This window comes from Aulonocara stuartgranti (genome assembly GCF_965226115.1).
Source record: "Aulonocara stuartgranti genome assembly, chromosome: 6".
Taxonomy (NCBI): domain Eukaryota; kingdom Metazoa; phylum Chordata; class Actinopteri; order Cichliformes; family Cichlidae; genus Aulonocara; species Aulonocara stuartgranti.
Window position 1 is genome coordinate 34,484,341 of NC_138944.1, and position 144,179 is coordinate 34,628,519.

At 37.8% G+C, this 144,179-nt stretch overlaps 4 protein-coding genes across 4 annotated transcripts; 1 reads left to right on the forward strand and 3 right to left on the reverse strand.

Moving 5' to 3' along the window:
• Positions 1-45,662: 45,662 nt before the first annotated feature.
• Positions 45,663-58,611, reverse strand: rac2 (Rac family small GTPase 2). The gene is made up of 7 exons (XM_082537998.1): positions 58,480-58,611; positions 51,648-51,719; positions 49,567-49,684; positions 48,619-48,681; positions 47,830-47,989; positions 47,390-47,523; positions 45,663-46,193 (listed from the first exon to the last, which is right to left on the reverse strand). The coding sequence occupies exons 1-6, from the start codon at positions 58,512-58,514 to the stop codon at positions 47,393-47,395; spliced, it is 579 nt and encodes a 192-aa protein (XP_082394124.1). The 5' UTR covers positions 58,515-58,611; the 3' UTR covers positions 45,663-46,193; positions 47,390-47,392.
• Positions 58,612-63,180: 4,569 nt separating this feature from the next.
• cyth4b (cytohesin 4b) lies at positions 63,181-74,933 on the forward strand. Its single transcript, XM_082535839.1, has 13 exons — positions 63,181-63,327; positions 65,729-65,811; positions 66,302-66,366; positions 68,050-68,116; positions 68,904-69,022; positions 69,215-69,295; positions 70,842-70,954; positions 71,211-71,359; positions 71,880-71,991; positions 72,223-72,299; positions 72,819-72,890; positions 72,997-73,151; positions 73,933-74,933. The coding sequence occupies exons 1-13, from the start codon at positions 63,309-63,311 to the stop codon at positions 74,036-74,038; spliced, it is 1,218 nt and encodes a 405-aa protein (XP_082391965.1). The 5' UTR covers positions 63,181-63,308; the 3' UTR covers positions 74,039-74,933.
• A 2,117-nt stretch (positions 74,934-77,050) lies between these two features.
• fam83fb (family with sequence similarity 83 member Fb) lies at positions 77,051-88,353 on the reverse strand. Its single transcript, XM_082535504.1, has 5 exons — positions 87,672-88,353; positions 82,001-82,168; positions 80,787-80,908; positions 78,954-79,678; positions 77,051-78,805 (listed from the first exon to the last, which is right to left on the reverse strand). The coding sequence occupies exons 1-5, from the start codon at positions 88,146-88,148 to the stop codon at positions 78,765-78,767; spliced, it is 1,533 nt and encodes a 510-aa protein (XP_082391630.1). The 5' UTR covers positions 88,149-88,353; the 3' UTR covers positions 77,051-78,764.
• Positions 88,354-89,243: 890 nt separating this feature from the next.
• grap2b (GRB2 related adaptor protein 2b) lies at positions 89,244-99,133 on the reverse strand. The gene is made up of 7 exons (XM_082535056.1): positions 99,034-99,133; positions 98,425-98,513; positions 93,382-93,473; positions 92,955-93,077; positions 90,545-90,707; positions 90,301-90,384; positions 89,244-89,891 (listed from the first exon to the last, which is right to left on the reverse strand). Exons 2-7 carry the CDS (start codon positions 98,500-98,502, stop codon positions 89,706-89,708), a joined length of 726 nt encoding a protein of 241 aa, XP_082391182.1. The 5' UTR covers positions 98,503-98,513; positions 99,034-99,133; the 3' UTR covers positions 89,244-89,705.
• Between the last annotated feature and the right edge of the window lie 45,046 nt (positions 99,134-144,179).

Below are 144,179 nucleotides of genomic sequence, written 5' to 3' on the forward strand. Positions count from 1 at the left end.
AATACAAGACATAAGTACAAATATAAACATTATAAGACATAAAAACAGGTCAAAGATATTTGCAACAAACAGACCTCAGTGCAAGAAAGTTACTTACCAGCAATACAAGACATAAGTACAAATATAAACATTATAAGACATAAAAACAGGTCAAAGATATTTGCAACAAACAGACCTCAGTGCAAGAAAGTTACTTAACAGCAATTGAAGACATACATACAGACATAAACATTATAAGACATAAAAACAAGTCAAAGATATTTGCAACAAAAAGTCCTCAGTGCAAGAAAGTTACTTACCAGCAATACAAGACATACATACACACATAATCATTACAAGACATAAATACACACATAAACATTAGAAGACATAAAAGCAAGTCAAAGATATTTGCAATAAACAGACCTAAGTGCAAGAAAGTTACTTAACAGCAATTGAAGACATACATATAGACATAAACATTATAAGACATAAAAACAAGTCAAAGATATTTGCAACAAACAGACCTCAGTGCAAGAAAGTTACTTACCAGCAATGCAAGACATAAGTACAAATATAAACATTATAAGATATAAAAACAGGTCAAAGATATTTGCAATAAACAGACCTAAGTGCAAGAAAGTTACTTACCAGCAATACAAGACATAAGTACAAATATAAACATTATAAGACATAAAAACAGGTCAAAGATATTTGCAACAAACAGACCTCAGTGCAAGAAAGTTACTTACCAGCAATACAAGACATAAATACACACATAAACATTAAAAGACATAAAAACAGGTCAAAGATATTTGCAACAAACAGACCTCAGTGCAAGAAAGTTACTTACCAGCAATGCAAGACATAAATACACACATAAAAAATTACAAGACATAAAAACAGGTCAAAGATATTTGCAACAAACAGACCTCAGTGTAAGAAAGTTACTTAACAGCAATTGAAGACATACATACACACATAAACATTAAAAGACATAAAAACAGGTCAAAGATATTTGCAATAAACAGACCTCAGTGTAAGAAAGTTACTTAACAGCAATTGAAGACATACATACACACATAAACATTAAAAGACATAAAAACAGGTCAAAGATATTTGCAACAAACAGACCTCAGTGTAAGAAAGTTACTTAACAGCAATTGAAGACATACATACACACATAAACATTAAAAGACATAAAAACAGGTCAAAGATATTTGCAATAAACAGACCTCAGTGCAAGAAAGTTACTTACCAGCAATACAAGACATAAATACACACATAAAAAATTACAAGACATAAAAACAGGTCAAAGATATTTGCAACAAACAGACCTCAGTGCAAGAAAGTTACTTAACAGCAATTGAAGACATACATACACACATAAACATTATAAGACATAAACACAAGTCAAAGATATTCGCAATAAACAGACCTCAGTGCAAGAAAGTCACTTACCAGCAATATAAGACAAAAATACACACATAAACATTATAAGACATAAAAACAGGTCAAAGATATTTGCAATAAACAGACCTCAGTGCAATAAAGTTACTTACCAGCAATACAAGACATAAGTACAAATATAAACATTATAAGACATAAAAACAGGTCAAAGATATTTGCAACAAACAGACCTCAGTGCAAGAAAGTTACTTACCAGCAATACAAGACATAAGTACAAATATAAACATTATAAGACATAAAAACAGGTCAAAGATATTTGCAACAAACAGACCTCAGTGCAAGAAAGTTACTTAACAGCAATTGAAGACATACATACACACATAATCATTACAAGACATAAATACACACATAAACATTAGAAGACATAAAAGCAAGTCAAAGATATTTGCAATAAACAGACCTAAGTGCAAGAAAGTTACTTAACAGCAATTGAAGACATACATATAGACATAAACATTATAAGACATAAAAACAGGTCAAAGATATTTGCAACAAAAAGTCCTCAGTGCAAGAAAGTTACTTACCAGCAATACAAGACATACATACACACATAATCATTACAAGACATAAATACACACATAAACATTAGAAGACATAAAAGCAAGTCAAAGATATTTGCAATAAACAGACCTAAGTGCAAGAAAGTTACTTAACAGCAATTGAAGACATACATATAGACATAAACATTATAAGACATAAAAACAAGTCAAAGATATTTGCAACAAACAGACCTCAGTGCAAGAAAGTTACTTACCAGCAATGCAAGACATAAGTACAAATATAAACATTATAAGATATAAAAACAGGTCAAAGATATTTGCAATAAACAGACCTAAGTGCAAGAAAGTTACTTACCAGCAATACAAGACATAAGTACAAATATAAACATTATAAGACATAAAAACAGGTCAAAGATATTTCCAACAAACAGACCTCAGTGCAAGAAAGTTACTTAACAGCAATTGAAGACATACATACAGACATAAACATTATAAGACATAAAAACAAGTCAAAGATATTTGCAATAAACAGACCTCAGTGCAAGAAAGTTACTTACCAGCAATACAAGACATAAATACACACATAATCATTACAAGACATAAATACACACATAAACATTATAAGACATAAAAACAGGTCAAAGATATTTGCAACAAACAGACCTCAGTGCAAGAAAGTTACTTACCAGCAATACAAGACATAAATACACACATAAACATTATAAGACATAAAAGCAAGTCAAAGATATTTGCAACAAACAGACCTCAGTGCAAGAAAGTTACTTACCAGCAATACAAGACATAAGTACAAATATAAACATTATAAGACATAAAAACAGGTCAAAGATATTTGCAACAAACAGACCTCAGTGCAAGAAAGTTACTTACCAGCAATGCAACACATAAGTACAAATATAAACATTATAAGACATAAAAACAGGTCAAAGATATTTGCAATAAACAGATCTCAGTGCAAGAAAGTTACTTACCAGCAATACAAGACATAAATACACACATAAACATTATAAAACATAAAAGCAAGTCAAAGATATTTGCAACAAACAGACCTCAGTGCAAGAAAGTTACTTACCAGCAATGCAACACATAAGTACAAATATAAACATTATAAGACATAAAAACAGGTCAAAGATATTTGCAATAAACAGACCTCAGTGCAAGAAAGTTACTTACCAGCAATACAAGACATAAATAGACACATAAACATTATAAAACATAAAAGCAAGTCAAAGATATTTGCAACAAACAGTCCTCAGTGCAAGAAAGTTACTTACCAGCAATACAAGACATAAATACACACATAAACATTATAAAACATAAAAACAAGTCAAAGATATTTGCAACAAACAGACCTCAGTGCAAGAAAGTTACTTACCAGCAATGCAACACATAAGTACAAATATAAACATTATAAGACATAAAAACAGGTCAAAGATATTTGCAATAAACAGACCTCAGTGCAAGAAAGTTACTTAACAGCAATTGAAGACATACATACAGACATAAACATTATAAGACATAAAAACAAGTCAAAGATATTTGCAACAAACAGACCTCAGTGCAAGAAAGTTACTTAACAGCAATTGAAGACATACATACAGACATAAACATTATAAGACATAAAAACAAGTCAAAGATATTTGCAACAAACAGACCTCAGTGCAAGAAAGTTACTTAACAGCAATTGAAGACATACATACAGACATAAACATTATAAGACATAAAAACAAGTCAAAGATATTTGCAACAAACAGACCTCAGTGCAAGAAAGTTACTTAACAGCAATTGAAGACATACATACAGACATAAACATTATAAGACATAAAAACAAGTCAAAGATATTTGCAACAAACAGACCTCAGTGCAAGAAAGTTACTTAAGAACAATTGAAGACATACATACACACATAAACATTAAAAGACATAAAAACAAGTCAAAGATATTTGCAATAAACAGACCTCAGTGCAAGAAAGTTACTTACCAGCAATACAAGACATAAATACACACATAAACATTACAAGACATAAAAACAGGTCAAAGATATTTGCAACAAACAGACCTCAGTGCAAGAAAGTTACTTAACAGCAATTGAAGACATACATACAGACATAAACATTATAAGACATAAAAACAAGTCAAAGATATTTGCAACAAACAGACCTCAGTGCAAGAAAGTTACTTACCAGCAATACAAGACATAAGTACAAATATAAACATTATAAGACATAAAAACAAGTCAAAGATATTTGCAATAAACAGACCTCAGTGCAAGAAAGTTACTTACCAGCAATACAAGACATAAGTACAAATATAAACATTATAAGACATAAAAACAGGTCAAAGATATTTGCAATAAACAGACCTCAGTGCAAGAAAGTTATTTACCAGCAATACAAGACATAAGTACAAATATAAACATTACAAGACATAAAAACAGGTCAAAGATATTTGCAATAAACAGACCTCAGTGCAAGAAAGTTACTTACCAGCAATACAAGACATAAATACACACATAAACATTATAAAACATAAAAGCAAGTCAAAGATATTTGCAATAAACAGACCTCAGTGCAAGAAAGTTACTTACCAGCAATACAAGACATAAATACACACATAAACATTAAAAGACATAAAAACAAGTCAAAGATATTTGCAATAAACAGACCTCAGTGCAAGAAAGTTACTTACCAGCAATACAAGACATAAGTACAAATATAAACATTACAAGACATAAAAACAGGTCAAAGATATTTGCAATAAACAGACCTCAGTGCAAGAAAGTTACTTACCAGCAATACAAGACATAAATACACACATAAACATTACAAGACATAAAAACAGGTCAAAGATATTTGCAATAAACAGACCTCAATGCAAGAAAGTTACTTACCAGCAATACAAGACATACATACACACATAAACATTATAAAACATAAAAGCAAGTCAAAGAGATTTGCAACAAACAGACCTCAGTGCAAGAAAGTTACTTAAGAGCAATTGAAGATATAAATACACACATAAACATTACAAGACATAAAAACAGGTCAAAGATATTTGCAATAAACAGACCTCAGTGCAAGAAAGTTACTTACCAGCAATACAAGACATAAATACACACATAAACATTATAAGACATAAAAGCAAGTCAAAGATATTTGCAACAAACAGACCTCAGTGCAAGAAAGTTACTTACCAGCAATGCAACACATAAGTACAAATATAAACATTATAAGACATAAAAACAGGTCAAAGATATTTGCAATAAACAGACCTCAGTGCAAGAAAGTTACTTAGCAGCAATACAAGACATAAGTACAAATATAAACATTATAAGACATAAAAACAGGTCAAAGATATTTGCAACAAACAGACCTCAGTGCAAGAAAGTTACTTACCAGCAATATAAGACAAAAATACACACATAAACATTACAAGACATAAAAACAGGTCAAAGATATTTGCAATAAACAGACCTCAGTGCAAGAAAGTTACTTACCAGCAATACAAGACATAAATACACATATAAACATTACAAGACATAAAAACAAGTCAAAGATATTTGCAACAAATAGAGCTCAGTGCAAGAAAGTTACTTACCAGCAATACAAGACATAAGTACAAATATAAACATTATAAGACATAAAAACAGGTCAAAGATATTTCCAAGAAACAGACCTAAGTGCAAGAAAGTTTCTTACCAGCAATACAAGACATAAATACACATATAAACATTACAAGACATAAGAACAAATCAAAGATATTTGCAACAAAAAAAACAGTGCAAGAAAATTACTTACCTGCAATACAAGACATAAATACACACATAAACATTACAAGACATAAAAACAAGTCAAAGATATTTGCAACAAACAGACCTCAGTGCAAGAAAGTTACTTACCAGCAATACAAGACATAAATACACATATAAACATGATAAGACATAAAAACAAGTCAAAGATATTTGCAACAAACAAAACTCAGTGCAAGAAAGTTACTTACCAGCAATACAAGACATAAATACACACATAAACATTACAAGACATAAAAACAGGTCAAAGATGTTTGCAATAAACAGACCTCAGTGCAAGAAAATTACTTACCAGCAATACAAGACATAAATACACACATAAACATTACAAGACATAAAAACAAGTCAAAGATATTTGCAACAAACAGACCTCAGTGCAAGAAAGTTACTTACCAGCAATACAAGACATAAATACACATATAAACATGATAAGACATAAAAACAAATCAAAGATATTTGCAACAAAAAAAACTCAGTGCAAGAAAGTTACTTACCAGCAATACAAGACATAAATACACATATAAACATTATAAGACATAAAAACAAGTCAAAGATATTTGCAACAAACAAAACTCAGTGCAAGAAAGTTACTTACCAGCAATACAAGACATAAATACACACATAAACATTATAAGACATAAAAACAAGTCAAAGATATTTGCAACAAACAGACCTCAGTGCAAGAAAGTTACTTACCAGCAATACAAGACATAAATACACACATAAACATTACAAGACATAAAAACAGGTCAAAGATATTTGCAATACACAGACCTCAGTGCAAGAAAGTTACTTACCAGCAATACAAGACATAAATACACACATAAACATTATAAAACATAAAAGCAAGTCAAAGATATTTGCAAAAAACAGACCTCAGTGCAAGAAAGTTACTTACCAGCAATACAAGACATAAATACACACATAAACATTACAAGACATAAAAACAGGTCAAAGATGTTTGCAATAAACAGACCTCAGTGCAAGAAAGTTACTTACCAGCAATACAAGACATAAATACACACATAAACATTACAAGACATAAAAACAGGTCAAAGATATTTGCAATAAACAGACCTCAGTGCAAGAAAGTTACTTACCAGCAATGCAAGACATACATACACACATAATCATTACAAGACATAAATACACACATAAACATTAGAAGACATAAAAACAAGTCAAAGATATTTGCAACAAACAGACCTCAGTGCAAGAAAGTTACTTACCAGCAATGCAACACATAAGTACAAATATAAACATTATAAGACATAAAAACAGGTCAAAGATATTTGCAACAAACAGACCTCAGTGCAAGAAAGTTACTTAACAGCAATTGAAGACATACATACAGACATAAACATTAAAAGACATAAAAACAAGTCAAAGATATTCGCAATAAACAGACCTCAGTGCAAGAAAGTTACTTACCAGCAATTGAAGACATAAATACACACATAAACATTATAAGACATAAAAGCAAGTCAAAGATATTTGCAACAAACAGTCCTCAGTGCAAGAAAGTTACTTAACAGCAATTGAAGACATAAATACACACATAAACATTATAAGACATAAAAGCAAGTCAAAGATATTTGCAACAAACAGTCCTCAGTGCAAGAAAGTTACTTACCAGCAATACAAGACATAAGTACAAATATAAACATTATAAGACATAAAAACAGGTCAAAGATATTTGCAACAAACAGACCTCAGTGCAAGAAAGTTACTTACCAGCAATACAAGACATAAGTACAAATATAAACATTATAAGACATAAAAACAGGTCAAAGATATTTGCAACAAACAGACCTCAGTGCAAGAAAGTTACTTACCAGCAATACAAGACATAAGTACAAATATAAACATTATAAGACATAAAAACAGGTCAAAGATATTTGCAACAAACAGACCTCAGTGCAAGAAAGTTACTTACCAGCAATACAAGACATAAATACACATATAAACATTATAAGACATAAAAGCACGTCAAAGATATTTCCAACAAACAGACCTCAGTGCAAGAAAGTTACTTAACAGCAATTGAAGACATACATAGAGACATAAACTTTATAAGACATAAAAACAAGTCAAAGATATTTGCAACAAACAGACCTCAGTGCAAGAAAGTTACTTACCAGCAATACAAGACATAAGTACAAATATAAACATTATAAGACATAAAAACAGGTCAAAGATATTTGCAACAAACAGACCTCAGTGCAAGAAAGTTACTTAACAGCAATTGAAGACATAAATACACATATAAACATTATAAGACATAAAAACAGGTCAAAGATATTTGCAACAAACAGACCTCAGTGCAAGAAAGTTACTTACCAGCAATACAAGACATAAATACACAGATAAAAAATTACAAGACATAAAAACAGGTCAAAGATGTTTGCAACAAACAGACCTCAGTGCAAGAAAGTTACTTAACAGCAATTGAAGACATACATACACACATAAACATTAAAAGACATAAAAACAAGTCAAAGATGTTTGCAACAAACAGACGTCAGTGCAAGAAAGTTCCTTACCAGCAATACAAGACATAAATACACACATAAACATTACAAGACATAAAAACAGGTCAAAGATATTTGCAATAAACAGACCTCAGTGCAAGAAAGTTACTTACCAGCAATACAAGACATAAGTACAAATATAAACATTATAAGACGTAAAAACAGGTCAAAGATATTTGCAATAAACAGACCTCAGTGCAAGAAAGTTACTTAACAGCAATTGAAGACATAAATACACACATAAACATTATAAGACATAAAAGCAAGTCAAAGATATTTGCAACAAACAGTCCTCAGTGCAAGAAAGTTACTTACCAGCAATGCAAGACATAAATAGACACATAAACATTATAAAACATAAAAGCAAGTCAAAGATATTTGCAACAAACAGACCTCAGTGCAAGAAAGTTACTTAACAGCAATTGAAGACATAAGTACAAATATAAACATTATAAGACATAAAAACAGGTCAAAGATATTTGCAATAAACAGACCTAAGTGCAAGAAAGTTACTTACCAGCAATACAATACATAAGTACAAATATAAACATTATAAGACGTAAAAACAGGTCAAAGATATTTGCAACAAACAGACCTCAGTGCAAGAAAGTTACTTAACAGCAATTGAAGACATAAATACACACATAAACATTAAAAGACATAAAAACAACTCAAAGATATTCGCAATAAACAGACCTCAGTGCAAGAAAGTTACTTACCAGCAATGCAACACATAAGTACAAATATAAACATTACAAGACATAAAAACAGGTCAAAGATATTTGCAACAAACAGACCTCAGTGCAAGAAAGTTACTTAACAGCAATTCAAGACATACATACAGACATAAACATTATAAGACATAAAAAGAAGTCAAAGATATTTGCAACAAACAGACCTCAGTGCAAGAAAGTTACTTAACAGCAATTCAAGACATACATACACACATAAACATTAAAAGACATAAAAACAGGTCAAAGATATTTGCAATAAACAGACCTCAGTGCAAGAAAGTTACTTAACAGCAATTCAAGACATACATACAGACATAAACATTATAAGACATAAAAAGAAGTCAAAGATATTTGCAACAAACAGACCTCAGTGCAAGAAAGTTACTTAACAGCAATTGAAGACATACATACAGACATAAACATTAAAAGACATAAAAACAAGTCAAAGATATTCGCAATAAACAGACCTCAGTGCAAGAAAGTTACTTACCAGCAATACAAGACATAAGTACAAATATAAACATTATAAGACATAAAAACAGGTCAAAGATATTTGCAATAAACAGACCTAAGTGCAAGAAAGTTACTTACCAGCAATACAAGACATAAGTACAAATATAAACATTACAAGACATAAAAACAGGTCAAAGATATTTGCAACAAACAGACCTCAGTGCAAGAAAGTTACTTACCAGCAATACAACACATAAGTACAAATATAAACATTATAAGACATAAAAACAGGTCAAAGATATTTGCAACAAACAGACCTCAGTGCAAGAAAGTTACTTACCAGCAATACAACACATAAGTACAAATATAAACATTATAAGACATAAAAACAGGTCAAAGATATTTGCAACAAACAGACCTCAGTGCAAGAAAGTTACTTACCAGCAATACAAGACATAAGTACAAATATAAACATTACAAGACATAAAAACAGGTCAAAGATATTTGCAACAAACAGACCTCAGTGCAAGAAAGTTACTTACCAGCAATACAAGACATAAATACACATTTAACAGCAATACCAGACATAAATACACACATAAACATTATAAGACATAAAAGCACGTCAAAGATATTTCCAACAAACAGACCTCAGTGCAAGAAAGTTACTTACCAGCAATACAAGACATAAATACACACATAAACATTATAAGACATAAAAGCACGTCAAAGATATTTCCAACAAACAGACCTCAGTGCAAGAAAGTTACTTACCAGCAATGCAACACATAAGTACAAATATAAACATTATAAGACATAAAAACAAGTCAAAGATATTTGCAACAAACAGACCTCAGTGCAAGAAAGTTACTTACCAGCAATACAAGACATAAATACACATTTAACAGCAATACCAGACATAAATACACACATAAACATTATAAGACATAAAAGCACGTCAAAGATATTTCCAACAAACAGACCTCAGTGCAAGAAAGTTACTTACCAGCAATGCAACACTTAAGTACAAATATAAACATTATAAAACATAAAAACAAGTCAAAGATATTTGCAACAAACAGACCTCAGTGTAAGAAAGTTACTTAACAGCAATTGAAGACATACATACAGACATAAACATTATAAGACATAAAAACAGGTCAAAGATATTTGCAACAAACAGACCTCAGTGCAAGAAATTTACTTAAGAGCAATTGAAGACATACATACACACATAAACATTAAAAGACATAAAAACAGGTCAAAGATATTTGCAACAAACAGACCTCAGTGCAAGAAAGTTACTTAACAGCAATTGAAGACATAAATACACACATAAACATTATAAGACATAAAAGCAAGTCAAAGATATTTGCAACAAACAGACGTCAGTGCAAGAAAGTTACTTAAGAGCAATTGAAGACATACATACAGACATAAACATTATAAGACATAAAAACAAGTCAAAGATATTTGCAACAAACAGACCTCAGTGCAAGAAAGTTACTTACCAGCAATGCAACACATAAGTACAAATATAAACATTATAAGACATAAAAACAGGTCAAAGATATTTGCAATAAACAGACCTCAGTGCAAGAAAGTTACTTAACAGCAATTGAAGACATACATACAGACATAAACATTATAAGACATAAAAACAAGTCAAAGATATTTGCAACAAACAGACCTCAGTGCAAGAAAGTTACTTAACAGCAATTGAAGACATACATACAGACATAAACATTATAAGACATAAAAACAAGTCAAAGATATTTGCAACAAACAGACCTCAGTGCAAGAAAGTTACTTAACAGCAATTGAAGACATACATACAGACATAAACATTATAAGACATAAAAACAAGTCAAAGATATTTGCAACAAACAGACCTCAGTGCAAGAAAGTTACTTAACAGCAATTGAAGACATACATACAGACATAAACATTATAAGACATAAAAACAAGTCAAAGATATTTGCAACAAACAGACCTCAGTGCAAGAAAGTTACTTAAGAACAATTGAAGACATACATACACACATAAACATTAAAAGACATAAAAACAAGTCAAAGATATTTGCAATAAACAGACCTCAGTGCAAGAAAGTTACTTACCAGCAATACAAGACATAAATACACACATAAACATTACAAGACATAAAAACAGGTCAAAGATATTTGCAACAAACAGACCTCAGTGCAAGAAAGTTACTTAACAGCAATTGAAGACATACATACAGACATAAACATTATAAGACATAAAAACAAGTCAAAGATATTTGCAACAAACAGACCTCAGTGCAAGAAAGTTACTTACCAGCAATACAAGACATAAGTACAAATATAAACATTATAAGACATAAAAACAAGTCAAAGATATTTGCAATAAACAGACCTCAGTGCAAGAAAGTTACTTACCAGCAATACAAGACATAAGTACAAATATAAACATTATAAGACATAAAAACAGGTCAAAGATATTTGCAATAAACAGACCTCAGTGCAAGAAAGTTATTTACCAGCAATACAAGACATAAGTACAAATATAAACATTACAAGACATAAAAACAGGTCAAAGATATTTGCAATAAACAGACCTCAGTGCAAGAAAGTTACTTACCAGCAATACAAGACATAAATACACACATAAACATTATAAAACATAAAAGCAAGTCAAAGATATTTGCAATAAACAGACCTCAGTGCAAGAAAGTTACTTACCAGCAATACAAGACATAAATACACACATAAACATTAAAAGACATAAAAACAAGTCAAAGATATTTGCAATAAACAGACCTCAGTGCAAGAAAGTTACTTACCAGCAATACAAGACATAAGTACAAATATAAACATTACAAGACATAAAAACAGGTCAAAGATATTTGCAATAAACAGACCTCAGTGCAAGAAAGTTACTTACCAGCAATACAAGACATAAATACACACATAAACATTACAAGACATAAAAACAGGTCAAAGATATTTGCAATAAACAGACCTCAATGCAAGAAAGTTACTTACCAGCAATACAAGACATACATACACACATAAACATTATAAAACATAAAAGCAAGTCAAAGAGATTTGCAACAAACAGACCTCAGTGCAAGAAAGTTACTTAAGAGCAATTGAAGATATAAATACACACATAAACATTACAAGACATAAAAACAGGTCAAAGATATTTGCAATAAACAGACCTCAGTGCAAGAAAGTTACTTACCAGCAATACAAGACATAAATACACACATAAACATTATAAGACATAAAAGCAAGTCAAAGATATTTGCAACAAACAGACCTCAGTGCAAGAAAGTTACTTACCAGCAATGCAACACATAAGTACAAATATAAACATTATAAGACATAAAAACAGGTCAAAGATATTTGCAATAAACAGACCTCAGTGCAAGAAAGTTACTTAGCAGCAATACAAGACATAAGTACAAATATAAACATTATAAGACATAAAAACAGGTCAAAGATATTTGCAACAAACAGACCTCAGTGCAAGAAAGTTACTTACCAGCAATATAAGACAAAAATACACACATAAACATTACAAGACATAAAAACAGGTCAAAGATATTTGCAATAAACAGACCTCAGTGCAAGAAAGTTACTTACCAGCAATACAAGACATAAATACACATATAAACATTACAAGACATAAAAACAAGTCAAAGATATTTGCAACAAATAGAGCTCAGTGCAAGAAAGTTACTTACCAGCAATACAAGACATAAGTACAAATATAAACATTATAAGACATAAAAACAGGTCAAAGATATTTCCAAGAAACAGACCTAAGTGCAAGAAAGTTTCTTACCAGCAATACAAGACATAAATACACATATAAACATTACAAGACATAAGAACAAATCAAAGATATTTGCAACAAAAAAAACAGTGCAAGAAAATTACTTACCTGCAATACAAGACATAAATACACACATAAACATTACAAGACATAAAAACAAGTCAAAGATATTTGCAACAAACAGACCTCAGTGCAAGAAAGTTACTTACCAGCAATACAAGACATAAATACACATATAAACATGATAAGACATAAAAACAAGTCAAAGATATTTGCAACAAACAAAACTCAGTGCAAGAAAGTTACTTACCAGCAATACAAGACATAAATACACACATAAACATTACAAGACATAAAAACAGGTCAAAGATGTTTGCAATAAACAGACCTCAGTGCAAGAAAATTACTTACCAGCAATACAAGACATAAATACACACATAAACATTACAAGACATAAAAACAAGTCAAAGATATTTGCAACAAACAGACCTCAGTGCAAGAAAGTTACTTACCAGCAATACAAGACATAAATACACATATAAACATGATAAGACATAAAAACAAATCAAAGATATTTGCAACAAAAAAAACTCAGTGCAAGAAAGTTACTTACCAGCAATACAAGACATAAATACACATATAAACATTATAAGACATAAAAACAAGTCAAAGATATTTGCAACAAACAAAACTCAGTGCAAGAAAGTTACTTACCAGCAATACAAGACATAAATACACACATAAACATTATAAGACATAAAAACAAGTCAAAGATATTTGCAACAAACAGACCTCAGTGCAAGAAAGTTACTTACCAGCAATACAAGACATAAATACACACATAAACATTACAAGACATAAAAACAGGTCAAAGATATTTGCAATACACAGACCTCAGTGCAAGAAAGTTACTTACCAGCAATACAAGACATAAATACACACATAAACATTATAAAACATAAAAGCAAGTCAAAGATATTTGCAAAAAACAGACCTCAGTGCAAGAAAGTTACTTACCAGCAATACAAGACATAAATACACACATAAACATTACAAGACATAAAAACAGGTCAAAGATGTTTGCAATAAACAGACCTCAGTGCAAGAAAGTTACTTACCAGCAATACAAGACATAAATACACACATAAACATTACAAGACATAAAAACAGGTCAAAGATATTTGCAATAAACAGACCTCAGTGCAAGAAAGTTACTTACCAGCAATGCAAGACATACATACACACATAATCATTACAAGACATAAATACACACATAAACATTAGAAGACATAAAAACAAGTCAAAGATATTTGCAACAAACAGACCTCAGTGCAAGAAAGTTACTTACCAGCAATGCAACACATAAGTACAAATATAAACATTATAAGACATAAAAACAGGTCAAAGATATTTGCAACAAACAGACCTCAGTGCAAGAAAGTTACTTAACAGCAATTGAAGACATACATACAGACATAAACATTAAAAGACATAAAAACAAGTCAAAGATATTCGCAATAAACAGACCTCAGTGCAAGAAAGTTACTTACCAGCAATTGAAGACATAAATACACACATAAACATTATAAGACATAAAAGCAAGTCAAAGATATTTGCAACAAACAGTCCTCAGTGCAAGAAAGTTACTTAACAGCAATTGAAGACATAAATACACACATAAACATTATAAGACATAAAAGCAAGTCAAAGATATTTGCAACAAACAGTCCTCAGTGCAAGAAAGTTACTTACCAGCAATACAAGACATAAGTACAAATATAAACATTATAAGACATAAAAACAGGTCAAAGATATTTGCAACAAACAGACCTCAGTGCAAGAAAGTTACTTACCAGCAATACAAGACATAAGTACAAATATAAACATTATAAGACATAAAAACAGGTCAAAGATATTTGCAACAAACAGACCTCAGTGCAAGAAAGTTACTTACCAGCAATACAAGACATAAGTACAAATATAAACATTATAAGACATAAAAACAGGTCAAAGATATTTGCAACAAACAGACCTCAGTGCAAGAAAGTTACTTACCAGCAATACAAGACATAAATACACATATAAACATTATAAGACATAAAAGCACGTCAAAGATATTTCCAACAAACAGACCTCAGTGCAAGAAAGTTACTTAACAGCAATTGAAGACATACATAGAGACATAAACTTTATAAGACATAAAAACAAGTCAAAGATATTTGCAACAAACAGACCTCAGTGCAAGAAAGTTACTTACCAGCAATACAAGACATAAGTACAAATATAAACATTATAAGACATAAAAACAGGTCAAAGATATTTGCAACAAACAGACCTCAGTGCAAGAAAGTTACTTAACAGCAATTGAAGACATAAATACACATATAAACATTATAAGACATAAAAACAGGTCAAAGATATTTGCAACAAACAGACCTCAGTGCAAGAAAGTTACTTACCAGCAATACAAGACATAAATACACAGATAAAAAATTACAAGACATAAAAACAGGTCAAAGATGTTTGCAACAAACAGACCTCAGTGCAAGAAAGTTACTTAACAGCAATTGAAGACATACATACACACATAAACATTAAAAGACATAAAAACAAGTCAAAGATGTTTGCAACAAACAGACGTCAGTGCAAGAAAGTTCCTTACCAGCAATACAAGACATAAATACACACATAAACATTACAAGACATAAAAACAGGTCAAAGATATTTGCAATAAACAGACCTCAGTGCAAGAAAGTTACTTACCAGCAATACAAGACATAAGTACAAATATAAACATTATAAGACGTAAAAACAGGTCAAAGATATTTGCAATAAACAGACCTCAGTGCAAGAAAGTTACTTAACAGCAATTGAAGACATAAATACACACATAAACATTATAAGACATAAAAGCAAGTCAAAGATATTTGCAACAAACAGTCCTCAGTGCAAGAAAGTTACTTACCAGCAATGCAAGACATAAATAGACACATAAACATTATAAAACATAAAAGCAAGTCAAAGATATTTGCAACAAACAGACCTCAGTGCAAGAAAGTTACTTAACAGCAATTGAAGACATAAGTACAAATATAAACATTATAAGACATAAAAACAGGTCAAAGATATTTGCAATAAACAGACCTAAGTGCAAGAAAGTTACTTACCAGCAATACAATACATAAGTACAAATATAAACATTATAAGACGTAAAAACAGGTCAAAGATATTTGCAACAAACAGACCTCAGTGCAAGAAAGTTACTTAACAGCAATTGAAGACATAAATACACACATAAACATTAAAAGACATAAAAACAACTCAAAGATATTCGCAATAAACAGACCTCAGTGCAAGAAAGTTACTTACCAGCAATGCAACACATAAGTACAAATATAAACATTACAAGACATAAAAACAGGTCAAAGATATTTGCAACAAACAGACCTCAGTGCAAGAAAGTTACTTAACAGCAATTCAAGACATACATACAGACATAAACATTATAAGACATAAAAAGAAGTCAAAGATATTTGCAACAAACAGACCTCAGTGCAAGAAAGTTACTTAACAGCAATTCAAGACATACATACACACATAAACATTAAAAGACATAAAAACAGGTCAAAGATATTTGCAATAAACAGACCTCAGTGCAAGAAAGTTACTTAACAGCAATTCAAGACATACATACAGACATAAACATTATAAGACATAAAAAGAAGTCAAAGATATTTGCAACAAACAGACCTCAGTGCAAGAAAGTTACTTAACAGCAATTGAAGACATACATACAGACATAAACATTAAAAGACATAAAAACAAGTCAAAGATATTCGCAATAAACAGACCTCAGTGCAAGAAAGTTACTTACCAGCAATACAAGACATAAGTACAAATATAAACATTATAAGACATAAAAACAGGTCAAAGATATTTGCAATAAACAGACCTAAGTGCAAGAAAGTTACTTACCAGCAATACAAGACATAAGTACAAATATAAACATTACAAGACATAAAAACAGGTCAAAGATATTTGCAACAAACAGACCTCAGTGCAAGAAAGTTACTTACCAGCAATACAACACATAAGTACAAATATAAACATTATAAGACATAAAAACAGGTCAAAGATATTTGCAACAAACAGACCTCAGTGCAAGAAAGTTACTTACCAGCAATACAACACATAAGTACAAATATAAACATTATAAGACATAAAAACAGGTCAAAGATATTTGCAACAAACAGACCTCAGTGCAAGAAAGTTACTTACCAGCAATACAAGACATAAGTACAAATATAAACATTACAAGACATAAAAACAGGTCAAAGATATTTGCAACAAACAGACCTCAGTGCAAGAAAGTTACTTACCAGCAATACAAGACATAAATACACATTTAACAGCAATACCAGACATAAATACACACATAAACATTATAAGACATAAAAGCACGTCAAAGATATTTCCAACAAACAGACCTCAGTGCAAGAAAGTTACTTACCAGCAATACAAGACATAAATACACACATAAACATTATAAGACATAAAAGCACGTCAAAGATATTTCCAACAAACAGACCTCAGTGCAAGAAAGTTACTTACCAGCAATGCAACACATAAGTACAAATATAAACATTATAAGACATAAAAACAAGTCAAAGATATTTGCAACAAACAGACCTCAGTGCAAGAAAGTTACTTACCAGCAATACAAGACATAAATACACATTTAACAGCAATACCAGACATAAATACACACATAAACATTATAAGACATAAAAGCACGTCAAAGATATTTCCAACAAACAGACCTCAGTGCAAGAAAGTTACTTACCAGCAATGCAACACTTAAGTACAAATATAAACATTATAAAACATAAAAACAAGTCAAAGATATTTGCAACAAACAGACCTCAGTGTAAGAAAGTTACTTAACAGCAATTGAAGACATACATACAGACATAAACATTATAAGACATAAAAACAGGTCAAAGATATTTGCAACAAACAGACCTCAGTGCAAGAAATTTACTTAAGAGCAATTGAAGACATACATACACACATAAACATTAAAAGACATAAAAACAGGTCAAAGATATTTGCAACAAACAGACCTCAGTGCAAGAAAGTTACTTAACAGCAATTGAAGACATAAATACACACATAAACATTATAAGACATAAAAGCAAGTCAAAGATATTTGCAACAAACAGACGTCAGTGCAAGAAAGTTACTTAAGAGCAATTGAAGACATACATACAGACATAAACATTATAAGACATAAAAACAAGTCAAAGATATTTGCAACAAACAGACCTCAGTGCAAGAAAGTTACTTACCAGCAATGCAACACATAAGTACAAATATAAACATTATAAGACATAAAAACAGGTCAAAGATATTTGCAATAAACAGACCTCAGTGCAAGAAAGTTACTTACCAGCAATACAAGACATAAGTACAAATATAAACATTATAAGACATAAAAACAGGTCAAAGATATTTGTAACAAACAGACCTCAGTGCAAGAAAGTTACTTAAGAGCAATTGAAGACATACATACAGACATAAACATTAAAAGACATAAAAACAAGTCAAAGATATTCGCAATAAACAGACCTCAGTGCAAGAAAGTTACTTAACAGCAATTGAAGACATACATACAGACATAAACATTAAAAGACATAAAAACAAGTCAAAGATATTCGCAATAAACAGACCTCAGTGCAAGAAAGTTACTTACCAGCAATTGAAGACATAAATACACACATAAACATTATAAGACATAAAAGCAAGTCAAAGATATTTGCAACAAACAGTCCTCAGTGCAAGAAAGTTACTTACCAGCAATACAAGACATAAGTACAAATATAAACATTATAAGACATAAAAACAGGTCAAAGATATTTGCAACAAACAGACCTCAGTGCAAGAAAGTTACTTACCAGCAATACAAGACATAAGTACAAATATAAACATTATAAGACATAAAAACAGGTCAAAGATATTTGCAACAAACAGACCTCAGTGCAAGAAAGTTACTTAACAGCAATTGAAGACATACATACAGACATAAACATTAAAAGACATAAAAACAGGTCAAAGATATTTGCAATAAACAGACCTCAGTGCAAGAAAGTTACTTAACAGCAATTGAAGACATACATACACACATAAACATTAAAAGACATAAAAACAGGTCAAAGATATTTGCAATAAACAGACCTCAGTGCAAGAAAGTTACTTACCAGCAATACAAGACATAAGTACAAATATAAACATTATAAGACATAAAAACAGGTCAAAGATATTTGCAATAAACAGACCTAAGTGCAAGAAAGTTACTTACCAGCAATACAAGACATAAGTACAAATATAAACATTACAAGACATAAAAACAGGTCAAAGATATTTGCAACAAACAGACCTCAGTGCAAGAAAGTTACTTACCAGCAATACAACACATAAGTACAAATATAAACATTATAAGACATAAAAACAGGTCAAAGATATTTGCAACAAACAGACCTCAGTGCAAGAAAGTTACTTACCAGCAATACAACACATAAGTACAAATATAAACATTATAAGACATAAAAACAGGTCAAAGATATTTGCAACAAACAGACCTCAGTGCAAGAAAGTTACTTACCAGCAATACAAGACATAAGTACAAATATAAACATTACAAGACATAAAAACAGGTCAAAGATATTTGCAACAAACAGACCTCAGTGCAAGAAAGTTACTTACCAGCAATACAAGACATAAATACACATTTAACAGCAATACCAGACATAAATACACACATAAACATTATAAGACATAAAAGCACGTCAAAGATATTTCCAACAAACAGACCTCAGTGCAAGAAAGTTACTTACCAGCAATGCAACACATAAGAACAAATATAAACATTATAAGACATAAAAACAAGTCAAAGATATTTGCAACAAACAGACCTCAGTGCAAGAAAGTTACTTACCAGCAATACAAGACATAAATACACATTTAACAGCAATACCAGACATAAATACACACATAAACATTATAAGACATAAAAGCACGTCAAAGATATTTCCAACAAACAGACCTCAGTGCAAGAAAGTTACTTACCAGCAATGCAACACTTAAGTACAAATATAAACATTATAAGACATAAAAACAAGTCAAAGATATTTGCAACAAACAGACCTCAGTGCAAGAAATTTACTTAAGAGCAATTGAAGACATACATACACACATAAACATTAAAAGACATAAAAACAGGTCAAAGATATTTGCAACAAACAGACCTCAGTGCAAGAAAGTTACTTAACAGCAATTGAAGACATAAATACACACATAAACATTATAAGACATAAAAGCAAGTCAAAGATATTTGCAACAAACAGACGTCAGTGCAAGAAAGTTACTTAAGAGCAATTGAAGACATACATACAGACATAAACATTATAAGACATAAAAACAAGTCAAAGATATTTGCAACAAACAGACCTCAGTGCAAGAAAGTTACTTACCAGCAATGCAACACATAAGTACAAATATAAACATTATAAGACATAAAAACAGGTCAAAGATATTTGCAATAAACAGACCTCAGTGCAAGAAAGTTACTTACCAGCAATACAAGACATAAGTACAAATATAAACATTATAAGACATAAAAACAGGTCAAAGATATTTGCAACAAACAGACCTCAGTGCAAGAAAGTTACTTAAGAGCAATTGAAGACATACATACAGACATAAACATTAAAAGACATAAAAACAAGTCAAAGATATTCGCAATAAACAGACCTCAGTGCAAGAAAGTTACTTAACAGCAATTGAAGACATACATACAGACATAAACATTAAAAGACATAAAAACAAGTCAAAGATATTCGCAATAAACAGACCTCAGTGCAAGAAAGTTACTTACCAGCAATTGAAGACATAAATACACACATAAACATTATAAGACATAAAAGCAAGTCAAAGATATTTGCAACAAACAGTCCTCAGTGCAAGAAAGTTACTTACCAGCAATACAAGACATAAGTACAAATATAAACATTATAAGACATAAAAACAGGTCAAAGATATTTGCAACAAACAGACCTCAGTGCAAGAAAGTTACTTACCAGCAATACAAGACATAAGTACAAATATAAACATTATAAGACATAAAAACAGGTCAAAGATATTTGCAACAAACAGACCTCAGTGCAAGAAAGTTACTTAACAGCAATTGAAGACATACATACACACATAAACATTAAAAGACATAAAAACAGGTCAAAGATATTTGCAATAAACAGACCTCAGTGCAAGAAAGTTACTTAACAGCAATTGAAGACATACATACACACATAAACATTAAAAGACATAAAAACAGGTCAAAGATATTTGCAATAAACAGACCTCAGTGCAAGAAAGTTACTTAACAGCAATTGAAGACATAAATACACACATAAACATTAAAAGACATAAAAACAGGTCAAAGATATTTGCAACAAACAGACCTCAGTGCAAGAAAGTTACTTACCAGCAATGCAAGACATAAATACACACATAAAAAATTACAAGACATAAAAACAGGTCAAAGATATTTGCAACAAACAGACCTCAGTGTAAGAAAGTTACTTAACAGCAATTGAAGACATACATACACACATAAACATTAAAAGACATAAAAACAGGTCAAAGATATTTGCAATAAACAGACCTCAGTGTAAGAAAGTTACTTAACAGCAATTGAAGACATACATACACACATAAACATTAAAAGACATAAAAACAGGTCAAAGATATTTGCAATAAACAGACCTCAGTGTAAGAAAGTTACTTAACAGCAATTGAAGACATACATACACACATAAACATTAAAAGACATAAAAACAGGTCAAAGATATTTGCAATAAACAGACCTCAGTGTAAGAAAGTTACTTAACAGCAATTGAAGACATACATACACACATAAACATTAAAAGACATAAAAACAGGTCAAAGATATTTGCAACAAACAGACCTCAGTGTAAGAAAGTTACTTAACAGCAATTGAAGACATACATACACACATAAACATTAAAAGACATAAAAACAGGTCAAAGATATTTGCAATAAACAGACCTCAGTGCAAGAAAGTTACTTACCAGCAATACAAGACATAAATACACACATAAAAAATTACAAGACATAAAAACAGGTCAAAGATATTTGCAACAAACAGACCTCAGTGCAAGAAAGTTACTTAACAGCAATTGAAGACATACATACACACATAAACATTAAAAGACATAAAAACAGGTCAAAGATATTTGCAACAAACAGACCTCAGTGCAAGAAAGTTACTTAACAGCAATACAAAACATAAATACACACATAAACATTATAAAACATAAAAGCAAGTCAAAGATATTTGCAACAAACAGACCTCAGTGCAAGAAAGTTACTTACCAGCAATGCAACACATAAGTACAAATATAAACATTATAAGACATAAAAACAGGTCAAAGATATTTGCAATAAACAGATCTCAGTGCAAGAAAGTTACTAAACAGCAATTGAAGACATACATACAGACATAAACATTATAAGACATAAACACAAGTCAAAGATATTCGCAATAAACAGACCTCAGTGCAAGAAAGTCACTTACCAGCAATATAAGACAAAAATACACACATAAACATTATAAGACATAAAAACAGGTCAAAGATATTTGCAATAAACAGACCTCAGTGCAATAAAGTTACTTACCAGCAATACAAGACATAAGTACAAATATAAACATTATAAGACATAAAAACAGGTCAAAGATATTTGCAACAAACAGACCTCAGTGCAAGAAAGTTACTTACCAGCAATACAAGACATAAGTACAAATATAAACATTATAAGACATAAAAACAGGTCAAAGATATTTGCAACAAACAGACCTCAGTGCAAGAAAGTTACTTAACAGCAATTGAAGACATACATACAGACATAAACATTATAAGACATAAAAACAAGTCAAAGATATTTGCAACAAAAAGTCCTCAGTGCAAGAAAGTTACTTACCAGCAATACAAGACATACATACACACATAATCATTACAAGACATAAATACACACATAAACATTAGAAGACATAAAAGCAAGTCAAAGATATTTGCAATAAACAGACCTAAGTGCAAGAAAGTTACTTAACAGCAATTGAAGACATACATATAGACATAAACATTATAAGACATAAAAACAAGTCAAAGATATTTGCAACAAACAGACCTCAGTGCAAGAAAGTTACTTACCAGCAATGCAAGACATAAGTACAAATATAAACATTATAAGATATAAAAACAGGTCAAAGATATTTGCAATAAACAGACCTAAGTGCAAGAAAGTTACTTACCAGCAATACAAGACATAAGTACAAATATAAACATTATAAGACATAAAAACAGGTCAAAGATATTTCCAACAAACAGACCTCAGTGCAAGAAAGTTACTTAACAGCAATTGAAGACATACATACAGACATAAACATTATAAGACATAAAAACAAGTCAAAGATATTTGCAATAAACAGACCTCAGTGCAAGAAAGTTACTTACCAGCAATACAAGACATAAATACACACATAATCATTACAAGACATAAATACACACATAAACATTATAAGACATAAAAACAGGTCAAAGATATTTGCAACAAACAGACCTCAGTGCAAGAAAGTTACTTACCAGCAATACAAGACATAAATACACACATAAACATTATAAGACATAAAAGCAAGTCAAAGATATTTGCAACAAACAGACCTCAGTGCAAGAAAGTTACTTACCAGCAATACAAGACATAAGTACAAATATAAACATTATAAGACATAAAAACAGGTCAAAGATATTTGCAACAAACAGACCTCAGTGCAAGAAAGTTACTTACCAGCAATGCAACACATAAGTACAAATATAAACATTATAAGACATAAAAACAGGTCAAAGATATTTGCAATAAACAGATCTCAGTGCAAGAAAGTTACTTACCAGCAATACAAGACATAAATACACACATAAACATTATAAAACATAAAAGCAAGTCAAAGATATTTGCAACAGACCTCAGTGCAAGAAAGTTACTTACCAGCAATGCAACACATAAGTACAAATATAAACATTATAAGACATAAAAACAGGTCAAAGATATTTGCAATAAACAGATCTCAGTGCAAGAAAGTCACTTACCAGCAATATAAGACAAAAATACACACATAAACATTATAAGACATAAAAACAGGTCAAAGATATTTGCAATAAACAGACCTCAGTGCAAGAAAGTTACTTACCAGCAATACAAGACATAAATAGACACATAAACATTATAAAACATAAAAGCAAGTCAAAGATATTTGCAACAAACAGTCCTCAGTGCAAGAAAGTTACTTACCAGCAATACAAGACATAAATACACACATAAACATTATAAAACATAAAAACAAGTCAAAGATATTTGCAACAAACAGACCTCAGTGCAAGAAAGTTACTTACCAGCAATGCAACACATAAGTACAAATATAAACATTATAAGACATAAAAACAGGTCAAAGATATTTGCAATAAACAGACCTCAGTGCAAGAAAGTTACTTAAGAACAATTGAAGACATACATACACACATAAACATTAAAAGACATAAAAACAAGTCAAAGATATTTGCAATAAACAGACCTCAGTGCAAGAAAGTTACTTACCAGCAATACAAGACATAAATACACACATAAACATTACAAGACATAAAAACAGGTCAAAGATATTTGCAACAAACAGACCTCAGTGCAAGAAAGTTACTTAACAGCAATTGAAGACATACATACAGACATAAACATTATAAGACATAAAAACAAGTCAAAGATATTTGCAACAAACAGACCTCAGTGCAAGAAAGTTACTTACCAGCAATACAAGACATAAGTACAAATATAAACATTATAAGACATAAAAACAGGTCAAAGATATTTGCAATAAACAGACCTCAGTGCAAGAAAGTTACTTACCAGCAATACAAGACATAAGTACAAATATAAACATTATAAGACATAAAAACAGGTCAAAGATATTTGCAATAAACAGACCTCAGTGCAAGAAAGTTATTTACCAGCAATACAAGACATAAGTACAAATATAAACATTACAAGACATAAAAACAGGTCAAAGATATTTGCAATAAACAGACCTCAGTGCAAGAAAGTTACTTACCAGCAATACAAGACATAAATACACACATAAACATTATAAAACATAAAAGCAAGTCAAAGATATTTGCAATAAACAGACCTCAGTGCAAGAAAGTTACTTACCAGCAATACAAGACATAAATACACACATAAACATTAAAAGACATAAAAACAAGTCAAAGATATTTGCAATAAACAGACCTCAGTGCAAGAAAGTTACTTACCAGCAATACAAGACATAAGTACAAATATAAACATTACAAGACATAAAAACAGGTCAAAGATATTTGCAATAAACAGACCTCAGTGCAAGAAAGTTACTTACCAGCAATACAAGACATAAATACACACATAAACATTATAAAACATAAAAGCAAGTCAAAGATATTTGCAATAAACAGACCTCAGTGCAAGAAATTTACTTACCAGCAATTGAAGACATACATACACACATAAACATTAAAAGACATAAAAACAAGTCAAAGATATTTGCAATAAACAGACCTCAGTGCAAGAAAGTTACTTACCAGCAATACAAGACATAAGTACAAATATAAACATTACAAGACATAAAAACAGGTCAAAGATATTTGCAATAAACAGACCTCAGTGCAAGAAAGTTACTTACCAGCAATACAAGACATAAATACACACATAAACATTACAAGACATAAAAACAGGTCAAAGATATTTGCAATAAACAGACCTCAATGCAAGAAAGTTACTTACCAGCAATACAAGACATAAGTACAAATATAAACATTACAAGACATAAAAACAGGTCAAAGATATTTGCAACAAACAGACCTCAGTGCAAGAAAGTTACTTAAGAGCAATTGAAGATATAAATACACACATAAACATTACAAGACATAAAAACAGGTCAAAGATATTTGCAATAAACAGACCTCAGTGCAAGAAAGTTACTTACCAGCAATACAAGACATAAATACACACATAAACATTATAAGACATAAAAGCAAGTCAAAGATATTTGCAACAAACAGACCTCAGTGCAAGAAAGTTACTTACCAGCAATGCAACACATAAGTACAAATATAAACATTATAAGACATAAAAACAGGTCAAAGATATTTGCAATAAACAGACCTCAGTGCAAGAAAGTTACTTAGCAGCAATACAAGACATAAGTACAAATATAAACATTATAAGACATAAAAACAGGTCAAAGATATTTGCAACAAACAGACCTCAGTGCAAGAAAGTTACTTACCAGCAATATAAGACAAAAATACACACATAAACATTACAAGACATAAGAACAAATCAAAGATATTTGCAACAAAAAAAACTCAGTGCAAGAAAATTACTTACCTGCAATACAAGACATAAATACACACATAAACATTACAAGACATAAAAACAAGTCAAAGATATTTGCAACAAACAGACCTCAGTGCAAGAAAGTTACTTACCAGCAATACAAGACATAAATACACATATAAACATGATAAGACATAAAAACAAGTCAAAGATATTTGCAACAAACAAAACTCAGTGCAAGAAAGTTACTTACCAGCAATACAAGACATAAATACACACATAAACATTACAAGACATAAAAACAGGTCAAAGATGTTTGCAATAAACAGACCTCAGTGCAAGAAAATTACTTACCAGCAATACAAGACATAAATACACACATAAACATTACAAGACATAAAAACAAGTCAAAGATATTTGCAACAAACAGACCTCAGTGCAAGAAAGTTACTTACCAGCAATACAAGACATAAATACACATATAAACATGATAAGACATAAAAACAAATCAAAGATATTTGCAACAAAAAAAACTCAGTGCAAGAAAGTTACTTACCAGCAATACAAGACATAAATACACACATAAACATTATAAGACATAAAAACAAGTCAAAGATATTTGCAACAAACAGACCTCAGTGCAAGAAAGTTACTTACCAGCAATACAAGACATAAATACACACATAAACATTACAAGACATAAAAACAGGTCAAAGATATTTGCAATACACAGACCTCAGTGCAAGAAAGTTACTTACCAGCAATACAAGACATAAATACACACATAAACATTATAAAACATAAAAGCAAGTCAAAGATATTTGCAAAAAACAGACCTCAGTGCAAGAAAGTTACTTACCAGCAATACAAGACATAAATACACACATAAACATTACAAGACATAAAAACAGGTCAAAGATGTTTGCAATAAACAGACCTCAGTGCAAGAAAGTTACTTACCAGCAATACAAGACATAAATACACACATAAACATTACAAGACATAAAAACAGGTCAAAGATATTTGCAATAAACAGACCTCAGTGCAAGAAAGTTACTTACCAGCAATGCAAGACATACATACACACATAATCATTACAAGACATAAATACACACATAAACATTAGAAGACATAAAAACAAGTCAAAGATATTTGCAACAAACAGACCTCAGTGCAAGAAAGTTACTTACCAGCAATTGAAGACATACATACAGACATAAACATTACAAGACATAAAAACAAGTCAAAGATATTCGCAATAAACAGACCTCAGTGCAAGAAAGTTACTTACCAGCAATTGAAGACATAAATACACACATAAACATTATAAGACATAAAAGCAAGTCAAAGATATTTGCAACAAACAGTCCTCAGTGCAAGAAAGTTACTTAACAGCAATTGAAGACATAAATACACACATAAACATTATAAGACATAAAAGCAAGTCAAAGATATTTGCAACAAACAGTCCTCAGTGCAAGAAAGTTACTTACCAGCAATACAAGACATAAGTACAAATATAAACATTATAAGACATAAAAACAGGTCAAAGATATTTGCAACAAACAGACCTCAGTGCAAGAAAGTTACTTACCAGCAATACAAGACATAAGTACAAATATAAACATTATAAGACATAAAAACAGGTCAAAGATATTTGCAACAAACAGACCTCAGTGCAAGAAAGTTACTTAACAGCAATTGAAGACATACATAGAGACATAAACTTTATAAGACATAAAAACAAGTCAAAGATATTTGCAACAAACAGACCTCAGTGCAAGAAAGTTACTTACCAGCAATACAAGACATAAGTACAAATATAAACATTATAAGACATAAAAACAGGTCAAAGATATTTGCAACAAACAGACCTCAGTGCAAGAAAGTTACTTAACAGCAATTGAAGACATAAATACACATATAAACATTATAAGACATAAAAACAGGTCAAAGATATTTGCAACAAACAGACCTCAGTGCAAGAAAGTTACTTACCAGCAATACAAGACATAAATACACAGATAAAAAATTACAAGACATAAAAACAGGTCAAAGATGTTTGCAACAAACAGACCTCAGTGCAAGAAAGTTACTTAACAGCAATTGAAGACATACATACACACATAAACATTAAAAGACATAAAAACAAGTCAAAGATATTTGCAACAAACAGACCTCAGTGCAAGAAAGTTACTTACCAGCAATTGAAGACATAAATACACAGATAAAAAATTACAAGAGATAAAAACAGGTCAAAGATGTTTGCAACAAACAGACGTCAGTGCAAGAAAGTTCCTTACCAGCAATACAAGACATAAATACACACATAAACATTACAAGACATAAAAACAGGTCAAAGATATTTGCAATAAACAGACGTCAGTGCAAGAAAGTTACTTAACAGCAATTGAAGACATAAATACACAGATAAGAAATTACAAGACATAAAAACAGGTCAAAGATATTTGCAACAAACAGACCTCAGTGCAAGAAAGTTACTTAACAGCAATTGAAGACATACATACACACATAAACATTAAAAGACATTAAAAACAAGTCAAAGATATTTGCAATAAACAGACCTCAGTGGAAGAAAGTTACTTACCAGCAATACAAGACATAAGTACAAATATAAACATTACAAGACATAAAAACAGGTCAAAGATATTTGCAATAAACAGACCTCAATGCAAGAAAGTTACTTACCAGCAATACAAGACATACATACACACATAAACATTATAAAACATAAAAGCAAGTCAAAGAGATTTGCAACAAACAGACCTCAGTGCAAGAAAGTTACTTAAGAGCAATTGAAGATATAAATACACACATAAACATTACAAGACATAAAAACAGGTCAAAGATATTTGCAATAAACAGACCTCAGTGCAAGAAAGTTACTTACCAGCAATACAAGACATAAATACACACATAAACATTAAAAGACATAAAAACAACTCAAAGATATTCGCAATAAACAGACCTCAGTGCAAGAAAGTTACTTAGCAGCAATACAAGACATAAGTACAAATATAAACATTATAAGACATAAAAACAGGTCAAAGATATTTGCAACAAACAGACCTCAGTGCAAGAAAGTTACTTACCAGCAATATAAGACAAAAATACACACATAAACATTACAAGACATAAAAACAGGTCAAAGATATTTGCAATAAACAGACCTCAGTGCAAGAAAGTTACTTACCAGCAATACAAGACATAAATACACATTTAACAGCAATACCAGACATAAATACACACATAAACATTATAAGACATAAAAGCAAGTCAAAGATATTTGCAACAAACAGACCTCAGTGCAAGAAAGTTACTTACCAGCAATGCAACACATAAGTACAAATATAAACATTATAAGACATAAAAACAGGTCAAAGATATTTGCAATAAACAGACCTCAGTGCAAGAAAGTTACTTAGCAGCAATACAAGACATAAGTACAAATATAAACATTATAAGACATAAAAACAGGTCAAAGATATTTGCAACAAACAGACCTCAGTGCAAGAAAGTTACTTACCAGCAATATAAGACAAAAATACACACATAAACATTACAAGACATAAAAACAGGTCAAAGATATTTGCAATAAACAGACCTCAGTGCAAGAAAGTTACTTACCAGCAATACAAGACATAAATACACATTTAACAGCAATACCAGACATAAATACACACATAAACATTACAAGACATAAAAACAAGTCAAAGATATTTGCAACAAATAGAGCTCAGTGCAAGAAAGTTACTTACCAGCAATACAAGACATAAGTACAAATATAAACATTATAAGACATAAAAACAGGTCAAAGATATTTCCAAGAAACAGACCTAAGTGCAAGAAAGTTTCTTACCAGCAATACAAGACATAAATACACATATAAACATTACAAGACATAAGAACAAATCAAAGATATTTGCAACAAAAAAAACTCAGTGCAAGAAAATTACTTACCTGCAATACAAGACATAAATACACACATAAACATTACAAGACATAAAAACAAGTCAAAGATATTTGCAACAAACAAAACTCAGTGCAAGAAAGTTACTTACCAGCAATACAAGACATAAATACACACATAAACATTACAAGACATAAAAACAGGTCAAAGATGTTTGCAATAAACAGACCTCAGTGCAAGAAAATTACTTACCAGCAATACAAGACATAAATACACACATAAACATTACAAGACATAAAAACAAGTCAAAGATATTTGCAACAAACAGACCTCAGTGCAAGAAAGTTACTTACCAGCAATACAAGACATAAATACACATATAAACATGATAAGACATAAAAACAAATCAAAGATATTTGCAACAAAAAAAACTCAGTGCAAGAAAGTTACTTACCAGCAATACAAGACATAAGTACAAATATAAACATTATAAGACATAAAAACAGGTCAAAGATATTTGCAATAAACAGACCTCAGTGCAAGAAAGTTACTTACCAGCAATACAAGACATAAATACACACATAAACATTACAAGACATAAAAACAAGTCAAAGATATTTGCAACAAACAGACCTCAGGGCAAGAACGTTACTTACCAGCAATACAAGACATAAATACACATATAAACATGATAAGACATAAAAACAGGTCAAAGATATTTGCAACAAACAAAACTCAGTGCAAGAAAGTTACTTACCAGCAATACAAGACATAAGTACAAATATAAACATTATAAGACATAAAAACAGGTCAAAGATATTTGCAATAAACAGACCTCAGTGCAAGAAATTTACTTAAGAGCAATTGAAGACATACATACACACATAAACATTAAAAGACATAAAAACAAGTCAAAGATATTTGCAATAAACAGACCTCAGTGCAAGAAAGTTACTTACCAGCAATACAAGACATAAATACACACATAAACATTACAAGACATAAAAACAGGTCAAAGATATTTGCAATACACAGACCTCAGTGCAAGAAAGTTACTTACCAGCAATACAAGACATAAATACACATATAAACATTACAAGACATAAAAACAGGTCAAAGATGTTTGCAATAAACAGACCTCAGTGCAAGAAAGTTACTTACCAGCAATACAAGACATAAATACACACATAAACATTACAAGACATAAAAACAGGTCAAAGATATTTGCAATAAACAGACCTCAGTGCAAGAAAGTTACTTACCAGCAATGCAAGACATACATACACACATAATCATTACAAGACATAAATACACACATAAACATTAGAAGACATAAAAACAAGTCAAAGATATTTGCAACAAACAGACCTCAGTGCAAGAAAGTTACTTACCAGCAATGCAACACATAAGTACAAATATAAACATTATAAGACACAAAAACAACTCAAAGATATTCGTAATAAACAGACCTCAGTGCAAGAAAGTTACTTACCAGCAATATAAGACAAAAATACACACATAAACATTATAAGACATAAAAACAAGTCAAAGATATTTGCAACAAATAGAGCTCAGTGCAAGAAAGTTTCTTACCAGCAATACAAGACATAAATACACACATAAACATTACAAGACATAAAAACAAGTCAAAGATATTTGCAACAAATAGAGCTCAGTGCAAGAAAGTTTCTTACCTGCAATACAAGACATAAATACACATATAAACATTACAAGACATAAATACACATATAAACATGATAAGACATAAAAACAAGTCAAAGATATTTGCAACAAACAGACCTCAGTGCAAGAACGTTACTTACCAGCAATACAAGACATAAATACACACATAAACATTACAAGACATAAAAACAAGTCAAAGATATTTGCAACAAACAGACCTCAGTGCAAGAAAGTTACTTACCAGCAATACAAGACATAAATACACATATAAACATGATAAGACATAAAAACAAGTCAAAGATATTTGCAACAAACAAAACTCAGTGCAAGAAAGTTACTTACCAGCAATACAAGACATAAATACACACATAAACATTACAAGACATAAAAACAAGTCAAAGATATTTGCAACAAACAAAACTCAGTGCAATAAAGTTACTTACCAGCAATACAAGACATAAATACACATATAAACATGATAAGACATAAAAACAAGTCAAAGATATTTGCAACAAACAGACCTCAGTGCAATAAAGTTACTTACCAGCAATACAAGACATAAATACACATATAAACATGATAAGACATAAAAACAAGTCAAAGATATTTGCAACAAACAAAACTCAGTGCAATAAAGTTACTTACCAGCAATACAAGACATAAATACACATATAAACATGATAAGACATAAAAACAAATCAAAGATATTTGCAACAAAAAAAACTCAGTGCAAGAACGTTACTTACCAGCAATACAAGACATAAATACACATATAAACATGATAAGACATAAAAACAAGTCAAAGATATTTGCAACAAACAGACCTCAGTGCAATAAAGTTACTTACCTGCAATACAAGACATAAATACACATATAAACATGATAAGACATAAAAACAAGTCAAAGATATTTGCAACAAACAGACCTCAGTGCAAGAAAGTTACTTACCAGCAATACAAGACATAAATACACACATAAAGATTACAAGACATAAAAACAAATCAAAGATATTTGCAACAAACAAAACTCAGTGCAAGAAAGTTACTTACCAGCAATACAAGACATAAATACGCACATAAAGATTACAAGACATAAAAACAAATCAAAGATATTTGCAACAAACAAAACTCAGCGCAAGAAAGTTACTTACCAGCAATACAAGACATAAATACACACATAAAGATTACAAGACATAAAAACAAGTCAAAGATATTTGCAACAAACAAAACTCAGTGCAAGAAAGTTACTTACCAGCAATACAAGACATAAATACACATATAAACATTACAAGACATAAAAACAAGTCAAAGATATTTGCAACAAACAGACCTCAGTGCAAGAAAGTTACTTACCAGCAATACAAGACATAAATACACACATAAACATTACAAGACATAAAAACAAGTCAAAGATATTTGCAATAAACAGACCTCAGTGCAAGAAAGTTACTTACCAGCAATACAAGACATACATACAGACATAAACATTATAAGACATAAAAACAAGTCAAAGATATTTGCAACAAACAGACCTCAGTGCAAGAAAGTTACTTAACAGCAATTGAAGACATACATACAGACATAAACATTATAAGACATAAAAACAAGTCAAAGATATTTGCAACAAACAGACCTCAGTGCAAGAAATTTACTTACCAGCAATACAAGACATAAGTACAAATATAAACATTATAAGACATAAAAACAGGTCAAAGATATTTGCAACAAACAAAACTCAGTGCAAGAAAGTTACTTACCAGCAATACAAGACATAAGTACAAATATAAACATTATAAGACATAAAAACAGGTCAAAGATATTTGCAATAAACAGACCTCAGTGCAAGAAATTTACTTAAGAGCAATTGAAGACATACATACACACATAAACATTAAAAGACATAAAAACAAGTCAAAGATATTTGCAACAAACAGACCTCAGTGCAAGAAAGTTACTTACCAGCAATACAAGACATACATACACACATAAACATTACAAGACATAAAAACAGGTCAAAGATATTTGCAACAAAAAAAACTCAGTGCAAGAAAGTTACTTACCAGCAATACAAGACATAAATACACACATAAACATTACAAGACATAAAAACAAGTCAAAGATATTTGCAACAAACAGACCTCAGTGCAAGAAAGTTACTTACCAGCAATACAAGACATAAATACACATATAAACATGATAAGACATAAAAACAAGTCAAAGATATTTGCTACAAACAAAACTCAGTGCAAGAAAGATACTTAACAGCAATACAAGACATAAATACACACATAAACATTACAAGACATAAAAACAATTCAAAGATATTTGCAACAAACAGACCTCAGTGCAAGAAAGTTACTTAACAGCAATACAAGACATAAATACACATATAAACATTACAAGACATAAGAACAAATCAAAGATATTTGCAATAAACAGACCTCAGTGCAAGAAAGTTACTTAACAGCAATTGAAGACATAAATACACACATAAACATTACAAGACATAAAAACAAGTCAAAGATATTTGCAACAAAAAAAACTCAGTGCAAGAAAGTTACTTACCAGCAATACAAGACATAAATACACACATAAACATTACAAGACATAAAAACAAGTCAAAGATATTTGCAACAAACAGACCTCAGTGCAAGAAAGTTACTTACCAGCAATACAAGACATAAATACACATATAAACATGATAAGACATAAAAACAAGTCAAAGATATTTGCTACAAACAAAACTCAGTGCAAGAAAGATACTTAACAGCAATACAAGACATAAATACACACATAAACATTACAAGACATAAAAACAATTCAAAGATATTTGCAACAAACAGACCTCAGTGCAAGAAAGTTACTTAACAGCAATACAAGACATAAATACACACATAAACATTACAAGACATAAAAACAGGTCAAAGATATTTGCAACAAATAGAGCTCAGTGCAAGAAAGTTTCTTACCAGCAATACAAGACATAAATACACATATAAACATTACAAGACATAAGAACAAATCAAAGATATTTGCAACAAAAAAAACTCAGTGCAAGAAAGTTACTTACCTGCAATACAAGACATAAATACACATATAAACATTACAAGACATAAATACACATATAAACATTACAAGACATAAAAACAAGTCAAAGATATTTGCAACAAATAGAGCTCAGTGCAAGAACGTTACTTACCAGCAATACAAGACATAAATACACATATAAACATGATAAGACATAAAAACAAGTCAAATATATTTGCAACAAACAGACCTCAGTGCAAGAAAGTTACTTACCAGCAATACAAGACATAAATACACATATAAACATGATAAGACATAAAAACAAGTCAAAGATATTTGCAACAAACAGACCTCAGTGCAAGAAAGTTACTTACCAGAAATACAAGACATAAATACACACATAAAGATTACAAGACATAAAAACAAATCAAAGATATTTGCAACAAACAAAACTCAGCGCAAGAAAGTTACTTACCAGCAATACAAGACATAAATACACACATAAAGATTACAAGACATAAAAACAAGTCAAAGATATTTGCAACAAACAGACCTCAGTGCAAGAAAGTTACTTACCAGCAATACAAGACATAAATACACATATAAACATTATAAGACATAAAAACAGGTCAAAGATATTTGCAACAAACAGACCTCAGTGCAAGAAAGTTACTTACCAGAAATACAAGACATAAATACACACATAAAGATTACAAGACATAAAAACAAATCAAAGATATTTGCAACAAACAAAACTCAGCGCAAGAAAGTTACTTACCAGCAATACAAGACATAAATACACACATAAAGATTACAAGACATAAAAACAAGTCAAAGATATTTGCAACAAACAGACCTCAGTGCAAGAAAGTTACTTAACAGCAATTGAAGACATACATACAGACATAAACATTATAAGACATAAAAACAAGTCAAAGATATTTGCAACAAACAGACCTCAGTGCAAGAAAGTTACTTACCAGCAATACAAGACATAAATACACACATAAAGATTACAAGACATAAAAACAAGTCAAAGATATTTGCAACAAACAGACCTCAGTGCAATAAAGTTACTTACCAGCAATACAAGACATAAATACACATATAAACATGATAAGACATAAAAACAAATCAAAGATATTTGCAACAAAAAAAACTCAGTGCAAGAAAGTTACTTACCAGCAATACAAGACATAAATACACATATAAACATTACAAGACATAAAAACAAGTCAAAGATATTTGCAACAAACAGACCTCAGTGCAATAAAGTTACTTACCAGCAATACAAGACATAAATACACACATAAAGATTACAAGACATAAAAACAAGTCAAAGATATTTGCAACAAACAAAACTCAGTGCAATAAAGTTACTTACCAGCAATACAAGACATAAATACACACATAAAGATTACAAGACATAAAAACAAGTCAAAGATATTTGCAACAAAAAGACCTCAGTGCAATAAAGTTACTTACCAGCAATACAAGACATAAATACACATATAAACATGATAAGACATAAAAACAAGTCAAAGATATTTGCAACAAACAGACCTCAGTGCAATAAAGTTACTTACCAGCAATACAAGACATAAATACACATATAAACATGATAAGACATAAAAACAAGTCAAAGATATTTGCAACAAACAGACCTCAGTGCAAGAAAGTTACTTACCAGCAATACAAGACATAAATACACACATAAAGATTACAAGACATAAAAACAAATCAAAGATATTTGCAACAAACAGACCTCAGTGCAATAAAGTTACTTACCAGCAATACAAGACATAAATACACATATAAACATGATAAGACATAAAAACAAATCAAAGATATTTGCAACAAAAAAAACTCAGTGCAAGAAAGTTACTTACCAGCAATACAAGACATAAATACACATATAAACATGATAAGACATAAAAACAAGTCAAAGATATTTGCAACAAACAGACCTCAGTGCAATAAAGTTACTTACCAGCAATACAAGACATAAATACACATATAAACATGATAAGACATAAAAACAAGTCAAAGATATTTGCAACAAACAGACCTCAGTGCAATAAAGTTACTTACCAGCAATACAAGACATAAATACACATATAAACATGATAAGACATAAAAACAAGTCAAAGATATTTGCAACAAACAGACCTCAGTGCAAGAAAGTTACTTACCAGCAATACAAGACATAAATACACATATAAACATGATAAGACATAAAAACAAGTCAAAGATATTTGCAACAAACAGACCTCAGTGCAAGAAAGTTACTTACCAGCAATACAAGACATAAATACACACATAAAGATTACAAGACATAAAAACAAGTCAAAGATATTTGCAACAAACAAAACTCAGTGCAAGAAATTTACTTACCAGCAATACAAGACATAAATACACATATAAACATTACAAGACATAAAAACAAGTCAAAGATATTTGCAACAAACAGACCTCAGTGCAAGAAAGTTACTTAACAGCAATTGAAGACATACATACAGACATAAACATTATAAGACATAAAAACAAGTCAAAGATATTTGCAACAAACAGACCTCAGTGCAAGAAAGTTACTTACCAGCAATACAAGACATAAGTACAAATATAAACATTATAAGACATAAAAACAGGTCAAAGATATTTGCAATAAACAGACCTCAGTGCAAGAAATTTACTTAAGAGCAATTGAAGACATAAATACACACATAAACATTACAAGACATAAAAACAAGTCAAAGATATTCGCAATAAACAGACCTCAGTGCAAGAAAGTTACTTAACAGCAATTGAAGACATAAATACACACATAAACATTAAAAGACATAAAAACAGGTCAAAGATATTTGCAATAAACAGACCTCAGTGCAAGAAAGTTACTTAACAGCAATTGAAGACATAAATACACACATAAACATTACAAGACATAAAAACAAGTCAAAGATATTCGTAATAAACAGACCTCAGTGCAAGAAAGTTACTTAACAGCAATTGAAGACATAAATACACACATAAACATTATAAGACATAAAAACAAGTCAAAGATATTTGCAATAAACAGACCTCAGTGCAAGAAAGTTACTTAACAGCAATTGAAGACATAAATACACACATAAACATTACAAGACATAAAAACAAGTCAAAGATATTCGCAATAAACAGACCTCAGTGCAAGAAAGTTACTTAACAGCAATTGAAGACATAAATACACACATAAACATTATAAGACATAAAAGCAAGTCAAAGATATTTGCAACAAACAGACCTCAGTGCAAGAAAGTTACTTACCAGCAATACAAGACATAAATACACATATAAACATTACAAGACATAAGAACAAATCAAAGATATTTGCAACAAAAAAAACTCAGTGCAAGAAAGTTACTTACCAGCAATACAAGACATACATACGGACATAAACATTATAAGACATAAAAACAAGTCAAAGATATTTGCAACAAACAAAACTCAGTGCAAGAAAGTTACTTACCAGCAATACAAGACATAAATACACATATAAACATGATAAGACATAAAAACAAGTCAAAGATATTTGCAACAAAAAGACCTCAGTGCAATAAAGTTACTTACCAGCAATACAAGACATAAATACACATATAAACATTACAAGACATAAAAACAAGTCAAAGATATTTGCAACAAACAGACCTCAGTGCAAGAAAGTTACTTACCAGCAATACAAGACATAAATACACATATAAACATTACAAGACATAAAAACAAGTGAAAAATATTTGCAACAAACAGACCTCAGTGCAAGAAAGTTACTTACCAGCAATACAAGACATAAGTACACATATAAACATTACAAGACATAAATACACATAAACATGATAAGACATAAAAACAAGTCAAAGATATTTGCAACAAACAGACCTCAGTGCAAGAAAGTTACTTACCAGCAATACAAGACATAAATACACACATAAACATTACAAGACATAAAAACAAGTGAAAGATATTTGCAACAAACAGACCTCAGTGCAAGAAAGTTACTTACCAGCAATACAAGACATAAATACACATATAAACATGATAAGACATAAAAACAAGTTATTAGATTATTCTGTTATTATATGTTACCTTATATATGTAATCAAAGTAGTTGAATTAGAATACTGCTGTAGATCACATTATACCCTTTAATATAGAGTGTGTGAGCTGTATGTAGTTTAGTTCTCATTATACTTTTGAGTTAACATAACATATTCACATATTAGTTCATTAGATAAATGTGCATCACTCTGTATCCTTGATCTGCTGGGAATGTGTTACACTGTTTTCTTGACATGCTTAATTGTTGAATCATGAAGAGAAGGTTGTAAGCAGGAGACTCTGTGTCTAAAGACAGGGGAGATAGACAGACCACATTCCACACCCCCACCTTAAATACACATATAAACATTACAAGACATAAGAACAAATCAAAGATATTTGCAACAAAAAAAACTCAGTGCAAGAAAGTTACTTACCAGCAATACAAGACATACATACGGACATAAACATTATAAGACATAAAAACAAGTCAAAGATATTTGCAACAAACAAAACTCAGTGCAAGAAAGTTACTTACCAGCAATACAAGACATAAATACACATATAAACATTACAAGACATAAAAACAAGTGAAAAATATTTGCAACAAACAGACCTCAGTGCAAGAAAGTTACTTACCAGCAATACAAGACATAAGTACACATATAAACATTACAAGACATAAATACACATAAACATGATAAGACATAAAAACAAGTCAAAGATATTTGCAACAAACAGACCTCAGTGCAAGAAAGTTACTTACCAGCAATACAAGACATAAATACACATATAAACATGATAAGACATAAAAACAAGTTATTAGATTATTCTGTTATTATATGTTACCTTATATATGTAATCAAAGTAGTTGAATTAGAATACTGCTGTAGATCACATTATACCCTTTAATATAGAGTGTGTGAGCTGTATGTAGTTTAGTTCTCATTATACTTTTGAGTTAACATAACATATTCACATATTAGTTCATTAGATAAATGTGCATCACTCTGTATCCTTGATCTGCTGGGAATGTGTTACACTGTTTTCTTGACATGCTTAATTGTTGAATCATGAAGAGAAGGTTGTAAGCAGGAGACTCTGTGTCTAAAGACAGGGGAGATAGACAGACCACATTCCACAACCTTACAGAAAGCAGAGAAACAACTGCCGAGGTCATAACTTAGGCGCTGTAACAGAGAAAAAATGTGATGTTTTGGCTTTTACGACTAGCTGGGGGCCACTAGAGACTATAAAAAGCTGAGCAACCCGTCACCATTCTGAGACATGTGCCTGACCCTCTGGTAGCATCTCTCCCGTCCGGACGTTGTAATGCTCTTATTGTTGAATTGTATGGAAATAAATGATTGTTGATTGAGCATTGATACACCGAGTATTGTCCTTCCTTCAGCCCAAAGATTCAAAGAATTGGGAGAATTCAACAAAGTGAAAAATATTTGCAACAAACAGACCTCAGTGCAAGAAAGTGGGGACGGGGGACTGTGCCTCACTGCCCTCCCCTTCTCCAAGAAACCCGTCTTCAACCGAGTCGAGAGAGCCGGGAACTTGTGAGGTGTGCATGTCCTGGTGAGCCTCCACCGTTTTATGGGTGGGTGCAGCCTCGACTGTACAGAGACAGACCAGACCAGCTGCACCACACAGACACTTCAAACCTCATCTGTGGACAAAAAACATATACATATATATATATATATATTTACACACACACACACACACACACACACACACACACATATATTCAAACCTCAAGGACAAAAACCAGAGGACAAAAACTACAAGAACAATATAAATATGGAGAAAACTAACCTTAGAAACATGCAGGGTGACAGGAGACAGCAGCACTGCAGACATGAGGACAGACAGACAGTTAAGGCTGTGTGAGAGTCAAGTTCACTCCTATATATGACCTCCTATCGCAGAATGCGTTACTGTGACAACGCAGGCTTTGTGCTTTGAAGTGTGGTGATTGGTGACGTCATTGGAACGGCCTGTGATCTTACGTCACACTAGGCCGGATCAATTTGAAAAAGGTGTTTTTGTCTGAAAATGCTCGTGTCCAAACTACCGTTTTGACAGAGTTGTTCCAGCACTGCGCATGCGTGAAACGCAAGGTGACTCGACCTGCCTCATTTCTGTCTGCCGTTTATTTACTTTCCGGCTCTTTGAAACATGCAGCAAAATGAAAAGGAAAAGCGACTAGTTTTTTAAATGGACTAACAATGAGGTGGAGTTGTTGCTGCAAGTAATACAAAAGTACAAAGTTACAAAAGCGATTGAGAATTAAAGAATTTGAAGAAAAGCTATCTGGAGGATGTACAAACTGATATTAATCTTTAACGGGGCTGTCACAATTTATCACATGATTGCATCACTTGACTAGGCTATGTCCACATGTATGGGTATTTTTGAAAACGTAGATTTATCTATGCGTTTGTACCTTTCGTCCACTGAAAACGGAGAGTTTTAAAAATTCCTGCCTGGGTGGAGATTTTCAAGAACTCCGTTTTTGCGTTTACTATGGACAAGGAAAACGGAGAAAACGCAGGGTCAAAGGTGTGCGCCTTTTTTGACGTCACACTGTGCGCCAAGTTATTGTTTCGGTGAAATTAATTTCTACAATGGCGGACTTAGACAAAATACTGTTAATTTTACTCTCTGTAGTGTTTAAATGCTTACATACACAGACAGTTACGGTCCCTCCACACATAGTACTCGGTTCTGCTTCTTTGCGCCGCCATCTTTGTTTACTCTTTCCCGCCCAGGCGTCTAGACATCTGATTGGCCAACATTTCTACACGGTTAGGAATATAGCGCCACCTGTTGCTTTGGCATGCTCCTGGCAGCATTTTCCTTCGTTTTTGGTGTTGAGGTGTGAATGGGATTTTAAAAAAAAACAAAAAATCTCAGTTTTCAGAAATACCCGTGTATGTGTGGACGTAGTCTACAATGTGTCATTGTTTTTAAAAAGGCTCCAGTTCGCTTTCCACAATGCTATGCGAAAACGGCGTCAAATGTATACGCTTTGGAGAGCGTTTTCAAAACGCTGCGCTTTCCTTGACCGAAAACGCTGTCTCAGTGTGGACGGAAGGCCAAAACGGAGAGAAAAAGATGCGTTTGAGTGATGAGTCATGATAGCATTATAGGCTGTTCACTTTTAAGTGTGGTAATTAGAAATATTGCAAAATAAAATACACACAAATATACTGTAAGAAAAGGCTTTATTTTTTAGTATATGCTGAATTATCAGTTTCAAAGCTACTCTACCAGAGTTTCACTAAAAAATGAAACAAAGGATATGTTTTAACCCTTTCATGCATGAATTATGACAACCTCTCAGCGAATAGCTTCTCTAAAATCAATAGAAACCCAACATTAAGTTCAGCTGAAGGTCAAACTGCAACAAAAAACTCTATAATCAACAGTTTACGTTAAAAACAGCTTCTTCTTTTGGAAAATAAAAACAAAAACGAACAGAAATCCCAGTACAGTACAGTTCCTTTGTATCGTGCTGCTGCCACCTGCTGCTCTGGGGTGGGAACAACAACACTTTGGATTTGCGTTCGTTATCAGCAACAAATGAGTTTTACTTTTGAGGCTGCAGTTTTTAGTTATGTTTATTTGTTGGATTCCATCAGTTTTTCTTCGAAGAGCCGAAAGACTTTCAGTTACTTATGATAAACTGTTTGTCTTATACAAACAGATAAATACAGAAAACAAGGAAGAAAACAAAGCTTGTATTCTATTTGATTTTCAAGATATTGAACTTTATTTTTTCCATTTCACCGAGTTCTTTTTTCCATGTACTTTTTGTCCAATAATTTTTTTTAATAATCAGATTAATGTTTATTTTAAAATGAAGAATTATTTATATTTTTTCTATTTGCTATATACTGAGCCGAAACATCCTTCTGTGTAGTCATGTAACACATTATTTTAAAATAATATATTTTAAACAGGTGGATGCAGGAATTAAGTGTTAAAACAGAGTCTTGTTCCATTTAAGCTATCTTTATTTCACATTTATTTGTACGCAATAAATACAGTTAAACATCCATGGGTGTGTAAATACGACGCCTGGCAGCCTCCGCATAGCCGACGCTGTAAAACGTGGGAGTTTTTACGTCCTTTTTAAAAAAAATGAATTTCAGATTCTGACTTGATGCATAATCAAGACCAGTAAACAGGTTAACAAAAAATTCTCTAATGGAAAAGAAACTTTAGGTATTCTTTTAATACAACAGGGTAAATGCAAACTTCAAAAATAAGTTTGATGTCATTCAGATCTCAAGGAGATCAACGAGAACGCAGCGTCACAGCTGACGGATACCTCTTTTCCTCTGATCAGATTCAGCTACGGTTTAATTGTTTTTCTTTTCTTAAAATCTTAATTCTAAAAACAAAAAAGGGGAAAAAAGCTGTGCCATTACTTACACAGATATCCATCTCTAAGCTCTCCGTAAATTATCAATACGATCGATAAGTCATATCTCAATCAAAGACACTACAATGGCTATTTACGGCTAAATAACAGGAAGTATTGATACCAATACGGCTGGTAAACAAACATCAAAAAGGAAATATTGAACAAAACATCCACAATACTGAAAAGGAATAAGAAGACATCAGAAAGTGCTTCACTATAGATTTTAAACTGGACAGCTAGCAGCTCAGGATGGTTTCCTCCTTAAAAATAAAAGGCATCTTTAAACTGCACATGCTCAGTGTAAACTGTCCTCCCCAACAGCGACTGTTACTGGCATCATTAGTGTCGTAAAAACAGTTTTTCTCTGTATTATGCAACATAAAAACAAAAGAGTTAGACTGTGTGTTGCCTCTTTCATATCAGATTTTGTATGTTAACTGAATTTTTTTGTGTCCTTTCTTAAACCGATGGTGATTTGCTAATAGGGTCATTTTGTCTCAACTCAAACAATTTTTAGAATTTTTCCTGGTCCTTCCAACCATGAAATTAAATCAGGATCTGTCATCAGGGAAATGTACCACAAAAAAATTCTAGGTATGGTCTAGTTAAATTATATTATTAAAAAAAAATTATTTAAGGTCCCATATTTGAGCAAACACCAAAAAGAATTTGAAAAGTACTCTACATGCTTTATTTTGTCCATTCGTCCATTGTCTTCTGTGTATCCTTAATAGGGTCATAACTATAAACCATTCAGAAAAGATTACCAAATGTTTTGCAGTGTGGCGGTCCACGTCCATGTTGATTTCTTGTCTATGGAATTAATTTCTGTTACTGTCAGTCTCCTGAAAATTACAATACCACTACAATACAATACTAACTGGCAAGAGAAAATATTTTGTGAATGAAACATAATTCATGTTCATTATTATTATTATTATTATTATTATTATTACATGAATGCCTATACTTTCATTGATATTTGGAAAGTAGTAAAATATTTTTTACTACTACTGTATAGTTAAGAGTTTAATGATAATGTATTATCATATATCATTGCTTATTTATTTTTACAGTATCCACTAGAACAGCGGCATATGGAGCCTCTTGCAGAAAGGCAGAGAGGTGACAGTCATCATCCTGGCAAACTAACCACAAAATATCAAAGTTAACCTAATAATTCAAGAGGAAAATATTCCACATCAGTTTTATATGGACTAACATTACTGTTCTGTTATGAGTTTAAGATTGAGCTTCTTTTAAATGCTTTATATTCAGTTTAATCTTCAGTCGCACTGGGGATTAATAAAGTAAACAATCTCTCTGTATGCCTGTGTAGCTATCTATATTATAAGACATTAAACTGTATTAATTAAATAACAAATAAAATCACAGCTGAAGACTTGAGCACCATGTGACATGATTAACTGTTCACAGGATTACTAAAATGATTGAAACATGAAGGTGTTTTGGCAAAAAAGCTGGTCAAACATTAAACTGCAAAACTGAAAGTGCTGTTTGAGTCTGAACATTTTCAACCCACCACCAGAAAAAGATGCTGTTCTCCACAATATGTAAATAAGGATAGAGTATAGGCGATATCAGCAGCTGTATCAAAATGAGAATTTTATATCCCCCATAGTTGAGTATAGGCATTCAATCCAAAAGGTCACATGTTGTGGAGAAATAATGTGAATCTTTTGTGCAATCAAATGTTTTATTTTTATTTTAATAGCACAACAAATAATACATTTGTTAATAAATCTTATTCAGACACAAGTTTGCTTGTTGCTTGCTTCCTCACAAACGACCATTTCTGCTCCTTACATTCATCACCCTGAAAACAGCACAGTGAACAAATCATACTGAAACACTGTGTTTATTTCAGTTACAAAAGTTATTTTTATTTTAGGTTTCATGAAACACATATATATTGTTGGCAGTACTTTAGATGAAGGCAGCATGCTGCTCTCAGACTTACACTTAAACTCAAAGGGTCTATAATCTCTAAACTGATATATTTTACAAAGAAATCCTGTCTGGGCAGCGTCTGGATTTGGACTTAAGAGCTCGTTGGCATTTCTAAAACAATAGCAAACCTGCACACCATACATTGTTTGGTTTTTTGTTTTGTTTAAAGTTGTAGATATACATTAGAGACATGGCAGATTTGCATATATTCTTCAGGGTCTGCAGTCCTTTTCTCTTCTTCTGTGCTCCTGTGAGAATCTAAAATAAAGGTCACATAAATCATGGGGTTAAATTGATGCCTGTGGGACAAAATTACTCCAACAATATTCAGGACAAATTTATTTTTCCTCTGCAAAAAAATGAAATTGAGTACAAAGCATGTGAAACTTTTCTGTCTTGTGTTGTGTTCATTTATGTCTTTTCTTTTCTCTTTAATGTTTCTGTCCATTATATGTGCAAGAACAAACTTCTGAATCACCTCTTAGTGATAAGTGTCTATAGTTTCCTTTCTCGTTTGGCTCTGGACGAAGGCAGTCGCACTTTTCTCCTCTCCCTCTTCCTTCTCTTTCCTGCTTGGCTTCTCAATGTCCTTGTCTAGTCTCGTCTACTTTTCTACTTTTGCCCTGGATGACTCTCACGGTCTGTTACAACCTAAAAGAGGAATTATGGATTTGAACAACTGGTCCCTGATTGCAATTGACACGCTCTTCTCAACGAGAAGCCTGGGCTTGAGTAAGTCCGAGTGTCCTTTCCTGCCGGATACACAATGGACAGGTGGAGGAACTGGAGGGTCGTGTGCCTGGCGGGACTGTCAATCGAGAACATTGTAGACATCTACCTTTTCGGAACCACGATAACAGGGTTCTTGTTGTTCGGAGTTGGCTTGGCCCTGGCTTATCAGAGATAGCAGAATTGGCTTTCCAAAACCCCACAAGGCTGCCCGCTGTGATGGAAATGATGGGACGGGTCGTGACTTCTCAAAATGGGCTCATTGAACGCAGCACGGATAAGATCTTGGAGAAGCTCACGGCAGTCTCTGCTCTCTGAGCACAAGATTGATAACATCTCAGAGAAGCTCTCCAACGGGAGACTGAGAGACCAGTGACGGACTGTTAGACCAACTGTGAAATTGACATGCAGTTGTTCGCACTAAAGGAAAACCACCATCATTTCATGCAGCTACCATATCGGTGTCAGCTGTGGTCTCAAGGCTGGAGCTGATACGTATGTATGTTCGGGGGGTCCAATTTCACTGCAGATGTAAACATTGCATGTGACAAATAAAAGGCTTGATTGAATAGCTTCAGACTTATGTTCAAAGAAAAGAAAAGAAGCCCTCAAACCTCTACTCTACTTTATGTGTTGATTTAATGAGCGAGTTCACTTTGTTTCTCTCTTCTCTCAAACGTCTAATCTCTCTTCCTCCTCTTCCTCTGTGTTTTATTCAGTCGTACCGTTTACAGCAGCGAGCAGGGCTTCTTCTTGACCTTGGCGGGCTGAGGGCAGAGGACGGCACGAATGGCCTCATCAAACACAGTCTTCAGACCACGCTGGGTCAAGGCTGAGCACTCCAGGTATTTGACTGCATCTATACATGCGAAGACACATATATGTTAATAAAAGAAGAGAAAGAACTACAAAGACAAAGTAAGAGAAGAAAGGTTTGCTGGTAGTGGAGAAGAATAAGTTCAACTTTCAAAGAACACTATAGTCAACTACAGCTACTATACTTTTACTGTGATGCCAGGAAATGAGGGGAATAACAAAAATTTGCAGAGGCAGTCAGGCTACAAAGTTCTCTAGCATCTTCATCTGCTAGTTTCATATCTTCACTGGTGAGGAGAGCTTCAAATCTTAAAGTGCTTTTCAAGCAAATAAAGTAAGAGTGACTGACCTATCTCCTTAGCCAGAGCTAGGCCCTGTGGATAGGTGATAGGCGCCAGCTTCTTGTCCTTCAGTTTCTCAATGGTATCCTTTTCATCCCTCAGATCCAGCTTAGTGCCAACCAGGATGATGGGCGTGGAGGGGCAGTGGTGACGGACCTCAGGGTACCACTGGCAGAATACAGAGTAAAGGAAAACTAAATAAGAGGCAAGAAAGGGGAACACGCAAAATCAAGGAACGTGTTAGAGGCAAAAAACAGAATCAAAGGCGGAGGGAGATGAAGCTCTGATGCCAGGTGTTACAGAAAGGTGGATGAAGGCTTAACACGAAAAACAATGCTATGAAATGAGAGAAATACATCATCCAACTCTCACACACAGCATCAATCATTCATTCATATTTATTTTCAGATCTGTTTGGGTTTTTCCTCCATTTCTTTATCCAAGTACCTATTATTTTTCTCTATAATAAATTACTATTTTTCTCCTCCCTCTTATTTTCTCAGGTAAACCACAAGCCAGTGATTGTTGTGGGCTATGACTGGTAAATCTGTTGTGGAGTAGCTTGCTCACAAAGCAGCTATTTCCATGGAGTTTTGGGGTATTACCTGATGAGATCTACTGCTGTTTCTTTCAGTCACTTTATTTTCAGCGTCTTACCATGCTAATATTTAACCAACTGTGGAAGTTTTAATAAAACACAGTTAGAAATTTGCATATTTCTGTTCCTTTTGTTCCTTTTTACATTTTGTTCCTTGGCAGCTGAGAGACAGGCCTCATAAAAAACAGCCAAAACTCACCTTAGCTCTGACGTTCTCATAGGATGCCGGGCTAACCAGGGAGAAGCAGATTAGGAAAACATCCTGGATGGAGAGACAAGGAGACAAAGAATTAGAATAGCTGCTGCAGTTTTAATTAGCTGACATGTTATATAAGTTCTGTCTGTGTAACTTTATGTCCATTACTTCTTGCCAAGCTCTAAAAGTTGAGTTCTCACAAAATTGAAATGCTTTCCACATTACATCTGGAAGAAAGCATATCTTGCTTGCATTTGTTTATATTTATTATAACATTTATATTTACAATAAACAACATGTTTTCCATGTATTTTCTTGATTTTTCTACTGTTTCTTCTTTTCAGACATCTGGGCAGATATCAGACTGAGCAGCACTCATCACTTTTGGCAAGTTTTGTAATACTGACAGAAGGTCTATATTAACCTAAAACTAATCAATTAGTCATGGTGCCTAAACCCAAATAAACAGAAACTTGCAAAACTAAACTGCAAGTCATAAAGTCATAAACTTGACTAATAACTCATGATAACTAATAAAGAAACTAATAAAAATGGTCTAACACTGGATTCAGACCCCTGTGTCCTTACTGAAAACTAAGCGTAACTCCTGTTTTGGACGTTTTGGATCTATTAAAGTCGGCTATTTTATTAGGGACAAAGGTTTTTTGAAATGTCCTTGAGAATGCAGTTTCACAAGTGCTGACTTGAAATATTTATTTCGAAAGGACGAAATTATGTTTCGTTTCTACTGTGGAGAAGATCAGGTTAAATGTAAAACAACTACTTCAGCTACTCTACCACATGTTGTGTGTTTATCGTAGTTATCTCATGGCTAAAAGCATGAAAGTAAGTGGTACATATGATACACATTGTTTATAACACATAATGTTAAAACCCCCTTGTTCTAATGAGCTGTACGAGTGCTTTGTGTGTGTATGTGTGATTCTGTACCGTCTGTGGGTAGGACAGTGGGCGGAGCCTGTCATAATCTTCCTGTCCAGCTGTATCCCAGAGGCCCAGGTTGACCGGCTTGCTGTCCACCATCACATTAGCTGAATAATTGTCGAATCTGTGGGGAGAGAAGAGAAGGTCAACGATTGGTCAACCAGTCTCAGGCAGCCTTTCATTTCATTGGTTATTTATTAATTAAACAATCCTTCAGTTCACTGATTGTTTAACCAGTTAAACTCCTATAATGGGGGAAAAAACTACAACCATACTTGAAATATCACTGTTCACGAAAACATCAACCAACAACATTACTTTGGTTAGTTTGACACACAAGTCATATCTAGTATAAGAGCATAACTGTTAGGGTGCCTGGGTCGTCGACCCAGTGTTTTGTGTTTTTGGCTCTTTGATTTTGTTTATTTCATTATATTCTAGCTTTGCCTAATGGCTTATAGGATTATTCTTAGTTTAGGTTCTCTGTGTGTTTTCTTTTTAGAGTTTTAGTGTTCTTGTGTCGCGATCTACCCTCATTTCATGCTGTGTTTTCTATCTGTCCGTCTGCCAGTTCAGGTTGTTGTTATTTTCAGTTTAGTTTTTGTATTCTCAGTTTTGCCAGTTCTCTGTTTGCCATCTAACAATAAAACTGAGTTTGAGTTTACTTTCTGGGTCCGAGTGTCTGCACATTGGGTCCTCCTTGCCATCACTACTGCCTGCACACAGCCTCAACACGACAATGACACATAATAAGGCAGGGCTGCCCTCGTGTGGTCACAAAGAAGCATAACAGTTTAATTTCTCAATGTTGGTGTTTATATTTCTGGGTTTCCAGTTTAATATACGGTGGGTTCACATGTTGCTAAATAGTTGCACCTGAAGAAGTAAATGTGATGACTCATAGTCATTTTTATGAAGTTCTGGTCCTTCATGTTGCAGAGTGCAGCATTACATCACTGAAGATCTGAGGTTTAATATAACCTGTCTAATAATCATTTATTGTGCTTCCCTAGATCTTTTATTGCCTTCATTCTAATATGGCTTACATGTAATATTTATGGACTGTGTTCCTTTATATGGTTTTATTTTTTTTATTTTATGTGAAAGTTTGAAGTAGGCACCAGCACCCACTGGTGGAAGAAGCATTCAATTTTTTGCTGAAGTAAAAGTGCTGATCATTGTAGAAATATTCATTTTATTTCTTTCAATATTTCTTTCAATATTCTAATGTCCTGCATATTCCAAGTTGGGCTTAAATTTCTGACTGTTTACATTATAGATTGTGCTAATTATTAATTTGCCAATTAAAACTTTTAATTTTGGTTTGTAAAACTGTAGAAACAACAAGCAAAGTGATTAATGAGACTTAATGGCCAAAAAGGTTGTATAGTGTTTTAAACCAATTGCCCAAACCTCAAGAATATTTACAATAATAAATAATAATAATAATAAATAAATGTATACAGGAAAATGGATCAGATTGGATTTGAAAAACAGTTGCTAATCGAGTAATATTGTTATCTTTTTTAAACATTTACTATGGAGAAGGTTAGTTTATATAAAAACAATGCATTTAAATATACTTCACATATTAGATTCATATTTAACTGAATTTTACATTAAGCTGTTCAAATGTCCATTCAAAATGTAGCAAAACTATTGTGTTGCATGGACATACAACACTCTAGTACTTGACTTGTTCAATTCCAGCGCTGTCAGGACCTCAGGTGCACAGCGATATTTATTGTTTTAAAAAAAGAAAAGCCCATCTCACTTCTTTCCTCTTTTCTTTCACCGTGTGCAGAAAGCAGCTGACGTTTGATCAAACACGCTTTGAACCACAAATATGTTTTAATAACCTGCAGGCTGCTGCCAGCCCAAACCTGCCTGTGTTACAGTCAGACATCTCCAGATGGACTGCAGCACATGTGTGCATCTTCTCTATAATATTTGTCCGTGTGTCCTGACACAGTGCACAACTGATCAATGAAGACATGCGCATGTACCTGTAGGTGCCTCACAGAGAGACCGCGAAAGTGTTTATGTCTGTATTTCTGTGTGTGTAGATGTTTGTTTGTAGTACTCACACAGTAGGAATGTACTCTCCGGGGAAGGCATTGGTTGTGTAACTGATGAGAAGACATGTTTTACCCACAGCTCTGTATAACACAAGTAAAAAGACAAAGAGAAGTCAGGAAAGAGACATAGAGAATGACAAGAAAAAAACACAAGAGACAGTAAATGTTGCTATTCCATATATATATATATATATATATATATATATATAAACACCCAGCACGCCCCTGCGGGCGGTTTATCCTTCAAGCTCGGGTCCTCTACCAGAGGCCTGGGAGCTTGAGGGTCCTGCGCAGTATCTTAGCTGTTCCCAGGACTGCGCTCTTCTGGACAGAGATCTCCGATGTTGTTCCCGGGATCTGCTGGAGCCACTCGCCTATCTTGGGAGTCACCGCACCTAGTGCTCCGATTACCACGGGGACCACCGTTACCTTCACCCTCCACATCCTCTCGAGCTCTTCTCTGAGCCCTTGGTATTTCTCCAGCTTCTCGTGTTCCTTCTTCCTGATATTGCTGTCATTCGGAACCGCTACATCGATCACTACGGCCGTCTTCTTCTGTTTGTCTACCACCACTATGTCCGGTTGGTTAGCCACCACCATTTTGTCCGTCTGTATCTGGAAGTCCCACAGGATCTTAGCTCGGTCATTCTCCACCACCCTTGGGGGCATCTCCCATTTTGACCTCGGGACTTCCAGGTTATACTCCGCACAGATGTTCCTGTACACTATGCCGGCCACTTGGTTATGGCGTTCCATGTATGCCTTGCCTGCTAGCATCTTGCACCCTGTGCAAGCACCCTATATATATATATATATATATATATATATATATATATATAAAGAAAAAAATATATAGTACTGACAGGAGATGATGCAATATACACGCCTATACACATCAGTCACACTCCAAGTTTAAATGTTTTCTGGAAGTGCATTATATTTACTCTGTGAGCAACTCCCCCAGTTCCTTTGTTGACGTCATTGTTCGAAAATACTGTCACGGTCAAAAACAAAACATTCAACAAATACAGATTTCATGGGCACGCTGACATCTGTAAACAGTGTTTTTGTGTTTCTAATTTGCAGAAATTCAGTGATCTGTGTTCAGCTTGTCCCAACATCCACAGTGATGAAACTGCATGGCTGCCTGCAAGGTGATCCAGCAAGTATCAGCTAGCCTGCTTCTTATTTAGTTTCCACAGATTTGCTGCCAGCATTTTCAACAGCAGCACAAAGAACTCGAGGCCTGGTTTCACTGCAGCACTCATATTTCACGTTGATTACACTCTGGATACATCTGATTGGTCATATGCTAGGAGGAGTGGCTTCAGTCTTTTTGTTTCATCAAATTTCAACGTGTTGTCGCCTCTTGGCCAGGACTCCCTTGAAAAAGAGGTTTTTAATCTCAATGGGACTTTTCCTGGTTAAATAAAGGTTAATAAATAAATAAACAGAATTCTGTAGAGTCTCTTATCTGACAGACGGAGATCAGAACCCCTGATTGGATCAGTCTTTATCACACTTATTGATAAATAACCTTCTTTTTTTTTTGCTTACATAAATAACCAAGCAAATCCAGTCTGCAAGGAAACCATCAGCTCGTCCTTTTTTCTCAGTCTGCCTGTGACTCTGTGCCATAAAAGACATTTGTGACGTACAAGCGTTTGTCAAATAAAGCAGGTTTATACTGGTCTTCTCGATGGTTTTGCTCGAAACTCTCACATACTCCCACCTTTTACTCAAACCACATTAACACAATAGAAATATTTTAAAATCCCACAATAAGATTAATAATTTTGTGGAACTTTGAACTATTATCAGACAGAAGAAATTGAGCTTCCCCCATTCTCTCCCCCCAAAAACCTTTTTATGTTTAATATGTAAATCAAATAAACATGTTGGCATATTTCTCATATACAAAATAATTTTTGGTTTTCATATTTAATTCTTTTAAGTATTATTATTATATTGTATATTATTAAAAGTAGTTATACAAAAATATGGAAGGGATGACACATCATTATTATCAACTGACGCTTCCATTGAGGGATCTGTGGGTGCACTTGTTAGCACGTTTCTTTACTTTCATGGCTGCTTAGTGTTATAGTACAAGTGTACTGAGTATATATTTTAGTGTTTTTCAGCACCAACATTAATAACAACAACAACAACAACAAACTTTTATACTTTGTGGCTAGTGAATTAAATTTTTTATTAATTATAAAATCCAAATATGTTCTGACTAGAAAAAAAATGCATGACACAGAAACTACAAAATGACAGTCATTCCAAAAGTTAGCATTTTAAAAAAGACCAGCCCTGCTGACGAGATGACTCAGTAGTGATATGAGCAACGCAGATAAGCGTCAGAGTGCCTGTGAGCATTTCTGTCTTTGTGAGGACAACTCTGAGTTTTAGAGGTCGAGTCTGATGAAATGTTGTCAGTTTGTAACTTTTTCCAAAGGCTCGTGTGGGTTTAAGATTTAGTCTCACTGTTAAGGTTAAAACAGGGTTTAGGTCGAATGCAGAGGTTGAGTCAGGGATGTGGGTCACACATTAAATAATGCCATTAAAGGGTCTCATAAGTATAGCATTACATGCGTGTGCTTTGTGGTCGTGTGTGAGTCAAAAAGGAACCGCGCTGTTTCAGAAGCATCGGTTTGAGCTGAAAACAGGAACTGGCCACACCGAGCTTTCAAAAAAAAGGAAAGAAAAAAGATTTCTGCCTCACATCTCTCTCTGTCTGCTTCATAATCTGCTTTTCCATGAACATGTTTTATCCTATCGTTTTAACCTATTGTGACATTTCATTTCTTTTGGTCCCGTCTAAAAAGAATAAAAAGTGAATATATGGTGATGAATGGTTTCAACCAGACTGAGGCCAAATGGTGTCAGTTAGCTAGCTGCATAGCTCTACAACTGCATGTAAGAAAAAATAAAACTGAGTAAACTTTAATTTCTCAAAGGGGGCTTGACTTTTTTGTTACTCATTAGGTTTACTTTATTTTACAAATTATATCTGTAGCTGTATAACTGTTGTGCTTTAATTGTCATATAGCTCAGTAGGTAGAGTGGTGGCCCCATGATCGGAAGGTCGGGGGTTCAACTCCACTGAACGGCTACCCTAAGGTACCCCTGAGCAAGGTACTGTCCCTACACACTGCTCCCCGGGCGCTGCATTGGTGGCTGCCCACTGCTTCACTGCGTGAATGGGTTAAATGCAGAGGAACTATTTCCCTATGGGGACTAACACATATAACTGCTAACTCAGCACTCACTTTAGCAGGAGAAGTCAATTAAATTCAATTTTATTTATACAGCATGAAATCACAACAACAGTCGCTTCAAGGTGCTTTATATTGTAAGGTAGATCCTACAATAATACATACAGAGAAAAACCCAGCAATCATGTGACCCCCTATGAGCAAGCACTTTGGTGACAGTGGGAAGGAAAAACTCCCTTTTAACAGGAAGAAACCTCCAGCAGAACCAGGCTCAGGGAGGGGCGGGGCCATCTGCTGCGACCGGTTGGGGTGAGAGAAGGAAGACAGGAAAGAAGGCATGCAAGAGACAAGAAGTACAAATCTGGGCTTCCACCTTCACCGGGATGCTCACAAGTCCTTAAAAATGTTGTATGTGCAGCAACCAGTGGTAAATTGTCTTTCTCTGAGTTTTAGGAATGTGACAGCACCACGAGCCACTTTCTAACATCCGACATTTTGACTTCAGGCATGAAAACAGCAGCAGCAGACAATTTCCTGACAGAGGTCAGCTTCAACCACCACAACCAGCTACTGCTTATACACCCATGTAAGTTTCAGAAATGTTTATATACACTTGCACAGGGACGTGTTTCTGTCCTTAACTGCCCTGCCAGCAGAAAGCAACAGAACGCTAGCTTTTTCCGAGAAAAAGCGACTTCGCTATAAGAATCAGAATAGACAGAAACTTCATTTTATTTCAGTTCAGGCACATTAATGATGCTTTCTTTGAAAAACAGCAAGTTAGCTGCTGTCATCTCTACTTTTCAAGGACTATCTTGAAAACCTGTCAAATTATGTACAATACAAATAGCTGTGGTGTGGCTCTCCAAATTTCTTTTCTTTCTAGTGTTATATTTAATTTAACATTTATAACCCACTGCCCCATTTGCCTTTAAACGCACCTGTTTGTTTTGTAAGGTTTTAATGAGTCAGTCATCAGACTGTAGGATGTTCATTAACTTGGCTGCTAATTAAACCATACGCTTAAATCATTCACATTACTTCTGTTGTTCTTATTTGAAATTATTTATTATTATTTCAAATAATTATTTCTTATTTAAAACTCTTATTTGTGGAGTAAAATGGGTTAAAGAAGATGGATTTTGCAACACAGCTGATGAGCTCTGATTGCATTTAAATGCTTGTGCTGTTAAACTGTAAATACCACGACTCTTGAAGCGGACTTCCCTACAACATGAAACCGACTTCCTCTTCTCCATCAGCAGTTAAGTTTAACTACTGTGTGTATGTATCTATATATACACTGTTAGCGCCTAGCAGAGGTGATCAAAAATGAGAAATAAATGTGGAAATTACCACCACCATCATTAGCTTTCTGGCTGTCACATGAAACGATACAGACTTTCAAAAGGGCTGGCTGGGTATTTGCAATGTAGCTTTCAAATATTTTAAAAGGCAACATTTTGAAAACCTTTTCACAATATTTCCTTTTATTCATATGGACGCAGGTGTAAAACTGGGCACATCTCCAAGCTCTTCCTCCTGCTTGTGTAACTCACTGAAGTGAACTGACTGCCTTTGTCTTAGTGTTGTGTTTTTAATAGAGGTGAACGAATTAATCCAAATATTGATACAGACACAGATATTGGTATCAGATTGATTAAGTGCTTTAAGTTCAGTCTGTAGTCCACTGAATCTGTTAAATAAATTATTTCTTTTGCACATGACATAATATTCCTTAAACAACCTATTAAAAAAGGTCTAAACCTGTTTGTGTTGACTGCAAGTCTATTTTATTTGTACCCTATAGAATATTTAATAACAGAAGCTGACCCAACGTGCTTTTGAGACATGAACAGTAAATTCTGGGTCTCCAAAAAACCCAGTTTGAAAATTCACGAGAAACTAAAAGGTGTGTTTTCTTGTTTTTTCTAATTATTGTGGAAAGTAAAAATCATTCAAATGTTTTTAGAATTTGCAAATTAATAATGGCATGTCTCATAAGTCGTGATACACTGCACTTACCTATATAGGCTTTCCTTATAGGTTAAAAGTGCGAGTATTGGTATCCGCAGTACTGACCCTGTATTTACTTGGTATCTGGATTGTAAAATTTGCAGTACTAGTTTGTACACAGCACTAGTTGTAAAGAAACAAGTAATAAAGGCGGAACTGAAATCTAGGTCAAGTTCTGGAGCGGAGTCAGAAGTAATGAAACAAGATCTACAAAAAGTTCAGCATGTTTACCTCTGCAGTGTTTATTGTAGCAGCATATTTTCACGTCAGTGACTTATTATTACTAATGCTTGTTTGTTTGTTTTACACATTTTGTCACTTCTTTTTAGTGAACTGTCTTTATTGACTTTAGCACACTTAAATTACATAAAACCTTTTTTTAATGGAAGCTTTTGATTGGCAGCTACTAAAAAACAGCTTTTTAAGAAAAACAACAAAACAAGTTATTTAAACACAACAAAAAAATTATCAAAGTATGGTTAACATAAAACCTGACTACTGTTGGTCTCCTGTCAACAGCCAATAATTGATGCTTGTTTTGAACACTACAAAGAATATTTGAGAAAACACACAATTAATTTTTTTAAATGTCAAAACTTAAATCATGTTTTGGATTTGTTTAAATCACTTGAACTGTTATTTTTCATGCAAGGTCTTTTTCATTAGCTGACAATCAAAGGCTTTCAATTTAAAAAAAGGGTTTTATGTAAATGTAGCGTGGTAAATGAAATAGAGCCAACACCACATGTTTCCCTTTCCAAATATTTACACACGTCACTGTTACGGCTTCTCTCTCTGCATTTTTTTTAAATCAGTGTCACACACCAGGAAGCTCTGCACACACGCTGCAGTACCCGTGTGCTACCTCTGGATGGTGAACTGCATGTGTTAAAGTGTTTACTGAACTATTTTTGAGAAACAACTGTAGAACTTCCGCTTTACAATTCCCTTCACTTTAACAGCCAGCCATTTTGCCCCACCTTCAACGATAAACGCATTTGATGGCAGACGGTGGCTCATCCAAACTTCTTACGCGAGCACATTTCACCCTTTAGGGCAAATAAATTCAACAACTTTTCAGATGTCAAAAACACAATGAGGTTAATCATTTACACGTTTGAGCTTCTGCTTCTTTATTGCCTCTTCTTTTTTTAGTCATACTTTTTTCTCACTTTGTTTGTATTTTCTCAACTGATCTTTGTGGCATCTATCGGATTTTCATCTTTGAAGAGGAGTTCTGCTGCTTTAAAGCATTTTCCTGCATGTTGTGGCCTGCATGGCTCATCCAGCGCGCTCAGTGTGAATCACCGCTGTCAAATACACACCTTAAGATCTACATGTTAACACTGGACATAAAACACAAGTACAGAAGTTTCTTTTACACTTTTACGCTGAACCGCACAGTAATCTCGCTGAAGTGGATCAAACTGTTGCTCCTACCATGTGACAACCTTTGACAGCTCTATCTGATTACCCTGAAATTCAGAGCCTGGGGCCAATCCCCATTTATGCGTCAGCTGGGCGACCACTGTGTAATTCAAAGCTTGAAGGCCCCTTTAATTTATAACACACTGGTTAAAATTAGTAAAATAATAGCATACCCATCTCCCACGACCACACATTTGATAGCCTGCATCCTGTTCCGCTCAGCTTCGTCTGTGCTCTTCACTCTGAAACAGACTCAGAGAGGAAGGCCGAGAGACGCTGAAGAGCATGCAACTACAGGAAATTGTTGCACACCTCCCTCCCCCTTCTTTTGCTGCTTCTTTTTTTTCTTACTCAGCCTCTCTCCCTTCATTTTTGCACTCATCGCCTTCTTCCTGTTTTGTTCTTTTTTTCTTTCAAACAACAGACCTTAAGCTGAAAAGATACCAATACCCATAAAAAAGACACCCATAAAAAAATTAATGTGAAGGGTGTTGAAAAGCAGTCTCTGTTGCAAGAGAGAAGAAGCTGTGAAATTGCTACAAAGAGGAAGATTCTGCGAACAATAAGAGCTTTATTTTAAACTTCCTCTTCTTTTGGGCATTTACCATTCAGTAAATGCAGACCAGCATGTCCGGAACATATGGAAGTTAAAATTAATCTACCTCAAATTTCAATTTACTATAAAAGATTGAATTCCATAAACCTCATTAATTAAAGACATGCACTCACACATTTCCCTTGGTTTACACAACATAACACTTACTCACATTCACTTCCTGGTGTTTTCTGCAGTATGTGTCTAATGGTTACCTTCATCTTAAAACAACATTAAACCTTGTTATCCCTCCTGGTGCACTCCTGATACTATAAAAGACATGTATGTCCTCACAGTGTGAGTGATACAAGTACCCACCTGAAAATAAGTGTTTATTGTCGGTTAACTTCAAGTTATGTGTCTGTAAATGTGGTATTGTGATGCTAACCCAGCATCCTAAATGCTGTCCTAATGTATGCATGGGCACTCCCACCTCATCATAATCCAAAAACATGCATCTAGTCAAGTTCAAATTTACTTTTTTAAAGATTTAAAACAACAAGTAATGCACATGAACGCAATACAAAATATATACACAAGATAAGATAAGATAAGATAAGATAAAACCCTTATTAGTCCCACATGTGGGAAATTTGTTTTGTTAAAGCAGAAAGTGGACAGTGCAAAGTTACATAGCAAAAATTAGAAAAACACAGGAATAGAATAAGATAACTTCACTAGCTGGGCCACGTCCTCATCTTTAGGTTTGACAGCGTTTTAGTAGGTAAAGGTGAATGGCTTTGACATGAATTGAGCTGCGGTTTGGGGAAGGCCTCGAAGGGGACTGGCAATGGCTCCCAGGCCTGGCAGATCCCCATGAACTAAATAGAAGCGAAGAAGTTAAAGAATGGAGAAAAAGAAGGGAGGGAGGGGCACGTAAACGAGAATGAACAGCTTGCAGAACTGGGGGAACCTATATAGATGACAGCCAGAAGGAGCGTGTTTGGAGGTGTGGTCCCTCTCCTGAAATTTCGATACATAATCTCCAAAAGAATGAGAATAAAAATACTGTACATAATAGAATTTAATAGAATAAAATACTATCTAATAGAATAGAAATAGAATACAAATACCATATACAACTGAGTAAAATACAATGTTGTCAGATAAAGAGTATTGCACTTAGTGTTATTGCACATGTGTGGATGTGTGTGCTTGATCAGTTGAAGTCTTTGTTGTGGAGTCTGACAGCAGTGGGGAGGAAAGACCTGCGAAATCTCTCCGTCCCGCATCGTGGGTGCCGCAGTCTCCCACTGAAGGAGCTGCTCAGTGCTGTCAGAGTCTCCTCCATTGGGTGGGAGATGTTGTCTAACAGGGATGACAGCTTGGCAACCATTCTTCTATCACTCACCACCTCCACTGGCTCCAGAGGGCATCCTTGAACACAACTGGCTCTCCAGAAAAGCCTTTTCAGTCTCTTCCTGTCCCCGGCAGAGATGTTGCCATCCCAGCAGACCACCCTGTAAAAGGTGGCTGAGGCCACCACAGAGACATAGAAGGAGTGGCCCTTCACTCCAAAAGACCTGAGTCTCTGCAGCAGGTACAGCCTGCTCTGCCCTTTTCTGTAGAAGGCATCTGAATTATGAGTCCAGTCCAGTTTATTGTTCAGATAAACACCAAGGTACCTGTAGCTGTCCACAGCCTCAATGTCCATACCTTGAATGTTTAGTGGTTGTAGTGGAGGATGTTTGTGCCTTATATTTTATTAGTGTTGATCTGGAGGTAGTTCTGCTGGCACCAGTCCACAAAGTTGTGGGTCAGTTCTCTGTACTCCTTGTCGTCCCCATCAGAGATGAGGCCGACTATTGCAGAGTCAACAGAGAACTTCTGCAGGAAGCACTGGGTGGAGTTGTGGGAGAAGTCTGCAGTGTAGATGATGAAGAGGAACAGAGCCAGAACAGTTCCCTGTGCGGCCCCCGTACTGCAGAAGACCCTGTCCGACATACAGCCCTGAGTTCTCACATACTGTGGTCGGTCAGTGAGGTAGTCCAGTATCCATGTAGTGGGGTGATGGTCCACTCCTGAGTTCTCCAGCTTGTAACAATACAAATCAACAATAAACATGCCCTGAAAAACACAATAAATCATGAACTCTAATAAATTTAAAAAATACCATCAAATAAAACAATAGAAACAAACAAGACCGTGCTTGCACAATAAAGGCCAGGATATACTGTACCAACAAGAATAAGTAGGTTTTTTTTAGGTGTTTTAAAATATTTGGGTGACTGGGCATCTCTTATGTGAAAAGGTAGGTTGATCCAAAGATTAGAGGCCACCACTAAAAAGACTCTCTCACCTCCCATTTTTATGCCTACATTTAAGAATCTACAAGAGCAGTTGGTTCATAGACGTCATTGATGTAGTCGGGGTGTATGGCTATAAAAGTTCAGTAGTAGGGTGCAGTAGGTGCAGTTTTATTTATATATGTACTTTATATTGTAAGGTAAGTCTTTAGAATAATACAAAGAAAACAGAGAAACCCCAAAAATCAGAAGCAGCTGAAGCATGTTGGATCATTAGTACAGCCTATGAGTACTATGAGAGAATTATAATAGTTGAGCCTAGAAGTAATAAAAGCATGAACTAGTTTTTTGGCCTCACTGTAGTCTTAAAATAAAAAATGGCGTTTTGAGGTGGGTCTTGTGATGGTGCAATGCTGTTGTAATCATCCTGTTTCTTTCCTCTCAAAAGACAAGCTGCTGCATTGTGTACAGTTTGCAGGTGATGAAGCAACATGGTTTGTATAGGCAGACATAGTTGTAGATCATCTGCAATGCAAAGTAAGGAGAAGTTGTGTTTTTTAAAAAATGGTAAATGGCCCGTATTTGTATAGTGCTTTTCTAGTCCCTAAGGACCCCAAAGCACTTTACACAACCAGTCATCCACCCATTCACACACACATTCACACACTGGTGATGGCAAGCTACATTGTAGCCACAGCCACCCTGGGGCGCACTGACAGAGGCGAGGCTGCCGGACACTGGCGCCACCGGGCCCTCTGACCACCACCAAAATGACCCCAAGGCAATCATATAAACAGAGAGAGCCCTCAGTTACCCCAAACAGTTAAAAGCCTGTCATTAAAACCTCTTGAAAGGGCTTTTTTTCGGTGTAATACTCTGCTTGAAACCAGTCTAGATTTTCTTCAGAGATACTACTAAATGTTTATAAGCATTAGATCAACAATACCTGGCCCAAAGATACTGTTTCCAGGAAGCTGTAAGATGACGGCAAATGTTGAACTATTTCCATTAAGCAAGACAAAAACACGCCTTCATACAACCACGCAAGAAAAACAGCATTTGTGATGTTCATCTCCAACCACTAGATGGCACTTTAGCAACAGTTTTTGCTATTGACTCACGTTTAAAACCCTGAGCTTGTACAGCACAGTTGCTCTTCCTTTATCTTTCACAGCTATTTAAACTATTGTTTTTCTTACATTTGTTCGACTTCTCACATCACTTTTTTTGAAAAAAAAACCATTATTCAGAATACACATTAACACCTCGCTTTTATAATAGTTATAATGTCAGGTTTAATTATGAGGACTTTATATTCACATGCTATTTTTTCCTCCTGAATAATTCCTTGAATAATTTTACTTCCGTTTCCAAAGTGTGTTTAAACTGCTGTAAAACCTCAATTTGTGTATGGTTACCTTGGCAGGATGCAACATGCAAAATTCAACCCGTTAACTACTTGTTGGTTTTTCAACAGTGCGAGCTTTCAGCTGTCAAATCAGCCCGAGAGAGAGAGTACACTGCGTTAAGCAGAGCAGGAAAGCCACACAGCCTTCAAAATAAAGGTATCACATTTTAGTTAAATAAAGTCACCTGTAATTGCGATAAATATATCTCAAGGCTTCGTGGCTCACCTCATCATATGATAACATGATAGTAATGCTTTCCAAACTCGTCTCCTAGCTAGTTTTTTCAGCTTTGACGTACAGAAAACACTCGAAGATTCAACTACATAACAGTGGAAGATATTTGCAGATATCTCAGGTCCACAAACCTGTGCAAAAGAGTTTTTTTCTTTTCTTTTCTTTTTTACACCTGTGTTTTACCCCGACTGTTTCTGTTAATATGCGTTTAAAAACATAAATGGAAAAGTTGACTTCTTGCATCCTGAAATGAAACATGAAAAAAAAAGACCCTCTTTGATCAAATTAAATCTCTGACAAATTCGTTTATTAACCCTTTTATTTTGAAGGCTGACCTGTTTGCGGTCTCGTGTATGAGTGGTATTGTGACAGATGGGGAAGAGGTGGAGTTGAAAGACAGCATCCACTTCATTCAGCTGTTAATTCACTGTGTGCCAAGGCAGCCTGCGTACCTTGATACATCGACTTTGTTTAGCTGTTTTTGTACTGATTCTTTTCCCCTCTATCCTTGGATATAAATGACTGATTGCCAAATGGGTAAGACTTGGTTTAGTTGCCTTTTTATTACTGATTTTAATATGTATTTATTTAGTTCATATTTACAGAGAACGGGATCGTTTAAATTATTGATATTTAAATGTAGGTGTGATTTTCAGAGACTGTCACTGGATATTTAAAATTAAAAGGCTCTTTCATGCAATTTACCTTCATAATTGTCTTTTAGTATACTCCTGATGTGTGATACTCTTATTATAAAGACGCTTGACCTTATGACATGAATTGGATCTTAAAAAGTTACCCAGCTGTTTTATAGGGAAGCTTCAAGTTTCACACTGTCATGTTTCTAACTAAACAGCTGTAATTTGAAGACAAATCATTAGAAATAAATACTGCTATTACTGGTGCAAACCTTCAATGCATGCTGAGAATAGCTGGTGGAACGTTTTAGTGATGGTTGTACACTTCAGCATATACCACTTCTCACTGTTTAACCTTGTGGTCATACATTGTGGGTCTTAGCAGCTGAAATGGGGAAGAGACTCACATTCACATGCACGTCACCGACTGTAACATTAAAAAGGAAGTTGCAAAGATGCCTAAACTACTTAAAAACGTAACTTAAAGTCAGCGGTTATTTTTCAGATTGGTAATTCGGTATCTAAATTACCTAAACAAAGGCTCCAATGATTTAAGCCTGTCAGCTTTGTTGCACAAGATGTGTAAAGGAAGGGTGGGGAAGTGGAAGCACTGTGGTCACATCATTAACAGCAAACAACATATCTCTACAGGAAGTATTGGCAGTTAGCAGTCTTTTAGCTTTAAATATTCTAAAAAATATTTATTTTCTCAAAGGATCAATGTAAAAAAAAAAAAAAAAAGGTCAGTATGGCCTGAATGCTGCTGAGGAACCAGAATGCATACACTTTGCTTTGCTTATCATAACATCTCATCATCTATGCTGATGATAAAAATATGTTGCTTTGCTGTTGTTGTTGTTTTTTTAAAGTTACGTCTCTTCATTTTCTAAAATCTAAAGAACAGGTGTTTAATTTTGTCTTTATCCATGTAAAACACAAATACAGAGAAAATTAAATGGAATTTGCCGAGAGAGGATGTTGGGTAAACCACCAAATGGTATGACGCTTTCGTTAATGATTCATTTTTAAGCCAAACAGGAGGTCAGTGCTGTTTTAAGATGATGCAACTTCGGTGAGCTGCAATGGAGCTGCTTTGCAAACTGACACTGCTACAAATAAAGCCACAAAGACAAAATTCAAAGTGCACAAAGAATTAAAAAAATAAATAAATTGCGCCTTACTAAAAATTGACCTTACCTTGATATTAACACTGGCCCTTGAATATGTGAAGGCGGGTGACACTGGCTATCATTAGACATGTTTCTACAGCAGAGAGTTGTGAGTTGGCATGAACATTTATAGAAATGGTAAGAGTAATGGTGCCTCTTTTTTGTTTCTGAGGCTTTGCAGTAATGTTTCAATTATGCTCAGTTGTGGGCGTAGGAAAAGGGCTGTTCAGTCCCAAGAGGACCCTCGTACAGTTGTGACTGTGAGAAAGTATAACCCCCGCCTAAGCTGGCCACAGCTTCTTCATGTTTCTGTCACATTCAAGTTTGTAACATGGAACAGGAGTGAGGCAAATGAATGTGGTTGTTGATTTGCTGTTTATTACGTGTGTTTATATGGCAAACTGATAGCCATGTTTGAGTTTAAAACTGATCAGTACTGATCCATACCCAGAGGTATTTGAAAGACAGTCAGAAGCAGCTGTTTCCAGTGGAGGCGCCTTTTTCTCCTCCAGAGCCTGGTCTGGAGGAGACAAAGCGCAAAAGTGTGGGGGCTGCTCTAAAAGGGGCCCTCAAGTTTCCCCAGTGGAAAACAGTCTATCACTACAATGTGAAGATGAAGGAAACTCTGGGTCATTAAGATAACTAACCCCTGTGACGCAATGACCACATGCAACTGATAATTGAATCTAAAATCATAATACGGTAAAATATTATCTATAACCGAGCAAATTTCCAAATACTATTTTCTTCCTTAGAATTAATGATCATTAAAAAAAAACACAAGTCATGCTATGGCTCTGTTTCTGTTTAATGGAATGGAAATATGAGAAAACTCATCATGGATTTGCGAGTGTCTCTGTTTTCGAGAAAAATATTCACAGTACTGTTTTGTGGTGACAGAAATCATTCATGAAAAAACCACAGCACCTGTCTCACATATCTTCCAGAGAAGCCATCTTCCCTGTGTTGTGGTTGTTTTTAAATATACTCCACATTTTCAATATGCAAATTATCATTCAAATTATTCAAGAACAGCTCCGTTCTGCACATTTGTTTTACAGTAGATATTGTTGTATTTGAAGAACTTGTTGTTGGAATTGCTGGAATTATATTGTTCCACTGTATGTTTAGTTTCCTCAGATTTTACACCAGAAGAGAAGATGGAGATCAAAACCATCAAGACATATAAAAAAGACCTTCTGGATGATATCCAGGTAACCTGTATACATATACCAGGCATGTCCAAGGTCCAGTCCAGGGGCCAATAACAGCCCTAGGGCAGATTTTATATGGCCCCTCGCTCCCACCACCACAGACAGAATTAATAAAGTGTCATTTGTCTTTTCACCTCATGGTAGCAGCACCAGTTTCAAATGAACCTGAGATGCATCTTCAGCAGATCTTTATGTTATTTTACTCCATGTGTAAATGAAAAGCAGGTTAATTTTGTTAAGGCTTGAACACCTGATCACCATAACAACAATTCTTGCATTATTAAAAAAATAAAATGTGAAAAAAGAAGCATAATGTTTCAAAAAAAAAAAAAAGGTGAGAAGGATTGGGGCCCCTGGGTGATCTTCCATCAATATGGCACTCTTATAAAAAAAAAGTTTATACAATCATTGCACTTATTTTTGTGTTTTCGTGTTTTTCACGTTTTTTTAAACAATATAAAATACTTTTCTTTCTCTCTGTCTTTTCCAGAAGTTAAAAATGGAGATAGACAATGTGATGGCAGAAATACTCAGTTTTGAGTCTGCAGAAGAAAAGTAAGTAGACTCTTTTTGTTTTTTTGTGCAAAATGGGAAAAACCCTACACCTGCATCATGCACGGAGGTTTCTTTGTCGTGTATTTAGAACACCTACACAATGCCACTGACAAAAAACATGTAAATGTCTTACATGACTCAGTGACACAGTGCCTTTCAAACAAGTTTCTCTTCTTCCAATGATTACTAACACTTGAAAAGAGTTTTCCACTTATAACATATTGATTAGCTATTTTTTTTGATGAGAAAACAGTTTTTTGTTTCACAGTTGTGGGCAAAATTATGCAACACTTCCCCCCTAATTACAATCACTGATCCAAACTAGGCTGATAGTCAATAGAATGAGATGCATGAAACCTGTTGCAACCAATGAGTCTCGGATGTATATATTGCATCAAATGTGCCATATTGTGCAACTTCCAAAAAAATAATTATGGACTAATGATGTTAATTTTACAGTACTGTGCAAAAGGCTTGAGGCAGGTGTAATTTAGTCATATTTTGCTTCCAAAGAGCCAAACTTTTGCAGTGGTTCTCCGAGCTTTCTGAAGTCTTTTAAAGTTTTTCATTAGAAATTGGCTGCTTTTTCACTTATTCTCTGTCCTGTCCCATCAACAGCATGGCATATCTCAATTCAATTCAGTTCAATTCTATTCTATTCTATCTTTAAAGTGCAAAATCACAACAACTGTTGCCTCAAGGTGTTTTATATTGTAAGGTAAAGACCATAAGATGATACAAAGAGAACCCCAACAATCAGGGAACCTTCTATGAGCAAGCACTTGGCAACAGTGTGAAGGAAAAATTCCCTTTTAACAGGAATAAATCTCTGGAAGAACCAGGCTCAGGGAGGGGCGGCCATCTGTCACGATCTCGGCATGGCATGCATCATATCCTTAAAGCAATTTGAGGAAACTGAAAAAGTCGAGGAAAAAAGAGGAAGTTGAGGCCTGAAAGACAATCTACAGCAGATGACAGTACTGTCATGTCCTTAAGAAATAGGAAAAAAACAACACAACTGACACATCGACTACACCGACTATCTACTCTTTGGTGAAGCTGCTTCAGAAATGGTCTCTGTGGAGGCGTGTCTGTCAAGAAGTCATTCTTAAGGAAGGGAAACTAGGAGAAAAGACCTGGACTGAAAATCAGTGAAAACAGGTCATGGTCATGGTTAAAGTTTGAATGTCAGTATGTATGCGGGAAATAAGAAAGGAGGCACAACAATGAGTCTCTACGGCTATAGTGGAGGCTCTGACCTGGTTTAGGACTGCATTTCAGACAGGGGTGACGGATTCTTTTCAAAACTGCAGGAATTATGAATGCAGAAAAGTATTGTCAGGTTTTGATCCACCATGCAATACCATCTGGAAAGTGTATTATCCCAACAAACTGACAGTGCAGTAAAACAAACCTGGATAGACAAAATATACAATGAAGCACTATCATTCATGAATTGGCCTCCACTGAGGCTGGACCTCAACATTATTAAAGCAGTTTGGGATCATCTTGATAAAGAATGGAAAAAAAGACAGCCAACATTCAAATGTCCTTCAAGAAGGCTACACATGCAATCCTGTGCAGTTGTTTTGCACCGAGCATGTGTGCAAAGAAAATGAAAAAGAACAAGTGTAAGACTTTTGTCCACAACTGACATTTTTCTCATTATTGTTGATTTTTCAGCAAAGCAATAGAGAAAAACAAACAATTTGCAAATGGGAAGAAGAAATTCAACATGGACCCTAAAAAGGTAAGCTGGATCAACATACTCGACAAGGAATAACCATTTGTTATGAAGAATTAAAAAACAAACAAACAAAAAAGCCTTTTTGCATTTCGCTGTCTGAGCTTTTGCAGCTGAGCACCTTCCTCCAGCACAGCAGCTTGTATTAACTTTCATGTGTGTCATACTGAAGGGGCCGCCGTGTCTGTGAACAGAACAGACACCCTGGCCCACACCAGAGTTTCTGTGGTTTTGCTTGGAGGTCAAAGTTATGACTGCTGTGCGTGCAAATGTTTGCAACTACTGATACAATGAATAATTCTTGTCATGGTTTACTTTCTTTTTTGTTTAGCTTAACTTTACTACAACTTAATATAACTTGACACACTTATATAACAGTGTTCCACTTTGAACCATAGGCAGTCTAAAGTAATATAAACATGACAATCAATGTGTAATCAACGTTGGATTACACAGAAGAGAATTAAGGCAGCATGTAGCTGCATGCAGGCAATAACTAAATGCTAAACATTGTTTTCCTCTTCAAGCACAGTATCGAGGAGAAAGAGGAAGAGATAACTGAATTTAAGGAATTAGGATTACAGATGCTGTGAACTTGCTGTGTTTTACCAGCATGAGATGAGATCATTGTGAAAGTAGCACACATTAGCCACAGCAGGCAGCGCATGTGTTCCTGTGCATATTTTAAGTGCTATGTCAGAAGCTAAAAATTCTCCTTACCTGTGCAGTTTTAGTGGTGAGGACAAATAGAGCCCAAATGTGAACTTCTGTGAAATGATCCGCTTGCTTGCAGGGAATCAACTACTTGTTGGAGATTAAGCTGCTGGATGGAAGTGCTCAATCCATCGCTGAGTTTCTCTACAAGGAAGAAGGACTCAACAAGACAGCCATTGGAGAATTCCTTGGAGAAAGGTGAGTGAGGCCAGGGAGTGTGCAGACGGCAGTAGAAGGGAGGCAATGAGGATGAGAGTGAAGGAAATGAAAAGGTGTAGAATCAGAGCGTGAGGAGGCTAAAACACAGGATAAGTTAGGATAGGTCTTGTATGGAAAAGGTGAAAACTTTTCTTTTGTTTCATGCCTTTTCCCTCACACTCCGCCCCACAGGGAAGAACTCCACCTTCAGACCCTGAAGGCTTTTGTGGAGCTGCACGAGTTCTCCGACCTCAACCTGGTCCAGGCTCTCAGGTCAGCCCCTCTTCATCTGCTGTGTCATAAACACAATTTTTCTTCATGATCATTTTACAAGGATGTTTGCATACACATATGTAATAGTATAATGGATAACACCAATAGGAACCTGACTAAATGTAGACTTGCAGACTTGACCTTTTAACTGCTAAACAAAGACAAAAGGCCATAGAAGGGCATAATTGAAGTTTAAATGTACCTACATTGTAATATTTGCACTTATTTATGAGCAAAAACAGAGAAAAAGAGTAATATGTAATCAGAAAGTCTTTCCACAGTCACTAAACTGTAACTGTTATCAGACAAGCAGCTATATATAACTTGTTCACAGTGTGGACAGGCCCAATGTTCACTCAGAGGTATCAGGAGCAGTAAAATTACTCCAAACCTTTTGCTACAGAGACAGGCAGATTTAGATTGCAAATGACTACGGTGGTATGGAGGAAAAAAAGTATTCCAAAAATATTTGTAAAATTTTGATTTCCAAAGAAAAGGGTATTGATCAAAAATGTTAAGATTGTGTAGCAAATTAAAATGTCCTTTATCCAAAACAAAAAAATGTATAAGGTTAGTCATCCTGGTGATAAATACTCAGGATGGAAACAGTTATTTACTGTTGTTTATTATGCTTCCAGGCATTTTGAGAAGTCAAAAAGAAAATCTACCTAATGTTGCACAGTAACAGTGATGTCATCGGGGTTATCCTGTCTGGTTATCCCTCCTTTCCTTGACCTTGTTAGGATCAAGTAAAATTCACCTTGAAAAGGAACTGACAAATAATTTTAAAACAAAAAGTAAAGGAGAAATAAGAACCATGGTGCTTAGAGTCTCACCCTTTCATTTTACAGCAGCTATTTCTGACACAGGTCCGCTCTAAACCACATTGTTCTAAAGATACAATACATCTGAAATGAGTTCTTACTGTGTTATTTGCAGGGCACAGACACATGGAGAAGCCAGTGAATGACTTGATTCCTTTAGTTATTTGATCTACTTCAATGCCTGACTGTATAAAGGCACCCATGACACAAACTTAACTGACATGTAAAATGAACCTAAAAAGAGGACATAACCAATGCAAATGTGAAACTATATTTTCATACAGCTATTTTGATGGAGAGCACTTCTCTGAACTCATGTAACGAGCCCTTCCCATATGGCCACAACTCATAATGACCAAACTTGGCAAAATTAGAGTATATTAATAACTTTCCCTGATGACCAAGCAATTCCAACCCAAGTGTTGAAGATGAAATTTGTCAGAATTTCACAAGCAGAACAGCCAAACTTGATTCTCACATTAAATGTAACATTTCCTGTCCTTGTATGCTGATGTTAACATGCTGTATAGATGACTCCACCACAGGTCACACTGACCGATCTGCTGTTAATCAGTCCTTCAGCACAAAAAGCAGCTATAAAGTCCAGACTTTGAGACTTGCTACAGACAGACAGTGCGTCTCCTGTCTACTTGCTGATAAACAGCTTCACGTGTATTGTTAACATACTGAGGTGTTCTGCCTTTGCGGTGTGTATGTGACAGACAGTTTCTGTGGAGTTTCCGTCTGCCTGGTGAAGCTCAGAAGATTGACCGTATGATGGAGGCCTTCGCCACCCGCTACTGCGACTGCAACCTCGATGTCTTCCAGTCAACTGGTGGGCTTCAATATGCATTCTATATTCATACTTCCTGTTTGAGACTGTGTGTGAGAGAGCGGAGGTTGTTTTTTTTAAATTACCACACCATCTTTGTATTTTTGATATTCACGTCTTCCTTTCTACTTTTTTTTGTGCTTTCTCCTTGTCACTAATTCTGTATTTCTCTATTCAGTACCAAAAATGCATATGTGAAACACTGGTTCAGGCTTCCTCTTATTCTTTGTGTGCGTGTGCATCTTCCTCTTAACCCCAGACACGTGCTACATCCTGTCTTTTGCCATCATCATGTTGAACACGAGCCTTCACAACCCCAACGTGAAGGACAAAACCACTCTGGAGCGTTTCATCTCCATGAACAGAGGCATCAACAATGGAGAGGACCTACCCAATGATCTGCTGTCGGTGAGAACCTCTCAAAAACACAATCACAGCGCCCACGTAGACGCCAAGAAGCAATTACCTAAATGGACACACAGCTAACATTTTAGCCTCTGCATACATTCACCACACATTTTCAGCTCCCTAGTGATGTAAAAGAAACGGCTAGCTCATATTGTGAATAATAAGAGGAAGGTGAACAAGAAGAGATTGTGTTAAAAGTTTTTTTTTAAGTCATTGACTGGTAAACGTCAAAATGAAACAGAAGCTAACAATAATATTATTTATTACAGTATTTGTAACAAAAAGTAAAACCACACAGTTCCTTTCCTCCTCGAGAAAGTAATACCTGTATTTCATAGTCGCCACTAATGTGGAACTGAAACACACACAGACATGAAAACATCCAGGTTCTCTCATGCCAATCTTCCACCCACAGGTCAGTCGAGGCCGTCAGCGGGTTACAGGAGGCTCAGGATCATATTTTATATTCACCTGCAATTCATTTAATGGTTGCATTTCATTTCACTCTCTCTACACACAGAAACTGTACGAGAGCATACGCAACGAGCCCTTCAAAATCCCAGAGGACGATGGGAATGATCTGACTCACACCTTCTTCAACCCCGACAGAGAAGGATGGCTCCTCAAACTTGGTAAAATCCCACCCAGAAAACATGCTTAAACAGTGGACTTTTTTTTTATGTTAAGCGTGCTTTGCCCTGCTGTGTGGCATCACATCTTAGTAATTTGCTACACAAACAGGAAAGTACAGAGGAAGCACGGAGAGAATGACCCAATACTGGAAGATTCTCATGTGTGCTTGCACGTAAGTGACATAATATCCCCAACCAACAGCCCACATTTTTGTTGTCTCTCTATTTTAGGAGGTCGAGTTAAGACGTGGAAGAGGCGATGGTTCATTCTGACAGACAACTGCCTCTACTACTTCGAGTACACCACTGTAAGGCCTCTGTCAAACTCATCATGCTGTCACTGTATATTTGTCCTTCTCTAGCTGTTGCTAAGCTCTTTTGATGAATCAGGTGAATGGCATCATAGGTGGTAGGGTTTAATCAGTTTTTTTTTACATATCACTGACATCGAAGTTGTAGTTATGAAAACCTAACTGGAACGTAACCATAGAGACGGTTGTGCTGAAAACGCCCATGTTTTATTACGTGTCTTTTTTTTCTTGCCTAATGTTACAGATAAAAATGACACATTAATGTCTTTAACCTTTGAAGATTGACCAAATTCTCAGTGAGTTACGTGGTGTTACTCAGGCTTTGAAAACCAAAATGTGATGTTATTTCCGGTAAAAGTGTCACTTAATAATCTTATATCAGGTATCTATCCCTATCTTTTCTGCTTCCCTTTTTTTCTGACATTGGTAACATTTTTTTTATTCTCATCTCTACATTTTTTTTTGTTTTTTTACCCACCTGACTCATCAATAAATGTCTTTTGGATCTGCCTGTAGGATAAAGAGCCCCGAGGCATCATCCCCCTGGAGAATCTCTGTGTTAGAGAAGTGCATTACCCTCGTAAACCGGTAAGATCTTGTCAGCTGTTCAAGCAGAACACAAACACATTCTGCAAGTTGATAAACTGATAGTTTCTAAGAGTGACTTTCATGTTGATGGTCTTGCATCGTGTAGTACTGTCTGGAGCTGTACAACCCCAACAGTCGAGGGCAGAAGATCAAAGCATGTAAGACAGAGACGGATGGCAGGGTGGTGGAGGGGAAACACCAGTCCTACACAATCTGTGCCTCCAGCGCAGAAGAGAGAGATTCCTGGATTGAGGCCATCAGGTCAGACCACACACACACACACACACACACACACACACACACACACACACACACACACCTGTACACTTGCATTTGTAAGGTGTAAGTAAGATATTAGCAAGTGCTTAATTCGTCATTTATATATCTTTACTCCTCCTTAGTATGTCATTACAGATTTGTTTATTTATCCATGTGTTATTGTTACACCATGTAACTATGTACAGCTATTATTCCCAGTAATAATCATAATCATTACTCATAGTAATAAAGCTATATTCATAAATGGCATACTAAAGAGGAACAATGATGTATAACTGATGTATTAAGCACTTGCTTATACCTCAATAATGCTAAATAGACATTATTATAAAGTTCTGCTGGTATTTGGATCAGTCTCCCACTCTAACCACTAGTACTTGGTTGCAGTCATGCTTGTTGCTGACTCTTCTTTTAGCTATATTTTGGTTTTCAGCAGTTTCAGAGAGAGTCTCTCTAATGGAAGATGCATGTCTTTGTTCACTAGTGCCAGCGTTTTATGTCTGACTCATGTAGCTTTAGTTTGAAATCAGCACCCTGGTGCATTTTGGAACAGCAGCATTAGCACTGAGGACACTGCTTTAAACCAATGAAACAATAAACTTCTGCCTATACCAGGATTAATCCGAATGCCTATGGAAAATATGTTCTTCAATAAGCCAAGAGCAATACATAGTTATGTATTGTTATTTAACTGTATATTGTTATATAAGCTTTTGTTAACCTCCTATAAGCTAATGTCAGCCTTTTTTCTATCTTCAAATAGGGCAAGTATCACCAAGGATCCGTTCTACGACTTGGTCTCAGTCCGTAAGAAAAAGGTGATACACCAAACTCCCCAGGACTCAGGAGAGCAGGATCCGACCTCGTGAATGTTCAGCTCACTCCACCGTGCACTGTGGATTGTAATTTCTTTTGAAAATCATTTTAACCACCCTGCAACAAAAGGGCAATGGAGGCTTCAGAAACACACTGACGGTGGTGGTTTAGACTAAAAAAGAGACTTCCCTTTCCACTTCTCCTTTCATAGACTGAGAAACACAGTGTCAGGGGTGAAAAAATGACTCATTTGTGTTGTTCATGGCATCAGCACGGCGGGCAAAGGAGCGCTTGGCAACAAATTCTCTGGGCCCACACGAGGAGATATCTCGGTTTAGGTTAACACATTTGACAGTGTGTGTGTTTACTGCACTTGTTTTCCTCTCTGCAGTGAGAAGATGATTCTTTTGGTTTGATTTTCACCTAACCAAGTATCTCAGCTAAGGAAGAAAAATTAAACATGTGATGTCTCAGCAGTTCCTTGAATGCTATTAAAAGGCGCGCGTAGGGCACAGCGTCTTACTCAGTTCTCATAGTGCTCAGAAGCGGACATTTATAGGGTGATTTTATTTCTCTCTGGTGGACAGCTTTAAGTTTTACTGCAAATCCATTGGTGGGTATGGTGTTATCTCAGTGACCTGTTGAAGTGTCTAGTTTGTACAGAATCATTTTCACGTATGTAAATATGTTTTTCAGTTGTTTGGATCTTATACAGTCACATCAAATGCATGTTAATATGTTTTTGTCATGTAAATTGAAAGGACAGTGCAATAGGAACATGCATTTTATATCCGCTTTGTAACAAATTTACTGTGTAAATTGAAATCATTTAACCATTCATTGTGTTTTGTGTCAGTCTGTATACTGCATATGTTTGATCACTGTAAGTACTTTATTTTTTATGCTCTCACGAAATGATTATTTAATAAAAAAAAAAGTGTTTATCGATGCGTTTGTATTAAAAAGGAGGATTTTGTTTTCATGCTTTGATCTTGACAGCTGTGTTTTCGGTTGAATACGCACTGAAACCATTCAGCCACACCTTACTTCCTCATATTTATTTTGTATGCTGATATGTTTGGTTTACATCCTTGGGTGAAGCACCTAAAACCACCTCTGTGGTTTGATGTGGCAGGCTTGTGTGTGTGAGAATTTTGTCAAAACCATCCTTTTTCATGGCCCAGATTTAAAAAAAAAATCATGAGGAACAAGCTTGATGATTCACAACCATAAAACTTGTAAATGACTCTCCTGTAACATGCAGCTATTCTATCAATTGTTTAGACTTTTTTCCTCTCAGCCATGCCTCTAACTTTGTCTCCAAACTGCTCAAGATGAGCTGTCCCTCTGATGTGCTCATTTCTAATCTAGTCCATCCTGGTCACTCCCAGCGAAGCTCTTTTACAGCTTCATTTCTTCCACCTCCAGCTTGGCTTCAGAGTGACCGACTCATCCTTGCTGCTATATTTCTTTCATAAATGACCCCTGACACTTGTCTCCACCCATTCCACCCTGCCTACACGCTCTTCTTCACCTATCTTGGGCACTGTCCATTGATTTGAATGGTCAACCCAATGCATTTAAACCTGTTCTCTTCATTACAGCTTCTCCTTGCAGCTTCACTGTTACACCAGGTCTTCTCACACACACATATTCTGTCTCACGTCTGCTGACTTTCATTTCTTTTTTCTGCACAGCATACAACCAGGTTCGCTCTGGGGTGGCTGTAGCTCAGGAAGTAAAGCAGGTCATCTGCTAATAGTACCCCTGGCTGTTCCAGTATGCATGTCAAAGCATCCTTGTGCAAGATACTGAAAGTTGCTCTCTGATGCATTCATCAGAGTATGAATATGCATGAATGTTAGACAGCCAGAACTTAAGCATATGAAAAAGTGGGTGAATAAGGCATGTTGTATAAAGTGCTTTGAGTATTAAGGTGTTATATAAAAATTTACCATTCCACCTGCTCCCTACGCTCACTTTCAGATCACAGCATCGTCTGTGAGCATCATAGTCCAGAGTAAAACTGGAAACAATTCAGATTAGTACTTAAAACTTATCATTAAAAGCTAACATATAGATTATACCTACAGAATGTGGAAATGTTTATTATGTTTACAACATAATATTATTTGTGTTGTACTCATATGCTTAAACCAACAGGTGCATTTTGACTTCATAGCCAAGGCTTCGGTTCACAGTGCAGGCTAAGTAATGACAGGAATGAATTTTGGTGTGATTATGATCATTAGTTTGTCTTTAATTCTGATCATTAATGATAGCAGAAAACTCAACAATTAATGGTTACTGCTTCATCAGTAATTGAGATAACATGATGAATATACAGAACGTCATATTTACACTTGTTGTTATGGTTATGATAACGTGCATCCCTTCAATCTTTGTATTGAGTAAATCAAACATTTATGTTTACATCAAACTATGAACATCAGCCTCGTGCTCAAGGCAAAATGCACAAAAGCAGTACTCTAAATCTGCACACCTGAATGGACTGAAGTGTCTAAATGTCTGTTGAAAACAAATAAACATGAAGGGCTTTAAAGGAAGCATGAATATGCAAGTGACAGGAAACAATGTATTTTCATCCTTGTGCACTGGCAACACAAAGTGTGTGAGAACACCTCTTCCTGCTGCAGCCTTGACTTCCTGTTTTACTGCTTTTAGTGTTACACCAACCATCAACCCTCCCACCCCCAGCCCGAGCCTAACCTCCCTCACACTACCCTCAACTCAGCCCCGAGTTTGTCATCAGGCCTGTGGTTCCTCTTTTTCTTTCCGAGTGGTTAGCAAACGCTAACCGATAAGAGAACCAGAGGGAGAAGCAATGGCGGCACCCAGCGGACGGTTTATGTAATACAGTCACTAGTTTTTGCCCCTCATCCTAACCCTGTAGCAAGTGTATCATATTTTGTAGATGACTTTTTGTGAGTTTTTCAAACTTCTGCATCATTTATAAGTCATAAACTGCAACAACAGCAATAATTTATGGATGTATATGGTTATATGTATACAAAATTAAAAATAAATTGCAGATGTAGCAAAAATATTGTATGGAAATGTTTTTATTTTTTTCAAAAGGCTCAATAAACACTCATTTTTCTGCTTTTGCAAAAAAAATAAAAAACAATTTTCTGGCAATTATTTCACGGTTGAGACTTTGAAAGGACAAATTATAGACTAGTACCTGCGCATCACCACTAGAGGGAGCTGCACTCAAATTTATGCCTGTTCAGAGACTTTTACTTATGAACATTTTTATGCTTTTTCTGTATTGCTGCAATTTGTTTTTACATGACAATTTCCTCACTTCTAGAACTGAATAAAAGGCAATATTTATTATAGAGTTGCAACATGAAACAAAAAGTATGTAAGTAGTATAATATTTAAACTGTAATCCGGGCCTAAACTCATTCACTGTCTAATAATATCCTGCTTTGGGCTGACCATGAGTGGCTATCAATCTGAACTGTGGCCTGCATTGTGAAGCAGGATTTCATAGGTTCAGTGTCCATCCTGGGTTTTCTGTACTATGAAAACGCTTCTCTTCTTATTGGGGTATACTGCCATAGTAACCTAACCTAACTTGCAGCTGGATTAGAGCTTATTACAGCTACGAAATCACCGCTTTCTGACCAATTTATTCCATATCCATTCCTGGAAGATCCTGTGGAGCGTCTGTGCATGGACTGTAGGAGTGTCTGAAGTTTTTCCGTTTCCCCAAAACGCAGTAAGAAATATAGATTATTAAACAAAACTTTATTCCTTGGGGGTTTTTTGATTGTTTTTTGTTGGCTGCAAACATTTTCACAACTATTTTACTGTGCTTCCTATTTGTAGTGGACGCTGCATGTAGTCAAAGTCTGAGTTTGACTTCTGATTTTATATTTATTTATTCAGACTAACCTAATGAGAGCTGTGATACTTGTATGTTAACTCACACTGGTGCCAGTTTTCCTTCCTTGATTCAAACAGGCTAAACTTTATTAATACTGCAGCTCTCTTCCACTCACACTGAACTATTTCAAGCACACAAACGTCCATACAGAACATTTAATACTGAACTACTGCACACAGCTTTTCATTTAACACATGATCACACTGCTGCTTTGTCTGTAGCAGCTGTGCTGCTTTGAGCCTCTATCATGTGCTTAACTGTGTTGCCATTACTTATCCATCTGATTGGTGAGATGCTGTCAGCACCAACACCTTCATGCAAACGTTCATGTGAAAGCATATCTTGGTTACTGATTTAAGGGTAAGTGGATGTAATGGAAAGACACCATGGTTATGCTAAACTCGCTTCGTAGTGCATGGCTGAGGTGAATGTGTGTGGTTAAGAGTGACAAATAGCCCCACATCTGGTGGGATTTAAATTTCCCGCTGTGTTACATTTGGAATGTAAAGACAACTTTTGACAGCTTAGATGATTTCTTTCACTCTTTGACAGACAGGCTTCTCACGTTGATCCACCTTAAAACTGTACATTCAGTGTCCAGAAGAGAAGAACCTGGAAGCTAACAGTGTTCAAAGCAAAACACGATGAAAGTGCTCATAACAAAATCTCTTATTAACCCAATCTGCATTCTAACATATCATATAAAACTTAAAACGCATTTATTGTACATTTGGCACCAAACAACAAAATGATTTTATCTTGTCTCTCTGTGAGACGCTGGGTAAAATTCTTCAGCACAATCAAACGTGATGTTAATGTTCATGTGACTAAAGTCATTTTGTCTTCTGTGGAGATGGGCAGCTTCAGCTCACTTTACACTTTCCTTTATGTTGACTTTTTAAACCTGTCAGGAAAAAGAAAATAGAGAAATGATTACATTACCCTCAACCTCTTCACATCACTCAGGTTAGATTACAGGTTATAATTCATTGGATTAAAATGTGTTCATTGCAGATTAAATCTTCATATACAAGCTAATATTCGTGACTTACTCATATTGTCATGTGAGGCATTGACAGTTTGCTGAGACATTGACTTCCGTCCCAGTCTAGACGGCTTCTTACTAACTTTGGATGGAGATAACACAACCACTTCGCAGTTATCCTCATTCTCCTCATCCTGTTTAGTTTCTGGGGGTACAGGTTCTGTGTTAACAGGAAGTTTATTCTGGGATTTCCTCTTAAAAAGTCTCTGCCTTAGTGTGGGACGGCTTTTTATGTCTGACTTGACTCCATTTGTCCTCTTGAAGCTTTCGCCTGGGGATTCTGCCGGCAGCGGACTCAATCGATCCATCTTCTCGCTGCTGGCCAACCGTGGGCTCCCCGAATCTGCCTCCTCGGGAACCTCAGCCAGACCTGAACCCCTCTTGGGTTCGCGCAGAGATCCTGTTGGACGGGGAGTATCCCCAAACGCTAGTGCGTATTTAGGGTTGTAATATTTGTGTGCTGGGACCTGGATTTCATTATTCCGTGAATCCCCTAAGCTAACCTGGAAGCGGGATGTGGTTGCTGCTAATGGCGGGCGTTTGGTACTCGGTTTAGAGCGAACTGTGGAGGCCACCTGGGCAGCAGGAGGGCTGACGTGAAACTCTTTGTAGAGGTTCATTTTCTCAGAGATGGCATACAGCTCACGGAAGTCCCGGTCAAAGAAGTCGACTGGCTGTCCCGTCATCACAGTGATCATGTTTCGGTCCATGCGAGACGTGCACCAGGAGAAGCTGGGAGGACACAGCATTAACAGTTAGGAACGAGCATATTCTCTATGGAAAATCTTCGTGTCTCTAGCACAGTAAGCAGGTATCAAACAGACTACAACCACATTCCTATGGCTTTGATCATCATTTTTCTGATTAAAAGCATTAGCAGTATCATTAGCATGCTACCAGAACAAAGTTAGTTGATGACCTTTTTTGTCCAGGTTAAAATATTTAAACAACCGCTAAATGTACTCCCCTAAAATGAGGTCACCCATGCTAGCATAACAAGCTGCCTATAGAGATCATCTACAAAAGTCCAAACACAAACAGAATAATTAATGTCTCAATCCTACACAGAATTTAGCAGAGCTATTGATGGAGGCTGTCATAAAACGAAAGCTACATTTTGTACTCAGGCTAGAAAAGACCAGCCTGAACAATAGCACAGCAGATAATCTACAGAGGCATGAATCACAGCTCAAAGACAGACAAGTTAGGTTGGCTGGCTGGATAGATAGATAGATAGATAGATAGATAGATAGATAGATAGATAGATAGATAGATAGATAGATAGATAGATAGATAGGGGTGTGTGTGTGTGTGTGTGTGTGTGTGTGTGTGTGTGTGTGTGTGTGTATACACAATCAAAAGTAAATCAACCGTATTCAGATAAGTGGATAAACACCTGCTTATCCACTTATCTAGCTGCATGTCTCTTCTGACCAGATCGCGCTACACTTGGTGCTTTGTTAGACTTTAATGCAGTACGACATGACTCAGTGCACGTCATGGCACAATGAAGCCACTAAAATGTTAAGCGTGCATGGTTACAAGAATGCTGCTACAACTGCCAATTAAGAGACACAAGCATGTCTTTACAGTAAGTCTTAAAATAGAATTAACACACAAATGGCATCAGAGTGATTATTGCTCTCTTAAAAGAGAAAGTGAAGAATTATATCCAAGAATGATGAAAGTATTCAGAGACAGTCTGAGTCTTTCACTCACATCATTTGACAAAAGGAACCCAAGTTATCAGTCTCTAATCTTATACACAGCGGCAGATAAAATTACTTAAACTCAGATTATTACGTTTAATGGAACATTTTGCACAATATTTCCTCCTCACCTGTAGGAACCGAACACAACTTTGTCCCCATCTACCAGCATGTATTTATTACAGAGTGAACCAGGCAGCCTGCCAAACGACAAATTGAAACCAGTTCCCTGAAGCGTTCTGGCTCTGATGTTCTGCAACGACACAGGGTCAGGATGAGGATGAGAACATAACCAACAATGTCAAGACGCAGGCAGTTTAACAATCTTTTTGATGGAACCAGCACATAGTTTGATTTTTACAGCCATACTCTTAAAAATCAGTCCACCCAAACCTCCTACTGGCTGCCTACGAAATATGTGGCTCAGCAATCCTAGCAACTGATTCAATCGTCCAATCTTTAAGCAAGTCGTTTTACTACTTTTGACCAAGTTTGATGGTCTTGGGCCACATCCAGATATACAATCAGCTGAAGAGGACAATTGAGCCACATCAGCTGAAAGTTAATTTTAAAACCACTGGGGAGTGACGATTTAGCCTTTTGTTAGCTTTTTAAATTTTATCTCCATTCATAATCACACAGTAATTATTGATCAGCACATGAAACGAGTTACGTCTTGAACGAAGTGCATTCTCGAGATAACTCCTGGCTACACCTGAACCCCAAAATCTCCTACAGCTAAATATGGAGGAGAAGGATACACTTGATTGCTCTATAATAGGTGTCCTTTCCAATTCTGTTACTGATTTTGTGTGAGTTCAAGACATAAGTGGAAACAATTAATAATTTAACTAATGGGACACTTCTATGTATAACTGCTTTAATACAGTGGTGAAAATAGCATGTCAGATTTGGTCATTTCATTACTAGGATGTGTGTTATTTTGTACCTGCGTTCACAAAGTTAACTATTTAATGACGGCACTGATGCACTTTGAAATTCTGCATCAGTGATGAAATCTGATTTTTCTGTGATGTCGCCATCATTTATATCAAAGTAAAGTGGGATTACAAGACTGCCCTTCCAGTTTAGGCAATATTTGACAACGGTTATTGGTTGTGACATGAATTATTGAGTTGAACCAAATTATTGAGTTAATTTATCCAGAAAAAAACAAGCAAAAAAGCAACAATAGTGCTGTTACAAACAAACCAATAAAACAATCCATGACCCTCTGAATAACTGAACCTACACTAGAAGACGCAACTCTTTAAAATAAGCTCAGATTATGAGGTTATTATTTTTCTCTGCGTCGCTGATATACTGTCTAAAAGTATAGTCTTACCCGAAGGTGTTGTGAGCCAATCTGCAGCCTGGAGCACATGTCCAAGAAGTGCGGCACACCTTGCTGATCCAACAAAATGTAAACAGGCACCATGCGACGTGACGCTGCATCCATCAGGTCCTGTAGGATGTGGATGTCTGTGAGGATGTCCATTACTATGGCGATCACCTGCAGGAGAAATAAGCATTAGTATTTTATATCCAGCACCCGAAGGGCCTGAGTTCAATTCCAAGGCCGGCCGGCTGGGGCATTTCAGTGTGGAGATTGGTGGTTCTCCCCGTGACTGTGTGGAGTACTCTCCAAAGTATGTCAGGATAACTGATGATTCTAAATTGGTTATAGGAGTGAATGTGAGCATGAACATTTGTCTGTCTCTTTGTGTTATGGACTGCCACACGTTCTTTTAACCCCTTACAGCACTTTAAATTAATAACCCCTTGGCAGAAACAAAGGTGCACCAACAAGTCAGCAACACAGAGAGAAAAAAAAATGTTGCAACATTTGAGAAACCTGAATCTCAGCTTAAGTTCACTGTCAGCTACTCCTCCATGTTACCTCTCTATAGGAGGATGGGACAAAAATCAGTACATTGCTTGAGGGCAGAATGACTCCAACAAACCTAACAAAGGAACCATGAGGTGAAGCTAATCTGTCTAGCTGAAGCACTTTGCCACCTGTTAATACACCAACATTGAAGGCACTGCTGGGCCTTATGAAAGAGTCTTAGCTGCTAGTCCAATAAGAGTGGGGGAAGCCACTGTGTTATCCTCCGGCTGTGTTCCACTCAGACTGACAGATCACACAGATAAAATCTTGTAACAACAAAATAAGATCATCTGGGGAATTTAGGTCTGTCACTGACCCATAAAGCTCTTTCTGTTCTGTGAGTACGCTGGAATTAGTCGAGGAGGTACATCCTGGCAGAACACCTAAACCACCTTGTGACTAGTACAGAATCACAAAAGTCTTGTTCTTCAACACGTCCTGTCATGTTTGCCCACAGCGACAGAGTGCGCCTCAACTGGAAATAGTTTTAGAGACAAAACAAGCTGACCAGTGGATTTATTAATAGCACAATGTTTCTATGTTTCTCTAATGGTTTTCAAGCAACATTCAATGGTCACATGTTGTTGTTATGTGCCATGTTCATTATTGTGTCCATTAACATTTTACACTGAGGGCATTGGGGTTACTACTGCCTTGCAATTGTTTCAACTGATTCATTTGACATGATATATAAATCTTTTGGTTTACGTTGCCTGCAAAGGACTATGAAGACAGGACTAACTGTGTGTTTATTGTTGTTGTTGTTGTTGCGGGTGTGACAGTGAAATTCTTGGCAGCTTAATATTTACATACAGCCCACATAGTTTAGGCGACAAGCTGTAACTAGTTAGCATACTGTGCAGAGGGCATTATCTTCTCTGACAGGTCACAGCATGAACTGTTGACACAGTGACTTAATCTGACATTGTGCTTACAGATATATTCATATTCTTAAGGCTGAGCTAGGAATCAAAGTGAAAAAGACACTTAAGACAATTAATTGCTTTGTGCTCAACACAATTTGGAAATGTCTTTCTTAGGCTAAATTCCTATGATGCATCCTATGATGCATAAGGTGTTACCAAAAGGCCACCTAACATCTGCATAGCAATCATTAAAGCGTGTCTTTTTATGTAAAACATAGCCAAAATACTGAAGTCTGTGTATGTGCAAGTATAATCACTGTGAGCTCCGGCTTCAGAGTGCTCAGTGTTTATCCAACCCTGACTTTTCTGTGCTTGTGAAAGGAGGAGCATGTAAACCTTCTTAAGTAGATTAATAAATCATGCTCTCCCCATATACTCTTTAACAACAAAGAATACAAGGACCAGCCGTCTCTAAGCCGAGTTTCTCATATTGTGGATTAACAAAAACTCCAGTTGAAGATGGTGGAGGGTTGTGGGTAACTGGTTAGTAGCAAGCAGACTTGAACAGTGTTGCTGTCACACAGAGACAGAACAAACAGAAAAAAGGGACACATTACACAACACTCATAATTTTCTAGCAAAAATTGTTTTTTTAGAGATGTTCTCGATGGTAGTTTCCCTAATAGGGCAGCTGTGGCTACAATGTAGCTTGCCACCACCAGTGTGTGAATGTGTGTGTGAATGGGTGAATGACTGAATGTAGTGTAAAGCGCTTTGGGGTCCTTAGATTTGCTGGTTTCCTCTTGTTTGTGTTAGTTCTTTTCACAATAAAAGTCCTTGACGTATTACACATTGTGATTGTTGTACATATCATGGTTTGCAGAAGTGTGTCGAAACACTTTAAAACTAATTTTAGGATTGCAATAAAGTTTTACCTTTGATCTCAGTTATCAAAAGGACAATTTCCTTTCAAAAAATATTTTCTTGTTAGGCCATAATTAAAACAGAAAATGATATTCCCCCTATCGGATAAAACTTGTTTTGGTAAAGAACATTTGTGAAGCTGATTTTGTCATCTGTGCACTATTTGGATGAAGTGAGCAAAATAAAAAAATGACGTTGAGTAAGTATCAGTAACATCTGAAAAGTGAATACATTATTATTTTATAATGGTACTGTCCCATTAAACATATTTTAATTCAATGGAGGAAAAATGCACACACTCAAACACAAAGAAGGAAGACAGAGTGCCACAATAGAAAAAAACCCAACTACTAACAGTTCATTGAAAAAAAGGCTAAATAATTACACCATGTACATTTCACATTTATATCGACGTGAACATGATATACAGAAAAAACAAACACAGGTTTCAGCCAATGACCTTGTGTCGGTGTGGGTCTCCAGGATACCACCAACTACAGATGACAGGGGACCTGCATGTGTTTATTCAGGTGTAACAATCCTGCCTTTACACCCTTCACCCTCTCCCGCCACATCACACAACCAACTCCCCCGTGCCAGCCCCTCACCCATCCTTTCTAACACCTGACCAACTCATGAGACCAGAAGGGCACCAGCCCTAAACTGTGCGTCTCCCTCTGGCCTCAAAGTCTGCACTGACCAGCTAGCCCCCATCTTTACACTGACCTTAAACAGATCCCTGGAGCTATATGCAGTCCCCTGCTGTTTCAAGCACTCCAGTCATCGCTGTCTCCAAGAAACCCCCTATAACTTGGTTAAATGCTGTAGAGCTGTCACCCTGGTGTTAACATACCTGCAGGACATCACAATCTGCAGAAGGTCAACTAGTGGAATCGACCTTCTGCAGTTTGCTTTCCAGTCAAACAGGTCAGTGGACAATACCATCAATGTAGGTCTACACTAGATCCTGCAAATCCTCGGTTGCAGACCCATCACACCCTGTACACAACCTGTTCCAACTCCTGCCCCCTTGTAGGTGCTACAGAACACTGTATACCAAAGCAACCAGACATCTGCGTGTATATTATACAATAGCCGTTATTTCATAATTTATTCAGCATATATGAATATGCCTGTGTCACGTTGCTGTTGTCTGCCCTGCCTGTTCTGTTTACACTGAGAGCAAGAAAAAAAGTGGAGCCTAATTTCTTGCATGTGTACACAAACTTGGCCATTAAACCCAATTCTGATTCTGCCTCTGAATAAATCAGTACAACATAATCCCTGTTGAGTCAGATTTATGAGAAAAACACATAAAGGCACCATACTAAACCACAAGTTTTATGTAAAGTCCACACAGCCCAAGGGAGGGCAAAAAACAAGACACGGTCCTTTCAAACATGAATGGACATGTTACGTGCAAGGCAGAGGTGGAGAGTATGGAAATGTTTATTATTTGACTGTTTCGTCGTCCTTGAAAAGCAAAGTCATGGAAAAAATGTATCTTTAAATCTGCAACAAATGTTCCTCTGTTACACAGAAAAGGCCTGGTGTTTCCACTCATGGTCTCACTACAGAAAAATGCTGAGCCAACCTGAAAGCTCAACAGCAGAGATACAGGCTGAGACTTGAGGACAGTTAGGAATCAAACAACCTCCAGCACTTGTGTATGTTTTCATTTTTCTTTCATCCCATCAGAAAGAAAAATGAAAGAATCACTAAAACAAATAAAAACCAAAAACTAAATCACTGTTCACATGCAAACAAGTTAGTATCTGAAGAACTGGTTGGTCAACATGTGTTATCTTGAGTGTTATTTTTGCTTGTCTTTTTTATGTACTTTTTGCTCATGTACACCAATCCTAAAGCACCTACTGTTTAACTGTTTGTCTTCTTGATCTGCCAAGTTTGGAAAACACCCAAAGGTCTCGGTATGGCAAATTGTGAAAAGAGGGAGTGAACTACTAAACAATGTCTTACTTTATCAAATGAAAGAACAGTAGGCAGGGCAACCAGGAAACAAGGTAGTGTGTCATTCTGTTAAGAGCCAGAGATCCTGTTTTTACTACCTCCACTACCTGATCTGTACCCAGGAAGAAGGAAAGGGGTGTTGTGAAAAGGAAAGACCGGGAATTTCAAAGAAAAGCTGAGAAAAGTTGCACAAGTCACAAAACCCAGGGTGATTATGTGACATGTTCCTGCAGCCCTCCCTGACCCACTTTTAAAGAGAAATACTAAGGAAGCGAGTGCACAGCAAAGCCTGTCACTGCATTGTAGACTGAGCACGGAACAGATGACTCAGCATAGATCCGGCACCCTATGAGTAAACATGACTATCACCAACTCACATTTAAAGACCCACTTCAAGCCTTTAGTTGCTATGTGAGGAGCTATTAATCACTCAAACTGGTGTTCCCCCCTCCCTGACCCCTGTGGAGCTAGATCTACGGGACACTGCAAAGAGCAGCAGCCTTGTAGTTTTATCACACTACAAAAAAAGAGCGTGGACAGTGGTTTCACATTTCTTTACCGGGCTTGAGTTTCATGATTCTGAGCCCTCATTTTAAATAAAAGCTTTAAAGTTTCCCACACAGAGCCTGTTTAACTAGAACAAATTCCTGCAGTCTATCTGATGAAAAACATACACAAGTGCTGGAGGTTGTTAGAGCACCCTGGATCCATTTGTTACACAGTTACTACCCACCTATGTTCGTGTATGTATTATTAATGTCAATTTTGCATTAGCTACTGCCAATCACAGCAAACAATCACCTGCACTATTCCCGCCCTCCACCTATTCTCAGTCTCATTTGGGTATTTTCGTATGATCATAGTTTGCAAGCCAAATTATCTTTTTAAAAGAAAAAACTAACTAAAAGAAAAAATAAATCATGTCTACAACCATAACCAAACTAGCCTTTTGAGCTCTGCATTCTGAACCTGCTTGCCTCTTTTTCCTTTTTCCAGATCTAAAACAGAACCAAAAAACTGACATCTCTCATAATTATACATTGCTCTTCGCTACATGTTCAATGTTCAAGTATTGATCAGCCCTGTGGCTTACCAAATTCTGGTATCTGATCGATACCAAAACTTGCAGCATTGGACACTCGTCTTCTAACAGGCAATTAATCTTTACCGACTAACTACCTATTAGCAGAAATGTGATTAATTGTCGTAAATGTACTCCACATTTTTAGTATTGCCCATGTTACTGGTTGTATTTAAAGTACTATCATAGACTGACATAAGACTATGATCGTTATGAATTTATAAGGATGCCCGTTATTAGCCATAAACTTTTAAACGGGTTGAATCGGACCCACACTCCTCACCTTGCTAGCCTCTTGGATGAGCCGTCGCACCACCTCCTTAATGTGCGGTCCGTTGTCTTTGGGCGGGTGTGTGTGCACAGAAACCCGGGTCACCCCTTTGAAATAAGCCCCGCTGGGCCACCCGATATCCAGCGGCGGCACCTCTGTGTCCGACATCTGGGGCCAGTAGGTGGAGTGGACCCCTGAATCCGCATCGGTGCCGGTGGCGCCCTGCTCCGACCCGGAGGTGGATGCCTTGCTGTCATCCCCTGAGTCGTACGGTCTGAAAGTGTTCGTTAATAGCTTGACTTCCCTGGCAGACAGAAAGTCCTTCGTATTGTCCTCTTTAAGTCTTGTTTTGAAGGCGCCATCGCCCTCCTTCAGCAGCAGTTCTACAGCGGTTCGCTGCTCTTCACTATAGTAAAACTCCGGCTTGGTCTCCGGGACTTTGACTCCTATGCGCCCGTCCTCCATCACCGTGAGCTGGGATTCGGCCATGGTGGCTTTCGCGGTTAGCACCAATAAAGGTCAGAAGCTTTCTTAACCCCGAGCAGGGTTTGCTGAGTGACACCTACATACAGGTAGACTACAATAAAACTGGGAAACTTTTCTCACCTGACCGGAATTCTCACCGAGATTGAGCCGAGACTTTGGACTCTTCACTTGCCATTGGAATGATGAAGACGACGCACTGCAATGGGCGTTAACGTCTGTGAAAACCTTTGTGTAACTTTCGTTTTGGAATTTTCATTGTGGAGGCCCAAATCATGCCAAAACACATCCAGAGAGTCTTAGAAATGAATATGATTAATAATATACATTTTTAAATTTAAAAGTGAGGATGAATTCTTGTATTTTGCTCGTTTGTGTTGTTGTGTTTGCACATCTCTGTTGCTTGTGGGGCTCGCACACAAGAATTTCACTCGCATGTGCTGTGCCAGTGTGCCTGCACATGTGATGTGACAATAAAAAGTGATTTGATTTGATTTGATTTGAAAAGATTTCTGCTTTCAGTCAGATTGACCAAATTACACACAGACATTGAATGCAGCACACGTTTGTCCCGAGAGCTATAGAAACACGTACTCTGAAGCTATTGGGAGTTTTCTTTTCTTTCTTAGCAGCCTTGATAAGGTCAGCCCAGGTAATAAACCGAACAAACACGCACTTTATATGTGGGCCAAACAAGATAAGCAGTGTCATATGCCCTAAATAAAGTGAAACAACTTCTAGGGGCTATTTTGAGAATGTCTAAAACACATTTGTGTTGTTCTTAAAATACTCTGGTCACAACCGAATACTGAAATACAGATCTGCTTTATTATTAGTATATGGGACATGACACACAATAACTTTTACTTTTAGATGTCAGAGTGTCCTAAAATGCTTTTATTACTTTTCAGACATGGACACACACATGACTGAACCCTCTGGATGGTTTACTTATAATATGTCTGCACAATACCTTTTTGTTGTGTGGAGTCTGAGCAATCAGCAACAACTTCAAAAGTTCATAAATTACAGTACTAAAACGTGGGCCTTGTTAGGAATCCAACACCACGATGTGATCAAAAAGTACAACAAACTTAATCATAAGGCTGACAAAAAAAAGTTTACAGAGTAGCGTTCATGCGGTGACACTTATCATGCATAAAATGCATTTGTAAATGGATGATTTCTTTCAGAAATAATAGCATTAGGTACCTTACAATTGAAACTTATATACTTTTCCAAATAGCACTGAATTAGACATCACCACTGGGCAGGACAGATCGATACATGAAATACTTTTTCATTAAAAAACAGAAAAAAAACATGTTTTTATCTTGACTTGGGCTTTTTATGTCTTGTCAATGACAAACATGAACGCTATCCTTGACATGATGAAAATTAAAAACTCTCATGTTTGGTGTATTGGTGAGCCTTTTCCTGCTAGCAGTTTTGAGTTGCTCTAAGTTTGAAATTTAATCTCAAAAACACAAACAAAACCAGCATTAGATGTTTGACTAAAAAAGTTGCAGTAGTTTTACAGATGTTTGCCTGTGGGCCGTCCTCTCAGATGGGTTTGGTGTAGTTGGAGGGGAAAAGGCCTTTTTTGCCCCTTAGCTGACCTTTCCACCAGGTCTGGTCAGAGACCTCCAAAACCTCAATGATATCCCCTGCACTGAACTCCAGCTCGTCCGCCTCTTCTGCCTTGAAATCGTAAATGGCTCTGACCTGCGTTGTGTGGGAGGTTTTGCGCTAGATACAACAGAGGAAGATAGAAACTTATCAGTACTCTATATGTTATCAGCTCACTGTCACTGGCTAATTTTCAGCCCAATTTTCAAAGTTTTATTTACTATGTGCAGAGATTTAAAGAGACAGACCTGTCTGAATTTGGGCAAAGAAGAGCCAAATGTAATTTAAAAAGTATTATAATTGTTATTCTAGGCTCCTTAGAAGTTGGCATTTACATAAAAGTGTACAGCAAATCAAAGGTCAAAGACTTAACTACTCTGACTAAAAGTTGTGCATGCACGCCTGAAACTGAAACTGTACAGTCACACAGTCTATATGGACAGGGAGACACTGCATCTTACACACATTTCACAGATCGCAAGTCCACAGTCATCAGTGTAACCACAGACTTACGCACAGAGTTGTGTACCTGTCGTGGTGCTGGAGAAGGCGCATGGTCAGAACGTGGAAAAATAGGATGAGGAGGTAGAAGCTTATTTGAGTCTCCTCTTTCCTGTTGGGGCATAAACAAGTCACGTTAGCGTTTCCCTTATGGCTACCTTGTCATTCTGTGACTCCTGTTAAATCCACTGACAGCACCAGATAGTGACAGCACTAATAATGACACAATGACTGTGTACGTTTCCAGGCAGGTTTCAATCTTTAGCCCTTACCTCTTTTTGCGTCTCTTTGAGCAATAGTAGACTCTGTTTGGAGATGGATTTTTTTTTATAGTATTCCACCAGCTGATTGAGTGAGGGAAACTTTTCTGACCACAGGTAGTACTGCCCTCTGCTGTCACGCATCACCCTGAAGTGCTGAACATCTGCTGGATGTCTAAAAGGGTATAAGATGAAAAGTAGGATCCTTTTTATCTGCATTTCCGTATTTCATTCCATGTACTACAATGACTTCATTGATGACTACAATGACTACTTATGTTTGTTCCATCCTTAAAAAAATGTGAGACATTGTGCTGTTATACCCTCACCAGCCATTTTATTAGGTACTCCTATTCATCTGCTCATTAGTACAAGTATCTTTTTAGTCAATCACAGTGCCGCAGCAGAAAGTATTTAAGCAATTAGACATGATTAAAACAACCTGCTGCTGTTCTGAGGATCAGAATGGGGAAGAAATGGGATTTATGTCACTTTGAACATGGCATGATCGTTGGTGTGCATCTCTAGCATTTACAGAAAATGTTCTGAAAAAGAGAAAGAATCCAGTGAGCTGCTGTTCTCTGGGTGGAGTGGAGCTCCAAGCTATTAGGAAGGCAACGGTAACTCAAATAACCACTTATGACCAGAATGTCTCTGAGCACAGAAGTCATTAAACCATGAAACATATGGGCTACAGCAGCAGAAGACCACACCAGGCAGCCTGTCTGAGTATTGTTCCTGACCATATCCATCCTTTTATGACCATAGTGTACCCATTTTCTGACGAGTGCTTCAAGCAGAATAACACGCCATGAAATCATCACGCACTGGTTTCTTGAACATGACAGTGCGTTCACTGTACTCAAATGGCCTCCACAGTCATCAGAGTTCAACCTAGCAGAGCATCTTTGGCAAGTGGTGGAAAGGGAGATTCACATCATGGAAGTGCAGCCAAGAAATGTACAGCAACTGTGCTATTGTGTCAGTGTAATGAAAAACTTTGAATGTTTCCAACACTTTGTCCATTCAGAAGGCAAAATTTCAGCCTGGTATTAGCAAGTTAAAACTTACCCAGCAGCTGTTGAGTGTCCCTCACACATAAAGGAAACTACTACTTTGTAATTGGGCCAGAGTATTTTTTTTCTTTTGTCCTCAAACAAACAGCCACTATCTCATTGCAGCAACTAGCCACACAGAGGGAGACAGGTAGATGAGGTGAATAAAACAATGTATGCAAATCTAAAAGATGAAACATCTTTATAATTGTAATTATAATTATAATAGTTACATAAAGTTTTTATTTCAAAATTAAATATTCAATCATTTGCTCAGAGGGTTCGCTGTTGTCTGATTAACAATTTAGAGCACAGACATGCATGCATGCACACACACACACGCTGACACACTCGCACTCACACACACACACACACACACACACACACACACACACACACACACACACACACACACACACACACGCACGGACACGCACACACACACACAAATATATGCTGCTACTATATTGCATCAGCACTCAACAGTGCAGTGAAAGAGAAAACATTGATCAACCTATGGCAAGCATACAAAAAAGACCTTAAAGACAAGTTTTGTTTCAATATAAAATTTGAATGCCTCAGGTATTCATCATTTTAGTAGTATCGGTCTGGACCTTAAAAGATTAGCTCATCAATATCAGACTGCTGCAAGCAGGTAAGTTTTAGAGAAAGAACGAAAGTGAATCGTCTGAAGGAAGTGGTTGACTCTTAATTAGCACATATTCATACTTACTCTTGCCCACAACTGTGTGACGGTGAGAAACACCGACAAAAAAAGAATTCCGAGAAGAACAAACTTAAATGGTGAGCAGTGAACATGCAAAGCAAAATAAAGGTGCGGGACAAAAAATAAACACACACACACACACTGTGTAAATTGCTGTACTGGAAGCCAACATGATAACCACTATAGACAAAAGCGAGCCATTCATGTCTACTGTAATTTCTTCACCCTAAATACAAGACTACATGTCATGTCTTGCAAAGGGGAGAAGGCATGTTAAATATGTGAGGTATTTCTCCAAAAACTGGAAAGATAGGAGCTCTGTGGAAACCCCAGACAAAGGCTGAGTCACTACATTCCTACATGAAAGGCACCACCAGTGGGCGACGCTCCCCCTCACAGTGACCCTGTGTGACTCCATTTGAAGAAACATTTGCCTCTTTTAAACTACACTGCACACTGTTAGATATATATAATGTTTGTGAAATGGAAGAACAGCAAACGTGTAGAGTTGGCACAGAATTGCAAATGTTAATAGTCTAGCTGTTAGCAGTTGTTAGGCACATAGATTAATCAGTCTGAATACATGATTTTTAGTTAGTGGGGTAAAGATAACCTGCAAACTCAAACATGCTAAATGCACCTGACAGAGATGGAGAAGTCGCCTGGAGCTGGTTTTCGGCTGCTTCGTATGAGAAAGGCCCCCACGGGCTGTGACATCAGTATCTCCTGGGCGTCAGTGCGACTGGTGTTTTCCTGATACCAGCTGGAGTTATTAAGGAGACAGGGGAGAACAGACGTAGGAGATGGGGAGCAGGAAACATAAAGTTCAAGCAGTGACACAAAACCTGATGGTGCTGAAGGAGCTGAGGTGGTAAAAATGCATAATTTGCTGGCAAGAAACAATATAGGATAAAGTGATCACATGCCAAAGTAAGTAAGCAAAATAAGTAAATGTAAGTCAGCTACATAATGTACTTTGAAATTATTAACAGGTGTAAATACGTAAATACAGAAGCTAGAAGGAGGTTAATTTGGAAAAAAAAAAACATATGAAAACATGGTTTTACCTGGGGATGTGAATGTCGATATAGTTTTTTGGGACAAAGCCCATAGCTCCGTTGTGCTCTGCTCTGTACCAGTTCCCAGATGTTTGCAGAATCTAATTTGCACAATCACACAACACACATACATGAAAACAGTCAGATCATGTTAACGATCCATTAAAATCTGTCTGTGAGGCCAGCATCATGATTTATTGGTCAAAAACAAACAAAAAGTCTTATTACTTAAAAACACTATGATTATTACAAGTGGTGTTTATTGCCAACATATAGAAAGTACGATATAAGGATTTATGTCACATTTGACCTCTGACCTTTCCTTTAAGGTTAATAGATTGGTCTGAAGGTCAAAGTAATAATAATTCTCCATAAAGCTGTTGAAATCTATGTTTTTTACTGCCATTGTTAGTATTGACAACATACAGGCAATAGGGAATAATATATAGGGATTCTAAATATCGCATTATTTTATTATGACCTTATTAGGTACATTAAATACATAACAATTTGAACAATTTGTATTTTGGGGAAAAATAAAAAAAGTGATCAGAAACATTTTCACATATTATCTATTATTAAACATTTAAACTAATTTACTTAATGATAAAATTAATATGACAAACATACAAAAGCCACATAGTATAAAATAAAAAATAATAACTCTAATTATGCCAAAATGAAGTGTGTTAAAATGGTGAAACAGCCACTCCCACCCGGAGCAATGCCTGATCTCTGTGCATCAGCATGCATACATGTCCACCAATCAGCCACAAGCTTAAATTCACTGACAGGTGATGTGAACATTAATGATTCTGCTGGGAAACACTGGTTGTTGACATTTATTCAAATGGATTTTGTTTACCTATCACCTGATTATACACTGCTGCAAACCAACCACACCCTCCATAGTAATGACAACAGTCCAAAACTGCTCAACTGGAGATGATCCAGGCATCTAGGGGATTCAGCTAAATAACCGTGATCAAAGTGGGACCCACCCCACGACCCACAGGACCCAAAGGATCCTCTGTTATCCTGTCTTGAACAACAGTTTTGTGTCCATGTGCCGATAGAACAATTCTAGTTCAGTGCCACAAGAGGGTTCTCCACTATATTAGGCCAGTTTTGCTAAAGTTGTCACTTACTGGTGTATACTCACAGCTTTCCACTTATTTGCAGATCCCTGTGTGCTGCCAACTAAACTCTGACAATACATAATGCAGATTTTGGAGTACAACTGAAAATAATATCACAGACACAAAAGCTACAGTTATACTGATCTCTGGTGAATGCCAATCAAGTTGCATGGTCCTGGTCTGTGAACACAGGTTCTCACTTAATGACACTGGGCTCTGCTCCTAACAGTGTGGCAGAAATATGGACTCGAGTGTCCCACTGGAGGTAATTTCATTGGCAGTGTTCCTCCTGCAGTGGCGGTATATATATATATGAAGAGAGAGAGAGAGTATGCATAGTATGCAAACAGCTAACAAACAGGCATTATAATTCATTATACAATGAGAATAGGACAAATCAACAATTCCCACCCCCTCCATGACGTACTGACTACTCACAGGAGCACGTTCAGTGAGAGACTGAGATTACCGAAAAGCACCACTGAATGACACAGGAAGTCATTTCTGCCCGTGGCCATCTCCCTGTACAACACCTCCATCTAACACACTGTAAACACTGCAGTAGTTACAACCTTTTCACACATGCGCTTTTCTACTCCGTAATATTCTTGTCAATTTTCTTCATATTTATTTATAATCACCTCTGTTAATCCTTGATATTTATAATTGAGTGATCTGATATATTAGTGCTAATTTCTTAAATGTGTAAAATCTGTAACATAATGTGTTGTTTGGAGTTTAGTCTGTTACTGTTACTATTTTTACCATTTCTTCTTGGAGCAACTGTAACCCACATAATTTCCTTAGGGATTAATAAAATATTCTTAATATGATTCTGATTGTTTCAGGATGACCTGCCATTATCCAGTGACACATCTGCTTACCTGTATCTTTTGCTAATTTCTCCTCCTCTTCTTTTCTCTTTTTTCTAAACTGAAAACCTGATGGCTTTGAACTTTTCTTTTCCGTCTTCCATTGGTTTTAATTTTGCAATCCAGTATGAACACCCTTCCCCCAACCCGAGGATCACCACAACATAACCTAATGGACCTACACCTTAGTTCCCAGATTCACTTTGTCTAGGGTTTATTTTTGGGATTTCGCACAACCCAGGATTCAAATCATGAATACATAATGGGCTTGGATTTACAACATTATGAATGAAATGTGCTCTATTTGGAAGCAGCCGGGCCCCCTCCCCTATCGACAGGTTGTGTGTGAGACTTTAAATCATCAAACTGTAAATTATAAACTTTAAATTCTTATTGATCCCTTTACCCCTGGTCCTAAAGTGTATATTTATTTTCTTAGTCTTCTTATATTTATTGTTTCTTTACTTGCACTGCTGTAACTGAAGCCTCGTCATCTCGTCTCTCTATATACTTACTGTATATAGCGGAGATGACAATAAAGTTTACTTTGACTTCAGCAGCACCTCCCAAACAGAGGGCGTCCTTACTCCGCGCAAATGGCAGTGAGAACACCGATCGGTGCCGCCCATGATGCCGCACCCACCACGATGCCACCCCGGGCAACCGCCCATGTTGCCCGTATCAAAAAAACACTACTGTCCTCCTGTTGCGCCTCACAGAAAGGAGCACATAAGGGTCGTGCTGCTGGGCTGATGCCCTTCTGTGACCCTATTCAGATCTTCCTGTGCAGAGATGGGCAGTAACTGTAATCCTATTAACGAGTAAAGTAAGGGATTACTATTGCATGCATTACTTAATCATGATTTTGTTTGTGAGAGTGTCTCATGAAAATGACATACGAGCATGTGACGTCTGTGGCAGCAACAGATCAACAATGGATTATATGGAGTGTGTGAGAGAGAACGACCATGCAGCGTTTAAAGCTTGGAAGTACTGACATTACTTTGAGTTTGATTCTGTAAAAAGTGACAAAAACATTAACATTAGCTGTACACTCTGTGTGGGAAAAAACTTTTCTACAGCAAAAAATTTAACTTCAAATCAGAGCAAGTACCTAGCAAGCCGCCATGGGAATGTGAAATTCCCAGAGAAACCCCCAGATCCCCCCACTGACATGATCGCTGCAGCCTCCACCCGCCCCACTGCTGCTAAACAGGTGAAAATAGATTTAAGAGCAACAGGACTCAGTGCGGCTGAATCTTCGATTTTGTTTATTTTTTGTTGTGTTTTAATTGAGTCTGTTGGAAAAAGTGAGTGTAAACACAAAACATTGTTTTATCTTATATGCTGGAATATTTATATGCATATTTTTATGCACATTGCTTGATGCAATGTGCATAAAATTTAAAGATTAAACTAATAAAAAAGTTTTAAAAGGAGACATTTATTTGATTCAATTTTATATCATGGACTATATAGAAAAAATAGAATTGGTCTGAAAGGTCTATTGCTTTATAAAATGTTCAGGTTGTGTATCATGTTTTTTTAAAGTAACTAAGTAATAACGTAACTAATTACTTTGGAAAATAAATAATCAGTAAAGTAACAGGATTACCCTCTTGGATAAGTAATCAGTAATTAGTAACTAATTACTTTTTTCAAGTAACTTGTCCAACACTGTCCTCGTGTAACAGCCTGTCTCCTTGTATCTCCTTCTACACTCCTGAGACTGTGCTGGAAGACACAGCAACACTTCCCTCCTGTAAGAGTCAGACTACATGTACAACCTGAATGTGCTGCAGGTGTTGTCTGGTGCTATCAGCAGTGACAAGGAAACGAATAAAAAGGCAAAACTCTAGGAAAATTCAGGGGAGCTACGGAGAAATCGCCTGCAAAACCATTTTATTTGGGGGTTGTCTTGTTACTTCTTCAAGTGTATTGGTTGTCACTGTCACGTGCACTAACCGTGCTTTAAGTTTCCCTGAAGATGCATGGTTATGTAGAGACTTTGTGTTTTACTGTGATGTTCAAGTGTTCCAGTAAAGCTTTATAGTAGTGTTTATAGATATAGATATAGATATAGATATAGATATAGATATAGATGGGTCCTTTTAAGCCATTTTCTAGGCCAAAGTACCAGATGGCCTACACTGTAGAAACTGAGAATATTTTTTCTCTCAGTTATGATTAGTTCTGTGTGTGTGTGTGTTGTGGTTTGCCTGTGTGAGATAGCTGTGGGTGTTTGTGAGAGTTATTTAGAGGCTGAGTTTTTGCTGATCCATTTCCTTGTATACCTTTTGTGTATATCCACCTGCTATACACCAATACACCGATGGAAGTGTTTTAATGCCGGGTGCAGTGGATTTACATGAGCTAAATGCTGCAGTGCACAAATAAAATTGGCTCGCCCTGCAGCGGGTTACAAAACCCAACACCTTTTTACAGGAGACCTCACTTTTAACAGCTTTTCTGAGAGGTTTACACCGGAACAACATCGAAATGTTTTTCCATTGTTCACATAGTTTGAAACGTATTATAACAATAAAGCACCCAAATTAAGTTTGCAGGTGTATATACATGAACTAATGCTTCAGCAAGGTGCTGAGTTAACAAAAGCGATGTGTGAAAGCTGCGTTGAGTCATTGTAGCTGTTTGTCTGCTAGTTTGATGTTATCTGTGCGTTCACCTCTGCTATATGATTTTACTTTGTGATTCTGTCAAGAAGATATAAAGATTTTGTTGCAATGGCAATGTAAACAGGAAGGAAACTCGGACTTAAGCAGCAGGATGCAGTCGTGGTTGGCTGCACAGAGAACTGAAGAGCGCTTCAGTGAATAGTACAGTGCACCATTGTTACACAAGAGTGATAAAACACTAATCTACATGGAAATACTCTGCTTTATACTCAACATATATATAAAATCGGTCATTTGAATGTTTTTGTATGCTGACAACTTTTTATGACTTTTGTGAAGAGCGATGTTGCTAAAAACAAACCAAGGAAGTGTTTGCATGTCTGTGTGTGTGTGTGTGATCCTTACTTTCAAGCAGTCTCCTCTTTTGAAACTCAGGTCATCCTCCGCTTTAGCTTCAAAGTCAAACTTGGCCGTAGCCTCCATCGTAGACAAACCTAAGAAGAGATGAAGAAACAAAAGGTTAGAAGTACTCCAGTGTGTTCAGATGAAATGATTAACGAGCTGGGAAAACAGACGTGTGTAAGTCAAAATCAAAAGAAACATTGCACTGACATCAGTTGGTGCTCTTCTAGTATCTTAATGGACGGAATAATTCCCCACTCAATCAAGGACAGTCGCTATGTCTTTTCCCTTGCGTCCTTCCAGACCACAACCTGTGTTAGCACCTCTACAACAAAATCCTTTAAGTGCCCGTAAAGCATAAGTTCTCACCTTGAATTTTGTCCACACACACACACACACACACACACACACACACACACACACACACACACACACACACACACACACACACACACACACACAAACAGTGTTATTTGAAGGGCTGTGCAATGTGTCTTCAGAGAATCAGGAGCAATGCGGCTGCTTGGAAAACAGAAGGGCAGCTGGCCATAACTCAAAATGACGACCTGTCAAGTACCTCATCAAAGAGCCAAAAATGTTGGGTTTACTCACCCGCCTTTGTACTGTTCTCCAGACAGAGCTGAGTTCATGCGGCTTACGAAGAGAAGTGACAAATTTACAAAGAGAGATGACGAACTCCCTGTCAGTTCACAGGAAACACACTGTCACCTCTGGCCAGCATACACTCACACGCACTGAAATACACACAGTGCAGAGATGCAAACAAACAGATAGGAGCTCAGGCTCGGCGTCAATTAACAATATAAAGTGGAAGACATGTCAGTGTACGACAGCTGAATTTTAATGCTCCTTTATTAATGCTCATCTGTGCTGCAGCTGAGTATTAATAGCTCTCTTCAACCTTTACCCACACCATGTGACTTTAGTGGTAATAAAGATGGTCACCAAAAACAAATCTATCAAATCTATAGTTACTGGATGTTTGAAAGACTTCTTTAGTTTTTTTTTTAGTTTTTTTTTTTTTAACTTACCATAGTTGATCAGGTCACATGTCCATTTTGTTCACCTCACTGTTTGCTGGAGCTTGCTCACCTGTGAGTTACTGAGAAGCATTTCTCTGGGCTATAATCAGGTAGGTTTCCCCCTCCCTCACTCATTCGCCTAATTTGCTTGTCCCAGAGCTGGTGTGCTCCCTGTGATCAGCCAGAAAAAATATTCCCATCACAAAGTAAATACTGCAATCACTTTTTGGCAAGTGACTTTTATATATCTTTATTTTTCTAGGTTAAATGTCTCATTGACATTTAAAATGTCTGGGGTTTTTGGAGAGGTCGGGCAAAAAAAACGCAGCAAAGAAAATATTATAATTCTATAAAGTTACTGCAAACAGTCAAAATCAACTGGATTTATTATAATATAGATAAAATATGTAGGTCATTATTTTATATGTAACTATAAATCATGTTGCCTAAAGTCTGTTTACCTATATAAACAAAGACTAAAAATAAGGTTAAAAAAGCACAACACTGGCCTTTTCCCAGCTGAAGCAGACAGGCAGCCCTTCAGCTGTGATAAAGTTATTTGTTTATTTATTTAAGTCTCTGTCTGTCACAAGTGCCTGAGGTGTTGTAACAAGTGCGTTCACCGACATACTATGGCTGGCTTGTGGTTGCACCCATGACATTTTAAGCACAGTAGTGTAGAAGTAGAAGAAGAAGTAGAAGTATTTCATTTTTATTTTGTCTTTCTTTGGCTGGTGTTGCTTTGTTACTCTTTCCTCACTCTGGTTTCACAGGTTGCTTCATTACGCAGAGTTAGTTTTGTCTGGTTCTACTTGAAATTTGCACAATAACAGCTTTGTTTTTTTAATGTGGCCATTGCTGCTTCTCCTTGGATCTACACAGCTTGTCATTGTATGCCAAGTTTATTTTGTGGATTCTCTGTGTTTCTCATGTCAGAGGTTTTCCACCAGACAAGGCAGGCAAGCAAGCAATGGACCTGAGGACTGCCAGGTAAGAGAGGATGGGTTAGTGGCACCTGGTGTCAGATATGGCCTCTGAGACAAGGGAATGAACTTCAGAAGCCAGCTTTATTGCTCAACTTGGAAACTCAAACTAAATAAAAATAAAATAAAATAAAAACTCTAACAAGGAAGAAACTGGGTACTGGAAACTAGATAACATGGAAACTACAGAGTCCAGGGAAAGAGACTGAGGACTAAAATACACACAGGATAACGAGAGGATGGGCAATAGGTGGGAACACAGCTGGAACTAAGACAGACTAACAACACTTTTAATATATTTGTATATGTGTGTTTTATACATGGTCTGTTTATTACCTTATGTGTGTCGCTAAGTTTTGCTTTTTGTGTTTGTAAAGGTTGTATTTAAGGATTTAATTAGGGTGATTTAATTAGATTTAATTCGATTTAATTAGGGTGTAATTATACTCACTTTTCACCCATGACTGTTCACCAATCCACACCAGTAACACCATTATAAAATTTGCTGATGACACCACCATCATAGGACTGATCGACAACAACGATGATTCAGCCTACAGAGAGCAGGTTCAGCATCTGAAGCAATGGTGTGATGACAACAACCTGCATCTGAACACAGCCAAGACCAAGGAGATGTAATCGACTGCAGAAGAACAAAGCGATCTGAGCACTCTACCCTCTACATTGATGGGGAGGAGGTAGAAAGGGTAGAAAGCTTTAAGTTCCTCGGAGTCCACATCTCGGCCGACCTTACCTGGTCCACAAACATCTCCCACCAGGTAGGGAAAGCACAACAAAGGCTTTACTTCCTCAGGAAACTACGTCAGGCCCAATTACCCCAAAGACTGCTAGTAAACTTCTACCGCTCCACCATCGAGAGCCTTCTGACATTACTGCTGCATACTCTGGTTCAACTGCTGCACCGTGGAGGACAAGAGGAAACTGCAGCGGGTGATGAGGGCAGCAGAGCGGGCAATCGGCACCTCACTAACCCCCCTCAGAGACATCTATACTGGCAGACTTCAGCAGAAAGCCAGCATCATCATCAAAGACCTCTCGCACCCTGGACACTCACTGATCACACTGCACCTCTCAATGCAACTGCTACTTAGATGGCATGTATGTATGTATATAGATGTAAGCGTGTATGTGGAAATATGTGTGTGTGTAGGCATGTACGGATGCATATATGTATATATACACACATATATATATATTTGTGTATGTGCGTGTATGTTTGCAGGTGTATGTATAACTTGTACATATCTTCTTGTGTAAATGTAAATTTGTCTGTTATTGTGTAAATACTTACGCTATTGTGTACTTCACACACGTGGAGAAATGACAAACTGCCTTTCATTGTTCTTGTAACAGTGACAATAAAAAGCTATTCTATTCTATTCTATTGTTGTTTGGAGGGACCAAACAGTTTGTGACCGCTGTGCTGTTGTGATTTATGTTGGATAATGTTGGATATTAAGGTGAACTGTGGAACAGCAAATGCAATCAATGGTGAGCAATGCATGCTTAAGCTGACAGGATAAGCAACACTGGAGTTATTGGGTTTTCATTCATAACAGTGGCATCGCGTCAAACTGGCCACTAAACACTTCAGTGGCTACAAGCATAGGCTTAGCCTCTACATTAAACAATGGTTGGACCAACCAATGCTGGAGGCCCCCTGCAGATGTTTTGTTAGGGCCCCAACAAGCTTGTATATTGGTTGAAGTCCAAGTGTTTTTGTTGCTTTCATCATAATAGTTGAGTATCATGAATATTAAGCCAAGCTGACATTAACTAAATCCAGCTGACAGTAATTTTACACATTTTCATTTTTCCTCTTCGCTGAACAGGACTGCCTGCTGTTGACCAGTAATAGCTTGACCTTTATTATGCAGTACTTTGGTGCTCGGTTTTAGTGTGTGTTGTGCGCATGTGCCAAATCCCCCTTCTATGGTCCCTGTTGCCCTGGTAAGCCTCATTCAAGGTCTTTACTCACCCCAGAGGAAGTGCTTTAGTTTGTGGTATTTGTATGACATTTCTGATAAAGCGTATTTTGGCATTAACTTGAAACTATGTATTTTTCCCCTTTTTTCCTCAGCCTGTAAAATCCCTAATGGTCAGACTGTCTAAGTGGTAAATTCCCCGTCACATTAAAATGGATTTTCTGTCACATTAATTGTCACATTTTTTTCACCTAGCATGCAGAATAGTTTGCTTTAAAAATGCTTTTTCACAGACAGAGCTCTTTAATGCGTTTTTGAATTGTATTTGATTGAGAAGAAACTCTGGCACTCAGCTGACTCAGTCTTCCAGCACATGTAAGCCAAATAACAAAACCTGACCTAAACACACTGACCATGGGAACACAAGACTTTCAAAATATAACAGGAAACATAATAGAACGTAGACATGACACACAAGCTTGACAACATGGACACACACACACGAAACACATGACAGACTGGACAGGAAACATGACAAATAAACCAGGGAGCATGGATGGTAACACTGACTAAACTAAAACTCAACTAGTCCCTAACTAATAATAACACCAGAACTTCAAATTCTTTCTATATAACATAAGAAATCAAAAATACAACCTAACTGTAAATGCTGAGTCACGGACCCAGCTCCCTGACAGTATGATCTAAAAGTTGGTAACATGTCCTAAAATGCACATTAGAAGATATACAGAGTATACAGTGGTTAGGCTGGATAGATGAGATGACATCCTTGGATTTTAGCCTTTGTTTTCCTGGTAGGGTGCACTCTCCTGTGACTGGGGAATGCCCCATAAAGGTGTGCTGTTTGGCTGCATTGCTGAGGTAGGCAGTGCCTGTTAAACTACCATCCACATGAATGTTAGGGGTTCCCCCGCAGAACTATGTCCTTCAAAAGATGATCAGAAGTATTCACTTCATCTGCCGGTGCTTTTATTATTGTGGTTGATTGTTGGCTAAGAGCTATTCGCTAAATACACAGTGTTCACAGAGAAACATGACAAAGAGATGAAAGCATTGACTTCAATCTGACAAAGGTGCAAATAGAAAGGACGGGGATTTGCAGAAGAAAATCAAATGCTTAACCCATCAGAGAATAAAAACATCACTAGTCGCAGACTTTGCCGTAGCAGATCGAACCATATCAACAATATTAGTATATCAAAGAAAGCCACAGAGGCACTGACATTTTATCAGTCTACCTCAGCTGCAAACTCAACAGGGGAAGTTTAGCTTCTGTCAAGTTTTCCACTGATGCATCTATTAAACATTTCTCCAGCAGGTGAACTGTGGTTTGAACTTTTCCCCACAGCTGGAGCGTCTGCTGTGGTGCAGCCGATGCTCTCACAAACACCATGCATGTGTTTCACTGTATTTACATGTGAAATTATTTTGTTTCCCAGCTGACAATGCTATAACAATGAACTTGGCAGGAGACGTGAGCTCTGAGAAATAACTGAGTGACAAGTGCAATAATTAAAGAGCCTTTGTTAATCTTTAATGTTCATTGTTTATTCTTGTTTGGCATGTTTGTATAGTCTGTTGTTGTTTGTCCTAGTTTCCCTCTGTGCCCCGCTGTGTCAGGTTTGTATGTTTTAATTTGTCATCTCCATTTAGATACTTCCTGTTTTACATTGGTAGTTTTTTCTCACCTGTGCCTTATATTCCTTTGTCTTGTTATACCTGATCTGTTTCCCCTAGCCTTATTATCATTTATATTTACTGCCTTCATGCCCCCTTGTCCTTTGAGTCATCGTTTTGCTGTGTGTTCCGACTGTGTCTACTCCTGGTGGAATTATTCCTTGTGGCTCCACTCTTGACCACTCTTTACATAGCTGACAGAAGGCTTTATTTTTTCTACCTTATTAGGGACATCATGATCATTTGTTGCCTTAATGGACTACATAATCTTGAAGAATGATTTGGGTATAACTGGGATATCTTGGTTATCTGAGTCATGGTGTGAACATATATGCTCCAGAATGTTTTCAGTTTTAATGCTGCCTTCAGACATGAGCAGTATGCTCTGGTTTGTGTGCTCTGACATTTCTTTTCTTATGCAAAACTTCAGAGGCCTAAATTACATTGTTTTTCCTATTTTTCTATCCATACTGGAATCAGATGGCAGGTGCCATCACATTGTCCATGGCTTCTCAGAAGCTGGTATGTCTTCCTCTGAGCTTCCACCACCTTCCTCCACATCATCTGCTGACAGCTCTGTCTGCCTCCACTTCCACAATTTTCAATTTTGGGAAAATCCTTTCTGCCTCACCCTTCCCTCTGCTTCCTGAAGTGTGGACATATGTTGAAAATGTGAAGCTGTAAGTCCTGCTGTCGAAAAAACCAGTCAGTCACAGGCACCAACTCTAGAAGCTTTGCATGATTCATAGTTCCAAATAACTCTTTTACCTTAGGGTGGGCTTTGGTAAAGTCAATTAGTTTATCCTCTCCTTTTCTTTAAAACCATCCTTCCTTTAAGCCAGAACTGTGTGCCTGAGATGACCATACTGTGGCATAATAGAAATCTTTTCTTGGTCCTCTTCGACATCTGTAGTGGATGTGTTTTCAAAATGTAAAGACTGAGTGTTGCTCTGTGTTTGCCACATGGTGGCAGCAGACTTCAGGAAAAAAACGCATGGAGGTCGAGATGTTTTTCAAATCAGTAAAGACCATTATAGACACAAACTCAGAGAAACAAAAAGTGACACTGCAGATCATGAACCAGATCATTTTTATTGTGCTTATTTGCGTTTAATATGATTTTAGGTAATAAGAATATGAGAAAATAGTCAATTTACTGGCAAGAGAGGCCTCCCAATTTACCAATTTTCACTTCAAGCCAAATAATTTATCTAAAATATATTGTGTTATTTCACTGCATATATGGAAGAATGAGAGGAGAGTAGGATTAGGTAGGAGGAGAAAATTTGTCAATGACAATTGACATGTCAGTATCTTTCTTAGATGCAGATTAAGTTAAATTCTGAATAGTTTTCAGGTGTATGATGTCACAGATATGCATACAATTCAGCCTGATTGAGCTTTTTCATTTCCATCCTTGAAGCACAAAATCTGTGCCTTAGCACTGGGGCACTCACTGTTCTGCTGCTATTATATCTCTTGTGATGCTATCTGGCCACCTTTTTATTCGCTTGGATTGGCTGGTGAGAGCAAAGATGCCAAGCTCAAGTGGCATGAAATCGCTGCACTGATGGATGCAGTGATTTGTCTCTGTCCTTTTAAAGGGCACCACCGTGGTGTCTGATAGAAATGACAATAAAATGTCAAATAACTACAAGACGGAGCCAAAGAGTCAGAGAATAAAGAGGACTGATGCTAGGAGCTCTGAAATGCACTCATTGGAAAAGCTGGGGAGAAGAAAAGAACTTTGCAATAAAAGTCATCAGAATACTTCAAATGGTAACCACATATGTACTGTTTTTTGTGCTGGTTGTCCCAGGTATATCTGAGCTGTTTTAGGGTGAGAGGCAGGGTACACCCTGGACAGTTCGCCAGTCTGTCACAGGGCTAACGCATAGATAAAGACAACCATTCACACCCACGGGCAATTTAGAGTTTCCAACCAACCTTTTCCTTCTAACTCCATGTCTTTCTAACGCTGGAGGAAGCCAGAGAGAACATGCAAACTCTACACAGAAAGGCCTCGGCCTGGCGGTGGAAGTGATCTCAGGACCTTCTTGCTGTGAGGCAACAGTGCTAACGACTGTGCTGCCAATTTTAATGATTTTTTAAAGCAGTAAAAAAATAACAAAATAAAAATCCTTGAATAGCTTTTTTAAAATAGCTTTTTTTTCTTCTTCTTCTTCTTTTTTTTTTTTTTTTAGCTTGAAGTGACTAAAAAAACACCAAAATGGATACATTTAAAAATGTATAATCTTGTACAGGTGATTTCTACTTTTACAACCTCAGGCTTTTTTATTTTACATTAACCTGGATAGATGGCTTAGTTATCCATTCAGGTGATTTTTGAGCCACTAGTGTGGGTCAAATCAATAGAAACTATGGATTTAATAAGAATCTGAAACTAAAACTGTTCAATCCAAAAGTGGTGACAGAGTTCAAGGGAATTTTTAATTTTGTGATCTCAACACATTTGCCCAGGCTCCTGCAGAGACAGGGGTCTTCTGCTCTTAGAAGGGTCAAATCTCCAAACACTGGAAGAGTGAAACAAAGAGATCTTATATGGTGCGCATACAGAGGTCATACAGAAGTCCCAGGGTGCCTGAGAGATGGTAACTTGATGCAAAAATGAGCGCACAGTAATGCATGGTTATTACAATTGTCTCACAGTAAGAAGACTCCTGGTTCAAATCCCAGCTGAGGCCTTTCTGTTTGGATTTTGCACGTTCTCCTCGGCCTACGTTTGTTTCCTCTGTCTAGAGATGTCCATTTTAGGTTAATTGGTGATTGTAAATAGGCCATGGATGTGAGGTAGATAAAGCGGTTGCAGCACTGTGTGAATGTATAGTTAAAGTGTGTGATTTGCAACTAAAAGCACTTGGTATGCTACAAAGAGAAGGGCAGACAGTACAGATAGCCTAACAGAAAGAAAGTGCTAAAGTAGAGTAGATATGGAAATGCAGCTAGGGCCAAAGCAAGCAGATTCTGCCGCCACCAACACACTGTTGGTTTTCCTGTCTCTGTCTCTCACTCTGATATTCACAGTCGGTCTCAGTGGTTGGCCTGCCATGGATGCTCAGATCCCCATGTGGTGTTAGCCGGGGATTTCATCCTGCGTCTAGAATGAAAAGAAAATGTGGTTTTAAAAAACTGAAAAAAGAATCGGCATTCCTACCATGAGGGGGCTGATAAATGGACTCCAAGCAACCTTGCAGATGCTTATGTGCATGATTTTTTAATTTATTTATTTTTATAATGCCGAAAGAATCATTTGGTAGCTGTTTCCAAGGTGACCTGCAGCTGTACATGGATCTGTTGTTTTGCAGCTTATTATGCAGGATCAAGAAAAACAAAGGGGGTACAGGTGTAATAAGGCATTGTGTTTGCGTGGGTGGAGTGTGTGTCCCTGCATGTGTATGTATTTGTTTGTGTGTGCGACACACTGTTGACTGCATTTAATGGCCTGGGCCCTGAAATATCCCATCTAGTTTCATGACAGAGCTCATAAAGCTCTGTTTTCAAAGATGGAAAGGACTTGTACATGGCTCAATGTGGAGCTGCCATTCAGCATTAATGGGCCTGTTAACTCTGCATGATGCCCATGACTGTGTGTGTGTGTCTGTGTGCATTCGTGCTTGGTGACTGTCGCATCTTTTAGGTGTTGAGGTACTTCAGAATCTGGAGGGTGACTGAGTGAGCGCACCTAGAAGAGGAAGAGATAAATGTATTTGACAGAGAGACGGAGATGCATGATAAATATTCTGTGAGCACACATCACATTTCATTCAGTTTACCTCGCTTAAATCTCCTCGGCTTCTGTGAGGAGGAGGGGAGAGAGTGAGGAGAAAGGGAAGATTTTGAGTGCTTTGATGAGCAGTTTTCTTGGAAATCTAAAAAAAAAACTGAAAACAAAAAGAGTCCCAGCAGGATTTAAAAACAGCACGGCCATCAGTTAGTCTCAGCACAACAAAATTCCTTCTTACATTCAGATTGTTGACAGTTCCTGTTCCCTTAAGTGAAACTTGTACACAACAGAAATAATCGTGGTAGTATCTCTAATGCATGCTTAAAATCAAAAAATGGCACATCGGAGCCTGTTGTTACAATTTAAACGTCATAAATCTTCATGAAAGAATTGACTCCTCTGAAATGATTAAAGTTTAATGTGATGAATGATGATTTGGATGATGAGTGGGCTCTTATAAAAAGAGGCTGATAAAATATTGGACCCTTTATTTGCCTCATGGTGGTAAATCACTTAACTTTGCAGTCCATTGCTCTGTTTTAGTATGTGATGGTTATCTTTTGTCAAGCTTTATATCAGCAAGAAGTTATGGATCAGAAATAAAAAACTAATCCCAACTAAGGCCTGGAAGTTTCTGGAATCTGTCTATGAGGATGGCGTAATAGTGACGTGTATTTTTTAATGCGTCTTCCTTCACACCCATATGGACTTGAGTAACATCCCATTCTTAATCAATAGGGTTTAATATGATGTTGGCCCCGCCTTTGCAGCTTTAACAGCTTCAACTCTTCTGCAAAGGCTTTCCTCAAGGTTTAGGAGTGTTTATGGGAATTTTTGACAATTCTTCCAGAAGCGCATTCATGAGGTCAGGCAATGATGCTGGACGAGAAGCCCTGGCTCGCTTCTGCTCTAATTCATCCCAAATGTGCTCTATCGGGTTAAGGTCAGGACTCTGCAGGCCAGTCAAGTTCTTCCACACCAAATCCATCCACCCATCCGTCTTTATGGATCTTACTTGTACACTGCTGTGTAGTCATACTAGAACAGGAAGGGGCCATCTCCAAACTGGTCCCACAAAGTTGGGAACATGAAACTTTTCCAAAATGTCCTGTTCCTTGAACTGAAACTAAGGAATCAACCACAGCTCCCCCACAACCCCACACCATAATCCCCCCAACACCAAACATTACACTTGGCAGAGTGCAGTCAGACAAGTATTGTTCTAGCAACCACCAAAACCAGAGTTGTAAGATGGAGAAGTGGACTTTTATTTAAAAGAACACATGTTCACTGCTCTGGAGTATAGGGCAGCACGCTTTACACCACTGCATCCAGCCCTTTTCATTGAACTTTGATATAGTGATGTAGAGCTTGGAATGCACCTGCTCAGCCATGGAAATCAATACCATTCACCTCTCTACACACTGTTCTTTAGCTAATCTAAAGGCAACATGAAGTTTGGAGGTCTGCAGCGATTGACTCTGCAGAAAGCTGGTGATCTCTGCCCACTATGTGCCTCAGCATTCACTAACTCCCCTCGGTAATTTTATGTCATCTACCACTTTGTGGATGCGTTGCTGTTGTTCCCAATCACTTCCAGTTTGTTGCAATACCACTAACAGCTGACTGTGGAATATCTATTTCAGGACTGGACTTTCTGCACAGGTAGCATCCTATCACGGTACCACGCTTGATTTTATACACCTGTGGCCGTGGAAGACATTTGAACACCTGAGTTCAATGATTTGGATCATTGACTGCACAGTCTTGGCAATATAGTCTCTCTATATTTGATTTGCCCTATACCAGAATTACTTGCACCATCTCCCAGACATTAAATGGACAGTTGCTGCCATCAGCTAGTTAAACATCAAGGGACATCAAACATAATCTGCTAGGAAAAGAAACGCCAGTATACGTTATTCTGTTGAAAAATGCAACTTTTATCATCAAATCAAAAGTACTCAGTGTCAACCGAGCTTGGGTCTTATAAACAAATTTTCTGTGTATAAAAGGTCACAGTTGCACCTGGTCTGTGGACTCTGTTGTTCTCCAGCACTGGGAGTCTCCAAATGTGCGCCTGTTTGACACACTTGATGCTCTGTTGCTGTTCAGTAAACTAGAAGATCATCCACTGATTGGCTAAATAAACATAAAGGGAGAGTAGAAGCTCTGCTAAACATCATCAACAACACATTACACTGTCTGAGAAGTATAACATCCAGATACACCTAAATCCCCCCCTTAGTGTTATTCTCCATATCAGTTTTTTTTACATCACCATGTTGCCTAGCAGTGGGCAAAAAATTGCCATTTTTAGCAGATAAACATATTTTATTTTACTTTTCTCAATATGATTGAGGACAACATACCAAAAGCATGGACAGATCAAGCAGCACCGTAGCATGTACACATATTAGTTGTTTCTATTCCTCTAACCTATTATGAGAGAGGAAAACACTAATTATTCGTTATTAATTCTGAACTGTGTATAATCTTTACTATGCTAATCTTGTTTATGAGAAAGACTATATTGAAACTCAAATGATGTAAGTAAATGATTTTCCATTTCATTGCTGCCCTGTAGGTTAATAGGTGTCACTGTTGTGGCTGCACAGCACACTATTTAAAAGTTTTCTCAAACTGCGTGAAGTGATAAGGGATGGGGAGAGGCTGAATGGTTTTATTTTGCACTGAGAATGAATGAGGAGAGGAAATGTGCCTCAAGGCAGGTGAGTAAACAGAAAGTCCCTGATGGATAAACTCATCAGCAACACTGTGTTGCCTAGCAAAGTGTCATTGTATATAAGAAACTGCAGGCTGTCTTTGGTTGCATGTCTCGATGATGCTTTCCTTTGATATTTTTTGCTGTAAGCATGACAGTGGTGGCATTGCTTATTGAAATCATTGCTGCTTCACTTTTTATTTGTTTATTAGTGTTGCTCAAATGACTGAAATGCCTGCAGTGCAGGTTCTCCAAAAGGACAAGAAACAGGAGGGGCTTGAAGAAATGAAGCTTATCGCCCAGACATTTTTTTAGAAGCCATCTCCACTCAGTTTAATTTTGAACAGGGATCTCTATTGCAGGATCTTCTAAACCATCACAAGTAAAGACTTATGAGGCTGACCATCATTATTACAATGATGCGAGAACAGCACCACCGCGATATCAGATCGGGCTCATCTTGGGGGGTAGACATTGTACCACAGCTATGTATGTGTTAAGGCTCTCTTTTTCTTCCATCAATGTTTTTTGGTGTTTCTGTTACATTTTGCGGGCGACCGTGGCTCTGGGGGTTGGGAACCGCATCTGTAACCGGAAGGTCGCTGGTTCGATTCCTGGGTCGATGCTCTCTGTCCTGGTCGTTGTGTCCTTGGGCAAGACGCTTTACCCCACTCTGGTGTTGGCCAGAGGTGCCGATGGCGCGATATGGCAGCCTCGCTTCTGTCAGTCTTCCCCAGGGCAGCTGTGGCTGCAACTGTAGCTTGCCTCCACCAGTGTGTGAATGTGAGAGTGAATGAATAGTGGCATTGTAAAGCGCTTTGGGTGCCTTAAAAAGCGCTATATAAACTCAATCCATTATTGTTACTTAGAAACTATTTCAAATCTTTTGTCTTGACTCCCTCTTTGACACTTACCTTGAACCCCTACCCTCCAACATTGTCAGCCAACATTGTCCTTCAGATTTAGGACCTCCTCCAAGACAGTGGGAGGCACTCAGTGTTTGCTGACCCTGACCTTCCTGCAAAATATCCCTATATTTTTGCCTCATAAAGAGTCCATCCGCTGCTCTTCAGTGTTCTGGTATTATTCTGGACATAATGATGGATGAGAACCTGTCTGTCTCTGTCAGCATCACCTTCCCCCACATACATCAAAAACTCAAAAACTTTAACACTTTGGGTTTAAACAGCTTTGAAATATATGGTTGCTGTGGGGCAAGACCACCAACAGTCAATGAGACAGATGTGCAGAAACTTGAAGAGCGTCTTTAGTACTTTTTAACAGTAATGCTACCTGACTTCTCCTGAACCAAAGTCAAATATACTCTTTTCTTAATAAGTCAAATCTTGAGTGATTTTGTTCTAAAGTTCAAATCCTTCATATAGGTTTTATTAATGTTTGCAGGTTTTTATTTTTGTTATTTTTAATATGCTTGTCACCATGGCAACAGTTTCCACATGGGTCTGGCTATTGCAACCAGTGCGGAAATGGCCCTAATTTTAATATGATGCATATTCATCTCATCTCTGTGACACGCAGACAGAGGCTGATTCAGAGTGAGTGGAGGGGGATGATGGAGTGCCGGGGAGCGCAGCAGACACAGACGTAGGCTTGTATAAGTAAAGCACCTAAGCGCACACACCAGGGGAAATAGAGGTGCTACTGACAGCTGTGATTTGTAGAATGAGGACTGTCAGTGCCATACTGAAATACTAAACTGCTCAGCATGTCATATACCATCTGAGGGGATTGGGTTCATCGCCGTGATTTGAGACCAGATGTGATCCCAAAAGTCACAGGAAAGAAAGACAATCAGAATTGGCTTAAGGCTTGATGGTTAATCAGTATTATTTATATTTAGAAATTTGAAGGTTTTCATATTAAAAATGAAATAACTCATATTAATAATTCATATTAATAACAAAATACATTTTGAGAAACGTGAGTGTTCCTGTGGTCTTTCTCACAATCAGTTTTCTCTGTTAAAAATAAACCTGTGTTTAATTTCACCTATTATTATTATAATCAGTATTATTTATATTTAGAAATTTGAAGGTTTTCATATTAAAAATGAAATCAAAATTATCAAAATAGAACTGATGTTACTGATCTCGCTGTGCCTGTGTGGCCTTTTTCCAATGCCAAAAACATATGTGATAAAGCTTTTGGTTGTAGATGCTTACTGCGTCTCCGTGTTGGTCCTATATGTGTGATCCACTCACCTTGGTGACAGCTGGAGCTTGAGCCCCACCACATCCTGGCTGGATAAGCTAATTGATTGATGGGTCATTTAGAAATACTCCACTCCACTACACGAGTCAGATATTACATGCATTCAATTAAAATGAAGTGCAGTGCCCGTGCTGATGTAAATTAAGTAAAACAATGTGGGCTACGTGTTTTTAACAGGGCTAGTTGAGACTTCAACAGAGGAATAAGTGGGTTTAAGGACACAGGCAGTGCATGTATGGTCAGGGAGGTGGCTTGCTCTGGAGATCTTCTAAAATGTCTTTTCTTATCGTGCCAGCTCATGTGTAGAGTAAGAATGAGCCCACGTAACAGCCATGGACATCAGCAGATCCAACTTCTGCCACCTTTTAGGCACCGGAACAAATCTGTTTTTCAATGGAAAGGCAATAAACGCTGCTCTTGATCAGGCAGAGGAGCAACATTGATGAAAAAAAAAGTTATAGCTCTAAACAATAAGAACAATATCTAATTAGGTCTTAAGTTTTCCACTTTGCATCAGTACAGAACAGCAGCCCCACACAAGCACGTCTGACTCAATGTGATGTGTTTGGGTGATTTGAATACTTGTTAGAGCAGCTGATGGTTTGTACAGATGCAGATAAGGAGTGGGAATAACAAGGAGCTGAAAGAGATCAAGAGCAGAGAAAGCGAGAAAATGGAGACAGAAAATTGAAGTGACAAGAAGAAGATGAAGTAAAAAGATGAAGTGAGGGAGGCTAATGAGTTTCTTGCTCTTAGCAGAGAAACACAATTATGTAATCTCATTTTATTTTATTTTTTTCAGAAGTGGGTGTAAACATCACTGTGCCATCTACTAACCGAGCAGTCCATTAATAACCTATCAGGCATTTATTAAGGGTCAGTTTGCACAATCACTCAAAATTGACTCTTAAAGCAAAAACGATGAAGCAGAAACAAAAACTGGTCTTTTGCTGTCAAACACAGTTAAGCACGTATTTCTGTAGGGGCAGGGATGAGGAAATTGGTTTTGAGAGTGCAATCAAAGAGAGCATGAAACAAACAGAAAACAAAATGAGAACAAAACACTGGTGCAGAGCGACTACGGGACCAACGGAGCAGCTTGAGGTTGACGCAGATCAGAACAGATACAACTGTGCAGAAAAAAGCCTTAAAGGCAAGAAGCCAGTGATAAAGGTTCCTAAAACAGTGTTCACAAATCAAATTACTGTGCAGACCAAGCAGCGACAGATAATGAAGCAGCAGAAAGACACAATACACAAAAAACGCAGTGGAGTTTAAAAACAATGCATTCAAATACAGTTGTGAATCAGGTTTCATAAAGCATTAAACACTTTTAAAACCCATTTTTGAAACTGTGTGCCAGTGTAGAGCGAGGCAGAGTTTTTTAGAAGTTCGATAAAAAGTGCATTAAAATAATTCATTTAATTAGAGATGAAAATGGGAATGACATTTCAGCATCTCATAAACCTTTTTAAGGAAGACAAAAAGGGTTATTGGATAACTTATGCATATGTACCACTGTCTGCTTGTATAATCTAGTAAATTAAAGTCATTCAGATATACCCACACAGTGACAGAGAGAACATTTTCTCCTCTTTCCCTCCCATTAAAGTCTCTTTAGACGCTGGCCAAAAGCCTGCACATCTTCAGACCTTTGTTTATAGACATTGAACTCAGCTGAGGGGGGGGGGTTGCCAGGCTTTGTAGCATCATTGGATACTTATCTACCACCAAGAAGTGCAGCTTAATGATGAGCTGTGTTGTCATACATGTTTAATGTCACTCAGGCCAATCTAAGATAATCTTTTACACTTTTATAGAAGTAAATGACCTGGGACGTGTTTGGCCCTAAAGCTTCAGTGCCACCTGATTAATGTATGAAATGGGCTTTTGTGTTAAGAATGACCATGGCTCTTGCCATTCCTGATGTAAATTTCAAAGGAATAAAGAGTCAGGTACAGCTAAATCAAATTGGTTTATTTAACAGTGAAAAAAACCCCAATGTGTACATAGATGTGCAAAAGTAAATTAAGCCTGATTGACTCTCCAACAAGTGAATAAGTGTCTTCTTTCAGTACAATTTAATGCTCATTACAATGGAACTGTAAAAAATAATGAAGCGGTACATTAGCAAAATGTAATGGAAGCTGGCCTATAGGTGATGTCTGTGCTGCACATCAAAGTTGGCCAGCAGCATTGACAAAAGTCGAGCACAACCTGGCATTATTATTTTTTTCAGTGCAATTACAGCTTTGCTTTGCTCAGCTGTAATTGTTTTCACTTACCAGTGTGCTGACATAAGGGTGGAGGTTTATTAATGTGAACCGACCGTCTCTGAAAGATCAGTGGAACTGAACTTCCTGTCATCAGTATTTTTATACTGTTTCACGTCATATAGAAACCAGTGATTATAGTCTGGTGACAAGTTGGGTTTTTGCTCATCTTATTTCTCGGTTTGTTTGTTTATTTGACTGGCAAATGGAAAAGAAGGCACAGATCAGGCTATCATCCCTGCAGGATGTGATCAGGTGACATCTAATAGCTCCCCTGACATGGTTATTACAGCCTGACAGGTGCTGTTACATGTTAACACATAATATTGGTCGGCCACTTATTCAATTCAGTCACAAATCACAACAACAGCTGTCTTGAGGCATCTTATATTGTAAGGAGAAAACCTGAGCAATCAAACAACTTCCTGCACGCAAGCAGCTGGTGACAGTGGGAAGGAAAAACTCCTTTCTAACAAAACAAAAAAAACGTCTGTCAGAAACAGGCTCAGGGAGGGGAGGAAGACAGGACAACAGACACTGTGGAAAAGAGCCATAGAAATATAATAAATAATAATTAAATGCATAGTGGTGTATAAACACATAGTGAGGGAGAAGAGAATAGTGAAGAAGAAATACTCAGTGCATTATGGGAAACCCCCCAACAGCCTACTTCTGTGCTCTGTGTAAAAGACTGTGGTGAGATTTTGCAGAACTAAATACTATAGACACTTTATTGGATCATTATCATTATTATTATTAGCAGTACTGGTAGCAGTAGTGGTTGTAAGTTTCCTGCAGACTGTACTATACGTGGCTTCCTTTTGAGGAGGAAGAGGTTTTTGAACACCTGTTGGAAGAAATATTGAAAAATGAGCCCCTTTTTTAGACAGCCTCACAGTCACTAAACGTGTGAGTAGGTTTAGCCCGTGGCTTAATTTGCAGCATGCAAGTGTTGCATGTAAAGCACATTTTTAGCCAAAATTGTTTTTAACAATGGGGCTGCAGAGGAAAAGAGCTCCAATTTTCTACAATTTGTGACACACTTTTCCCTCTTTGCCCAAATGAAAGACTTCTGTAAATAGCAGCAAGAGAGCACATCATGCAGGGGGAAAAGTTCTCTGATGATAGTTGAAACCATTTCCCTCCTTTCCACCCACATCACACTGAGAGAACAAATGAATGTCAAAGAGGTGCCCACAGACTTCCCTACTGGCATAATATTATCCAATTTTGAGGGAATGAAATCCTTCAAATTGTCAAAACTTCTTTTGTCTCCGAGTTGCACACTTGAATGGCACAAGTTCAGCTGATCCCTGTAGCTTTGGATGTCTTTGGATGTAGAAGTGATGGCAGGAGATATATAAATTTAAGCAAACTAACTTAAAACTATTATTTAAATATATAAAATAACATTTTATTTATTTAATATAGGCAGTGGTGAAGATAATATCGGGGAATACTATCAGACATTGTGTATAAGTGATGAATTCTGAGGGGGCGGCACAGCTTTGCGACGTTACTGGCACTGATCAGCAGGGGTCAGTGGAGCGCTGGAGCTCAAAAGTCAGAGATGTGTGAAACAGGCTTTCAATCAGCACTCTGGTAGAGGGGAAAACACAAACACAGAGGCCAGCCTGTCCATCATGCTCGACAGGGTAATGATGTCACACCGCTGGGCACGCTGCTGCGCACCTAACAGCCACCAGCCTTGAAGGAGTGCCCCTGATTCAAACACACACACGTACACATCGAGGTCCTTGATCAATTCACACTCTATCGCTCTTCTTTCTGACTCTCAGACAAACACACATATACACACACTTTTCACTATCACAGTTTGGTCACTTGAGAGGCAGCTACTAATGGATGCTTTGAGTGAACCACCACTGAAGAAGTCAAGAGGTGTTGCTGTGCTAAACTACCCAGTCCATTCGAGACTCTTTGGTTGTCAGTGGTGAAGTTTGGTGAAATATTTTTTACAAATCTGTTTGTTAGAAAGAATTGTAGAACGACACACATGATGAAAATCAAAACTAAGTCATTGTTAATATGATTTTTACCACTCTAAAAACCGCTGATCACTGTGTTTGTTCTGTGTGTTGAGCTTTCCATGCTTAATATGTCCGTCTGTACAGTCCAGGTCATGCTGTTGCCCTTGTTTGCCAGGGGCACCAGATGGCACGTCCACATGAGTTGGCCTGCCTAGAGGGCCTCCATCCCCCCATCGCACAGCACCGATGCCCACCCCAAGAAGCACCCTGCTCCACAATGCCACCGCACTTAAAACTCGCTGTAAAAGCACATTGCTGAATGTAAACATAGTCACATGGGTGTTTTAGACCAAGTCCTGTAAATGCACAATGTAATGTTTGGAATACGTTGTGTTAAAAAAAAGAAGAAATGTGAAAAGTCACAGACAAAAATGCCTCCACAATATGCTTCACTTCAAAATGTGCATTTATTATTATCACTACATATATTTCAGCCAAGTGAGATCAACTATTGATTTTTTAAGTCATTGTATTTTTAAGAGAGGAGCAGAACATTTAAATGGTCTTAGATTTTTAGACTTATGTGTAGATCTGGCCCACTTATTTTATTGAATACACAAAACACATTAGTATCCTAGAAGTTCTGTATTTAAACCCTGGAAATGTTCGCCCCTCCTCATGACTGAGATGAAGCTGACCTATTAAACAGTGATTTAAACAAACTTGTCTGTGAAGACTGGTTGGCGACTGCCTGGCTGTCACCAGTTGCTATGGAAAAATTAGGATTCCCGAACCAGTTGGAGGTTCAGAATGCTGATGGAAGGTTTGCAGTGCTGAGGTAAAACCCAACTTTTAATTGCTTTGGTTGCTAGCTTATTGCAGCAGTTTGTATGGAAGATGCTGACTTGTCTGCAAACACTCAGCAGGTACTCAGTAAGCAGTAAGAGCTAAAGCTGCCTTTTGCAACATGTTGGTTTCAGCAGTAAGGCTTCATTTTTAAATCAACTCAATTCAGGTTTATTTATAGAGCGCCAAATCACTAAACAGTCACCTTAAGGTGATTTACACTGTGAGGGAAACCATACCGTATTTGGAAGAAAACCCCAACAAGAAGGACTTTGTGATCGTGGAAAGGAAAAAACTCCCTTTTAACAGGAAGTGAAAACATTTTCATCTGGTTATTTTTCTTTGATGAAGGTATCAGTACATTTCATCATAGTTCTTGTCCTCATGCATTAGTTTTTTTTAGTTATCATCATAGTTTTCACAAAAACAATTAGTCAACAACATTAGCATTACACAGGAGAGAGGCCTGACAGCTGAAGCGTCTGCCTCCATTTTTGCTGAGCGTGCCTGAGTGTGATGTTCTGTATTAGAATAATATGGTGGTATGACATCTTGAAGATATGATAGAGCCTGATTATTTAAGACTTTACTTCGAAAGTTTCACTACCACTCGGTGGTTAATTAGCAAATGTTTTCAGACAAGTCTTTCATGCAAACTACAAAAAGGTTTTTAGTGCAGTGACCATTTTCACCTAGAGATATCAGGCAACTTCCTGCAACCACTTACCAACTGGTTGGGGAACACACATTTAGCGACCAGATGTTGCTAGGAGGATGCTGATTGATCTTTAGGCCTTTAGGCCTTAACAATCTTAACAGCTCCAGAGTAAGGCAAAATGATTTATGCTGACTGTGAGTATCTGAGTTGCTGAAACAGAGTGGAGGTTTCTGATGGCTTTAACCTTTTTGGACTTTCTTTGTCAGCCTCACACAGACTTGACATGCCCATTAATATTTTGCATGTCTTTCAGACATGAACTACACAACATTTTGGGAGAATCAAACTGGCATATTGTACAACACAGAAGTGTTCTACTGGGAATACTTTTGGCGATACAGGTGCCTGGTTAGAGTGTGAAGAGAAACTTAACTGCCCCGTTCTCACAGGGGTCCACTAGGACAACACTATGGGGAGCAGGCAGCTCCATTAAGGACCATTTAATGTCCAGTGCTCCAGGGATCTAGATATCTGGAAGAATTCAGAGCTCCAATCTGTGTTTATAAAAGCCTTTGTCATCAAAGTTTAACCCCATGGAACTGTCCTCCTTTGCATAGTGGTAACCTCCAAAATGGAGCTTTCTAACATGTGTTTAGCGTTGGTTATTTGTGTCATCACCATACCTACACTTTCTCACTCCTAAAAAGTGGAATCACGTTAATATCTCCCTATGCCATCATTCAGCTGGAAGACTTGTTGGTCCCATAATGATCGCTCAGCTGCGTCAAATCATCAGCTCCATTTACACCCGCCGAAGCAGCTCTGAACACGCCAGCAAATGTCAGCATCACTTGTCTCGACCCGTCCTGTCTATTTTAACGCTCATCCTTAACCTCCCTTTAGATAGCTAGATTGCAGGAGATGACAAGAAATTAGAGAGCAGATGAGTGCAGACTGTTAAATGTCAAGAGAGACAGAATAGCAGGGGTGGGAGAGGGAGAGCTTAAAAAAGAGGAGGAGTGTGGGGAGGGGAGAGAATATGAAAAAAGAATAGACAGGCAGGACGGAGGTAGAAGAGGGTGGGAGGAAAAGTTTCTGTTTGTGTGTGTGTGCATGTGTGTTTTAGACTGGTTGACATTTGAGCTGAGACCAGATTGGCGCTTGGAGCTTAGTCCCTCTCCTTCGAGCTCTCTCTGTCAGCTCATTTACAGCACTGTGAGTCCAGGGAAGGAGAAGGCAAAGAACGAAGAGAGTAAAAGGTTAGAGTAGATAAATAGAGTTAATTTCTGTGGATAGGGGAAAGCAGACAGTTATTTAAAAAACAACAACAAAAACAACAACAACCACTGGAGAGAAGCTGCAGAAAGAAAAGAAAAAGAAGAAAGAATAAAAAGAAAAAGGGTCAATGAAAAAGGGGGAGTGGGAATTACACAGTATTTTTCACTCAAGGGAAAAAAATGCTGGCTTTGGGTATGTAAACAGCGAACAAAGCCACATGGACAAAACCAATATATTTGGTCCAAAATGGCAATAAGAAGTAAATGCCCAACCAGAATCCTCTAATGTGCAATCAAGAAAGTGCCTGCAGCATGCACATGCTTAGTCCAGCTGTTTGCTGCTCATTTGTGCTAAAAATGAACTGAAGGGCTGGAGAGAGCGTTTACTCAGTGCCGTCTGAATTCTGAGAGCAGCAAAACTATCTGAAGACAAACTAGTTTATCTATATAGAACAATTTTTTTCTGTCTTAAAAACAATTATAGACATTGTTAATATTTTTTTAAGTACAGAAGTTGCTGTCTGACCCGTAATGACTTTATAAATTGTTAAACCCTGACGATATCGTACTCTACTTTATAAATTCATATGATTTGCTACAAAAGTAAAGCTGCTGCCACGATCTTGGTGTGTACTGAATGCTGGCAGAGCTTCGGCATATAGGCCGTCAGTTCAAGTTCAGGATTTACAGCAGAGCAGAAAGACAGGACGATAGATATGCACAGTGAACATGGAGTTGTGTGCCCGCCAAGATGTCTCAGCAAATCAGGCCAAAACCCTGCGCACTTGTTATAATTGGCCATTAAAGTATCATCACAAGCACAAAAGAGCATCAGTCTCCTCACTCACCTATACAGGATGAGTTTTTTTAGGGAAGCTCAGAGGCCTGCAGCTCCCCTGGAGCTCCTGGGTGATGAGGCAGCTCTCTCTGCCATTGCAGCCCAGTCAGAGGCCACTAATCTGGGCTACACAGCCGAGTAGCAGACCTTGGAACACGTCCATTTCCTCCAAATTGGACAAAGAAGCATTGTGCATACTAATGTAGCTATTAACATATGTGTGTTTTCCCTTTATGATACCCTGTATATGTGACATGATGAATAAAATATGTGTCAGCATGCAGGTGTTTACTGTAAAGTGTGTGTTGCCAGATGTTCAGAGACAAAGGCAAGAGTTATCTGTATCCCTCTCACACACACACACACACACACACACACACACACACACACACACACCTAAGGACAGAAGTGTCGAGCTTTGGCTGGCAGTGGGGAAAAAAATGCAGTACTGCTGAGTACAGAAACCTCAACACTTGGCCTGCCAGCATTACTGCAAAGCACCATTTAACCGTGTGTGTGTGTGTGTGTGTGTGTGTGTGTGTTGATGCACACATTCCGTGTGCACTGCTTCAGGTAGGCCAAGTCTGTAGGTGTCGATGAGCCTGCAGTTGGCTGGGCTTTAAGCTTCTGTACACGTGGTGTATGTGTGTGGGCAAAATTTAAAACAAGTGTCCATTCAAACATCATAGTGTTCTGAGGGTGTCTTGTTGATCTATCTGTGTGAACATAGAAGCTGATAACAAGAATTATAAGATGTCACAAGGACAGCAGCATGCTAATCCATCTCACTCATATAAAACAACAACAACAACAAAAACAATGTATGATTTAAGTAACTGTGTTCTTGATGTTGGAGAAATGATTATCTGCCGTAAAATATTATCAGAGCAGCAAACAACAATAGCTGTGCTTCATGTTAGCAAATCATTCTCTTATCCAAGCTCCTGCCCACTGTGAATGGGACTGCAGTTTCCCCATCTCGCACAAATCACTGACACAGACCTTTGGGAACACATATTCAAATGCAAATATCTTGTATCTGAAGGCTAAAAACTCATAGAGCTGATTTTAAACATCAATTTTCCAACCACAAAGCAACCGGACAGCACTGCAAAAATCTGTCGAGGTCGAACATGATGGAAGAGTTGTGATCAAACCTGTGGCTTAATTCAAGGGAGGGGGAACAAACTTTTTAAGGTCAAGTATAGAGGAATACAGCTAGAGGTAACATTTATAATGCTAATGACATATTCATGTAACTTTCATTTTGCTGATGTTCTCAGTTTTTGTCCAAATTTGAACAGAAACGTGTCTTCTAGGTGTTTTAAGCCAGAGGAACAACAACCTACCACATCTACGTTGTAGATTTAAATTTGGAAAATCAGCATTTTCCATGAAGCCTTGACATCAATTAAAATCACAATGATTACATTGATTATGTAAGAGACCTTTACAGTAAAGGTCAAAGGTTGGTTAAAGGTAAATCAGAGCTGCAGTCATTCTAATTATTAATCATTATAAATTCTCTGTCTGTCAGTCTCATGCTGTATTTTACGCTGTGTATTTCTTGTAGTTTTGTATTCATAGTTTATGATGGTTTTATGTGATTGAAAGTTGTAAATGTTATTTTTGCATTGTGACTGTAAAAGCACAACAAAGGACAAGGTTCAGGAATTAACAATAGCTATAAGCTTGCTGTGCAGCACACTAGTTAAAAGCTCAATAATGAAACTTCTGAACTGTACTGAAATGCAACCCTTCTTTCTTCGTGTGGAGATCGGCTTTTGAGGCAAAAACTGTACATATACCTCTCACAATCATTAAACTGCACAGAAAAACTAAGTGTCTAGTCATTTTGTGTTGTCTCTTTCACTCTCATGAGAAGCTGTTTTAAGCCATAGGTGTGTTGGGGCTTGTACAGCTAGGAGTCATCCCCTCCCCTGCTGCAAGAAAGAACAACCAGGCTGGGAAGGAACTACAGAGAGACAGATGGACAAAGACCAGACGCAGACACAAATGTACCATCAGGCCCTGGAGAGCACCAAGGGGATGAATGAGGCTCACATTTAATTATCTACCCAATGATCTCAGTGTAGTGTCATTAGAACAGAAGGGACAGAGCAGCAGAAACTGACAGTCTTGAGAAGAGGAACAAGTTTCAGGTTTTTGCCTCTTTATGGTGGAGATGTAATGAATTCAGCTGAACAAAGGTGCGCTAAACCCAAAGTTTTTTTTTTTTTTTGACAACTTTATTTATAGTTTTCCAACAAAACAGTCCAGAATTTCTTACAAAAGTTGCGAACCCTACCCCCCACCCCCATCCAGGTGGCATCCCCACAACCAGGAAGCACAATACACACAACACAAAAAAAAAAAAAAAAAAAGGGGAGAAACACTCAAACCAATCTGTGACAGTCATTATAGCACCAACAGCCGGACCCCGGCACATGAGAGAAGAAACAAAGAAGAAAAAGGGAATAAAGAAATCCCAACAGTCAAAGTACGGGCATTGAGGAGACTATGGACAGCAGTCCGAGAAGAGAGCAAGAGCATAAATTACCAACAAGTAAAGAACAATAAATCAGGCAAAAGACAGACTCTTGACATGAGTTATGAACCGTGACCAGGTTTTGTCATATTTACTCTCCAAGCCGCGCACGGTATACCTAATTTTTTCCAGAGCTAATCCCAACATCACCTCTCTAATCCAATGGACGTAGGAAGGAGGGTTCGACGCCTTCCAGCTCAGCAGTATCAGACGGCGGGCATGCAACGAGGCAAAGGCTATTGCGTTTTTGTGGAGGGGAGAGAGTCTCAGCTCTTCCCGAGGTACACCGAAGATAGCTATCAAAGAGTCAGGCCGCAGTGTTTCACCCGATATAGCTGACAGTGATTGAAAAATTGATGTCCAGAAACCATACAGGGAGGGACATGACCAAAACATGTGCCCCAAAGAAACAGGAGAGTAATCACATCTAGGACAATTCGGTGCAACATCAGGGTACAGTTTAGACAGTCTGTCATTAGAATAGTGGAGCCTGTGGACGACCTTAAATTGAATCAGGCCATGTCTAATACAGAGAGAAGACGTATGTATACGCTGTATGGCTTTCTTCCAGATGTCTTCTGATATGAGTTCTCCAACCTCCCCTTCCCACGCCGCCTTAGGTTTGTCCCATGCAGCTTTCAAGAATCAATGCATAAATCTTCGATATTGCTCTTTTAGTGGGCTGACTCACATTAAGAACTAGATACAGTAGGTCCTTAGAGGGCAGAGACGGGCAGAGACGGGTACCCTGGGAGAAATTTAGAGGCAAAACTCCGAGCCTGAAGGTATCTGAAGTAGTGAGACTTTGGTAAGTTATGGTCTTCACACAAATATTTAAATGAGACAAAGCCATCCTCAGTGAAGAGATCTTGAAAGAAAACCAGACCGTTTCTGCGCCAGACTGCAAATGAATGATCTATTTGAGATGGTGTAAAAAGATGGTTGAACATTATCGGAGAAAAGCTACAAGTATTTGTCAAGTTAAAATGTTTCCTGAATTGACCCCAGATCTTAATTGAATTTTGAACCACCAAATTGGAGTTCAGCCCAGATGCTTTGACATTCAGTGGGAGAGGGGCAGTTAAGATCGAAATCGGAGAGATTGGGAGTGTAGCTCTCAGTTCCATATCTGCCCAGACTGGACCCTCCCCATCCGCAAACATGGTTATCCAATATGTCAGCTTGACAATGTTAGCAGCCCAATAATAGAATAAGAAATTAGGTAAGCCCAAACCACCATCAGCTTTAGCTCTCTCCAGGCTTGCTCTCCTTATGCGTGCAGGTTTTTTGTTCCATATGAACAAAGAGACAAAGCGATCCAGCTGGGCAAAATAGGATTTGGGGAGAAAGATGGGGATCATTTGGAATAGATAAAGAAACCTGGGCATTACAGTCATCTTCACCACATTTATCCGTCCTGCCAGCGAAAGTGGAAGTTTTGACCACCTACCCAGATCAGATTTAGTACTGTCCAGAATAGACCTGTAGTTATACTGGAAAATAGTCTTAATCGAGCCAGCTATTTCCAGTCCCAAATATGTGAATTTGTCATTTTCAATTTTAAAAGGCAAATCGTCATAAGTGGTCTGTTTTGCCAGATTGTTCAATGGAAACAGTAAAGATTTTGATAAATTAACCTTATACCCCGATATGTTGCTGAACTCCCGCAGCCAGCGGAAAAGGTGGGGCATACTCCCAATTGGGTCTGATATCTGCAAAAGGAGATCATCAGCATAAAGCAGAGTTTTATGAGTTACCTCACCCCTGGATATACCTTTAATCCTCTCATCAGATCTGATAGCAATTGCCAGCGGTTCGATCGCAATGTCAAACAGGAAGGGTGACAGGCAACAGCCCTGCCTCGTCCCCCTGTAGAGCGAAAAATATTCCGAAATCAGACCATTTGTCCTGACTGCAGCCATAGGCGTTGAATATAGGACTTTAATCCATCTACAAAAAGTAGGTCCCATGCCGAATTTCTCCAGAACTGTGAAAAGGTAGGACCATTCGATTCTATCAAACGCCTTTTCAGCGTCAAGGCTCAGAATAACTTCCGGTTGTATTGTCGAATGGGGGGAGAATACCACATTAAACAGTCGTCTCACATTAAAAAATGACTGCCGTCCGGGAATGAAGCCCGTTTGGTCCTCATTAATAATGGTGGAAATAATAGGGTCCAACCGTAGTGCAAGAGTTTTGGTTAAAATCTTATAGTCACAGCACAAAAGACTTATTGGCCTGTATGAGCTACACTGTACAGGATCTTTATCTTTCTTTAGTAAGACTGAGATCGTGGCCTGGGTAAGCGTCTGCGGCAGATTGCCAGTAGCAAAAGATTCAGCATATACTGATTCTAAAATAGGTGTGAGCTTCGAAGAGAATTCCTTGTAAAACTCCATGGGGAAACCGTCCGGACCTGGCGACCTTCCAGTCTGAGATAATTTAATAGCGTTCGTTATCTCTTCAATCGACAACGGCTGTTCCAAAGGCGACTGAGCGTCCGGAGAGAGCTTGGGAAGATCCAGCGAGTCAAGAAACGAGTAGATCTCGGATGAATTACTGCCCACCTCTGATTGATATAGGGTAGAGTAAAAATATTTGAACTGGTCATTAATGACTCGGGGGTCGTGAGATATCGAATCAGCACCTATTTCAATTCCCGAAATCACGCGCTCAGCTGACCGCTGTTTGAGCTGAAGTGCAAGGAGCCTCCCCGCTTTATCTCCATGCTCATAATATACCTGCCTGGATTTAAAAATATTTCTTTCGGCTCTCCATGTCATAAGCGTGTCAAATTCAGTTTGCAACAGTAATTTCTCCTTAAAAAGATCTGGCGTAGGTGAAAGAGCGTAACGCCTATCCATATCCGCAATCTTGTCGGCCAGTTCTTTAAGTTGTTTAGAGCGCTCCTTGTCTCTGTGTGCCACATAAGAAATAACTTGGCCCCTAATATAGGCTTTCATAGACTCCCACAAGACTCCCCTCGACACATCCTGGGTGTCATTAATTTCTAGAAAGAAGTCAATCTGATTGCTGAGAAACGTTTTAAAGCGTTCACATAAAAGTAATAGGGGGTCTAGCCGCCACGTTCGTTGGGGCGCTACATTACCTGGAAAAACCAGACCCATCTGCACAGGGCTATGATCTGACAACACTATACTGTGGTATTTGGTGCTGGAAATTAAGGGAAGTAGCTGGTTATCGACAATGAAGTAATCAATCCTGGAGTAACTATGATGTACAGGGGAAAAAAAGGAAAATTGCTTCGTAGATGGGTTTGTTGCACGCCAAGGGTCTGATAGGCCGTAAGAACGAAGTAGGGAATTAATAGCCACTGCTGCTGACGAGAGGGTGTTGCTCGACCTTACGCTTGATCGGTCCAGCTGGGGAGAAAGGACACAATTAAAGTCTCCACCTAGAATTAGTTTATAGGAGACAAGGTCTGGGAGAGTCGAAAAAAAATTAAGAAAGAACTGTGCGTTGTCCCAGTTAGGTCCATAGATATTAGCCAGTATTAGTGGTGTGTTAAACAGCTTGCCCACTACAACAACATATCTGCCATTAGGATCTGATATCACTTCAGAGTGTTCAAATGGAACCCCCTTCCTAATTAAGATTGCTGTTCCCCTGGCTTTGTAGTTAAAACGTGAATGATATATTTGTCCAATCCACTTACAACCTAATCTTTTTTGGGAGTTAGTATTTAAGTGTGTCTCCTGTAGAAACATCACGTCAGGTTTGAGCGATTTCAAATGACTAAATACCTTGCTTCTTTTAACCAAATTATTCAGCCCTTTAACGTTCCAGCTAATGAATGAGACCGATTTCTGTTGATTATTCACATTATCCAGAGTCATAGTGCCACAATCGATAATAGACTGATCCTGCACGTTGGTTATATCTCAGTGTTTCAGTGCCTGTTTGAGCCACAACATAAACCACAGATAAACCCAAAGCAAAACTAACAAAAACAAACATATAAACATAGATAAACCTCTCACCATCCTGGACCCCTGGGCTGGTCTTCCACAAACCTGAGACTGCCCTGAAAACACTCCTCTCTCTCCTAGGCATATAACACGTTTACACTAGCTTAAACTCTTACATGAACTCAGCAAAGACAGAACAAAGTATAATAGGACCCTTGACTCAGCATCATTATTGCCGCATGCATGTCGGCACCCATCCACTTACAGGCCGGTACGGCTCTGAACACTCACGGTAGGAAAATAATCCCACAAGAAAGGGGTAAAACCCAATAAAAATAATGACACTGGTGATAAGAAAAAGGGGGATTAATTAATCAGAATACATCAAAAAGCAAAATAAAAGCACTGTTGGGGTTATGGTGTCGGGCTGGAACTAAGACCAATGAGGATACCGAAGATATTCTGAAATAAAATATTCCCCAGGCCACATGACATCCACAGAAATCCCCAACATCTTATAGCTATACCTTGTCCAATCATAAAGGGCATCCAACCGTAGCGTGGCGACGTTCACCAGTCAATGCACAGCCTGTGCAGACTACCTCAATGGTAGCACGCAGCGTGTGATACTTGTTGTGGTCCGTGAATTAACTGTCACTCTCCCTCCGTCTCCCGCGGGCGCAGATTGGTCTCGACGTAGTGCCTTGCCTTGATCAGGTCTTCGAAAGACATCTGTTCGCCAGCCGGGGTCGTGATTTTCAATGTAGCTGGATACAGGAGACCATATTTCACTCCCGTACACCGGCGAAGCAATCTTCTCACCTCGGTAAAGGCCGATCTCTTCTTTCTAACGGTGGCCGAGTAATCTGGGTAGATGTAGAAACGCTTCCCATTACGGGTAATGGGACCTGCCCCCATGGCCTTTCGAAGAACATCCACTTTCTCCTGAAAATAGTGGAACTTGACGATTATCGGTCTCGGGGCATCTCCATCCTTTGGCCTCGGCTGCAGGCTCCTATGCGCCCGATCGAGCGTCGGCGTATAGTCGAGGGCGAGCGCTTCCTTCAACAATTCAGCCACGGCTTTCTCCGGTCGAATATTTCCGAATCCCTCTTCCACTCCAATTAGTCTGCAGTTATCACGACGTTGCCGGGACTCCAAATCATCGGCCTTGTCTGCCAACCGGACGACTTGGGCAGATAGCGCATCAACTTTAGCTTCCAGTGCTACAACACGGTTAGCCTGGCCATTAGCTTCCTCCTCAAGATCATCAGTGCGGGTCGAGAGCGTGGCGTTTTCTTTCTGCATGTCTTCGATAGCCTTCGCAAACTCTGCGCGCACACTCAGGACCTCTGACCTTAAATCACCCGCCAAGTCGTCTATTTTCTTGTGTAGTTCACCTGCAGCTGTCATCACAGACGAGTCGATCTTGGCTAGCACATTCTGCTCCGTTTGCTTTATGGCAGCCATGATTGTGTCGAGATCCGGCCCGGCCCCCACCCCCGCGGCCGGATCCGCACCAGGCAAGTCCGAGGCATCAGGCCCCGGCTTCTGCTTGAGCGATTTAGGCATGTTGAACAGCTTTAGACTACAAAATACAACTGATTCGAAAGATTAGGCACTTGTGAGACGGGTTCGCGCCGGGATGTACTAGAAGGGGAGCGGGAAAATTACGCAAATGGTCAATCTAAGCAGAGCTCGCAAAAACACGTCTTCACATGTCGCTGCTCTCTCCCCTCATCCACTAAACCCAAAGTTTAATCTATTTTATTAGCTGGAGCCGATGCTTGTGTTTGGATGAATTTGTCCCCATGGAAGGAATATATTAATGTTGATTTTAATAGTAGGGATTGCACATACAGTTCTTTAAAGTTGAATGTTAAGTTAATTACTTTGTTGAATTACTGTCGCCTTCCTATCAGCTCAAAGCAGTCCAGCCATTCTCCTCTGACCTGTGGCATCAACAAGGCATTTTCACTAGAGAACTGCTGCTTACCTGATATTTTCGCTTTTTCAGACCCTTCTCTGTAAACTCTTGAGATGGTTGAAGGAAAACAGTTCCTGAATTACTCAGACCAGTCCGCCTGGTATCTTTTTCCTCCCATTGATCACTTTGAACTTCAGCAGGTTGTCTTGACCAGGTTTGCAATGAGTTGTGGTCAGGTGTTTGGCTGATTAGACATATATGTTTGCAAGCACTTAAAAACGTTAATAGTAGAAAGTGCTGATGAATGTTTGATACTGTTTTAGTTTTATCGACCACTTAAAGCACAAGTGAAAACAGTGTTTTCAAAAGTTTGCAATAAGCACTGCATCCATTGCCACAACAACGCACCTCCAACACACCAGGTAATTCAGACTGCTGTAGAACTCAGTGTTGGCAGTATCAACCGGGGCAAGAAATTCAAGGTGAAAAAGCATATACAGGGAGTGCAGAATTATTAAGCAAGTTGTATTTTTGAGGAATAATTTTATTATTGAACAACAACCATGTTCTCAATGAACCCAAAAAACTCATTAATATCAAAGCTGAATGTTTTTGGAAGTAGTTTTTAGTTTTAGCTATTTTAGGGGGATATCTGTGTGTGCAGGTGACTATTACTGTGCATAATTATTAGGCAACTTAACAAAAAACAAATATATACCCATTTCAATTATTTATTTTTACCAGTGAAACCAATATAACATCTCCACATTCACAAATATACATTTCTGACATTCAAAAACAAATCAGCGACCAATATAGCCACCTTTCTTTGCAAGGACACTCAAAAGCCTGCCATCCATGGATTCTGTCAGTGTTTTGATCTGTTCACCATCAACATTGCGTGCAGCAGCAACCACAGCCTCCCAGACACTGTTCAGAGAGGTGCACTGTTTTCCCTCCTTGTAAATCTCACATTTGATGATGGACCACAGGTTCTCAATGGGGTTCAGATCAGGTGAACAAGGAGGCCATGCCATTAGTTTTTCTTCTTTTATACCCTTTCTTGCCAGCCACACTGTGGAGTACTTGGACGTGTGTGATGGAGCATTGTCCTGCATGGAAATCATGTTTTTCTTGAAGGATGCAGACTTCTTCCTGTACCACTGCTTGAAGAAGGTGTCTTCCAGAAACTGGCAGTAGGACTGGGAGTTGAGCTTGACTCCATCCTCAACCCGAAAAGGCCCCACAAGCTCATCTTTGATGATACCAGCCCAAACCAGTACTCCACCTCCACCTTGCTGGCGTCTGAGTCGGACTGGAGCTCTCTGCCCTTTACCAATCCAGCCACGGGCCCATCCATCTGGCCCATCAAGACTCACTCTCATTTCATCAGTCCAGAAAACCTTAGAAAAACCAGTCTTGAGATATTTCTTGGCCCAGTCTTGACGTTTCAGCTTGTGTGTCTTGTTCAGTGGTGGTCGTCTTTCAGCCTTTCTTACCTTGGCCATGTCTCTGAGTATTGCACACCTTGTGCTTTTGGGCACTCCAGTGATGTTGCAGCTCTGAAATATGGCCAAACTGGTGGCAAGTGGCATCTTGGCAGCTGCACGCTTGACTTTTCTCAGTTCATGGACAGTTATTTTGCGCCTTGGTTTTTCCACACGCTTCTTGCAACCCTGTTGACTATTTTGAATAAAACGCTTGATTGTTCGATGATCACGCTTCAGAAGCTTTGCAATTTTGAGACTGCTGCATCCCTCTGCAAGATATCTCACTATTTTTGACTTTTCTGAGCCTGTCAAGTCCTTCTTTTGACCCATTTTGCCAAAGGAAAGGAAGTTGCCTAATAATTATGCACTCCCTGTATTTTAAAAAAAAATTAAAATTACTAGAAACATCTACTACAGATTTCTAGGCAGGAATCTGTAGTAGATACAAAAAAACTGCTACTGTGTTATCAGGAGACCCAACTATTCTTCATTCTTCACAGAAAAAAGTTATGTCAGCTTGTTCCCACTGACCTTTGAGCTCAAATCACAGAGCACACAGTACAAGTGGACACAACCAAGAGCAAGCAACAAAAACAAAAAGAAGCTGCACTCGAACCCATCTGAAGATGTGTTACAACATAATCTCGTGTTTCTGGAATAGTGCATAGCTACGCTGTGTTTTGAGGGAAGATTTTGAGTGAAAACTGACCTTAAAAACAAGTAATGTTTTTAACTGTCCTTGTGACTGTCATTGATTTTTCAGTCAGAATTGCATTGATGAAAGTCTATTTTTTGACTGATCTTCATTTGTACTGTGTCTAAAAAATCATTCTCTGTGGTCTTGAATGCAAAAGTAGCTCTGGAACAATATGTTCATTTTACAAAGGTCAAAGTACAAGCAAGTAACTTTTTGATACAGGATTTGACGGCATACACGAGCCCACCTGAATAGATGTCCTAAATCCCCCTTATGTGCAGTCTTTGAACCGTGACTGTATGCCACCTTTTTCTTTCTTTTTCTTTCTTTTTTGCTTTCTTTCTTCTGTTGCTGTATGAATAGATCTCGTTCTTGAGGATACATGAGCAGCAAGGTCACTGCAACTGAGGCGGAACCACGAGTGGGTTGGGACAGGAACAGGCTCATTCAATTCAAAAAGATCCTCCTGCTGAGGCTGCTCAATGGTCCATCAGGCTGTCTACATCCTGCATCTGTCAACATAGTTTCTCACCCTTCAAGAGCCCCAACCTCACATTTATATATAAATATATATGTACAATTAACTGTCTTTTTCACGCATATTAGTACATTATTTCTTTATTTGACATTATTAAGCACAAATTCATGTCTTATTCAAAATGACCATATTCTGTAGTTATAGTAGCAGCAGTAGTCATACATGTTTCATTCTTTCACATGTTGGTTTTATAACTCACTTGTTTATTTACAAATCTGCTTCCTCCAAGGTTGCAGAGAACTTTTCAGATTTTAACTTGATACGAATTTTCTCCCATCTTCCACCATGATGTCAGAAACATTTACTGTGGGTGTTATTGCTCTCGCTGAACATCTCTGGAGTAGATCTTCTCTCGCTGGCCTTGGGCACTGGTAACAGCTATGTGATTTGTTACATAGGAACAGACTTGACAATGTCTTACTAATGGTGGTCCTGCTAACTTGTAAGGCCACACTGACCACAGTGTAATAAGACCAAAGTTAATGTACAACAGCTTCCTTGATGAAAATCCTTTAGTTAATGGCTTAAATGTGGTAGAAGACAGTCATGTAGAAAAGAGCGTTAAAAAGAGACAGAAACTAAATAGACAGATAGACTCTGTAACCACTGAGCTTTAGTAGCTACAGTAGTGACTAGAAGAACTATTGAACAGATACTTTGCCTCAATATACGTGAGTCAAGCTGATGCAGTCTTAAAACACTCGTCTGTTTGAGATTTCACGATGAAAGGGTGTGGTCACTGGGTGTACGGGTGACCCAATAGACAGCAAAGACACAGCTAGTCTCCGATAAGGACATGTCCTTTTGTCAGCTGGTGATCAGCTGATCACGGGGCCGGGTTTAAAAGAGATGCCACCCACCTGTTCGCTGCTCAGACATCGTTCTCTTCGTGTTAGGAGCTCCGAAACTTTGCCGACGTCAGTCTCCGCCTGATTCAGCAACTGTGAGTGTTTTTCCCTTCGATCCTTTTTCTCATCCCGGCTCCACTCGCTCTCCGTCTGTAACGCCAGTTCCGAAGCCACGCTTCGTGCACTGATCGTTACTGGAATAACTGCGTGTCTGTTCCAACCCACCGCTAGCCTTCGCCGCGTTTGGGCCACACGGACACGCCAAATTACTGTGTGTAATTCACCCGATCGTGACAGGATGTCTGAGCCTCATATAGACCCAGCGGAATTCGAACAGCTGAAAGCCGAAGTACTATATCTTCGCGGTGTGGTGGATCGGATGAGCACAAAAATGGAGTCTCTCACCGTAACTGTCCTCCAACTTTCCACTTCCGTCACCTCACTGCAACGTCAGCCAGCGCCAGTGAGCGCGGAGCCCCAGAGCGGACTACCAGATAAGTGGAACGGAGTTGATGGCCGGCCTGATGGTTTGCTCGCCACTTTAGACATGCTGTTTGAATGTCAGCCCACTAAATACGCCACCGCCCATGCAAAAGTTGCAATGTTAACCTCTCTCTTGTCTGGCCAGGCTCAGGAATGGGCCGCGGCTCTCTACAACAATAAATCTGCAGCTTGCAATGACTATGCCCTGTTTGTGGAGGAATTAAAAAAGACGTTTGTTCCCCCGAGCAGTGAAGTGGAAGTGGAGTCACAGCTGCTTCATTTACACCAGGGTAGTCGACCCGTCTGTCACTTTGCCTCCCAATTCTGTACCCTGGCCGCTAAGCTAAAGTGGGGAGACGCTTCTCTACGCTCCATTTTTCTGGAGGGACTGGCTGATTACATCTGAGATGAGATGACCGGCCGTGAGGCCCCAAAAACTCTGGATGAGGCCGTGGACCTCGCCCTGAAGATCGACCAACGAGGGATGTCGCGGCCTCGCCACACCCCTCGGGCCTTCAAACCCTTCCACTCTCAGAGGGCCACATCTTCGCAGCCTCCTCCCCCCTCTGAAGGAGCCGCTGCTAGCCCAAGCAGTACATCCAGCGAGGAGCCCATGCAGCTGGGTAGACTCTCCAAAGAGGAGAGAGAGACGCTGGCGTGAGGGTCTCTGTGGATCAGCTCGACACCGTCGTCCCCAGTGGCCGCTACGTCCGGGAAACGACGACGCCAGGTAGACTGCGGGTGAGTCCCACCTGGCCCTTCCCACTCCTCTGACCCCTCTCGTTTTCTGTTACCAGTAATATTTCACCTGAAACACCAACAGTTCTCATCTGAAGCCCTCCTGGACACCGGAGCCGCTGAGAACTTCATCGACCAAAAGCTAGCCTCTCGACTTCGCATTCCGTTAACTTCCGTTGATCGATTTCTCCCGGTGACCTCAATAGACGGGCGACCCCTCCAACCCTACCCGATCCAGTTCCAGACCCAGCCGGTTCGCATGTCTATTGGAGATCATCAGGAGGAGGTCCGGTTTCTAGTAGTCTCGGCCACGTCCTCTCCTCTCATCCTTGGATACCCCTGGTTCCGTCAACATGACCCCCACATCTCCTGGTCTTCCTGCCAGATCCTGGATTGGGGTCCCCAGTGTCCACGCCTTTGTCTTCTCTCTCGGACCCAAAAGAACTCAAAGTCAGGAGAGGCCTCACCCCCGGAGCCCATTGATCTGGATAAGATCCCTCCAGCTTACCACGACCTATCTGAGGTCTTCAGTAAGAGGCGAGCCTCTACTCTACCTCCTCCTCGCTCCTACGACATGGCCATCGAGCTCCTCCCGGGAGCGGTCCCTCCTCGTGGTCGCCTGTTCTCTCTGTCACCCGCAGAGAATAAGGCCACGGAGGAGTACGTTGCTAAGGCTCTCCAACAGGGCTTTATTCACCCTTCTACCTCTCCTGCTGCTGCTGGATTCTTCTTTGTCAAGAAGAAAGATGGCGGGATGCATAGATTATCGGGGCTTGAATAAAGTCACTGTCAAGAACCGCCATCCTCTTCCTCTGCTATCCACCACACTCGATTCCCTCTCCCAGGCCTGCATCTTCACCAAACTAGATCTACGCAGCGCCTACAATTTGGTGCGCATTAGGGAAGGGGATGAATGGAAGACGGCCTTCATCACCCCTAACGGGCACTGGGAGTACCTGGTGATGCCCTTCGGCCTCTGTAACAGCCCTGCTGTCTTCCAACATCTGATCAACGATGTCTTGCGGGATATGCTAGGCCGATGGGTGTTTGCTTATCTAGACGACATCTTGATCTACTCCCGCACTGAAGTGGACCATATTCGCCATGTGAGGGCCGTGCTGAGCAGGCTGCTTGAGTACCAGCTGTTCTGCAAACTGGAGAAGTGTGCTTTCCATCAGCGGTCCACCACCTTCCTAGGCTTCACCATCTCCTCCGATGGCCTGACCATGGACCCGCAAAAGGTCCAAGCTGTGACCCAGTGGCCTCAGCCCTCCAGCCTTAAGCAGCTACAGAGCTTCCTGGCCTTTGCCAATTTCTATCTGCGCTTTATCCGTAACTTCAGCACCGTTGTCGCCCCACTGACATCCCTCACTAAACCAGTTAACCTGCCTAAGCACTTCTGCCTCTCCCCAGGTGCAAAACAGGTATTCCAAGACCTTATCCACCGATTCACTACGGCCCCCGTCCTGCTCCACCCTGATCCTGCCAGAGATTTTGTGGTGGAGGTGGATGCCTCCGATGTTGGCGCTGGCGCCGTGCTTTCTCAACACGGCCCGGATGGAAAACTTCACCCATGCTGCTATTTCTCAAGTAAATTTTCTCCCACGCAGCAACGGCACGGTGTCGGAGACCGAGAACTCCTGGCCATCAAGTGGGCCTTAGAAGAGTGGCGGCATTGGCTCCTGGGAGCGAAGGAACCTTTTCTGATCTGGACTGATCATCAGAACCTGATCCATATTCGTTCTGCCAAGCAGCTCAACCCAAGGCAGGCCCGTTGGGCCTTATTCTTTGAGCCTTACAATTTCCACCTCGCCTACCGCCCTGGTTCCAAGAACGCTAAGGCGGACGCTCTCTCCAGACAGTTCGCCCAGGATGGCCTCACGTCAGACCCTGGACCTATCCTACCTTCTCATTGCTTCGCTGCCCCCCTTCGGTGGCCCTTGGAGGACTCTATCCGGGATGCCCTGACCGCCGAACCACCTCCGCCTGACACCCCTGCTGGGAGGCTCTATGTACCATCCCGGTGCCGTCGGGAGGCCTTGCTCTGGGCTCACTCATCCCCGCTCTCTGGTCACCCGGGGCCTGACAGGACCCTCCAACTCCTCTGTCGTGCCTTCTGGTGGCCCTCCATGACTCGGGACGTCCGTGAATTCGTTTCTGCCTGTGACACCTGTGCTCGGGCCAAGTCCTCCACTCAGCCTCCCGCTGGCGACCTTCGCCCTCTCCCTGTGCCAGGACGTCCCTGGTCCCATGTCGGCTTTGACTTTGTTACCGGCCTCCCATCCGTGGACGGTCTTGACACCATCCTCTCCCGGTCTCCCTTCCGCCAAACGGACAGCCGAACTCCTCTTGGACCATGTCGTCCGGCTTCACGGGTTCCCCAAGGACATAGTCTCCGACAGGGGGCCCCAGTTCACCGCCAGGTTCTGGAAAGCCTTTTGCCACCTGATTGGAGCATCTCCCAGCCTCTCGTCCGGCTATCACCCTCAGACCAATGGGCAGGTTGAACGGACCAATCAACAGTTGGGGCGCTTCTTGAGGTGCTTCATCTCCGCCCAACCGTCGCCTTGGCCTCGTTACCTGTTGTGGGCTGAGCTGTCTCATAACCTTCACGTCTCTTCTGCCACCGGTCTCTCGCCCTTTGAAGGGCCCGTGATCAGCTGATCACAGGGCCGGGTTTAAAAGAGATGCCACCCACCTGTTCGCCGCTCAGACATCGTTCTCTTCGTGTCAGGAGCTCCGAAACTTTGCCGATGTCAGTCTCCGCCTGATTCAGCAACTGTGAGTGTTTTTCCCTTTGATCCTTTTTCTCATCCCGGCTCCACTCGCTCTCCGTCTGTAACGCCAGTTCCGAAGCCACGCTTCGTGCACTGATCGTTACTGGAATAACTGCGTGTCTGTTCCAACCCACCGCTAGCCTTCACCGCGTTTGGGTCTAACCAGCACGCCACACGGGCACGCCGAATTACTGTGTGTAATTCGCCCGATTGTGACACCTTTTATGGATTTTCATTATGTGAGAAAAGCACTTATCATACAGGAACTGTATATGTGTGCAAAACAAAGTGGAGTTAGACCATGAACTCAGTTGATAGTGTTATTCTAGAATATGTATTGTCATAGGGTCTTTACCTCACAATATAAAGCATTGTGATTTGTTGCAATCTAAATAAAATTGAATTGAACTGAATATTTATTATGATGCCATTTTCTGCTTTGATGAAACAGGAGGCTTCACATCAAGCTCGCTCTGACAGCTGCTGTTGATGTTGGAGCTGTCGATGCAAACTGGTGAAATGTTATTTCATTTTTAACTAAATTCAGCGCCCGATGGCTACTTTGACACTGTGTCAATAAGTCCAACACTGAATCAAAATTTACATTTCCACACTCCCATTTCAGTTCAAATCATTTTTTCATTTTATATGGCACCAGTTCAGAACAACAGTTCAGTCCTTTATATTGTGAGATAGGGCCTAAAATATTCAGTGTAGAACTCCAACGATCAGACGATTTAACAGGAAGACCTCCGGCAGAACCGAGCTTAGGGAGGGGCAGCCATCTGATGCTACCAGTTGGAGGGTGAGGGAAAACAGAAGGGATGAAGGAGGGCGTGTAAGATCACAAACAACACACAGGACCGCATACGCAAACACACACCATAACTAAGGAAGGTTGTCGGCATAGTGCTCTTCTTCTTATAAAAATAACACCGACCAATCAGAGTTTGGCAAGATGAGAGCACGTCAAACATACAGATGACCATTCAGCCTGAAAACAATAACCGTGTTTTGTGACATCCGGGTTTTTTTCTGGTTGTTGTCAGTAAAATTTAATTAGTCTTGCCAACAGCTGCTTTTAGATTATTCTTCTGTTCCTCCTGTTGTAAGCCTGCTGTAGACAATCATGTGCAGAATGCCTAAAAGAAAAATCAATTTGAGCGAATCTTCGTGCTGCTTACCATATTTCAGTGTCACCTCATTCTGGTCACCTCACATTTATGCATGCAGACCTGACTGTAAAAAGAGACAAGTGGACATTAAGCTGAGAGCATGAACGTGACTGAGATGCACAACGACTGCTTTGCCTCCAGAGGTAGAATTACGGTCCATTGTCTTGGAGGCCACTTGACCTTCCTTGTTGTGTTTGCAGTAGCGAGGGACAAGGTGAAATCCAATATGAGCTTGATAAACCACGCTGCCACCTGTGCTGAGCTTCACTGTGGGTTTCTGAGAGCAGCTGCGTGTGAGATAAAGAAAGATGTGTGCTGGTAAAGAGAGCTCAATGCCTGCTGTGGGGAAAAAGAAAATCTCCTAGATTTTGGTATCCATACACACATCAATTTCCTTAACTGCCTAATCTGATATGCATGTCTTGGGCATTGGAAAGACCCTGGAGCATCTACAGGCTCACTGCAGACATTTAAAGCCCACACAGAGCCATAACCAAGAGGTTCAGACCTCAAACTTTTTGCTGTAAGCAGAATTTTCTGCAGCCAAGATTAAAATATATTATATTATCAGGTTCTGTATCTTTTTAAATATATCTCATCTTTCCATAACCAACTGGAAAACAGTCAACCAGCCATTGGGAAACAGCCAATGGAAAGATGTAAAGTGCCAGAGACATTTTCATCTAGAATTATTTGCTTAGTTGCAGCTTCTATAGACTGTATATGAAAGTGCATTAATTGTGCATTATTCCCAGTTGCCAGCAGGGGGCAACTCCTTCGGTTGTAAGAAAAGCATCAAATTGTATCACAGGTTATAAAGAGACGATCCTTCTGCTCACATGATCTATGCTTTCCTGATGGGTAACACACGACCGGCAAATAAGGCACAAGTAGCCTGTAATTACCTGTAATTTTGTTTACCAAGTCAGGTTTTTGCAGGAAACAATAAAATAATTACATTAAATTAAATTACATAATTTCAAATACTGGGTTATTTCATGATAAATATCTGGAAAAACAAACAAAATTTCACCATCTTACATCTTTTGTACCCTATACTTTCCTGCAAATTGTACATAAGTAGAGGGTACTTGCACCTTAGTCACTCCGTAACATGACCCATGCCCCAGAAAGTACAGGGTACTTACAGTGTACTTGTTTCATTGTTTCCTGCAAAAACCTGACTTGTTGCCTGCAAATTGCATGTAAGTACAGGGTACTTGTGCCTTATTCGCAGTTATAAAGTGTTACTGTAAAAATATTTTGTTTTGGTAAGTGGTTGAAAATAGGAACCTTGTTATCATTTAATTGTTTAACTATTACTTAATTACTTTTTTTTAGGACAAAAGGCTGGGAGCCTTCAAAAAAAATATAATACCCAACACTTGGTTGTCCCAGCATCTCTGCATCGATGTGTAGCATGCATTTCTCCTGTTCTTTGATGCCTTTAGTTAGCCCAGAACTTTGACAGATCAAGAAAAGGGTAACAAAATGTGATGCACTTATATACAAAGCAAGATTGCAGGTGGTACTTCAGGCTTTTCTCCCCATTGCTAGTCTTTGGGCTAAACTAAGCTAACAGCTTCATATTTGCTGTGCACAATCACCAAAATGTATTTCTTGTGGACTTCAGGTGCACATTTATCTCAATACTGCAAAACAAAAAGAGTAATGTTAAAATCTGATTAAATCAGCAAGACCTACACATTTGTTAGCAAGTCTTCTGTACAGTGCTGTCGTTCTATGAGCCTCTGCAACAAAAGACAGATCTCTGGCACGATCCCCAGACGTGCCATCGGCTTTACTGGCAGCGGAGTGTAATGTGTTTTGACTCCCTGCATTTACTCATAACTCAGTGTCATTCGTTACTGAACAGCTTAAAATGCAAGTAGGCAGGGACAAGATGAGGCATCTCTTGAAATACTGAGAAGTTGGCAGTTTTAGTCTGAAAACAGAGAAACTTAATTTCGAAAGACAAAAACCTCAGCACCTTGTGAATTAAATGTCCGGGTTATTTATCAGGAAATCGGGCACATCCTCAGCCAAGCCTTTGTCCTATAGGGGACATTAAACAGGTTTTCTGTTCCAGAGTGCAAAGTTGTACATTGTCAAGTGTTAGACAGGATCATAATGTCTACAACAGCCCGTATTAGTATATGATAAATTTCTGCCAAATAAAGGAGTGTTGCTGCAGTCACTTTGCGAGGTAGCTTTACCATTCAGCGGTGGTTGGCAACTGAATTTTCAACTAGAAAGAAATCATTTTCTTAGCTTATTAGCTTAATTACAATTTTTACCGCCACTGCCACAAGAGAAGAACAGAGCAAAAACACCTCAGATCACACAGACAAGCACAAAGGACATTAAAAAATTTCATTAAGGAAATAACTGCCTGCAGTGTGACAATATTGTTGCGTGCACCATTCCCACCGCCTCGAAACAACCTGTAGTGATGCAAGCTCGTATTTAACGCACATGATCACGAGGCAGAGTCAACAAGGAAAAGTCTCACAAACAGTCAGAAACCATAACGAAACATCAGAAGAAGATAACAGCAGGAGCATCGTTTCTGCTGTTACCCTTTTATGCAGCGTCACTGAAACATTTCTGGGCCTCAAGTCTGAACCACTGATGTCAATAGTGGAGGAGCTACTGTAAGACAATCACTGATGATTCATGATGCAGCCTACAGATTGTTTGTGCCATCAGTATTTGCTTGTTATGATTACCCAAACTTTTGATTTGAAAGAAGTCCAGTTCTTATTCTGTCCAAATGTAGCCTCGATCACCACACCAGTACCACCAGCAGCAGTATCAGTGGAAAATTCAGTTCATTTCAATTCACTTTACTTCACTTCAGTTCATTCATTTTATTCAATTCATTGTATCGGGTGCAAAATCACAACAACAGTCACCTCAAGATACTATACTGCAAAGCAAATGTCCTGAAATGATAAAAAGAAAAAAGCGAGGCAACAGTGGGATGGAAAAACTCCCATTTACCAGGAAGAAAGCTCCAGCAGAGCCAGGCTCAGGGGGGAGCATCTATCTGCTGACCGGTTGGGGGTGAGAGGAGGAAGACAGGACAAAAGACACACTATGGAAGAGAGTCAGAGATTAGTAATAACTAATGATGGGAGGGTTCTGGGTCACCTGATCCGGCCCTAACTATAAACTTAACCAAAAAGTATATTTTCAAGCCTAATCTTAAAAGCAGAGCAGGTTTCTGAATCCAAACAACAAGCTTGTTGTACAGACGAGGCCCCTGAAAGCTGAAGGCTCTGCTTCCCATCTACTTTTAAATACTTTAGGATTTACAAGTAAGACCATTGTCTGAGAATGAAGAGCTCTGTTGGGGTGATATGGTACTACAAGGTCATTAGGATAAGATGGGGCCTGATTATTCAAAACCTTGTATGTGAGGATCAGGATTTTAAATTTGATATGGGTTTAGCAACAAAGAGAAGACAGTGCGGGAGAAATATGCTCTCTCTTTCTAATCCCAGTCGGTACTCTCACTGCAGCTTTTAAAAACAACCTGCAAGAAATGAATTACAAACAAAGTGCAAGAGTTCTTGCCATTGCTTTTGCTTATAGCATTAAAATAAAGGAGATGTGCATTTATTATGTAAAAGGCATCTTTGACATCGAAAGCATCTCAGGACAATCATAAATCTTCACATCATACACTGCTCACAAATCAATTTTCAATGCAACATTTTTGATAGCATAAAGTAATCCCTGAGCTTTTTACTCTCATTTGTCTACGTCTGTCTGCTGATGGTCAGTATCTATCTGACTTGGACAGTAATGGAGCAGTTTGAAAGGATTTCTACAGAAATCATCTCAGATGTGAAAAATCAAGTGATCTGCTCATTAGAAATGGCACAAAGAGTGACAGATGGTTTGATCTTTTCTCTCCTAACTGTGACCTTTACCACCAGCTTCCAATCTCCTCAAAGAAATTAGCCCTTTGTAGTGTGTTTTATTGCTTGTTGGTTACTGATTAACATCAGTAAACAATCCGACAGGCAAGATGGTCTTCTTACACATATTTTAGGGAATCAAAGGGGAGTGAATCAGTAAAGCCAGAGTGCTGGTGCCAAAAAAGTAATTGCTGGGATTAGACCTGTTATAAATTAGCTGTTGACCTATAATCTGTCAAAAATGGGTCAAATAAACCTCTCATGTAGGATATCAGGTTATTTTGAGCCAGAAAGGGCATCCCCGTGACAAGGTAGAAGCTGTTAATGGTTTTTGGCAAAGTGACAGTTATATTTAGTTTATTTAGCCATTCAAAAAGTATCACTTACGTTAAAAATGTGTTTTTCAAGAGAGACTGAGGCAAGATGACAGCAGAGATTGAAAAAAATACATTACAGTTCAATAAAGACATTTTAAGTACCAAAAAAATGCAGTAACAGGGAGTCACAAAGATAAGTGCAGAATATGCCATTTCTTTATTCTATACATAACCCATTCATAAATTAGTAAATTCTTTAGTATAAGTAAAAATAATAGCCATTAAAAAATATATAAAAACATCGGGAATCACTTTTTGGCACAACATCGTTTTAACCCGTCGCTGTCTTTGGTGCTGATCTTCCAATCTGCGACTCTGCGCTCACTTCCACCCTTCTTTGTCACTCACCTTCTCACTGTTGCGCGCAAAAACACGCAGCTTGATTCCCACGTCTCCCTCTCTCTCGCTGTGTCTCGCTGTCTCTGCCACGCACGCGCACACACGCCCCCTTTATATTAAATATTCATTTGCGACACCTCAAAGGCCCCCAGTTTTTTTTTTTTCCTTCTTTGTGGTTTCCACCTGTATCTTTCAGCGAAAACACTGGCGCGGACAAACACAAGCAAAACCACATTACAACTATATATATATATATACATATATATTCCAACTTTATTGTATTAAAGCAAGAGACTCTGAGATGGAACATCTGTTCGTTAACATGTGGAGAAAAAACAAGGCTCTGCTTTCCTCCCGATCACACATGAATCACAGGAAAGCGGTGCCCGGCTTTAGAAGCTGTCAGTCTCATTGAAGGGTTTTCATTTCTTTTGCTTGAGAAAAAATCAACCACGAGCCCGCCGATGTTGTATGTGCGTACGCTCAGACATGGCCTGAGCAAACTGTGAAACCCCCACGGCTTTAAAAATCTGCACGGGGGACCCACCGAACAGTCGCACCAGGCAGGTTCGAGTCTCTGCTGCGCTCTCTTGTGCGACAAGGTTAAACTGGCTCCCAGTTTTTTGTTTTGGTTTGTTTTTTTGTAGTTTTTTTTTTCTGCGCCTCAGTTGAGGAATTCCCCGAGTTTGGAGAGACGAGTCCCGCAGGGAGACGGCAGACTAAACCCAAGAGTCGTCGGGGGGGGGGTTCGCTGCTTTGCCTGGAATTCATCAGAGGACATCATTGTGAAGAGGCTCGTGGCGGGGTCGTGCGGGAATTGGAAGTGGAAATGGTGTGAGCACACACGGGGGGGGGGGTTATCAGGAGCTGCTCCGTCATGTCTTGTAGTCCGTCTTTACTCCTGTTAAAGGTTTCGGATATTTCCCGGTGCGGCGGCACTGATCACAGCCTTTAACCTCTCCAGTTTTCAGGGCGCAGCGCGTTAGTCTGCACTGATGGAAGCGTTACTGCTCTCCTGCTCAACTTGGACACGATCTGGGGGCCCTTCATCAGTGTTGATCTCTCCGTTTCGGTGATCACAGGAGCGGGGGAAAATAAGACTGGGCAAGAGAGAAGAGATGAAAGACGAGTGGGTTTCTTGAGGCGCACCGTCGAATCCGGTTTTGATGCGCGCAGGTGTCCATTTCATCAGTAAATTTCCTCTCCCTCTTGCAGTGATTAAACTATCGTATACATTTTTTCTTGTTTTTCGGTGGCAACCAGAAAACACAAACCGGATAAGAAGACATTCAGCTGGAGTGCTTTGAACACAGGAATGCTCCTGGACGGATATTTGATTTGGGTTTGAGGGCAATCGCTCGGAGTTACAGGGAGCAAAGAGGAGGGGGGAAAGAATTTGGAAAGTAGAGCTTTGATTTACGGATTACTGGGCTTTTTCTTCTCCTGAACAACTGTAGACACGCTCTTTGATGTCTGAAAAGGTAAGAGAAAGCCACATGTGTTCTCCCTATTAACTGTTGCTTTTATTCTGTGTTATCAGAAGAATTATCACGACAAAAAAAATGACCGGAATGCAATCAGATGTGGCAGATAAAAGAAAACTGATCTCAACGTGAAGACGAAAGGATTGCGTCTTTGCACAGATACCTTAATCTATCACTGATTTCATTCAATGTGAGGCTTTCAGCTTCAGATTTGTTTGTTGAGAAAT

What these genes read in the sequence shown, in the direction of transcription:
- rac2 (XM_082537998.1), bottom strand. Translation starts at nt 58,514, where the DNA reads ATGCAGGCTATCAAATGTGTGGTCGTGGGAGATGG. An exon ending in CACTGTCCTACCCACAGACG is followed by an intron (nt 48,682 to 49,566) that starts GTACAGAATCAC and finishes CTCTCCATCCAG; the next exon opens with GATGTTTTCCTAATCTGCTT. An exon ending in ATGAGAACGTCAGAGCTAAG is followed by an intron (nt 47,990 to 48,618) that starts GTGAGTTTTGGC and finishes GTATTCTGCCAG; the next exon opens with TGGTACCCTGAGGTCCGTCA.
- cyth4b (XM_082535839.1), top strand. An exon ending in ACCTTCTGGATGATATCCAG is followed by an intron (nt 65,812 to 66,301) that starts GTAACCTGTATA and finishes TGTCTTTTCCAG; the next exon opens with AAGTTAAAAATGGAGATAGA. An exon ending in CGATGTCTTCCAGTCAACTG is followed by an intron (nt 70,955 to 71,210) that starts GTGGGCTTCAAT and finishes TCTTAACCCCAG; the next exon opens with ACACGTGCTACATCCTGTCT.
- fam83fb (XM_082535504.1), bottom strand. Translation starts at nt 88,148, where the DNA reads ATGGCCGAATCCCAGCTCACGGTGATGGAGGACGGGCGCATAGGAGTC. An exon ending in TCATCCAAGAGGCTAGCAAG is followed by an intron (nt 82,169 to 87,671) that starts GTGAGGAGTGTG and finishes TTTCTCCTGCAG; the next exon opens with GTGATCGCCATAGTAATGGA. An exon ending in TTGGCTCACAACACCTTCGG is followed by an intron (nt 80,909 to 82,000) that starts GTAAGACTATAC and finishes GTGTCGTTGCAG; the next exon opens with AACATCAGAGCCAGAACGCT.
- grap2b (XM_082535056.1), bottom strand. Translation starts at nt 98,502, where the DNA reads ATGGAGGCTACGGCCAAGTTTGACTTTGAAGCTAAAGCGGAGGATGAC. An exon ending in ATCGACATTCACATCCCCAG is followed by an intron (nt 93,078 to 93,381) that starts GTAAAACCATGT and finishes TAATAACTCCAG; the next exon opens with CTGGTATCAGGAAAACACCA. An exon ending in CTTCTCCAGCACCACGACAG is followed by an intron (nt 89,892 to 90,300) that starts GTACACAACTCT and finishes TGTTGTATCTAG; the next exon opens with CGCAAAACCTCCCACACAAC.